The sequence below is a fragment of the Mercenaria mercenaria genome, chromosome 2 (assembly GCF_021730395.1).
Source record: "Mercenaria mercenaria strain notata chromosome 2, MADL_Memer_1, whole genome shotgun sequence".
Lineage (NCBI taxonomy): Eukaryota > Metazoa > Mollusca > Bivalvia > Venerida > Veneridae > Mercenaria > Mercenaria mercenaria.
The window spans coordinates 44727445-44871623 of NC_069362.1; the positions used below are offsets into that span (position 1 = coordinate 44727445).

The window sequence follows — 144179 nt, forward strand, 5'->3', positions numbered from 1 at the left end:
CCTACATTTTAATAAATCAATGTTTAAAATAAAACAAAAATTAAATTATTACACAGGAAAAAGTTAACCACAGGCAGATGTTTTAGTTATCAGAATGTTGTCACTCTATAAAGCTAAAATGGTCAAATATTTATAATTCCATATTTTCTCATGGAATAAAAAGTCAGATAGAGAAGGACTCCTATAACTAATCTTTTGTCATATCCTACGTAGGACATAGTATTTCCTCTAAAGGAGATATTAAGTACAACGTAGGAGTTAGTATCTCCTACGTAGGAGTTAGTTAGTAAGTTTGTTTGTGTCGGGCTTAACGCCGTTTTTCAACGTATTTCAGTCATGTAATGACGGGCAGTCAACCTCACCAGTGTTCCTGGATTACAGTGTTCCTGGATTACAGTGTTCCTGGTTACTTAAACCTCCTTCCCGAGATAAATCAAGAAGTTCAACAAAATGTACCAGACGAAGAAAAGCATTTCTTATTGCGTTAACAACAGTAACAAAAATACAGTTAAAATTCATACTGCATGGGTCAGACAGATCGCTATCCAAATGAGCAAATACAGCTTAGATAAAGCACCATTATGTAACATTATTATAACAAATGAAACATCATAAGCCATCTACGCCACTATGAAACGTCAATAAACGTGAAAAACGTGGAAAACAGCGACAATAATCACTTTAAGAGTATGGTGTATGTTACATATGCCCAGATGGGCTATAAACGCTGGCTGTGATAGGAAAGTCAATATGATATAATGTGTCTGAGTGTTAACAATAGTTCACTGGATAGTATGCATCAACCATGTGTTCCTTATCAAGTTGTCACAGCATGGTAAAATCATTATACTTTCTTTCTTTTTACGTAGAAATATTTGCAAATATTGTATTAGATTTTGTCAATAATATATAGGTTAATCTACTACGTAAGCCAAATCGTGCTATTAAGTTTGAGGATGGTGGGTCAAGTTGTTCTCAAGTTACCTTGTAGAAATAGTATTCAATGTTTAGGTCCACGTGACATTGACCTTTGACTTACTGACCCCAAAAACAATAGGAGTCATCTACCTCGTAAGTCCAATAATGCTATCAGGTTTATAGGCTCTCGGCCAACTGGTTCTCAATTTACCTTGTAGAAAGACTTTTCAATATTATGGTAGCTCTAACCTTGACTCCGTACTTACTGACCCTCAAAGCAATAAGACTTATCAACCTCATAAACCGTAATAGGAAGTCAATATGATGTAAAGGCGTCTGAGTGTTAATAATAATACACTTTAGACATCAAGTTTGAAAGTTTCTCAAACTATTAAGTGGAAACTGTTTTAACTGTTTAGGTCAATGTGACATTGACATTTGACTTACTGACCCCAAAACAATAGGGGTCATCTACTTTATAAGCCCAGTCATGCTAATGAATAATGAATGTTTGAATGTTATATATCAATTAATTTTTGAAGTAACCGTGTGGAAATAGTTTTCAGTTTAACAGGCCTCTTTGATCTTGAACTATTGACACCAAAATCAACAATGGTCATTGACGCCAAAAATCCAATCAGGTAACTAAGTTGAAAGGTTCTGGTTCAAGTGGTTCTCAAGTTACTGAGCTTAAACCGTTTTTAAAGGTTCAGGCCCATTTGACCTTGACCTTTCATTTTCTGTCTCCAAAAGTATTAAGGGTCATTTACTTTATAAGCTCAATTACGCTACGAAGTTTAAAGGTTCCGGATCAAATGGTTCTCAAGTATATGAGCTGAAACCGTTTTCAATTTTCAGGTCCTTGTTACCTCGACCTTTGACTTACTGTCCCCGAAAAAGACTGGAATCATAAACTTTATAAGTCCAAACATGTTATTAAATTTGAAGGTTCTATGTCAAATTACCGGGCAGAAACAGTTCTGAATGTTCGGGCCTCTTGACCTTTGAATTAATAGCCCAAAAACATTCGGGGTCATTGACTTATTAAGTCGAATCATGCTGTCAAGTTTGATGGTTCAGGGTTAAATTGTTTTCAAGTTTTTCAGTTGAAACGGTTTTCAAGGTTCAGGACCCTATGACTCTGACTTACTGAGCCAAAAATCAATAGAGATAATTTTCTTCATTTACACAGTTATGCTTTTAAGTTTTGAAGGTTTTTGTCAAGCGGTTTTTAAGATATTGAGTGAAAACTTTTTTAAAGTTTTACGTCTCTTTGACCTTTATATTACTGACCAAAAAAAAAAAAAAAAACAACAACAATTATGCTTCATAAACCAACCATACAGTTATGTTTGAAGGTTCTGGGTTAAGTGGTTCTGGCGTTATTGAGCAGAAACTATTTTCAAGTTTCAGGCCCCTGTGACATTGACCTTCCTTTGACATATTGACCCTCAAAACAATTGGAGTCGTCCACCCGATAAGCCGAATAATGCTACCAAGTCTGATGGTTCTATGGTTCTCAGGTTATTAAGCGGAAACTGTTCGCCCTACCAACAGATGAACGGACAAACCGACCGACGCGACTGGCAGGTTCACATCAATATACTCCCGCTTCTTTGAAGGGGTGTAATAACTGTGGTCTCAGACCTGAATGACGTCAATTATCAGTGAAAAACACAGACGTTAATTCTCTGGCTCCTAATCATTTACAAATTATACACGCATCTTAATATTCAGATGCCAATGGTCCAAATCTCGGGCTGTTACCTGAGTAAATGAAAAGACAAATAAGATCAAAGCACAGAGTGTAATGATAGTGTTCGGAAACCAAGAAATGCTTCTGGGTAATATCTGGCTGCAACCTGTACAAAATAGAATCGCATATTTATGTCGTGGTGACCAAACAAAAAAAAATCTGTTGACTTCAAACTTGTCATATTTGATACGATCCCGGTTTCTGGTATGCCAGATATCTCAATCACTGATTTTAGACGTCATTTTTGTGGGGACATAAAGCATCCAGGTTACGGGGATCGAAATCGCTCTTCATTGACATGACTGTGACTCAATGCAGGTTTGGAGCGCAGGTATAAATTACAGACTCCGGTATATACCGGATTAACTAAACTTGAATGAAAAATATCTAATATATATATATTTTGTAACCATGGTGATACTAACCCTAACCTTTAGTCAGTATATTATGCATATTATACACTAAATGCGTGCGGACATGCAAAAATATGCATACTTTTGCCGTGCGCTACAATTGATAATCACTTCCGGGCATGCGCAAAAGACCGCTCCAACTCTGCAATGAGTTACATCGCACTGACATTTTACATCAAGCTTCTAGGCATACAGACACTAAATAGCCTGAGCACCTATGAAAAAATGGTAATCGCATAATGGCGGATTCAAATAGTTCTCAGTTCTTTTTGCTGTAAGAAGGATTTTTCCTTGAAATCATTGCTATATATTGGTTGAAATCATATTGCATGCCTATACTTGACATACTAGTAGTATTTGCATGTTGAAAAAAGACCCCAAATTGATTTAACATGTGAAATTTATTCATACACCCCTACCCTAAATTGTGATTGTCATTTCAGTGTAAAAATTACGGTGTGTCCGTTTGACCAGAAATATTTTTCTTGCATCAAACATGACCCCTACTTTTCTTTGGATATTTTTACAGTATAAATGTTGCTCTACAAGAAAATGTAAGTTAAAGAAATTTAAAATGGGTCTAGGTGTGTATTGCAGCATTGTGAAAACTTGTCATTTTATAAAGAATATATAGTGGTGGCTATTTAGTGTGTTATAGCCTATAAGAATTGTCACCCGGTAGAAATACTAAAATTTTCTGTCGTCTGCAAATAAAAAAAAATTGTAAACATGGCACATCAACCCAGACAATTGATTTTTGAAAGAATTAAGCAAAAAATAAATGATAATTCTATACCGGTGGGGGAAAAAGGGTGTCGGAAATGGCTTGGTTGTACGACAGTAAATAAAAATCCTAGCTATGGAAAAATAACCACAAAACTGCCTGAAGAAACTGTCAGAAAACAATATTATGTGCACAGACTTATGTGTCAGGCCACTAGAAATATTTTAAAAATACCCGAAGGCCTACACGTGTCGCATATATGCCACTTTTCTCTGTGTGTGAACCCGGAACATTTGAGCATTGAATCCCAGTTCATAAATAATGAAAGGCAGAAATGTGGGGACCAATGCTCAGGCCATAAGTTTAGGGAGTTTTCTTTCAAGGACTGTATTCTATGGTATACAGTAGTTTACTATTTTTGTATAATATTTTTGATAAATATAGCACTATTATATACACAATTTATACAAGGCTTATTTACATTTGTGCGGTTAATATAACTTGTTATATGTGTGCAGTGCCGGCTCAGCTGGCCACAAGGCAGCACAATAATTTTACTTATAACCATCTTTATTTCATCCTAATATCACACTCTATGCATAAGCATGATCTTTTAGGTGTGGGGTACTAGAAAAGTCATGCTTGGGGTCAGTGAGACCCTTTGAATAGTGTAAATCTGTATGTAATTTGTACCTATACTGGCGTGATGCAAAACGACTGCGTCTTGCTCGCGAAATGTATCTAGTAGTTTTACGCAACTTGTCGTAGTACTCTGTTCTTAAAAGGTGTCTGATAACAGAAGAACCATGTGACAGTTTTACACCATTTACCCTAGCTTTAAGGATAACAGTGTCAGCAAGCCCATGATTTAGTCTTAGAATCTGGCCATGGATACGGCCATGGCAGTTGCGGAGAAATGTAACATTTTTGGGCAAGCATGCATTATAGGATCTGTTCACTGCTTCACATTTCTGTGTAGATGTTAAAAATTTAGTTTTTTCTATGCTTTCTGGACCAAGGACAATTTCAATACATTTCCTGAGTAAAGTCTCATCATTATCAGTCATTTTAAGCCTGACATTGTCTGGCATATAGTTTTTTGCTTTTCTGTAGTTGCCAGAACAAACCAAGCTGTATTTAGAACATGAGGTAACACAGTAACCTTTGAAACATAGTACTATTGCTGAAATTATATTAGGCATTTTGTGTTTTATTACTTTCAAATTGCTTTTGTACTTCTTATGTGCACTTGATAGCTCTGAAACACACCTAGATTTAATAGATAGAGCAAATCTGTTTTTTAGATTAGACTTCTGTTTACCACGGAACATTTTGTCACTAAATGGTGCCGGTTAATTTGCCATTTTAGAGAATTTGCTAGGTGCCTCACATCTTTCAAGTGCACAGTTTTAGTTCCTTGACCTTTGTCTACACCAGAATGACCTTTAGAATCTCCATCACCTGTGTGGTGTGAAATCTGAAGATCTTTAGTAATATCCTTAGATACCATTTCATTCCATTTGGCTTCATCACCAATGGATTGGGCCTTATCTAAATTTGCTGTACAGTGGCCTGGATGATTGGGGCACTTTACATTTTTATACCCTTGATTTCTTAACTTAGAAGCAGCTGTACATGCTTTAACACCAACAAATGCACCAATAATTGACTTTCTGTGTGTATTATTTTCACAAATAGTTGTTGCGACAATGGTGCCAGCTTGAAAGGGCGTACTTTCGGAGTTAAACAAGGAGTTATTGTAGCAGGAGTCCCCTTCAGTTAAGACTTCTGAGCTATTTGAATTACCACATTTTGCATTTTCCTGTTTAAGTGACTATCTTACTTCATGCATATTCTGTTTGTTAAGGGTTTCAACGAGCCGCTAGGCGAATTCAATATGGTTTTCTCAGCTGGGTACGAGTCCAAATATATCTTGTATTGTACAGAACAATGTTAAATAACCTTTTTATTCTATATATATTTTATCTTACTATAATAATAGTTTAAATTAAAAATGTTTCACTGAATATTGTATTCCTGCCTTTTCTAGTTTTTCCCAGCTTAGTATGAGTGCAAATATATATTATACGGAACAATGTTAGACCTTAAATAACCTTTTTATTCTATATTTATTTCACTTTATACGTAATATACGTAATTCATTGAATGTTGTTTTTTCTGCGTTTCATAATTAAAAAAAGTATATGGTGCAACCTCCCTACAACAGCCATTTGGTGATTTGGGTGGTAATAATATTTGGCTGAGATATTATGCCCACAAACATTGTCAGCAAGTTTGGTGAAGATCGGATGAAAACTGTTCGACTTAAAAGAGCGGGCAAGGCTAAATTCCCTGTTTTTCGAGTAATTCAAGGACTATAATCAAAGAGTGCCTGGTACAATTTGGCTGGTTATCGAAATTGACCGAGATGTAATGCCCGCAAACATTGTCAGCAAGTTTGGTGAAGATCCGACGAAAACTGAATTATAGAGCAGACCTGTTTTGGGTGCTGACCGCCCGTCCGCTGCCATTCATAATACTCTCCATTTTGTTTCTTATCCGTTAAATAAAAACTGCTGAGGTAGCTATTCAGACAGTCAGGGATGATACCAATGTCTAGGTTTCGTCCGGAACGGCTTCTTTTAGCGACTTTTCAAATATTCCAACATCTAATGATCCTTTTGTATTTTTTAAAGTTTTGATTATTAACGAACGTTTTAATATCTAAATCAGATAGCATTGTTATCCCTTGAATCGCTATCTGATTTAGATATTAAAACGTTCGTTAATAATCAAAAACATAAAAGATACAGTAAAAAGGATCATTAGATGTTGGAATTTGGTGATTTGGGTGCTCGTACCCAGCTGAGAAATATATATATATATAAATTAGGTTATTTAACATTGTTCTGTACAATACGGATATAAATTAGGTTATTTAACATTATTCTGTACAATACGGAGATATATTTGTGCTCGTACCCAGCTGAGAAAACCATATTGAACTCGCCTAGCGCCTATGGTTTTCTCAGCTGGGTACTCGTCCAAATATATCTCCGTATTGTACAGAACAATGTTAAATAACCTAATATTAATAATATACCACTGGGTGTATCTGAACAAAACTGTATTTACAATATGATAACCAGTGAATATCTGTACTATTTCAAAATTTGAATCAGAAAAGTTATACTTACATGCATGGAAACTATCGGGGTTTTATGTAACTGTTACAGGAGAGACAACAATTTTGATTGTGAATGACAACTTGCATTTATAGTTTGAGTGCATACCCGAATAGATGCTCGCATTTTTTTTGTATTTTGTTTAAATCCGCAACATTGACAACAGTACTGAAGAAATGAGCATGAATATCCCATTAAACTGGGACGTATAACACAAGGGACAGACAGGCATATAGATGAATGATTGAAACAAGTGTTCTTTTAAGGTTACTTGCAGTCTAGAAATGATCTTATATGCTAAATTAGCGTCAAAAGCTAACTCATTCATATAATCTTACAGGAGATGACACGGTAATGTCAAATGCTGAACTACAGAAAAATTTCTGCCTCCAAATGGATTCGGATTCAGGTCATAGGCGAGTGTAATTGATTGTAAACCCATAAAGTTAAATGATGAACCAGTTAAGACCAATGATAAAGTAGTGCATGAAGATCAAGAACCTAGAAAGACATCATGTACATAAGTGGTGGAGACACATGAACAAGATTTTCCCAGTGAGTCGGCAGATGACTGAGCAGTAACACACGGGTCAGTAGAAACCCATAGATATTGCAAGTCAAACAGTAGTTGCAGAAGTGCAAGAAGATACAGTACCTGTGGTTACGGACATAACAAGACCGATGCATAAACAAGCAGTGAGAATTACGATCAAAATTTGACAATCTTGACAGAAAAATCAGTTAGAGAACACAAAGTAGTTCCTGAAGTAGGTGACAGATAAACAGATTAAAATGCCTGTAGATCACTTACAAACACCGTTGACACTTAAACTTGAAATGCACGAAGAACCCGGACACAAGACTTATAAGATGTATAACAAGTAGAGAGATGACAGATATACATTGTACATGCATATAAAAAGACTAAAAATCAGATACCAGAGTTGACACAACACATGGATGGGCTAGCAGAGAGTGGTGTCAGATACATGAGAAATTCCATGAAGTATAAAACCAAAACCGTTAACAGAGGAACCAGAAATAATAAATGAAACAATTGCATCTGATGTTACAGAGCCCAAAGAGATGAAAGGTAGTTGTAACACATGGAATCTTAATGACTGAAGAACTATAGCCTGCAGAATAACATGGGGAAAAACAGAACAACCTTACACGGTTTGACGGAAAAAAGGCAAAACGTTCAAATAGCACAGGCATTAAGAGAAAAACAAGACGCTGAATTTGAACATATCCAATTTGAAGTAGATAAATCACCGTTATCCCAGACTTAAGGTCGTGTGATGGATAAAATATGTTATGGCAAAGTATGATAAACGACCTTCTCATGTGTATTTGAAGAAACTTGTGAAACATAATATGAACAAAGCTTTGAAAAGAAACAACATTTTCACTTAGCTTCAGAGTGTGATGGACTTTAATTTATCAAGAAAACATACATGGAATAAGTAGCACACATTTATTATAAAACAAATGAAACCATTTTGAATAATCTTTCATACAACATCATGAAAAGGTAAAAAGTAAATATATAAGCAGTTTATGGTGATTGTTAGGACAGCGTATTGAGCTGGTTATTAATTTTTTTTCTTGTGCGTTAAAAAGAAGATTGGTCGTACTTAAACATTTACTGCTATCTCACTGGACACATGATGTTGGTTCAGCGTTAATGCAAAGTTGATACTTGATTTCCTGTCATCAACGTTGAATCATTCATGTGTTTCGACCACCATAAGTACTTCCTCGGCAGTCTAAAGGTAACGCTTCGAATGTCACTTCAAAGGTCAATCGTTCGTATCATGGTCAGAGTACTTGAACTCTCTGAGATGTTCTTGAGTGTCTCCCACCTAACTAAGAGTCCAGTAAACTGGTTCTTCCCAGGAGAAACGGATTTGCATGTATCAGTGCTATTAATCGGATATGTTAAAGAACTTGACGGGCTAGGCTATGTTAGCCAGATTTCTCCCTGTCTCTCTCTTTATCTCGCTCTGTGTCTGTACTAGTAGAGGATACGAATTTGTCGTGCTTGGTGGCTATCTTTGTATGTATAGTGTATTTAAACGTGTTTATCTTGAAAGAGTCACTATGTAAGTCTGGTTTATCATAATGATAATAATATGTGAGAAGTTTTACATTTTATTTACCTGTACAATCATTATAATTAATTAAATTACAGTTTAACAAGATAAGTATCTTTTTTTACAGTTAATGTCGTTTCAATCTGATTATATTTTTTTGAATTTCTGTTACAATAGGATGGCGTTAAACATATTTCTCCATATTTTTCACTCCTGTTACATAACAATATATATAGAAGGGTTATATTAAATGTTTTAAATACATGGTCATAAATTTTGTTTGTTATGTTTTACAGAATGGTTATATCTTTCAAAACTAATCAAAATATTGTTTGACTTTCAAAAAAAAAAGAACGTTTTTGTCTAGCTTTTCTAGTCAAATTTCTCTCCTGTAACAGATAGTGTCCTTGACGTAACACATAATTATTGCAGTTATGAAAAAACACGAGATTGTGAACCTTTTTTCAAAAAAACATTTTCGCTATTTTCAGTCCGGTACATGTTTCGCATTTGTTGAGCAATTATTCTAATTTTATGGTCAATAAACTGAGTAACTGTTCTTAATTTTCTGTTTTAATGTCAATGCCATAACAAAAAGGTGTCCTTCTTGTTACACTAATGTCCCTGCTGTAACATTGTAGATATCTTCGATTATAATTTCCACTTTTATTTTCTTATCCTTGTAACTTTAGTTCTTTGGAACATCAGCGTTTTCTTTTCACACGAGCACTGGTTGAAATTTGATCCATTGACCGAATTAAAGTACAATTAATAATTAAACTATGAAATAAATTAGTTTTTAAAAAACATATCACCTGAAATATATCGCAATTTTGTTTTGTGATACATATAGGACGTAGATGTTTGTTTCTATAAAAATAAATCTCAAACTGTCATATTGTTTTGGTCTGGATGTGTTTACTGTATCTTATGATAAAGTATCAGTCACTGATATTATTGTTACAGGAGGGAAAACATGTTGGTTCTGTCTTCAGAATATGTTCTGTTTTGGTAAAACGAAGAGGTATTAAGCTTGCATTCGGTTAAATTTACATTGAGATAAGTTCTATTGATTAAATCCACCAGATGAAAGCAAAAAATGTTGATGGTTAATTTTCAAAAGTTACCAGCTCTAAAATGTTGCGAAAATATAGAATGACTCATATATGACGCCAAGCCTGCACGATGTTGCTCTTTCCAACGACATTTCCCCATTTTTCTGAACAGGTAGGATAAATAGAATTATATTAGGTTACTGTCTGAAAAAAAAAATATTAGGCTCGTCTACGAAAAAATATAAGGCTCGGCAGAGCCTAGTCTAATATATTTTCTTCCACTCGCCTAATAAATTTAAATTTATCAGACAGTAACCTAATATTCTCTATATATGATAATGATGATGATGATGATGTTTATAGAAGTCTAGATCTTCTGCGTGAACGCGTTAATTTCAACATGTACGCATATACAGGCATGCATATGCGTACACGCTATTAGCTTTCATCTCGATTAATTTACACGAACTCTGCAGCGTTGACGTTTTCGGTTCCACTGTAGCTTGACAGATTATGAAATTCAGGATGTAATAAATAGGTTAACAATTGCACCGAGCAAATATACAGGTTCACGTCTATATAAATTATGCATGTACCCACGTATTTACACACGTACGCATAGAATGTATACGTAAACGCATACTGTTATACGTTTGCGGGCGCGCACTCTGTGGTTTCGGCGAGAATGGTACACCATATATTATATTTTTCAATGCAATCTTAGCTGCCTGTGAATCAATATATAACCATACTAGCTAGTGGCACTACCGTAAAACCTGACAGATAGGCGCTCTAGGTTTAAGGTGGTCTTTGATTTCAGCTCTGGAAGATTAGTCAAAATAATATCGGATGGAATGAACTCGTTATTTAGTAATGTCCCGGCAATTGGTTGATTCTTGTTTTCTATGTTGCAATTCTCCGGCGAATTTTAGATTGTTAAGTAATGTCTCTGGTGTAATAAACTAAGAACAAGCGCATGTAGATGAGATTCTTATATGAAGGTAGTAGACCGGTAATGATGATCGGAAAATTCCGTGCGATTATGTATTTCCGTATGCCGTTTCAGGATTCTTCGATCATAGGTGTAACAACCGGGTAATGCCGAAATCGTATACGGAGAATGCCGAAATCGCACGGAATGTTCTGATTGTCCTTATGGGTCCACTGCCATAACAGAATGACGAGAGAACCATTCGAAAGATAACTAAGTGAACAAACATGTCTTTGTCAAATTACGAAACAAATGCCTTACCCACTGTCCCTCTTATAGAAAAACAAACAAAAATTATTTTGCCCTAACCACTGGCACCAGATCAGAAAGAAAATGCCTCCGTACGTGTTATACCCTACCCCTAGGTATTCTATAAGAACCATGGTCGTGAACGGGAAAATATACTAACCCGTTTCAATCGCAAATTTCATACCTAAAACACGCAGTTGGGTAAATGTGTACTATGGATATCAAACAAGTGGTAATTTATCTTCCATTGTGTACCAGTCACATTTTTCAATACATCTTATCTTAAAAAAACAACGCGTAGTTTATAGTAATTTCAACATTACACAAAAAACTTGCTTGAACTTCCCTGGTGAAGTTCCGTTCTAGATTACAAAACCATTCTGATTGGCTGTTGTAAAAATGTATGTCAATCGTCATTTTACTACACGTGTCCGCTAAATGTGAAAATGCAGCAAAATGTGCAAAATGAATAAAATATACAGAACAGATGCAGACCAATGTACGATTTCAAATTAAAGATCATATACAAGATGAATTTCATTCATCATTTCGAGTTTTAGTGTAAAACTGTGATTTTTTTAAAATCTGTTTTTGTTTGTTTACGTTTCGCCAAACATGTGCGCGCTGCCGTGACCTCTAGACCGGATGTTCATTAGGGAAGTTCAAGCAAGTTTTTTCTGTAACGTTGACGAAAGCATAAAATATGTTGATAATCTCAGCAATATGGAATATTGAGACAATGTGACTGGTGCACGATGGAAGATAAATTATCGCTTGTTCAATATACTAGGTACACATTCACCGAACTGCGCGTTTAAGTTGAGAAATGTACGATTGAAATGGGTTAGTGCACTTTCCCGTTCATGACCATGGTTCTAATAGAATACCTAGGGGTAGGGTATAACACGTACGGAGGCATTTTCTTTCTGATCTAGTGCCAGTGGCCCTAACATAAATTCGTATCAACTATGCGATTAGTGTTATCAGCTATACCGTACCCAAGTAAATATATAATAGATACATCCAATGACATTTGTGTAATACATGAACATAAATTCAAAGTTATTGAGACAGCAGCGTACATTTATCATTTAAATCAACCTGTATTTCAAAAATGGCTAATAAAGAGGGCCAACTTCAATTGAGTTACGTCAAATATAGCGAGGAAGAAAGTTTAAAGACAATTGTGGATTGTTTGGAATTTTATGCCTCAACAAAGGGTGAAAAAGAATCGGTTTTGTTTGTTTCAGAAGATTATTCGAGAGAAATTGTAACATGGAAAGAGCTTTACGAAAAGTCTAACGGCAAAGGCAATGAAAAGGCTAGGTGTCAAAAAGGACGAAGTTGTTGCAATAAACGTAAGAAGCTGTCCTCAATGGTTGTACCTGACTTTCGGGGCCATGATGAGAAGGGCATGGCCTGTTGGTGTAGTGTATACATATATGGACGGAAGCGACCTTATCGCCATGATGGAAAAGCTTCAGACATGTTCCTTGCTCGTCATGGATCCTGGAATAGACGGCGCTAACTGGAATATTTTGAAAGGTCTTGTTGAAGTTAGAAGTGACGGAACTGTTTCGCGTTCTAAAATGCCGTATTTGCGATATCTGGTTGGTTGTGAACCTGGCGAAAACATACATATGCCAGAGGTTATGAGTTTCAATGACATGATTAAAGAAGTATCCGAAGACATTTCATTGCCGGCGATCGTCGAAGATGACATAGCTTTCCTGTTCCAAACTTCGGGTAGAACAGGTGTACCAAAACTCGTAACCCATACTCATAAGAGTTTGATGTGTTTAAGACATTTTGCTAAAGAGGGTGAAAATACAACGCAGTTTTGCGACCGCCCTTTTCCTTGGCTCGGAGGATTTCCCCTTACTGTAATATATGGCGCGACACGTGTGACGTTATCTGACTTTTGTAAAATTCCGGAAGATCGAGTGAAGTTTATTGTAGAGGTGGTGAAACGAGAGGAGAAGTGTTTTGTTCTGTCACTTGTGCCTCCTATGTTGCATGAGTTTATTATTCGTCAGGTAGGTTAACTATCGTTCATCTTGATTAATCCTCAGATAAACCAATCCTGAGGTATAGACTGATAAACGAGTTCATGAATTAGTACCATTTAAATACCCATCACAAGCTAATGACCTACTTAAATTATTCTGATAATACAGGTATAGTACAGCTGTACTACAATATTACAGGTGGAAACCCCTTCCTAAATAAATGTTTTCTCAACTTCATCTGCAAACATAATCATTCAATCTCTATTCAGTATACTAGCAGTTTTGTAAATATAGATAAACAACTATCTTACCCTATAGAAACAAAATGTGGACTATACTCTGCTTAAGTTCAGCGCATCATCTTGGCCTAATATATGTCACTGTCAGTTTTGTTAACAAGACACATCTATATCTAATTTTTAGCTCGTCTGATTTTTGAAAAAATCTACGATGTATTGTCGTCACTTGGTCGTCGGAGTTGGTTAAATTTTTTGTTTAGGTCCACCTTTTCTCAAAACCTAAATGAGCTTTGAAACTTTGCACACTTGTTTATTATCATTAGGTGACTGTGAGTAAATTTATTAAAATGGCAGTTACTATAATTCTAAAGTAAAAAATTGATATTAAAGCATCTGACACGTTAAATAATTCAAAATAATGTCTCAAAATTTGCGTAAATATTCGCTTCACTTTAATAATGGTCAGATATCTCAAAAATTAGCACATGTACCTATACATTTGATTTCATTACATGATAGGCCATATGTTTTCTTACAACTGTGAAAAGTTTCATCAAAATCTACATCGTAGAAAAAATTTTTATTCGCGAAAATGTTATGAAAGTTATGATTTTCCCATAGACTTCCATTAAGAAAAAATGCATGAGGTACGAATTTTTCAAATCAGTCTTGCAAAAAATCAAGCACGCGACCCTATCCCTTTTTATTTGCTGAATTTTCTAGGTATATTATGAAGTTTTGAAAAATCGGAGTTTAATCAAATTCTACATTGTAGAAAAAAAATCGATCCAAACGTGCAGAACTGCTTTAAGTCCTCCTTTTCTAAAATCCTGTATGAGCTACAGCTTTGAAACTTTGATCACCTGTCTATCATCATAAGGTGACTGTGTAGGCCAAGAACTAATATGATTTTTTCCGAATTATGCCCCTTTTTGTATTTAGAAATTCTGAACTGTTACTCATTTCTTTCATATTGTCCAGCACTTGCAGACGAGCGATGGCACCCTGTTATAAATTACCATCATGGAAATGCAAAAGAATACAAATATTCTGTGGCGCGTATTTAAATCAAAACCTACCTTTCGCTTTTTTTTTCATTCTGTAGTCACGTTTAGTAGAAACATAAATGAATGTTAACTATTTCGTTTTATACCTCACCTACGGATTAAATAATCTATCCAAAGTTATATACACAAAAACAATCCGTTGATTTTTCTTTTTGTATTTTTAAGGATGAACTAAATTTCGACAGGTCAGTTGTATGCATTGCCACTGGAGGCCAACCAATGCATAAAAAGTTTGCCAGATGCATTGGGAAAATGGCTTCGATGCTAGTCAATAGTTACGGTGGAACTGAATGTTTGTTTGGGGCAACAGCAGTTATTGTAAATCCCGACCAGTTTCAGGACAATCTGTGCGGTACTGTGAGTAAAATTCCTGGAATGGAGCTTAAAATTGTAAACGAGAAAGACGAAATTGTCCCTGTCAAAACAAAAGGGGAAATTTGCATTCGCAGTCCAGCAATGTTTAAGGAATACTACAATGACCCAGTAAAAACAGCTGCAGTTAAAACACCGGATGGCTGGTATAGAACAGACGATGTCGGCTGGCTAAATGGCGATAGCTTGCTCTTTGTGGAAGGGCGAAAGTCTAGTATGATAATTTCAGGAGGAATGAATGTTGCGCCAGAAATTTTAGAACGTGTGCTCGAATCGCACCCAGGTGTTGGATCGGCTGTGATTGTTCCTGTCCCAGACGAAATATATTATCAAGTTCTGTGCGCATGCGTACATATCAATCCAGGATGTGATGTCACAGAGCGAGAGCTTCGCACTTATTTTGACGAATACACAAACGACAAACAGGGCATGTTTACTGTCCTACCGAAGTATTACATGTTTCTGACAGAATTCCCCGAACTTTACAGTGGAAAAATGAATAGGAAAGCGCTAGCAAATATGGCAATGAAAAAGTTTGCAGATAATACCGAGCGAAATACGTCAAATCATTAAGAAATGACATTACATGTATTTATAAACACGACGCAATGGTAATATGCCTGTGGAATAACTTCAAGAGGGATTGGCCAGGGTGAATTATTCTACGTGGCGTATTTATAAACGAACTGAAGTGTTTAGATATATCAAAACATGTTTCTGCCATTTTTTATTTCGATTTTAATAGATGCCTTATATATAAACAAGCGGATGAAATAGGAAAGCACTATTTTCCTGCGCACGCATGGCGCTTAACGGAATAGGTCTACGTGACTTCAACGTAGATTCTATCCGTGTTTAGACAAAATTAATACACGGGAGTTTACACGTCCCGTGGAATAGTTTAGGAGTTTGTAGACATCTAGCGCTTAATAGATGTGGTAGCTTTGCAATTGTTCCCAAAACAATGTGGAGCCGTTTTGACTTTTCACCATCATTTGACCATTTCATCATTTTTTTCTATATCTTTGTCCTGGGTGTATTTCAGTTTTGTAAAGCACGACATGTTACCGATATAAAGTGGCGTTCATACAATATGTAGCCAAAATCGGGCGCCTGTAGTATAGTCTGATAGTCCAACTCGTGACGTAATTATCACTTTCATTTCATTTCAGTCTGATAGTCCAACTCGTGACGTAATTATCACTTTCATTTCATTTCAGTCTGATATTACGTCCAACTCAGCCACGTCCGAACACAGGCGTATTAAAATCATTAGTGATTAAAATATGAACATAAATTATAATCTGCACAGTATGAAAAACGAAAGGAATATTTTAATTTGCTGTAGGAAATACATTTATCTCGTGAACAGAAACGTTATTTGACATGTTCTGCATAAAAAACTATAGAAAAACTGCTATCAAATATATGCATGAACGTACAGCATTTAGCACAGTGTAAAGTCGTACTCGATTTGTTCACCAACGTTTATTCCGGGTGTTCGTGAAGGAATAAGCACATGAGAATATATATGAATAGATCTCTCCCAATGTCCGTTTTGTTTTCAAATTTTGTAATTTATCTTTAGATCGTAGTAAATTTACAAATAATATTGCGCTAATACATATTTAGAATTAGCCCGAGACGTTGTGCTCATCCGGTACCTGTACCTGAGTATGAATGAAATGCGCAATAGTGACGTAATAAAGCTGTGACGTCACCAATGGCGAAAAACAAATCGATGATGTAGGTCAGTGGGTGACTTTCTTCAGGTATATATATCTACTACAAAGTGCTCATGACATGACATATATTTCACAAGACAAGCACAAGAATAAATTTGCTATTCCAAATATTTTTCTTTTCGCGATTAAATCATCATTAGATCTCTAGTTATGCACATGTCAATATTTTGCCCGCCCGGGGGAGCGGCGGGCATACACGGGACTTTAGACAGAAGACCATTCCCGACAGGCGGGAATTTGACAAACATTTGATGTACCAACCAGGCTCTAGGGTGGGATTTAGACAAAAAAGGTTGTCTCTGGGGTGGGGATTTAGACAACAAAATTTTTGAAATGTCAAATTCCCCTGGGTCAGCCCCCCACCCCCACCCCGGACGGGCAAAATATTGAGAGGTGCATTATTACATTGGTAAGTTAATGCATACAAATGTAGAATAAAGTCTGTAAAAAGATCCTTTGGAAGCATAGATTAGAATGCAGCCAAAAGGAAAAAAAGCAGACTCGGTTTGATTCTGTTTACGAGAGGTAATAAAATGTGCAACACCTCTCACGCCCCCTAGCACTGGCTTAAGCGGAACTCTATTACAAATCTATTGAATGGACTCCATGATCCCAAAGGACCAGAAAATATAACAACACTGACCTCTACCTAACTCACTACTTCTCAGTAAAGGCGTGAAGATTGTTAACATGCAATTACTGGATAAATCAGTTATAAGAAGTCAGTTTATACTTTAAGTTTAGAAGTTAATAAACATAATAACAGTGTATAGGCCTACTGTTTTATTGTTGATACCTAAAGCATAAATGTTGTTTCAGGTTAAAGGTAGGTAGGCCTATACCATTGTAAGTAAATGACATCTGACCTGTCTGTATCTTTATGTTGATCTTTTAGAATTGTCAGTGCAGTTCAAGATGAAGTAATCATCATGTTTATATTTAAATTGAGTGTGCCATTTTACACTTTTTGAGCAGTTAATTAACCGGTAAGGTTGTTTCAAGTTAAAGGTAGGTCTGTCATTGTAATTAAATGGCATTTGATTAGTCTTTTCTTGATGTTGATGTTGATGTTTAAGCAAATGTTATCATTGCAGTTCAGATGAAATAGAGTTTATAGATTTGTTTATATCTGTCACTGTCCCATGGTGCCCCGGTTTCGTGGTACAATGGGACATTTTAGTGCTAGTCTTCTACGATGCATATCTCAGATACAAAACATGACAATTAACTACCCCTCATGTACATGAAAGATTGTACTTTAAAATAGTATGACAATTACAGAAAGTTAATTCAACGGATGTTTTAGAAAAATGAAAAAATATAATTTTTGGCCCAAGGTGCCCCGGTCTCCCCTATGCTTGCAGTCATGTCTGAAAGACTGAAGTACCTCGATTACGCCGATTTCAAATGTTAAATTTTGGATTTTAAATACTGTAGGCTTACTTATTTTAGCGGTGTACTAATAACAGCACTTTTAGCGCTATCGCACATGCGCTAATTCATGTCCGCGCATTAATTTGTCCAAGCATTTTCATGTACATTTTCATTTGATGATGTTTTCTTCGAACTTTTGCAAATAAATACTCTTGAGAGTTTGCACTAGTTACACTGCTTGCTAATATTTTAAGGTTCGTATGATATTCCTGTTTATTGTTCATATTATTATTTTAAATATATGATCATGCAAAATGAAATATTTAAGCTTGTAGTTTGTGTTTTTTCTCATTTGATCAAGTTGTTATCGATTTCCGTATCACCTTCGGGCATGTCCGTTGTTGCAGTCGCTCGTTTACGGAAAGGTGTAAACGTTTTATATTAAGACACAATGCATGTAGGTCAAAGGGGATTCAATGATTAAAATGTGTGACAATCTCGTTTTATTTCAGCAATTATAACTAGTAAACAGAATATAAAACACGCAGATTATTATAATTAAATACAAGAAGACAATACAGTTACGTAGGCAATATTATACTGGGAGCGCGACAAAAGATCGACAGACAAAAGATCGACACGACAAAACGCCGACGCGACAAAAGCTCGACAAAAAACATCGACACAAACATCGACAAAACATCGACACATAATTTATTTACACTTTTTCTTCATTTTCAGGTGTTAAATTACCTTGAAATATTTACACATATCTGAAAAGTTTGGTCTAAATCTTCAGACAGTCAAGATTAAGACTCGAACATTTACGGTTAATGTTCAGTTAATGGGTGGTGGTATTAAAATGTGCAGTTGTGAAAATTGTTGTCAGGTACTGACCAAACTAACACAGCTGACACAAAATTTAATATCAGTTCGATCAAGTGCAACACTGATATCTTTTATGTGACAACAACTCAATTTTGATGACAATTAGCTTAGTTTGGACATACTAGGACATACTAGACAAGTTTCGTGTCAAATAATATCATTCTATGTCACAGATAACAGCTCATTTTGTTCATATTCGTAAGATAATATCTGTAATTTAGCCAATAATGAAAAGAAGTTAGCAATATGGTTTAAATTCATTCAAATTAATTGAAGTATGACAAAAAAAAAATGATATACGTTCCCATACCCTGCAAAATTAAAGACATTATTTAGGTAAGGTTTAAGATATTGGCGAAACAACAAAACGTCTATTTAGTGGATTATATAATATCAGTATCGACTCAACTTACGCGATTTCCTTTGATCATAGCAAACTTTATATAAATAGATTGGTTTTATTTGTACCGTTAAAACCGATGTATTTGTTATTCATAAGTTGTTGAACTGTATACATTTAGTTATTATGAACAAAAGCATAAAACAATAAAACAGAGATAATTTGACAAGCCTGTATACAATACTATCGCTTTTAATTATTTTATTATTTAGAAACAAACATTAGCCTAAGAGTTATTGTTATAAATCAACGCCATAACCGTTTTTTACGAGTTGTCAAAAAATAACCACCGAATACTTACTGTAGTTAAACTATAGAATTTCACTAACGCCGCGCCTCATTGTCTCAAACGTCGTTATTATTAATTAATTTTGATAATCATATCATGATGGATAGATAACCTTCAAGTAACTTATAAGAAATTTGGACCTTGTCATGGCGTAACAACACCTGTTTTGATCTCCTAGGGAGGTATTCATTTCATAATAATCGAAGTAGTCTTTTTTCAAGTGCAGTTATACATATATACCTTTTTAGTTTTGTTTTTTTTGCCTTCCCTTATTATTCTTTGATAGCTTGTTTAGCGCAAAGTTTGCAATGTTTTTATTTCAGTCCACGAACAAGAATCTCACAGGTAAAAACTTTCAGTAGATGTAATTCAGTTACTATACTTATCAAAACATTATGTATTCAGAAAAGATCGTCCATGTATTTTGATGTTTATGATCAATTTAATCCAAAAATATATAATATACATTTAAAAAACTAATATTCGCTCATATTCGGATATTTATGGTGGTACGTGCCTGAAACAGATCGCGTGTAAAAAATTATAATATTAACTTGTTTATTGCCAGTATGATTTACTTACAGAGTAAGTTTTTGCTTTCTTTTTCAGTTTGTTTATTAGATATTGGTATTTCTAAGGGCCTCTGTGATGGTGTAGCGTTTTGTTCCTCGGGCATCTTCGGTATTCGGTGGTTCCCCGATGGTTACAGCTCGACCTGAACATTCTTGTATGACACACCGCCAATACGTTTTTACTACTTTATCCTTACGACTTCTGTCCTTATTAAAAATATATCCATCAAACACAAGTTGTAACTTTCCTTTTTGTGAAGTAACGAATTCCATCACTATGGACGAAGATGAAAGTGTTTTCACTCTTTTTGTACATGTATTCAATTATATTCATTCTATTGTGACGATAAAGAAAGTCAATACTTGGAGCATTTCATCGTTCGATTATATGTGCTCTTAGACTAATTCTACAAGAACGCAAATACTTATGAAATATAATCGTATGATCAAAATTATGTATTATTAATTATGATCATAAAATTATTTTCGGTCAATTTATTGTAAAGATGTTCAATACTCGGATCATTTAGGGCATTTAGAGCACGTAAATGCTTATGAATGATAATCGTATGATCAAAATCATGATCATATGATAATCGTATGATCATAATTATTTTCGACCATAAATGCGACAAAATGCCGACACGACACTATGCGACATGTCGATCTTTTGTCGCATCGATCAGTTGTCGCGTCGGCGTTTTGTCGTATCGATGTTTTGTCTGTCGATGTTTTGTCACAGACCCATTATACTTTACATACTGTACGTAAACATAAAGCTACATCACAGTTGAAAGTATCATTGAAAAAATACAAGTATCATCACGGCACACTATCTTAAAGTCATACTTGGTACATGTTCAGGTTGTATTGGATCGACAGTCAGATTCATATTACAATAATTACAGCAGAAACACATTACATAAAAATTGTCGACGGTTAAGTTTATTTCGAAAATCTTCGTGAATCTCCGTAAATCTCCGAGTACCTCATATCGGACAGCGCTAAAATTAGAAATTAGCGGTCTCGCGAGAGCGCTAATTCACATCCACGCATTAATTAGATATTTCACTAAAAATTGCGTTTGCGCTAAATTTTTGCCGCGCTAATAAATGTACGCCTACAGTAGTCGTTGCTTGTGACTCTGTGGACGGACCGTCAGGGGAGGTAATTAGAGTCACGGATTGCAGCGGTTGACGCACGGACCAGAGAGAACATTATTACGTCAATTAAGACGTCAAATTGCCGTCTGACATCCGCTTCATTTCAATAGCAGAACCATATTTTAACATAAAATTGTAAAATACAATCCATAGTGTTTATAGAATATTTATAGCTATAGCTTCAGATCTTTGCATTATCATATGTATAAGTCGCAGATGATACGTGTTTACAAGCAGCGAAAACAAATATACTTCTTTCATGTAACATATGTATGTTAAAAGCTGATTTTTCTGTGTATATGTAAATTATTAAAAATTGATTTTTCTGTATAGGCCTACATGTAGCTAAATCATTTTTTTGTGATGATGGCTAACTTTATACTGCTTGACTGGAACAGAATGTGTGATTATATATTTGTGTAGGACCCCCAAACGTAAAAATGGTCACATATTATGTAAAAATGGTAACAAACGTAAAAATATTTTACCGTATATGTAAAAACTTTCTACAAATGTAAAACCGGGTTGTAACAAATGTAAAAACGTTGCTGGTGACATATGTAATAAAAAAGCGTCAAAAATTTAAAAACAAACTTTTGGTCACATATGTAAAAACAATTTTCTACAAATGTAAAACACAATTTTTGCAGTCACCTTGTGATTTCATCTATATGAAATAGTTCCGCCTTTTATTTTCTAAAACAAAAACTATATAGCCGGAGTGGTCTACACAGTGATATGTGTAGTGTGCGCGCGTGTTTGTAGTAATGGGCTTGTCCGTCCCTCAGTTTGTATGTTCCTTCTGCATAAAATATAGAAGACAATGCTCCTAGCGGCGAGTACAGGTAAATTGCTTGGGCGGGGGAAGGGGAGGGGAAAGGGGATTTAGTGGTAATAGATGCCTGGCTATATCTTCCACATGCCTGGAAAGATTTTGAAATTACTTAGCAAACATCTTGACCATGATGAGATGGTGTGTTCTGTACAAGACCCGTGTCCATAGTTCAAAGGTCAATGTCTTACTTAGCGGTTATAGGTCAAAATAGACTTTGTGCGGGCTATATCTTCCTCATACTTTGATGTATTTTGGAAGTATTCGGGACAAATATTCACCATAATGAAGCGGAGTGTGGCACACAAGACCCAGAATGACAGAACGAGTTCTGGCGCCAGAACGACAGAACGAGACAATGACAAATGTGAAAACGTCGTTCTTTCGTTATGGCGCGGGCGCCATTATTTACCCTCAGAATCCATACTTCTTTCATTCAGATTTGTTTACTAACACTGCGTATTCTCCGCGCCAGAACGCCAGAACGGTATTTTCATATCTGCCGTTGTTTTGTTCCGTCGTTCTGGCGGGGGCGCCAGAACGATAGAACGTCAAGACGACTTTTTTGGCCGCCGTTTATGAGTGTTGTTCTTTCGTTCTGTCGCGTTGCATTCTTCGTTATGTCGTTTTGGCGGGGGCACCAGAACGAGGGAACGAAATAACGCCAAAAGAGGAAAACGGCGTTCTGTTGGGGGCGCCAGAACGACAGAACAAGACAACGACAAATTGAAAACGTCGTTCTTTCGTTATGGCGGGGGCGCCGAACGACAGAACAACACTAGCAGAAATCGGCCACCATATATCAGTAAGTTCGTTGCGCACTATGCTATAAAGTGAATAAAATTATCTGAGATGAATAATCGAACATTATGGATGCAGATTAGACTGCGATGTATGTTACCAAAACGCATTACTTTGATTTTCTCACGGCCTGAACCATTTTTAACTTGAAACTGTTCACGAGCATTCGGAATACTTGATGAAATGTTCTTTATTCAGGCTTTTTGGCTATTTCGTGATCGTCTGTACACGTTATACATTATTTTGATGGAAGGCACTAAATCATTTGCATCCGTAAAATGTATCGTGTGGCCCAGTCTTACAAGTGCTCGCGTAATGTCAGTCACATGCCTAGTTTTTATTATTAACATCGAAGATGACCGTTTGGAAGCCCCCGGTGGCATAAAACCAAATTCCACATAGAACTTGAAATGACACAGGTATAGTAGTCGCAACTTGACCGCGATGGTTGACCTTAGGCTGATTATTCATATCGAGTATTTCATTATAGTAATCAAGGGTGCTTAGGGTAGCCATGTATATTTATATTGAATAAGTGTGTATACATTGCAGTATCAAAGTATATATACTTACATTTGGTCAGTTAAAACTTTCAAATACACTAATTTATATTTACATAAATTTATATTTCCTTCTTTTCGTGCAGTTCGTGTTTTACGAACACTCCTTTTCAATAATATGTTGTGCCTCATTATGTATTATAATGCAAAGGTCAACCATCGGGGTCAAGTTGCGTCCACTGTAAGCTGTGTAACCTAGCTGTAGCCCTAAACACGTCCATATTCGACAAGCCACATACTTCAATAAGTGCACATCGGCAAAGTCTGTACCTCTTGACAAGTTCCATCACATAAGTTTTCTCACATAATCTAAAGGATTCAACCTGTCACGAAATATTACCGGTCTTCTTTGTAGAACTCGACCTTGCAAACTAACATAGGGGGTAGCCATTTTTGTTTTTGACTTAAGTTTGACCTAAGACAGGTACCAGTCCTAAAATCGACTCAAATTTTGGACTTAGTTTTTTTTTGTCTAAGACTTTTGATGAATAAGCTTAAGTCGATATTTTGAGACTTAGTCAAGACTTAAGTCAAATTATTAGTCTTAGCCCTTTTGTGAATACGGCCCCTGTTTTCCTACGCTTGTACACAGAAGTAGAACACAAAAAGCGAGAATTTCGTGCTTCGCCATAGACCACTAGCTTACCGTATAGTCTTTGGTATGAGCTAAAACAGGTCTTTAAAGATTGATACCGTTAACATATAAAAACGAGAAATTTATGATTAGCTTACAGTACCGTTAGACTGAATGGTATGCGACCATTTTGCGACAATGTTCCATTGTTATGCGAAGTGTGAGCCAAACAGGTCTTTTAATAATGTCAGACAGATACTACTATAGTAACACCAGGTTACACACATGAAGTTTCTGTATTCACAAAACTATAAACAAAAACAAAAGACTGGGTGATTTGAAAATAGTTTGATAAATTTCATCTGAGCATCATGTGCAAACAGAAATATTCAATCATGGATGATGAGGGATGACCATGAAGTGGAGCTATTCAGTTATATCGAAAAGTAAGTGGGTGGGCGCTTGGCCATCTGGGACCATCACAGCGTTACTTGCAAGCTAAAATTCCAGGTCAGGTGGTTGGGTCAAATACGTTCTTTTCACGTAGATATGCACATTAAATGGTATAAGAAATGTCCGATTTATGCTAGTACGTTTGTAATGTTGCTCAGCAGTTCAATGTCAAATTTCAAAAAACTTAATGTCGTCGGAAAGTACATGGTACAAGTTACATTATTATACCTCACATTTGTTTACAATGGTAAAAGCCCATTACCCGAAAAGGAGATATTTTGACTATCAGAAACATTTTCAACCTTTTTGACACGTGACCAAGCGAAAGTGACTGTCAGGTCATGTGACCGCGCTGATATTTTGAATGTCATATAAGGGCAAATAACTGCTTCAGTTTTTTAGCCATATGATTGCCTCCCTTGTACACAATGTCATATTGTAATGACGTCGCTATTCAATGTGTACACAACTAATTACCGCGCTAAAGATGAAACTGTTGAATTAAATGAATCAAAAACATTTTAAAAACATTTTTTATGTGTTTAGTTTTGTTCGGTATAATAAAATAAATACCATATGGCAGCGTGTGTGACATTGATATTGTCAACCCTCGGAACAGAATGTCACCACTCGGCTTTCGCCTCGGGTGACATTCTGCCCTCGGGTTGACAATATCAATGTCACACACGCTGCCATATGGTATTTATATAATATGATATCTGCCATTGGTATTTCTACCAATCACAAGGTCCAGGAGAGCCGCGTGCGGGTATAGAATTTCACTGAAGAAAACTGACAATTGTATGAGGGAGGGCCATGGATTGAGGCGTTTAGTAATAAATGGCTTGGTCATCTAGGACCATTTTAGTATTAATTCCAAGCAAGCATTGCATGTGTCGAATTAGGGTCAAAATCGCAATTGTCTACGTATATACTTGTGTAAAGGAAATTTCCGTGTTTTGGCCCTATGTTTAGCGTAATGCTGGTCACAGTTCAGATGCTTATTGTCGTTGGAAAGTGCTTTTAAGAGGCTACAATGTCTTACTTTGATTTTTATTTATACTAACCATTAGACCAAGGAGAGACATGTGTTTTTAGAGAAATATACCAAGATTGATGAGCAAAAATTCTAGGTCACGAAATCGAGTTTTCTACCTACATACAGGGTGTCCTAGAATATCTGTTACCATTTCAAACGTGTATAATTTTTATTTGGAGTAAACACCCTATATAAAAGTTATATGACAACATTGTATACATAATAAAGTTTTATATGATGTGCATATTACTACAGAATATATAACACATACTGAAACTATCATGTAAGTCTATTTCGGCACATGTTCCACATGACGTCCCTTTTGTTTGATAACGTAGCAACGTGTTCCAAACTGATCACGGCGTGGCAAGTTTCAGTGTTTATACGTCTGATTTCCCTTCTAATGTTCGACTTTAGTTCTTGCACAAAACCCGGAGAAGGCTTGTACACTCTATCCTTCAAATATCCCCACAAGTAAATAGCCAACGGACTCAAGTCTGGTGAGGGTGAGTGTGAGTGTGGTGGCCATGCATAATTTGTCTTCAGAGAAGCGACCCTTTTGCAGCCAGTTAAGAACAACTGCAGAGGTATGCGGTGTCGCACCATCTTGTTGAAACCACATCTCAGAAATATTTATTCGTTTCTGGCGTAGTGCTGGCATAAACTTGCGTTTGAGAATATTTAGGTATCGCTCACTGTTTATGGTTTCCACCTTCAAGAAGAATGACCCAGTTATGCCTTGGGTACTTAATGCCTCCCAAACTGTTACTTTGTCGCTATGCAATGATTTTTTAATGTGATAATCTGGCCCCAATTTCACGAAAAAACTTAAGTAATTGCTTAGCTAAGTCTGTTATTTCAAATGCTTATTTTTGCCCTTTATGCGTCTTCAATGTTGTCTTTTTCATCTATATCAGACCCGTACATGACTATTTCATAGATCAAAGCACAACAATTCTGAATTTTACAGAAAATGAAGTATAAAAATCAGAAATATACTTAAGCAAGTTCTTAAGTTCGTTATATTGTGCTTAAATAGAAATATCATATTTGCGTGACTGAAATAAGCACTGCAGAAATATACTACTAACCATAGATTAATTTAGCTATAAATACATTGGTATAGAAAAAATCAACATTAAATAACAAAATTTTAAGCAATAGCATGATTTTAAAATAACAGACTTAACTAAGTAATTACTTAAGTTTTTTCGTGAAATTGGGGCCTGGTTTCCCACAACGCCAATGACGACTTGTTTTCGTGTTTAATGCAGAATGATATTTATTAGACTCATAGCAAGTCAACGATATCAGTATTGTCTTTCACCCAGTGAGCAAATTGTCTGTATATAGTTATGTGTAAGATATGTCTTTTTGTAATGCTGCGCACTAGTTGAAACGTCACATTGGAAAGGCTTAGTGTATTAGACAAACTACCTTATGATACATTTCATTTGTATTTTTACCAGTCAGAAGGCAAAACAGAGTAGTAATAAAAGTAGCAAGTTTTTTGCGATGACACAATGCACAACTAGGCTTCATACTATTTGATCTTATCAATATCCAACAATAGCTCTAGGACAATTTCACACCTATATATTCTATCTTATTAAAAATCTTATTAGTCTAACAAAAAAATTAAGCGAACAGCATGCGAAAACGATATGCACAACTAGGTTTGATACAAATCACTCGTGCGAGGTGTAATGGAGACAGACAGATGGACAGTAGGCATGCGGACGAACAGACAGTCAGACGTCGAAGGCGAAACAATTATAAAATTATATACCTGCTGCTCAAGATGATGATGATGATAATAATGATGATGATGATGATGCCATTGAAACACTATATCTTTCAATTGAAAATGTGAAGAATAGGAGCTTATTCTTTACACGTACGTGGAAATATGATCTGTGAAAATTAGGTCCTATAAACGTATCACTAAATACGTCATTCTATAATTTCAGGTACTTGATGGCGTAAGCGTATATAGGAATATTGAGAGATTCAAATAATTCTTTTCTTTTCTCTGTAGAGAAGTCTTCCTTCTTCGTTGCAATAGCTTGCTGAGATAACATGACAGGTCTTTGTTTGACCTTTCGGTAGTATTTGCCAAATGAAATAAATTCATTGCTCAATTTGTCATGGAAACGTAGACACTACCTCATGGTCTATTTAAATCTGAGCTCTTATTTTGCGGTTGTTAACAGTGCATGTTAGACTTGCACTTGCCCCACATTTGCTATGATGATATCTAAGGAATTTTGAAAACGGTCCTGATGTGTTTCTAAGTTTTGTACAGGAGAAAGAGCGCTTTTATATAGTATACTTATGCCTATAGATGAATACTCTCGCCAAAAAGGGCAATATCTCCCGTTGATCCGGACATACCCATAAGTTTGGAAACACTGTTAGTCCAAGCCTTGAACCTCTATCTTAGGATCAGCTTCAACAGAAAGCGCTGTTGGATATTTTACAGTCATTTTATTTGATTTTCGCAGTATAGGCGTATAATCTGGACTGCTGTTTTCTCAATTTGCGATAACCTCAGACGCGATAGTGCCATAGTGACTAAGCCTGTTTAGGTTGCAAACTCCTTCAGTCCGCTCGTGTTTCAATTTGAAAAATCGGGTTAAATATGCTAAGCGGGTAAAAACACCGAGGCTGTATACTCTGTATACCGCTCGAGCGATTTCAATATCTTTTGACCTAAATGGTACACCTTAGTATAACTGATAAACTGCTGAAAGACGATCCTTTAAAGTAACTTAGATAAAAAAAACAACGAAAACTAAACAAGATGAAACAATCGATAAAAACTGTTTCCCACTTCGCAAATATCTTAAGCTACTCGAGTATTCGACCAATATTAGTCACGACTGAGAAAATCAGGAAGTAAATTTAGTCATATCAAATTGTTCAGCTGTAACACAAACAGATTAAAGCTGGGTTGGTTTTAAACCGTTTACGACTTTAGTTTAACAAATAAGGATAATTTACAGGTATCTATTTTTTTATTTTTATATTACTAGAAACATTTGCGTTGTTATAACTTGTATCAACCTAATCCTGTCGTTAGCTAAAACATCTTTAGGTTAACAATTGTTTATTTAAGAAGCAAATACTTATATATTGTATTGTTTTACGTTGCACATCTAATTTGTGCATATCTAATTTTTACTTGGGTACATATACATTACAAAAATGCAATAATGTTAGTTTAGGAAGTTTTAATAGTCGAATGGTTTCAACTTTATTGATTCGATTTGCAATTTGAAAACGAAAGTGCAGAAACTGGTAAGCTACATTAATAGTGTGATATTTTCTTAAGACAAGAAATTAGCTGTAGATTTGAACAAATATGTTCAACAAACAAATAAAATTTTGAAGGCTTGCTCTTTCGAACTTCGTACATGTATCTGAAAACGAAAGGTATACTTTTGTTTCAACAAAAAGCCTAGACAAAACAACAGAAAACCTGCAAAAACAACATTTATACTTTAAGAAAAATGTTATATGTAGAAAAGAAAATGAAATACTGTGTTGTTTCAAACTCCAACAAAGCGTTACTTCCCCTTAATATATACAACACGGAGATTGTTGTTGTTTTAAGTCGACAGAAAATGAAATATAGCAGGAAACTTATGTCATCTAGAGTGGTGCCCTGTACAAACCTCAAAACACTAGTTATATATTGATTACCAGTAAATGGTACTTCAATGTACTTCATATTTCCTTGTCATACAGTATGGACAAAAGCGTTACAATATCGCAGGAAACTTATGTCATCTAGAGTGGTGCCCTGTACAAACCTCAAAACACTAGTTATATATTGATTACCAGTAAATGGTACTACAATGTACTTCATATTTCCTTGTCATACGGTATGGACAAAAGCGTTACATTCTTGGGTATTTATTAAGTCAATATAAATAGTAAGCTGATTAAATGCATATTTCAACGTCATGCGTGAAATGCTTTTACTTAATACTGGTCCGTGTAAACTCTCTTCCGGGTAATAACTAGCACTTCCCCTTTACCGCTGTAGGTGTAAACCTCGACTAGAGCCGAAGATTTTTTTAGCAGGCTCGTGGAAGGGCGTTGATGCTGTCTATAGGTAAACGCCAGTACCTGAAGTAATGTAATCGAGCCCTGTCAACAAACAAACAGTAAACTGACTCTGATCCAACTGGTCTTCTTTTTGAAAACCTGGCACACTAATGATATTAATAATATTGAATATGTACTGAATTACAGTATTTTTTTTTACTATAAAATACTTCAATTAAGCATTTCAACTGGCCATCTTTCTTTATATATTTTTTTTCTTTTCCCTACAGTCTGACAGAATCATGGCATATCAGGCTTTCCGTACAAACGGAGCGCCGACATATTACGACGAAAACCCGACGCCATGGCAGGCCGACATACTGGAATCCGGTCTGATATTTGCATTCGTTATTCTTGCGGTCTCATTCTATGTCATATTACCGGGAATAAGAGGGAAAGAGGTAAGAAATACAATATTCTTATTATATTGTCAACCTTCGTTCATCTGGATAACAGACACCATGACGATTTGATTAAAAGTTATGGTGTCTGAAATCATCCGTCCTCCACCTCTGATTCATGAGTTATCTGCAGGGAACAGGTTAGTATTGTTAAAGAATTAAGGAACATTGGTTAGGTTAAGAACCCAGCGTTTCATACACATGAAATACACTTAAACAAACAACAAACAAAAACAGTAAAAGATGATGTAAAAGTTTACATCTTCCGCTTATATCATAAACTTTAGTCTATATATGTTGTATTTAAAACGAGTTCTTTAATGAACATGTATTAAATTGATACGCTAGGTGTATTTTTGTCACGCCATGCCTTGATAGCCTTGATAATACCAACAGACATACAATCAACAATCCATTCAGCATAATATAAACTGGGTTTCAGTTATTGATTGAAGTATAATTGTACACTTTATATCAGTAGAAATATTTTGTTCTATCTATTTATTTATTTTTTGAAATTTCACAGGCATTTAGAAAAGAATATGTTTTAAGACATATGAAAAACTCAAGAAAAAGAAAGTGACATCTTTCATTTTTACTACCGCTAGCAATGTCTAAAAAGTCATAAATTCAAATGAATGTTTCGTTTTTATTCAGCGAGCAAATCTCATTTTTAAGGATGCAGAGGTGTAACTATTCAGTATTCCCTGATATATGGTCGAATATCAATTCAAATTTAAATGTTCCACCAAAATTGAGAAGGTACCCGCACGCTTAGCTCAGTATGGAGAACGTTGGTCTACGGATCGCGGAGTCGCGAGTTCGATCCCCGGGCGGGGCGTATGTTCTCCGTGATGATTTGATAAAAGACATTGTGTCTGAAATCATTCGTCCTCCACCTCTGATAATTCATGTGGGCAAGTTGGCAGTAACTTGCGGAGAACAGGTTTGTACTGGTACAGAATCCAGGAACACTGGTTAGGTTAACTGCCCGCCGTTACATGACTGAAATACTGTTGAAAAACGGCGTTAAACCCAAAAAACAAATTTTTTTTTTAAGAAAAATAACTTCTGTTTGTTTTAAACAGAAGTTATTTTTTTGAGTCGTGATTTGCCCGTTCGCTTTTTTATGTATAATATTATATAAGATATTTATGTGTATTTTTGAGACTTTTAAACTTGGATTTAGGTCCTAAAATACAAAAAAAGTGATATCATAGCATTATTCGAATGTGTTAATTTTTTATATCATTAACAAGATATTTGAGCCGTGCCATGCGAAAACCAACATAGTGGGTTTGCGACCAGCATGGATCCAGACGAGCCTGCGCATCCGCGCAGTCTGGTCAGGATCCATGCTGTTCGCTAACAGTTTCTCTAATTACTATAGGCTTTGAAAGCGAACAGCATGGATCCTGACCAGACTGCGCGGATGCGCAGGCTGGTCTGGATCCATGCTGGTCGCAAACCCACTATGTTGGTTTTCTCATGGCGCGGCTCATTTTGCTTTCTAAACATGACAGAAATTTCATACATGTCCTCCTGATATCATGAAGGATATGGACAAAGATTGCGGGGCTCTGGGTGGGGGTGGCTAGTTGTGTTCATCCGGGGAACCACGGTAGACCTCTGGTATGCGAGAATGGACCTGACCAGATTTAACGAGAAAGCATTTTTTTTTCAATTGCAATGAACAAAATCATTTTCAAGTACATTTTTACATTGAATTAAAACAAACGTTTTAACCTTTAATTTTGAACATGGTATCTTCTGTTCTTTCTTTAAAAAAAAAGATAAATGTTTCGATATATTACCATCCTCCACCTCCCACCCCCACCCCCCCCCCCCCCCCCCTTCCCACCCCGTTGCACTCAAAGCTGACTGGGTCCTGTACAAAACAGCTATCGAGAGTGAAAGAAGAACAACAAAAGAAAATAAACAAAACAAATAAAACATAAATGAAATAAAAGACTATTATCTTTAAAGATGATAGATATGGTGTTTGGTCATTTAGAGATATAATAATACAGATCGAGCTTTGTGACCTGATACTCCTATCAATATGTCAATTAAAACTTAAAAATGAACATTCTTCCTCATCATAGTACAGTTTGTAATTTTACATGATCTTGAACCTCTCGATGAAGGAAATTATACAAATAAAGTTTTGTTTTCTTTTTTCAATTGCCCCACGGGGTCCCTGATTTCTCTGATGATATGAATATTTGATTTAAGTGGTTTATTTGTTTTTCGAAAGATCACTTCATTTAGAAACCCCCTTTGCGATAAATTGACAAAAATATAGGTCATCTATTGACATCAGCGATCATGTCATCTCTATTGTTTGATACAATTGTTCTATCAGTTATTATATCAATTCGATCATGTTAATATACCTATTCATTCGAGCATTTAAGCTCGCAGTTTTTTAAGACACTATCAAGTACTATATAGGTAGGATACGGTGTCCCTTTAGGGTCATCAATGTTTCTTTCCTCTATCCGGTAGATTGGTAATGATGACAGTGCGATATAACGATGCGAAGATACCGCGATGTCGCGAAAATTCGGTGCGGAAACGCAAAAACAAGATGCGAAGACGCGATTATGATATCTTACTTTCGCATCGCGTTTTCGTGTTTTCACATCTTATTATCACAATATCGCACCTCTCCCCTCTGCCACAACCTAAAGGCGATATTACGATATTTTCATGCGAACTTGCGATATATCGCCAATAGATCGAAGGAGCGATAGCACGATAACACGGTGCGAAAATCTTAATTCATGATGAGAATTTGCGATATTAAAATCACACTATCTTCAATGAGAAAACGCAAAAAACACAATGCGAAAGTACGCTTTAAGCATCTTAGACTCTGGAGGGGCACTTGTCCAGATAAAATAGAGCAACCATACCTTTGTAATATAACAGTTTTCATCGATTTCTAGGAAGTATTTGTGAAGCCTGAGGTTGGCTCTAAATTACGCAGACCACCATTCGTACTGCGTTACGTACGCGGTAAAGTTTGAAGTAAAATGGAAGGAGTTTATTTTTATTTCATTTCTTACTGCATTAACACACTGTCTGCTACCGAGGGCTTGAACACCAAGGCTGACTCGAGCATTTCGTGCTGTTCATGGCCGCTTTCCTTATGTTCTATATGTTTCAGTTGCTCGAAAGTCTGGATAACTCGAACTATTTGCTCGTCGCATTTCGAGTGATCGGTGTTTTACAGCGATTAGATATTAGCGTAAATAACACTTATTTAGAATTTTTATTTTATAGACGTGTTTTAAACATGTTGATGTTTAAACACATGTTCTTGGATGTTTTTTCTATGGCCGGATTTCTAAAAAAGTTTACATATTACTTTCTATTTTTATCATTTTCGGCGATCATGAGGCCATGACACCATGTCCGTTCTTAAGAACAGGCTGGATAAGTTAATGACCAATTTGAAATGAGAATAAAGAACTGAAGTAAACTATGAATTGAATTTCAAGAGAAATAAAATCTACTGACAAATTTTCGTAAACTTCTTACTTCAATACATAAATACTATATAAGTTATAATGATGATAATATAAATTCCAAAATTCTCATGAAATACGTTTTATTTCTGTTTTTCTTTTGATATACTTAAAAAGTAACAAAAAATTCACATTTTTGTCATATTTTTTCTCTAGACAACCTTTTCTCTGTTTTACTAAACATGTATCTTACACCATATACAACAGAACATAAAAATCATGAAATCGATGCTTGTTCCCGAGATATTTAGATAAATTACTCGGATTTACACTGATCTTTACAAAATAAATCATTTAAATAAAATAAAAATATTTTAACGTTTTTTCTTTGTTTATTTCTGATGAATATGATTTCCTACACATGTCTTTACAATATCATTATAAACTGCCGTTAAAACATATATACATCTTGAATAAAAATGAACAGTTAACAGCCATATACTGTATTTTCATTAAATTCCGTGTTCTCACTACTAAATTTCATTGCATTTGCCTTTCCTTTTGACGTAAACAGGACTGATGTTTTTACCTACTAAAACATTTTCGTTCGATTAACAGGAATGGTTTGATACCGTCCGCACTAATCAACTTAATATTTAACCCCAAAGGAGACTCAGTAACATGTTTAGCTTTTAAAAAAGCTAGAAAGTGGCTCGCTTAGCTCTTGTTCTAACAGGGCAGTTATGAAGCACAGTGATATGCCAGTGAAAATTATAGGGTCTGTGATGCCTGGATAGGTCAGTGGTAGAACGTTTATTGTGGGTAGACAGGTTATGTGTCCAATGCCTGAACGTGAGCATTTTACCAGAAATTCCCTTGCTTTTTGCTTAGCATTAAAAAGAAAACCAACTTCCTCTCTCTTGTACATTCATGGCGATGGATATCATATAGCGTAATATAAGTTACAGCTATGGCGATGAGAAATTATGTCTTGCACATCTACAGGTTTTCAGTTTTAACCGACCATGCTTGTGTTGATTACTGAACCTCCAGTGTAGAGAGTTGCAAAAACCGAAAAATTTAACGAGAAGAGCCGAAAAGGAAGGAAGGGAAAAAACGAAAAATTAAAAAAGAAGAACCGAAAAGGAACGAGGGGTACTGTATTCTGTGTTGATAACGCCTTGAAATTTTGCCTTATTACTATTTCAGATCTTGTCTACATAGTTCTGAGGCGTATATTCATTCATTTTTTCCAGAAAAGGAGCAATCTGAATCTTTCTGCATAATTTCAACAACTACAATAAGGGACAGGCAATCGATGCATTTTCTACTTGCATAGATTGGTCCTTTGCGTGTCATTGAGCTTCTTTGTGTTCATTAATATAAGATGGTTGCGGCCTATGTGGATTACATGACATTTTTCGTAAACCAGCTTTCGATTGGTCACTTTTTGTAAGCCTTCTTTCGATTGGACACTTCTCGTAAAGGAAACGCTATTTTGTTTTCTTGGTTGCCGGCTTGCATTTGTAATAAAAGTAAAAAGCTGAGAGCCAGGTTTAGGAGATGTTCTGCCTTTTAGGTAGATTTAATAGTAAAATCCTATCGTAATACTGGCTCGTCGAGACTAGCCAGCATTAACAGAGCGGCATTCTGCGCAACAGAGGTTGCGCAGTTACAATTGCCGGAAATGCCCTTAACGGATTTTTTGTACTGGTATTTGTACGTGCAGTTAATCCTATTAATAATTACAAACGTATGCTAAGGCGTAAAAAAAAAATTGTTGGTTTCCGGTATCCCGACCTACCCTTAATTTTTGGCCCGACCCTAAATGTTTTTATGGCCTTGGAGAATATTTTTTTCAACTTTTAAACAAAATTGCAAAACTTCACTTTTTATGCTTTAAACATGTTCAGCGGTGTTAGAAATCAACTTACTAATGCTCTAAAGGCATAACCCCCTTATTTGTATTCATTTTTCGACATAAAAATAATTTCCGATCAGTCTCACTTAATAAAAAAAATTTCCAAAAAAAAATTTTTCCGACCTACCTACCCAAATTTTTTTTAGCATGTTATTGGAAACAAAGAATTTTTGTTAGGCCTAATAGTCAAATCTACAGATAAATAAATAAAATTATTGATTTCGGTTTTGGAACTATGGGAATATATCACATGTTCTGAATTTCGACACCTTAGACGCTTATTGAACTTACAAAGAAAATCCTACAAACAGATTTTTCCGCCCGAATATGAAATCGCAAGCTCCTTTTTGCGATCTTTATACAGAGAACACGTTTTTTTTTAACTGGGTGCAGCGCCTTTGAATCATGAATGAATTCTTTATTCGTTATGTTTATCATATACAAATATGCGAATTTAAAGGACAAAAGTCCACCTACAAGGGAGTAGCTTTTATTTTCTTAAATTCTCCTTTCACTAAATTCAGAGATAACATTGACTTGAACAAAATACCAACCCGAGATAAATACAGAAACCATGAAGCGGAAGCGAAATTGATTAGGGGAATTCCATTCCGTGTATTAAATTTTTTTTCCGCGAAAAGAAAAAAATATGTGTTTGGCGATATGTTACAAAAGTTTAGTGCGAGTTTAAAAGCAAATCACAACTTGAACATTTTCAAAACATCAGCCTTTAACTCGTGCGTCAATGTTATTTCAGTCAATATATGTTTAACCATTACCCTGCTAAATTTCTATATATGAACTTGTCCATCTTTCACTTTGGGCAGTACCATTAACTGTTAAAAGGGGTGCATACCAAAAAGTTATTGACTGAATGGCGAATAGTGCAGACCATGATCAGACTGCACGGATGTGCAGGCTGATCTTGATCTGCACTGGCCACAAAGGCAGAACCATTCCCGCCAGCAGGCTAAGTGTAATTTCCTAAAGCTTTTATAGCACCTTTTTTATTACGTGATTATTTTCTAAATACATTGTAAACTTCTCGAGTGCCTTTTTAAACTTACGTACTGCATGTAACTCCCTGAAACGTGTATTTTCTGCTTAAAAAAAGATAACTTACAATTGATAACAACAAAAGGACGTTCTCATTAAAAATGGCAAATATCGTTAAGCAAAGCTAGTTTAGTTTATACTAATTTATTTTAGCTCGATTGCATAAAAGTTCAAGCTCATTTGAACCACTCTCGACTCCGCTTCCTGGAAAAAAGAAACAGTACTGGTGCAAATGAGTAGGTGCAGCCGTGACCAAAGTTGACATAGATAGCCTTTAACGCCAACGAACTAATTCTAATTTTACACGTTTCTTTAATTATTTATAGCGAATTCCGTTTCTAAAGTAAAACAAATTTATACCTAAGTTATAAATATTTATAGAAGAAACACTATAATTTGATTTTATTCCGTTATGTTATATTCAAATAGCAGTGACTGCACGTTTATAATAACATCAGTTTCGCATTTTTGTAACTTTTGTTACAGTATATAAATGTGAATTTCAGATCATTTTTACTGACATGACTTTTACATTATTATGCTACTGGTAGATATTGTTTGTTAAAAATCTCAAATTACCGAGTTTTCATTATACAAACAAATTGTGTAACCGATATGTAAACACCACGCTGTGGAAATAATAAGGCAGGTTTATTTGAATACTGGGCACAGCCATTACATATTTGTATAGGACATTAATTGCTTTATATTCAATTTCAGAAAATATTTACATTCATCCGAGTCACACTTAGTCTATATATTGGAGCAGTAATAATACGTGAGTATACTATAAGTGTTTAAATGTATATATAGAAAGTGATCTATTAAATTCATGCATCATTAATGATTAGATATAATACCACACTACAGCTACCGATGATTTTGAAAGCCATCACAAATAACCTTTTTAGATAACGTATCAATGAAAAAAATACCGCACTACCCGGAAGAAATAATTCAGTAACTATAGCTTACAATAGAAGAATTACAACATCAAGATAACAAGGGAAAGACCTTTGATAATCACGAAAAGTACGCTGTTCAAACATGACGCAGTTTGCTCTCGTATTCAAGTATATCACTTATTTTGATAGATATCTCAGTATTGTAGTGGCAAACTTGTCCTCGTTCACTTCCTTATTTATACGCCCATTTTTGAGAACCGGTCGTAATATTATGTGATGGCGCGTGCGTCTGTCTATCCATCCGTCCCTTCGTCCGTTTGTCTGTCCGTCTGTTTTATTTTTTATTTCGTGTCCGGAGCATAACTCAGTAACCATTCAAGGTATGCATATAGTTAGACTGCGATAAGACAATGTGTAGAGCACATGAATCAGGGCAGTAGGTCAAAGGTCAAGGTCACAAATGGAGCTCAAAGGTAAAATTTGACCCTCATTTTTTTGTCTTTGTAGCATTACTTAATAACTATTTAAGGTAACGACTTTAAATTGGGCATACAGGTAGGAAGCGGTGAGTAGATGTACTGAGTGCATGAACTAGGTCAGTAGATCAAAGGTCAAGGTCACCAATGGAGTTTAAATCTGTCCTTTGTGTTTTGTGTATAGAGCGTAACTACAAAACTGTTCAAGGTATTGTCTTTAAACGTGGAATATAGGTTGGCGGTGATGAAGTGATTTCAGGAATGCAAAAATCCACATTACTACCCACTCCCACCCACCCCCAACCCGCACACAAACACACACACATTAATCCCTTTCCCCATCGCTGCCGTACAAAATCCCGAAATGTCCACCCACTGTCACATTACGTTGCTTCAATAATAAACTCGCTAGAGTTACTCCCTCGTACCAGCGTTAAACACAATTCAGTATATAAATAACTTGACAAAGTCAACATCCATTTAACAGTATATCATACTGCATTTTTACAGCAGGTGTTAAGCAGCTTGACAGTAAAACGCTCAGAGTTCACTCCCTTATTTTAGTTTATTGCATTAATTTAGGCTTAACAAAGTTACGTTATTTCTGTAACAGGTTAAATAGAGTTCAGTCCCCTCTGCCAGTATTTATAGTCCTAGAATCTATTACAGTATTTCTGTAACAGGCTTAACACATAGTTCACTCCCGCATTATTAATTGAATGCTCTCCGCTACTCCTGTATTTTCCGTGTAAAATTTCAGTAACTATCTACTCGCATATTATTTCAGTTGTTACTAAAGGTTTGTAGAATTATCTCCCCTATATCTGTATTTACCGTGTCATTTCAGTAACTAACTGGACGTACACGTGGGAGACAGGGGAGATACACACCAGGACAAAGTACAAGGCAGGCACGGGTGAAGAAATAGACGCCGATATAGGTGTTCATATTGGCCTCAGAGGAATTAATATTACATTGAAAGGTAGCTTCTACAAAAATAAAGAATAAGTAAGAAGAAAATTCAACCAAAGAAAAAGTAAAAGCAATAAGATATTATGCAAAATATCGCTTTCTGTCGCGAGCACTAAAAGTGAATTGTCGATCATAGAAAAGAAACATATACATGTTATGATAATTAGGGTGTTTTTTAGAAACACAGTTGATAAATCATTTTTGTGATATCTTCTAATGCATATAATGATATGAAAAAAAAAAACCAACTGTGATATCCTTAAATGATTTCAGGATATCACAAAACAGTAAATAGGTTTTAAAGCGGCACCTAATATATGGTTAAATGTATTTGACAGGTACACCAGAAAAGCAGCTAAACGAGACGATAAATTATAATGAACACTTCAGTTGGGAATGGGAACAAGGACGACTTGGATTTGGTCCATTCGGTAGGTACATCTATCCATCCAATGTCAGATTTGCTTTTTGAAAATAAACCTAAATAGCGATTGTGGCGTTCACTACCCCAGTCCAGTATGTACTGCATTATTATAGTAATCTGGTATTGAGGCTGTCCCTTTAAAAGGTATGCCAACTGGATATTAAAACCAGGAAATAGCAGAGGAACGTTATGGTAGAAAAACCTGCTCTATAGTCGTTTAAAAATAATAATGGTCGTTCGTCTAAATTTTACTTCTTTTCCTGGTTAACGGGTACATATAGCTGTAATAGAGCTGTAATGTGCAGTATGATCTGTGCCAGGTGTGCACATGAACTGCATGATCCTAATTATCATTTAATATCAAATTACGACACGTGCTTTGGTTGTTTTTATATGAATGTTGCAAACTGCGGTGATATATCTGTATGGCATGCCGAAAAGCGTTGCTAAGTTATACGTCTATGTTATTATTATTATTACAAATGCATTATTATTATCATTCATTATTAATTTATTATTCAATGTTTTGTTATTCATATTCAACGGTTCACTTTGATATTGTTATTTCATGTTAACGGTTATTCTTATATGTGTGTTGTTCTTTTTTAATATTTCGTTATTTTAATATAATTTAGTTATTCATATTATAAGAATCATTCACTGTTAGAAGGTATGGATGGAAATATCTGGCTCAAGGATAATTATTTAGGCGGTAACAAGGCTCTGTCGAGTTACTGCGAAACAGTTATCAGTGAGTCAGATATTTCCATCCTTCACCTTCAGTGATGGATTCTTTTTCTTGCATATCATTTTCTTCAATTAATAGAAGAAATAAAACAAAACAATATTTGTTTTAGGGACTATTTTATTATAGTAGCGTATGAATATACGCATTCAATCATAAATTTCAGCACGTGAGTCATCTTCCATCACTTTGTGTAGGATGAGCTTTTTCTGCACCGGCAAAAACACGAGGAAAATCCTGTCTGGCATGCAAGAGTGTATATTTTCAAACTGTTATTCATTACGCATTTCAGCGGGACGTTTTAACCGAGAATACCGTGCTGCCCAGTTCCGCGGTCTACCGTTACCTATTCTGTGGATAGCCGAATATTTCACGTTAGATGGAGAAGGGATCAGATGGGGACGTCATTATAGACAGGCTGGCTGGTATTCTCATATTATGCTCTGGTAAGTTTGTTTGATAAATTAAACAAACATGTCCGGAGACGAGCAGTTGTAAAACTCTAACAAGCGTATGCAGAAGGGCATGGACGAATACCCTGGTACTTGCAGTGAGCGTACGTTTCGTGGGATACAAGGGTACAAATTCAGAATCTGGTTTCTTGATAAATACTGTGGTGATATATATCAGAGTCGTGCGAAATTTATTTCTAAATATCTGAATATAGATAGATAAATTTCTACCGCTCACAAGACCACAGTTGGCATGTTACTTTTTTCATTCTCGGCTCTTGTTTCGTTTCAGCAGACGACAAGGCGATATTTTGTTACAAGGAAGTAACTCTGCACGCTTTTCAATATTTTCATTTATCATGCTTATTCTGTTGCGCATAATCTCTGATAGGGTACCCGGGTACCAGCGGGGACTTGATGGCCGGGTATCTGGGACAATCTACTATTCTTTGCTCTTTGATCTGGCATTAGAAATAGTTTCGCCTTTGTGTAGCCGCAATTCTTTTTATGCATGACAAAATAAGCAATGCAACTGTAGGAAATTTTTATTAAACGACAAAGCAGACAAACCTTAAATTTTAGTATTTTTATTTCCTTATATACATTTACTGGTTATTACAGTCTTTTGAACAAATTAATTAATTTCCGATAAAGTCTTCTTTATTTTTGTTTGAATAAGAGTTACACTTGATCATGTTGATAACTAAAATTACCTTATTTTGAAAAAAAAGGATGTGTCTACCGATAATATGCCTAATTTCAAACGCAACGGGTATGGTTACTCTACAGGTACAAAACAGCACACCATACTTTATAATAGCAGGTTTAGAATAGAATCATTTCTTTAGGATTAATCGCTAGGAAACTCTTTGGAAATGGGCAGTTTATGGCGCTCCGACCTCACACTTGCCCTAAGCTACTGTAATCTGTAAAATTAGTGAAAGCTAATACCTTCAAAGCTTTGATTTTGGTATCTTGGAGAATTGCTTTTGAATTATCCTTGAATAGAGTTTTACAACGTACTTGTTGTGTTGTCCACTATGATTAGTAATATGCAATTTATTCTGAAGAAAATTTTTGTCAGTTGCTTTACAATTCAATTTTGAAACACATAGCAGTTTTACCCTTAGAAAGAATAGGAAAGATGTTTCTAATTTCAGGTTATGTTTCCCCTTGTGGCTGCTAACAAACATTCTGTTCTTCGTGTTATTGAGATACGGTGCGTACTTTTTAATCATGACCGGTGGAAGCATGATCATTGCCAACATCATTTGGGCCTCCTTGCGCAATTTGAACGAACTGAAAATACCTTGGGAAGATGGCATCATGGAGTTTTCGTACGGAGGATCGTTTTATGTGTCTCTCATTACAGGTTTATATTATTGAATATATTTACCTGGCAAGCATTAAATATTGGGTCGATATCGGGCCGGTATGGTTTTCAGCGTCGGCCCGATATCAGTTTTCAAAGTTTACATAAGAAGGATGAGATATTGTGATGTTAATATCTGGTTGATTAATAGCATAAACGGATATCGGTTGCATATATTGGCCCAATAAACGGGCACGAATATCCGACCATGGGTGATAAAATCTGACCAGACAGATAAAAATCCCTGTATTAATCCTAAATCAATCCAAAATGAAACATACGTGATGAAATATGAGCCCCTCTCAAATGATATATACCATCTACACAAGGCTATAAACCAGAGATTCGAGCCTACGAACAGTGTGTTCACTTCCAACGCCGTTGTGAAATGAATTTTCCAGACAACTGGACAAACTATCTGTCACTATTTTACGTATGCATCTAGTAACAAAATGAGACCGACCACAAGTCTCTAGTTCTTCCCGTTCGTGAAATAGCTAACATGTCCAAGGTAGCTAAAACGCAGCACAACGAAACAGTACGAAAACATCGGCTGGAATATGGTTGTCAGACGAGCACGGATCACATTCACTAGCCTTTACTAGCAAGTATAATTGAATAAGTAAAAAGGGAGGGGCTAGAAACTTGTGATCGGTTTGATTTAGGACGAAAACAGGAGTTTTATCATCCCAGGTCCGATAATCGTGCCTGTGGTCCAATTTACCAATATTTGCTGAGATATGGACCATCAATTTGTGAATTTCGAAAAAGAGACAGCAGTTTGGCTTTGAATATTGGCAAAACTGACTGAAAACGGCCATACAGTTGACGAAAAATAAACAACAGTTGTCATCTTTTAGCTGATGGTAAATGTACAGGGTAATAAACAAATTTGTAAAATCAGAGATATAAGCTTTTTTCGCACATTTAAGTTGTATCTGTCTGTATGTGCAGGTATTTTCTGTGTTGTTGCTGGAATAGTTATAAGAGTCTTGGACCTGAGATTTCCAAATGCACTGACATCCTTCTTCGGCGTTGACGTTCTCCAAGATACGGACGAGGTCGCTGTTGCAGGTAAAATATACCTCAGTTACTTTGTGATCTGACAAACTAATTGCAAGAGGCAGGAAGATTTTGTTAGAGAAGGGATATAAATATACACTAACTGAACGGCGTGCCGGTCAAGTCAGAACTATTGCCCGAGTTTCGAAGTTATGACTATTACCGGAAAGCTACTCGAGAAATGTTTTATAAGATGACATCAGAAATAAATTTTCATAAATTGTTCTTCGAGTTTTGAATCTAGCCCAGCAAAATTTAGTGTTTAAATATAAACAGCTCAATAGCATAACATATGGTCCTGTGAATTATTTAAAGTCATATGGTGATGTTCTTTATTTACAATTGTATAGCGTATAAGTAACAAGAAGTGGCGAGAGTGGGGGTGTGGGGGAGGGGTGTGGGGGAAAGAGGTAACTCAGACTATTTGAAATTTGGCTGTACTTATACACATGTCATACAATTTCGGCAAATTATAGTTGAAATAAGATTTTCATAATTTTTTTATTTATGCAATCTAGTCATCAAAATTTGTGTTAAAATTTATAACTGTAATTGCATATAACTTATCTGTAAATTATTAATCTATGACTATAAATGAATAGTAAAGATACAAAATCGTGGTTGTTTGGGTGTTGTTAAAATATTATTTCAGACTTATTCAGACTATTTGAAATTGGCTGTCTATAATCGCAATTGATAAATTTCGGCCAAAGTTAAAGACTCATTCATTTTTTTATACGCAATGAAGTATTCAATGTTGTAAAATTTTATATCTTAAGTGCTTGAATAACTATGACATTTATTTATGACTATAATGAATATGATTCTATTGTGTGTTTTTAATATCTTCAGATTAATGTATTTCATGAAGAATGCATGTAGCGAATGAAATGTTCGCATACGATGATGTTTTTAAATATGTATTTACTAAGCAAAATAGTTTTTTTGATATGGTCAGTAATATGTTCAGATCAATCTGATTTGATTTGGTTAACACATCGACAAATTATCAACTTCAGTATTGCATATCTAGTATGACTTTTGTTCAGTTTATTCTCATATATAAATTTAATCGTATCTTTCATCCTGACTACGCATGACCAGTAGTCTGTTTCCTTCTTCCTTAAGAGATTAACATGACATGTAATTGTTCTCATTCCTTATTCTTATTTGAAAAGGGAATAAGGAATAACGAATAAGGAACCAGTCTACTTGTCATTGACTACGCAACTATATAGTAGCTCGGGAAATTAATGAACGAAGCATTTAATATAATGTGCCTTATATTTTTTGCTAAATAATGCAAAATTAGGTACTCAAACATTATTTGCATCTTATTTGGCAAACCAATGTTAACTTTTTAGCACCGACTGAAAGGCGTGTTGGTATGTATCGAGTGTGTGGTAATATTTCAAGTGGTTTTTTTTAATACCGTTCCCCAATAACTAGTGTTACTTTAGTTTACTGTAGTTTTCCATACACGTTTTGGACGTTAATTCGTCCAGCATATTAATATGCCTAGTTCTTATCAAGTCTTAAAAAAATATGCTTTTTCAGAGGATATTTACAGGTTTCAACGTGTGAAATGTAACCAGTGGTATTTTGCATTCAGAGCCATGTGGTCTCAGTTCACACGGCCTTACAACACATGTTTGACTGTATCAAGATACGATTTTCATTCTTTCAAAACTTGACTCTCTGGATATTACATAACTTTTATTACAGAGTACGACTGATTTTAATCACTGTTTACGTCACTGTTTTTCAAAACAGTTTGTTTTTCAGCTGATCGGTGGTTCTTACCTAAGTGTTCGACCATGCCCGAAACAATGGGTCTTCTTTCACCGCTAAAAGCTGGAAAAGTCACCATATTATCTAAATTATGTCAGTTTGACACTTACCTTCACCTCATACCCTATGAAAGTCAACAATAACATTTCTTTCGAGTTTCTTCCCTTTTATGCCTGCAACAGATATGAGTTACACAACCTATAAAAGGGGTCGTTTTAGTTCTACAGGTATAACTTACCGTCAAAATGTATTTTTCTTAGGAAAACGACAATTTCGTGCTAGTGTGTGGCGCCTAAAAATGATTCTGCTTTTTATCAAAGTTTTATAAATTTACAACATGCGCATGCTTCTTTTATGCTAGCTAAGATATCTTAAAAATGTGACGGATGTGATGCCTGATCTCGATCAATGCTGGTCGCATAGTGTTGGTTTTAGCAAAGCGCTCATATAAATTTTGCGTTGCAGGCTAACATTACAACTTCATCGTTCATGGCTTTGTTGCATTTATATATATTGAATATACCTATGAACGCCAATAAAAAGTAAAATTTAATTTCTTTGTTAACAAAAGATTATGATTACTGCAGTATTTGAGGTAGACGTTTAGTTTTGATGACGGATCATTACCCAGTCAAGATTGCTTCTTTATTTCTTTTACTAGCCATCTATTATCTAAGCGAGGGCAGATTATGAGAGTTGAATTAATATTTACATTTATAAGCATCTTCATATCGGTAGAAATATTATGCTATGGAATTGCGTTTTTACTGGCGTTAGATATAAATATTTATTATATACCTAATATATAAATTCTGTAAAAAAATCGGCTTGTATTTCACAATTAAGTATGAACAGGCAGAAATTTCCGTATTGTACCTTTTAAATTCCGTTTTGTACCTTTTGTATTGTATGCTCCCGGACTACTTTCATTAATATGCATGACCTGACACAGTTCTATAAATACCGCACATAAAAACTTCACTTAGTTCTAAACCTTGAAGATTTGTTTCTATAACAAAACAACAAACAAAAAGGTAGAGGTATATAATGAAAGGGTCATTATAACAGTAGCTCGATCAGGGATTTTGTATTCGGCTCTCGTGGATTTTGCAATGTCGGATCACACTCGGCGCTCGTGAGATCCGATCTGACAAAAATCCACTCGAGCCGAATACAGCATCCCAGATCGAGCTACTGTTATAACCCTATTATACTTACAGTAGAAATGAATTGCTAGTCATTTAGGACAATTACGTCGTGTCTGATATATTGCTAGATCTAATCTGATGTAAAGAGAATACATTTTTAGATAAATTTATCATGAGCAATGTTTTAACATTACAATGTATATTATAAAGCATCATCATATGGGTAGATATATCGAACAGTTGACATGTGTAGTCTCTTTAATACCTAACTGAAACTGAAAACTATTATCTTTACATTTGACTTAAAGCAGCATGCCTCCAGATAGTTCGACAACAAAAAAAAATAATTTTATTTAGATATCTTGAAATAAATGCTATATTTCTTAAGAAGGCTTTTAAACTTAATTACTGACAAACTTTACTTTATGGAAACACATGAGAATTTGCTGTTTTTACTACTTTTTACGATGAAAATCGAAAAGCGTTTGTAACGCTTTTACTCCAGGTAAACTGTCTCGATTATAAATATCTATATTTTGAAGTCATTATTCACTACTTCAGCTATAGCGCTACTGGTTACGACGAACGAAAAATGTCTTTATTTTATGTTTTTCGGTGGTTTATCGAAATATAACGGTGAATTATATCCTGATAAACTCACTGGCCACTCAGTGAAAATTATCAAATCTGATACCCGGATTACCGTCAAAAAGTTTACCGAGCGTACTGAAAGCCGGAAACAATATGACGATGACGTCGTTAAAATGACGTCATCTTTGCGATGCTTCCTGATAAAGTTTCCCGCAACTTGCGACATTTTATTGAAATAAACACAAAAAAAGTAGAGTTTTAGACATAAAATAAACAGAAAAATTGTTGGTATCGATGTAATATCACGGTAATTTCACTCGTGAACACCAAAAGTTGTTATTTTCACTCGTGGCTGCGCCACTCGTGAAAATATCACTTTTGGTGCCCACTCGGTGAAATTATAACGTGATATTACACCGAAACCAACAATTATTCTCTATTTATTGCCGCGGCGGTCCGGGGAACTTTTAAAATATTTTAGAAACACAAATTCATATTCTAATGTTCATAATATGACCAAACTTCAATTTGAAAGAAAGATTATTTTTAGCCAAATCTGGAGGCATGCTGCTTTAAAGAGAATATATTTTAAGTCAATTAATTAATCTAAATTCAAAGTTTCTGCCTGTTATTTGAATACATAAATTAAAATGTTCAATGGCCATATGAATACACTTATCTCTGAATATATTACAAAGCTTTCTTAAAATAAGTAATCATAAAACAATGAAGGTATGTTATGCAAAGGAGTCGATAAAAGAACGAAGTCTTTTTTTTTAATTTAATTCTTCGGAGAGGAATTTTATCCATGTGCACTATTAATGTACATCACGACAAATTTGTTCCTGCATCTAACGTTGCTATCACATTACTTTAGATTACGAGGACCAAGCTGCAAGGAAAAAAGGTATAGAAATGCAGGACAGGGACGGAGAACCGAGCACGTCTGCTGATAGGCCCAAACCAGGGGAACCGATGAAGCCGCCAGTGAGTGCCAAGGCCGCCATGTCGGCTTCCATTCATGTAGTGCCAGAAGAGGAAGAAGACGATGAAGAACTGTACATGGCACCGGTAGGTGGCGCTTATAGGCATGCGCACAGTAAAAGAAAATAAGAAGATCTAGTTTAAGTGCAGTTGGATATTAGCGCTCCGAAGAGTATGAAAACCAAAAATGTTTAAAATACAGCTGACAGATTTCGGAACAACAATTGGCTTTTAAGGGAAAGGAAAGCAGAATCTTTAATTCGAAACAATTTTTCCGCTTTCCTGTGGTACAAAAGTCTTTTGGGTGTCAGGTCTGACAGCGACCGGCAGCGCTAGAATTGCTCTTTATCGATACATAATCGATTATACTGAATGTGATATACAACGGTTTTCAGCGTTTTAGAGGCAACACGGATAGTCGTGCTGCCATCATGTAGTACTCCTCTTTATTTGTTAGCACGACATTTATATATAAGCGGACATCCCGGTTACAGTCTGTAACGTCACTAACTATGACAAAATAGTTCTTATTTCTATCGTGAACAACTATTAAAGTCAAGATATCAAGACTGTTTAGAGGCAGTTAACATAACAGTTAACATAAGGAAGCCATAATTTATTCGCCAAACCAGATCTATGGTCCGAAACACATGGTGTATTTATTTGACATTTTTTGTTATATCAACACATACTGTCAAGGTAACACATATTAGTTTTAACAATACCGGTAGAGATAAAGATGATACCAGGTGGGTACATGTAACAGAGCCTACACTAAAGTGCTAGCTGATTTTAGAATACACTATTGAAAGTGTCACATACCCCGTGAATCCGACTGTCTGCCACTCTAGCAAGTCAAGGTTTGGGTTCGAGTATTGTATGATAAACTCATTTACTTTCCCTTCTTTCCAGTTTAATTTTGTTTCTTATGGAAGAAATAGCATTATCCTAACAAATTCAATGGAAAAAATATAAAATAAAAATGATTAAAAATTTACTGTAGTGAACGCGAATTGAGGACAATATTCATATATGCACATGTTTATTTTATTATGTCGTATTCACAATCGCATAAATTGGACCATATTAGTAAAAACATAGAAACAAAAACATTGGACCGAATTGAAAATGTATTTGATCTACGCAACATGAGAATATACGAACTGTTCCAGGAAAATCCTGTGCATTTTAAAGGCGTACGCTAGTATTCCCTGTATATGAGATGGGCGAAATTTTTCGCAAAAATAGAATTTCTTCAAACTTTGGATACTGAAGGACAATCATCTAAGAAACAAAAATATGCAATAAAAATCATAGGTCATCGGTATTGAAAAAGAATTTGGGGAAAATGTCGTTTTCGTGCGTGGGCAGATAACTCTTTTTCAATACCGGTGACCTGTGTTTTTATTGCATACTTTTGTTTCTTAGATGATTGCCCTTCAATATCCAAAGTTTGAAGAAATTCTGTTATTGGGAAAACTATCGCCCCGAATTCTAGCGTACGCCGTTAATAATGGCCGGCAATTTTAGAACACTATCGGACGATTCTAGAATCGCGCAAGGGATATACTTAACGAATCTTCTAATGCAACTCTCGATATTTTGTCAATATCTGACAGTATGAATATCATTTTTTTGGAATTTTACAGATGTTAAACAGTCAATAAAATCCAAGAAGATGGTCATAATTTCATCCATGTTACTACCTAATCCCACTGAATTTCACGAACATACATACTAATGTTTTTTGATTATAGTTTGAAATATATAGAAAACAGAGTTGAAGAAACTATAGTACTGACTTTTCACAATAATATAGTCAGTCGTGACAGAATTCTAAGTTTATTCTTAAATGGTGGTAAAATTGTATGAATTGTCAAAAGAAGTAAAGCGCAAAAAGGGGAGGATAAAACGTTTAACTTGAGCTTATTTCGGAAGAATTGATACAATTTTCTCTACTTACAGGTCGAACCGCCGGCACATCGATATGAGAAAAGGAAATCTCGTGGACTGACCATAAAACTTCAGAAATCTCGCCGTCGCCGACCACCACCACCACCGCCGGCGGACGAACCGGACGAAATGTACGTCAATACAGGGTATGTATACTTGTTCCTAAATATTTTCATTTGAAATAATGGTTGGTGCTAAGTTAGAACCGCTTTTTATGCTCAAGTGGTCGATAGAGGTTGCATGCACTGCTTTTAAATACTCTTGTTCTTCTAAAAACTCAAAGAAATTATAAATCAGAAACTTTTAAAGGTATAGATAAATGACTGATTGTGTTGTCCCCAAATATATGAGCCGCGTCATGAGAAAACCAACATAGTGCATTTGCGACCAGCATGGATCCAGACCAGCCTACGCACCCGCGCAGTCTGGTCAGGATCCGTGCTGGTCGCTAACGGATTCTCTAATTGCAATAGGCTTTGAAAGCGAACAGAATGGATCCTGACCTGTCTGGATCAATGATGGTCACAAATGCACTATGTTGGTTTTCTCATGGCGCGGCTCATATGACCCTTATTGATGAACACGGATGCTGATCCACTATTCCTGCTAGAAAACTTGTAGCCACATACACTGACAGCGGAATTTCCAAAAAAAAATGTCATAGCGAATAAACTTCCTCACATGTTTTATCTGCTAACACACAGTGACTTATACTATAAATAACGTAATGTTTAAGCGATTCATTCGCAGTGAGTCATTCGGATGTAATTCATTTCACAAGAATAATGCACCATATATTATCAAATTTGGGATGCTGGCCATACCTGATATTCTACGATAGCGGATACGCTAGCAAAGTGACACGAATTATAGAATCTTCTATAAAAAGTTTTAAGATTAATTTCATTCTTGTCTACGTTTTATTTTCAAAAATATGTGAAACAACGCTTTCACTTTATATACTATCAGGCATGGCTTATCTGGCTCCGCAGTTAACCTTCACTTCAACTTCACCATGATTACGAGCCCCACCCGCTAAGCTCAATAGGGAGAGCGCAGATCTACGGATCTTTGGATCGTGAGTTCGAGCCCTGGGCGAGGCGTATGTTCTCCGTGATGATAAAAGACATTGTGTCTGAAATCATTTGTCCTCCACCTCTGATTCATGTGGAGAAGTTGGCAGTTACTTGCGGAGAACAGGTTTGTACTGGTACAGAATCCAGGAACACTGGTTAGGTTAACTGCCCGCCGTTACATAACTGAAATGCTGTTGAAAAACGGTGTTAAACCCAAAACAAAACAAAAAGTCACTATGATTACAGGCATTTTCCAACAAACGTCTTTAATTTTTACATATGCAGTATTTCTGTATGGTTTTTGCGCGTAGAAACTAACAGTTGTTTCAGCTCTGAATTTATTCTGAAGGTGAGGGAGTCACACACAATAAGACGGCTGATAACCACTTTTGGTTGATGTACCAGGTTTTCAAATTCTTTAATAAATTATACTTTAGCTGGATCACCACTAATATGAATTATATATTCTTAGTTGATGCTCTGTCGAAAGGCCACAGAACCGACATCTGTGTCTAATGTGTTTTGAACACTAATTACCATACTCATAGAATTTGATTTTTAAGGAATCAAAATAACTATTCACAAATAAGTAAATCTGTGTCACTTTAACTTGCAAATCCGTTACGGATCGCCAGAAATTACTTCTAAGAGTGACCGCCATACCTAGACATGATTTTTCCGTGATTGCCTTTTAGTGTGGTCAATATGAGGATTTGTCTTGTTGAAAGGGCTGTGTGGCATTGGTCTGTTGATGCGTCAAGTGTGGTGTGCTGTATGTTGTGTGCTTGTCACCTTCCGCATTCAGCCTCCGCTGCTAGCTCGCCTTCTGGTGAAAAAGAAGCCGAGTGCGTAAGTCTTCCCTGCCAGTACATAGCCTCTCTGCAGACAAGCCCGTTTGCATTGCCTCCTAGTTGGTGCCACACGGTAACTGAGCATCTTGCGGCTTCAGGCAGAACTGCAGGGGACTCGGAGGAGGTCTGCCCCAGACATGTGGCATGTCAGGCCAACCGGTGTGCGGACACGCCTTGATGCCTATAAACAGACCCCCAGCTATGGGACCAATAGAACCTGTGTTCACAGGGTACGGTATGAACTCGGAACTAAGGGTAAGGTAACCCCGACAGAAACCTAGAGAGTTGAAGACAGAGGTGTTGGGCCATTGGCACTCTCTTAACGAACCACAGCACAAGGCAATATCGCTATGACTACACAGCCATCCGGTATACAACAATGGGGTGCTGAAGAACTTACCAAGGAGGAGAACCAATCCGCATCAGACGTTCAGGTTGAAGGATCGGAATGCGGAGAGTGTCTTTAACATGAAGGCTGAACTTGTGCACATCCTCCACGAGAAAGACATCAATGTCTGTTGCATTCAGGAAACTCACCTACAACCAGAGAATCCTTCAAACTCAGAGAATACCAGTGTTTTCGCTGTGACAGAATAGGTAGACGAAACGGAGGCATCATGACATTGGTCAGGAACAACATCAGTGCTGTCCAGACCAGCATGCATATGGATGACTCCGAGTTCCAAGTTCTGAGCCTCAGAAAGAAAGAGTTCAACTTGAAACTTGTAAATATATACTCTCCAAGTGACAAAACTCTGTCCCTGGACAAACTTATAACTGATGAAACCAGGTTCATCATTGTATGAAACTTTAACAGTCACTCACAAAGCTGGGGATATGACCACCTGGATAAGCATGGAGAGGAAGTGGAGACCTGGCAAGATGATAACAAGCTTAACCTCATCAACAAGCCGGATGATCCCCCGACTTTTTACTCCAGAAGCTGGCAAACAACGTCAGCCCCTGACCTTGCTTTATGTACTGATGACATACATGGACACGTCAAGCGGGAAGTTGATGAGCAACTAGGAGGTAGCGACTGTCGCCCAGTTCATCGTACTATGAACCGTATAGCCTCTACTTCACCTAACATCCCCAGATGGAACTACAAGAAGGCCAGATGGATCTTTTACCAAAGTCTGAGTGGTAAGCTCTGTAAAGACATCAGAGTGGAAGGTAGAGACATCAACCGGGTTGTCAGAGACTTCAACAACAGTATACTAAAGGCTGCTTACAGCGCCATTCCAAGGGGAGCAAGAAAGGACTATAAGCTCTACTGGAGTGATGAGTTGGAGAATCTACAGGCGAAGCTACCAGAAGCCAGGGAGGAAGCAAAAAACGATCCCTTACAAGAAATTAACCTTTCTCTACAGCGAGCCAAGGCCAAATTCCTCAGGCAGAAACTGGAAGCACAGAGGAAGAGCTAGAGAAACAGAACAGCCTCGCTCAACCTAGAGTGAGATGGCCAAAAGCTATGGAGATTGACGAGACAGCTGAATGATGAAGACACAGGATGAGGCTCAGTAATTTTGGAAGAGAATGGTGAACTGTTGACGGGTAAACAAGCGGCAAACACTTTTGCTTTGACTACTAAGATGTTTCCAACATCCCCATCAACAAAAAAAAACGGCAAAGGGAATCCCGAAGAGAAAAAAGGGAAAGGCAGACAAGTCAAGTGACATCAGAATGCACGAAACAGAGTCTTAAACTACATAAGCTACAGACAGCTCTTCGGCAGTTGAAGACAAAGAAGTCTCCTTGACCAGATGGAGTCTCAAATGAAATGCTGACCGATTTAGGCACTGCAGCAATTTGCAAACTCCTGGAAATTTACACCTACAGCTGGACACAAGGACTACTTCCACAGATATGGAAAGAGGCAGTCATGGTTCCCATCCATAAGAAACGGAAGGATCCAAAGAAGGCTGCAAGCTATCGTCCAATCAGTCTAACAAGCTGTGTTGGAAAGACCATGGAGAGGATTGTGAATGCATACCTGAAGTGGTACATGGAGACTAACAACCTGCTCGCAACACAACAAGCTGGCTTCAGACAATTCCACTCCACAGAGGACCAGACCACTTACCTATCGCAAGAGATAGAGGACGCCTCCCAAGAGCAGAAAGTCGTGCTTACAGCATGGATTGATCTGCAGCGAGCGTTTGACAAAATCTGGACCGATGGACTCCTCGTCAAACTGATGATGAATGGAGTAGGAGGTCACATGCTGAGATGGATTAAGTCATACCTCTACAATAGGAGAGCAAGTGTCAGCTAAGAACATGTCAGCAATAGGAAGTTTCTGTTGCGTCATGGTGTCTCGCAAGGCGGAGTCTTATCCCCTACACTCTTCCTGCTTTTCATCAATGTACTGGTGTCTGAACTACCGAAAGGAGTTAAGGCTGCACTCTAAGCTGACGACCTGGTGTTTTGGTGTAAGGAAGAACATGCCACTACAGCCACACACAAGATGTAAGAAGCCATCAACAAGCTTTCAGCTTGGGCTGAAGATTGATGTGTCTCGATAAATACAGAGAAATCGTCCACCACACTATTCTCCCTGTCATCAAAGCAGAGGGCGGGTAAAATCAAGATGGGAAATACTTCGTTGACTGAAGCAGACGGGGCAAAATACCTTGGAGTGACCTTTGACAAACGGCTAACCTGGAGACCCCACATTAATCAAGCAGAAGGGAATGCCCGTAGGAAGCTTGTCATGATGCGTAAACTTGCTGGAACAACGTGGGGTGCAAAGGTTCTGCTTCAAGCAGAGAAGTTCAGATCTTTTCAAGACCATCCCATGGAAGTTAAGTTGGATGGCTACACCAAAAATCGGCTCAAACATAGCAGCTTCTCTTACGAGGCACAGAAACTCATTCGAGAATTCAAAACTGAGCTGACCATACCACGACTCCCCTAGGTAGAGAAGACATTATAAACCCTCTAGCAAATGATCTGTCCTCATAGACTGTAAGACTTGCTTTTCCTCATCTTGACCGCGGGAAGAAAGAGGTATTCGGAAGAGCCTCACACTGGCTATGATCAATGAAGACTATCCTCCAGAAACATGGACTCGTGTCTATACAGATGGATGAGCCACATGCACCATCAAAGATGGAGGAGCAGGAGTTTTCATTCAATACCCATCTGGCAAGAGAAAAAACACTACCTGCAGGAAAACACTGCAGCAATTACAAGGCGGAGACTGAATCACTCATTTAGGCCGTCTCAATGATTGAAGACTGGGCAGAAGAAAGCTCCTCAGTTGTCGTTCTCATAGATGCACTGTCTGTCATGGAAACTCTGATCAACAATGAAGCTCCGCAGCTAGCCAGGAGAATGCAGAGCTTGAGTATAACCTCCTGCAAAGTAGCACTTCAGTGGATTCCATCCCATTGTGGACTTGCAGGCAATGAAGAGGCAGACCAACTGGCTAAGCTAGGAGCTCAGTCAGAACAACCAACAACCAACACCTGTGAGCTGCAAGGAGAAAGGCACCATCACCAAGGCACTAACGAGACCAAGGATAGAGGAAGATGCCTTTCATCTCCTTGATCGGTCTGAACAAGTGATGCTGGTCAGGCTTCGCTCAGGGCACAACAAGCTCAATGCTCACATGTACAAGAAATACAGACTGGCACAATCACCAACTTGTCCATGTGGTGAGGAAGATCAGACTACGGAACATATACTCCAGAGATGTAAAAGGTATGACCAGGAGCGAGCTGTGATTTGGCCGGTATATACCTCAGTCCAACAGAAACTGTGTGGAGGCATTGAGGATCTGCGGCAAACCACAAGTTTCATCGAGGCTACTGGTCTATTGGTGTAGTTGCGTACGAAGTAGAAGAAGAAGTTGAAAGGGCTGCAAACATTTCCAGCAGTTGGTATTTTTCAGGTTTTATGGTCTTAGATGTCTTAATGTGTGTATGACTTCATATTTTAAAACTTAACAACGGTATGACATTATTGCTGAATGTACATGTGTGTTTGGCTCTGCCATCGGGTCAGTATGATTTGTTATCACTTATAACATGACTGTGTATAGTTCAAATTATTATAAAAGATAAAAGGTAAGGGTAGATTTCTCGGAAGCACAGAACACCCCAGACATAGCCATAGAGCCATGTATCGCAAAGTAGGCCCACAACAAAAAGAATATTGTAGAGGGGCTGCTTCAAAAATCCAACAAGTACATTTTACTTATATGCAAAATACAGAAAAAGGGGGCGGGAAGGGGTAATGGGTAGATAAAAGGGACGGATGTTGGGGGAAAGTGCAGTAAGGACGAATATTTAAAACATAAACTTAAAGATAAACTCATGTATGAAACACCTCTACATACATTAACTGATAATTCGGATAATCCATGTAAGGTGCTTTGTTCGCTATGTGACAACAAACTTCAAGTAAATGTAGTTCGAAGGTAAGAATGAAAACAAAAACTCTTTTATAGGGTAAGATACAGCAAGGGCGACAAAAATTGTGATTACTCGGAGGTGGTAAGGTAATACTATCAGTGGAAGCTTTGAATGTTTCTTGTACAATCGTTTTGATTACTCCTACAACCCATATTATATTCTATGGTTTATACCAATATTCGTCTACACCAATATTCTTCTACACCCTGGTTTGTGCTTTAGACCCTAAGTCGTCTACACCTTGGTCTATGATTTAAACCCGCATTCGCCTACTCCCTCGGGCCTCCGTTGCCGATTGGTGAAGGTGACTTGCGGAAGCACCGTTTGTCTACCCAGGTGCCCACTTGGGCCTGAAATAATGATCTACCATTAACAGCTAGGATGTCGCCAAATGACATATAATTGACAATGTGTCGTTGAAACCCAGAAAAAATAAATCGTCTACACCATGGTTAATGATTCAGACCAGTATTTGTCTTCACTCTGGGCTATTATTTAGATGTAAACCTATATTCGTCTACACCTTGTTATATGATTTGACAAATATTCGTCTACACCTTGTTCTATGATTTGGCCACTTGATCTATAATTTTGACTAATATTCGTCTACTCCCTTGTCTATGTTTTAGACTGCAGTGATCTATGATGTTAACCGACATTTGTTTCACGCAAGGCTAATACTAATATTTGTTTACCTCTTGGACTCGTATTCATTGTTGTTCTGGAACCTGGACGTAGATTTCAAAACGCAAAATTATTTTTTTTTTTGCTATTTTTCGTCTGAAAACTTGTCATTTATAATAAACAACCGTTTTCATTTTGAATGAATTTTCACATAAATGCTAACTATTAATTGTAGCTGCACATAGCATTCCGGTCGGACTATTTTTTATGGCGATATTGCCGATAAGGCAACGTTTTTATTAACTTTCTGGAGGTTGTAACGAAACCTTGCATGCGGTCTATTTCAGATTCTAAACATGAATATATCTGGGACATGGGTAAAAAAATCAGACGTAGCATTCAAATTGTAAATTTTCAATTTGCTAAATATTTCATCGGTAAACATAAAATGTAACGAAATTTTAGCGTCTATGGCTTTAGAAAAAAAAATGTGTGCTGCAACTAATAAACGAATGCGGAAAATAAATGTTGCGATTTTTAATATATTAAGCATTAATTTATCTTTTACAAGATTATCATTCATTATTAAAGCTACATCAATAATATTATAGTATATACACTTTATATTCGGAGACCTACGGAAACCCCAGGTCTCAGATCTACAATATAATATCGGTAGAACCATAGAATTGAGAAGTTTGTCATTAACATCAGAACAAACATTATCAAAATTTCTAATATGACTAAAATTGATGCCATTTAAACAAAGAGGGTTAAGCTCTGTATATTCTGCGTTAAACAAGGGTTGATTCGCTTCCCGGTAAGAGAGGATTATGATGTCAATTATATGGTCAAATTACCTCATTATTTTTGGTTCATTTCTACTCGGATAAATGAAGCCCAGCATAACTTTAAAGACACTGTTACAATGAACATGTAAGAATGAGAATTCTTACATGCAAATTCTTGCATGCCAGTCAGGATTTTCCCGTGTTTTCGCTAGTGTTGGAAAAACTCGTCTTCAGTCCAAGGTGTAAGATGTCTCACGTGCTGAAATTTATGAATGAATGCGTAAATTCATACGCTATTACAATAAAATATTACTTAAAAGGAAAGCATTTTTTTTTATTTTTTCTAATAATTCAAAAATACTGTATGCAAGAAAAATGTGCGTATGAAAATATCTGGCTCTAGTTTAACTGGTTCGCGGAAACACGGCAGAGCCTCGTTACAACATAAATAGTTACTCTCGAGCCAGATATTTCCACCCACACCTTTAACCAGTGAGATATTCTTATACAGTCAAGGTCTTCTTGTCGTTTGTCGTCTAATTTACAACTGTTCGTCGTTAAGATGCTTAGATATTTTAACTGCTCGGGCGAACTCTGAACCGTGATAAATCAGGCGACAAGCCACTCGAAAGCCGTGATTAGTTTTTTTTAAAGTGAGCAGATCGTACCTCTTAGGCTTATTTAATTAAGACGACAAAGAAACACAAATCTTTTCACGGTGTTATCCGGGTGTTGTTATTCTCGAAGAATGCACCTGACCCATAAAACACTATTCCATTATTTTAACTTTTAGATCAGGGAAATTACACATTATTACCACAGTGACTGCTTAATGGTTACAAGAAGTTACTATTTTGATCAAGGAAGTTGTATATGATTTTGGCTTTAAGCATTTTTATTAAGGAAATTGTACATTAATTTGACATTGCATAAGGTCTACTGAAAGTTAGCCATTTTATTCAAGGAAATAGGAAACAGTTAAGCATTGTTCTGTTTAGTTCTTTTTCTAGATTTTAGATTTCAGTTTTTTTTATCCGAATAACAAAATTGTGTGGAATAACTATTTGCTTCAGGCTTTATGTTTGCATGTGTTCACTTTAAATGCAGTTACGTTAGCCTATTGTTCTTTGCCCGTACAAATAATGAAATCATTGTAATATGATTTATATAAAATATACTGTTATAAATTACATTGAGATATATATAACACTGTTAGAAGACATGATAAAAGTTTTTTTCACAATACGTCCTGCTGTGCAGGTGAATACGTAAGAATAAATTAGAATGCACAGTAGATAATAATTAAACACATAATTATTGTTATGCTCCAGTATGCTGTTTTAAAATACTCATAATCATTTTTTTATACGAATTACGCCGCTCTGCAAGAATTTGCCGACATTCTCATCGAGGAATCAACGTTCTAACAAGCATACCCTTTACTCTAGATTAAGTATCGACCGAGTGCTTATTTTGTGCTCTCCTCTTTGCAGACATGCATGCTCGCGGAGTTTCAACAGGTCGCCTTTTGTCAGTTCCGTTACTCCGCATGTTTTTGAACATTTTCTAGGCACTGCTCATATCTTTGCAGGAAATGGATCTGCATACCACTCGCTCTCTTTCGCGGTAACCCAATTATCAGTTGAATGCATCTTCTCTTTGGAAATCATTTGTAGCGAATGGTAAAGATATCAGGATATCGCTTGATACTTTTGATTCTTTATCAAATGGCATTGACTTCCGAAATAATTATGGATGCTTTCAACTGTCATCTCTCCGAATGATTAAATTCAATGCGGTCTGTTTTTCGTTTTTCCTAGCTTTTCCTTTGACGAACCTGGTCACATTTTTCTCCTCTGTGATTAATTATTGGTATTCCCACACTCTCTGTGTCAGTATTATCGGAATTCTGCACATACCTCCTTTATTCCAATAAATTTATGTGAATATAAAGTGATATACATGTATATAACGAAAAGTGCGACAATGTATAGAATGTTTATACATTTTAATGAAGATAAAATCTCTGGTAGGAAAATGTATGGAACCGCATCGCTGTAATGATATGTATATCTCCATATGACGACAGCGATGTCTTTCAATAAAACAGTTCTAAGTTGGATTGGTTACGGTTAGTCTGCCCGTGTTTTGTCCATATTTAGACTTTAGAATCACAGTATTAGAATTAACATCTGTTTTGACTTACTTTTTTACTTTTTTTTTCAGGTTCAATGATAGCAGTGTAGAAGATGTTGCCATCAGCATGGATAACTAATGTGGGAAGAAAACATTTATTTAATCTGCGTATATGTATCAGTGAATGTCAGATGTGTTTCATAAATGTGTATATATAACAGATTGCTGCTTCAGTGTGGGTTCTTAGAGTGACCGCGCTACACAAATATGCATTTAGCGATTCTGATGTGTAGTATAACAAAATCAATTAGTTTTTTACTACCTATAACCTAGGTACATTGAATCCGTTAAATATAGTTTAAAGGAAGTATCCGAGTTCGCATAATACGAGCTTTTAATGTAAATTTTTATTTCGTACAATAATTTTCTAATAACGTGATTGTGGAAAACTTGAACGAGTGACAAGGACGAACCCGGTTTTCACATGTTAAGTGATCTTAAGTTATTTATCAAATTGTTACAGACGTAGTTAGCAAGACTTTTCTCATTGATATGAAGTAATGATTATTGTCACATTTACTTTAAGGCAGTCTATTATTAGCATGAAGGAATCATCATATTTGCTCCCAGTAGGCTTTTCAAGTATAAATAAGTATAAATAATCACAATAAGTTGGTCAGTCATTTGAGGAGTCTCGTATTTTGTTATCTCCAGCAAATTTCGTCAGAGACTAGGCTGCCATATATGTCATTAGAATCAATAGAATTCAGTTTTTCGGCAGATACCGGTTTAAGGAATCTATAAACTGTTAATGCATTAATGTTGCGTTCTAGTCCGTTCAAATACACTGATCATCCGATTTTCAGCAGGATAACGCATTTCCAAGTAAGGAATAAAACTATTTTTTCCAGAGAATATATTTCAACCAGCAAAACATTATTCTATGAAATAATAATGATCTAGCGTATGATTGTAAACTTTTTGTTTTGTAAAATTGATTTTTTAAAACTTCAACAAACAACTAAAATGGGGCTTGACTAGCAGTTCATAAAGTTTGATAATATTAACTACAATTTCAGATTTGTTTTCGGCGTGAGTAATTTTCGTGGTGTTATATAATAAATTATAAGTCGACCCATGCAGAATTTGCGTTTTGTTCAGTGTGTAATTTACATTTCTGTGCATTTGGAGGAAAATAACCAGTTCCCATTTAACATTGTTACCATACACTTACCAAGTTTACCGTACTATACAACTATAACATTGAAAGTGTCATTTTCTAGTGACAGTTTCCTGACATTTTTAGATAATATATTGTATAACTGGAACCAGTTTTTGAATAAGTGCATATATATACTAATGCAGACTTTATTAATATTTGAGTGGCTAGCAAATAAGGTGGTACTAATGAAACTATGTATTGCATATATATTGTTGTTTATACAAAATAAAAGTCTGCATGCATGTCCTTCTCAAGCTCTCTTGGTTTCATCGTTTGGCACGTGATGAAAGTCTCAATTTCATTGCGTCATCTCCAATAACACTTTTACAATTACCTTCATCACCATTCCTATGTTAATTTTGTTATATATGTCATTTAAACCTTAGTCTAGTCTTAATACACCTATAAAAAGTTTTACATTTTTGGTTTATTACAGCACCAGTGCTAAAGCCGGTATGCAGCACTTTATAGCGAATCTTGCTTTACCAATTGATTCAATTTGCAAAATAAGATTGTTTATATTTATTGTCAAAATATACAACGGCTATCGTTCAAATTCCCATTAATTCTTTTGACTCAAGGGGAGCGGTGGTCTAGTGGATAAGGTGTCGGCCGCTCAATCCAGGGGTCGTGGGTTCGAGCCCCATTGGGGTCACGACCATGACTTCTCACATGACACCAGTACTGGTTTTTCCAGGAAGCGGACTCGAGAGTGGTTCCAATAAGCTTGAAGCTTTCATCACAATCGAGCTAAAACAAATTAGTATAAACTAAACTAATTCTTTTGACTTCAAAGGCGGAGCATTTCCGAGAGCATAACACTTGATTGACTGTGTTTGTTTACGTACGTCACATCGTATTTTTATTTATTATGTTGGAAGCAGGTATCGTGCTGTTACTGTTTGCTAATTTATAACTTTGGTTAGGAAACTCTGAAAGGTTAATAATTTTCACCTTTTGTGGCAACAAAATCCCTTAAAGAGACGCTTATATAAAGCCATAACTGTATCTGAATTTCCACTATTTTTGCCTCTGCCAGTATTGCGTTCAAAGGTTTTATATTTCTTCTGGTATTTTCTCATTAGGTTCCTTTCGAATTTCAATCTCGTAGTTTTCCTCATCAAATGATTGGATATGATGAATTTTGTCCGTAAGGTCAACGCCATTGGTTTCCCTGATTGGGAGAATACAAATGATTGAAATCAAAGCAGCCGCCCCGCAAATCCAGTACATTATTCCAGCTACTTTAGTGTCCTGTAAAGATTAAAGATTCTAATTTCACATTAGCAATGCACAGATATTACGTTATTTTCAGATACCATGTAATCTACATTTACTGTTCAATGAAAATTGATATTGATATAGTATAACGTTTGTGAAAAATGTTACCTTGATAAATGTCGTTTGATGTATCAGAATTGTGATATGAACAGAAACGTTGTTGCATAGCCTAAATGGAAGTTTTCCTTTGAAGTTTAGTTTCAACTTGAATTTGAGAGTAATACATTAATCAATATTTCTGTTTGCATCCTTAATTATGAAGTAATCCATTGGTCGAAGATTCTATTTAATTCCATTATAATCTTTAATGTTTATCGATATTAAAATGAACCTATTAAGTGAAGTTTTTATGTGCGCTATTTATAGAACTGTGTCAGGTCGTGCATTTTCAATGAAAGTAGTCCAGCAGCATACAATGTACAATTTCTGCCTGTTCATATTTAATTTTGAAATACAAGCAATATTTTTAAAGAATTCATATAGGTATAAAAAATAATTCTATTTGCATCATTTATAAAGTAATATATTGATCAATGGTCCTTTATGCAGTGATATCTTATTTCATCATTTATAAAGTAATATACTGTCAGTGAACAGAAATCCTTTTTGCATTCTTTATAAAGTACCTTGCTGATCCAAAATTCTATTTGTATCATTTATAAAGTAATATATTGATCAATGATTTTATTTGCACCCGAAATAAAATAATATAACAGTTAGAGTACTATACCAGGAAAACTAGCTGAGGTCCAATGATAGCACCTATCCTTGCAATTGTGTTTTGCAATCCAAACCCGAGATTTCTGCAAAAATATCAATATATTATGATACTAGAAAATAAGAATGATCTTATGTACATGCACAATTTGCAAAACCAAGTGAAAATTGAAGAACTTGCACTTTATGCACAATTTGCAGAGGAACAAACAACGGAATATTTTTCTCAGTATTGCTGTGTAAACGTGCTCCCTTACTTTCACATGTGTGGTACAAACGACGAAACCAACAAGCTATAATTCAAAGTATGTATTAGAAATTCACAAAATGCATCAAATGTACGGATGTAAGAAAATGTGCAACAACAGCGTCTTAGTTACCAACACAGTTCGTGTTTGGGGTCCTTCCATTGTCATATTTGAGAAGTTAAATGGGTGCTTACCTATCTATTTGTGTTTTTTTGTCGGTTTATCGATATTATCAAATGTAATTTGAACTTGTAATAAAATATACATCAATGAATTAAAAGATATTTCATGCTACAATGGTTTTGAAGAACACTTTCTTACTTTAAGTTTATATTATAACTATTTTACTCCCATGATTGTGCCGATAAAATCAGTAAATATGGTTATAACTACTAAAATTATTGCATCTTGTGTGCACACGATGATGAAAGATATTTCAATATAACGTTGAACCAAACAAGTATCATAAACATAAAATGCTTTATAGATAAAACATTACCTAACTACAGTTGGATAGTTTTCAATTGTGAGTGTTTGCACAGGGGACCATGAGCAATTTATGGCAGTTAATGACAATAAAGCAGCCACGTTGATAAGGTTGTTTCGGAAGGATGTCTCTGTAAAGAAACGTAGATCACTTCAATTATATTTCTGTCAGTAAAATAAGTTGCATAATAAAAGAAGTCTAATTATAGAAGGTAAAATAAGTTACTCAGGAAACGTTCCATTGGTAAAATTAAATGCTTTGGGGTCCTTTGCAGTCTACTCTGACGCAATATAAAAAAAGGAAAATTTCTCGCTGTCGGCTGGATGTTCAAACGGGAGGGAAGTAGGACAATGGCTATTAATTGTGGCTTTGAGAAGGCTTGATAAAATATAATATGCTTACCTTGGAAGCGGTTTGCTATAGCTACAGTTAATGTTGTAACTGCGCAAATGAGGTAAAATAAGATTGATGTTGACTTCCGACCGAATCTATAAAATAAAAAAAAAAAAAAAAAGAATCTAAGAAGAAAGACTTAAGCGAGTTTTATATAAAAAAAGCATCACGTATTCAGAAACGTACGGCAGAGCATTAGTGCAGGTATATATGTGGATTCAAACACAAAATGATAACTAGGTCGAAATGTTAAGTCAAGTATCTCTGAATTTCGGTTTACTAAGTCGAGTTTTCGAGACAAGTAACTCGAAAACATCTACTTAGTCGAAATTTCAAGTTACTGCGTCAAAATTTTGAGATACGTACCTCGGAATTGCTAAGTCGAAATTTCGAGTTGCTAACTACCATTTTATACAATAATCTCACCATGTTAATAAAAAAAATATTGTAAAAAATATATAATATATGTTTGGAATACTACAATACATGTTGGAGATAGTTAGAGCTATAATAATATACTTGGTGAGCGTTATCAACGTTCTGACTAGTAACATTTTTTTTATCAATTACTTACTGCTAATTGCTCCGACACCAACGGTTTAAACAGCTATATTTTTGTCTGTTCCATTAAAAAAACGAAGTACTAAAATGCTTGAGAGTTTAGATTTTGCGCTGACATGCCAGTTGTTTTTCTCTATATGAATATATTCGCCAAACCATTTTGGTGTCTAACGCCTTCCCATTAAATTGAGAGATAAAAGCAATCGAAAATAAAATGGCGTCAGCAGACCCTTCTATCCTTGTCCCAGGAATAAAAGGTGTGAAGAAAATTCGGTTCTACAGTAATAAAATTACCCGTGTAGCAAACAATTAGATGTAATTTTTCAGTCATATAAAATGATGATGTGCCAAGATATTGCTAAAACCTTTAAATCATTAGAGAAAATAAAACTAAATCCCGTACCTGTTTTGTAGATATATCATAATAAACTGAATGGGACTTCCAATTAAGCTAGGAATAAACAGGTTGACGTACAGATTGCCGGACAGTGCTGGTACACCGAACTGAATGCCGTATGTGTTGAACCCTATTGTGATCCTGCAATGTTGAAACTACAATTAGATAAACCTCAGACCTTCAGTGTTTTTGAAACACTACATAAAATGAGCAAAGAACAATTTTATTAGTCAATGAGATGGTTGAGGAAAAAGGAAACGAATAAGTGCATTGTCTTTCTGTGAAGAACAATCGAATCGTTTTGCACTTGCCAACACTATGTAGAACATATATTAAACTCATTTTCAAATATGAAATATTACTTCATTAAATCTATGTAAATTTAAGTTTAACATGTTTGCTTTTACAAACAATACCGTGTGTTAGGTTTTAAGCAGTGCACATCAAATGCATGTATAGCTAAGCACAGTGTTTTTTTTTTACAAATGTGTTCTATATATTTTTTACAAATGACTGATCTATATATAGTTATTGTGAATGTAGTTGTACAAACACAGTTAGTTTACATACTCAGTCAAGTTAAATTCATTTGATGAGGATGTTCTGTATTTAATATCTCAAATAAACAATTTTAGTGAAAGGGTGCTCTGCAATATTTAAACAAATATTGCAGTACATATACTTTTTGGTTTAAAAAACCATTTCATACTCAAGAATGACACACTACATGACGTTTAAAACTTCGGTATGTCGTTACAAAAATGCCTTTTATATTTTTCATAACGTTATGGATTTGAAAGATGCCAACCTACAACTAGATAAGAAAAGAATTTATGGGTTGTATAGGCATACGCAATATTAACTTTTTTAATTGATATTATTATATATGAGCCGTGCCATGAGAAAATCAACATAGTGGCTTTGCGACCAGCATGGATCCAGACCAGCCTGCGCATCCGCGCAGTCTGGTCAGGATCCATGCTGTTCGCTTTTAAAGCCTATTGGAATGGAGAAACTGTTAGCGAACAGCATGGATCCTGACCAGACTGCGCGAATGCGCAGGCTGGTCTGGATCCATGCTGGTCGCAAAGCCACTATGTTGATTTTCCCATGGCACGGCTCATATTATAATACACTGATTACATTACGATATCGCTCCGCCTTATCAAAACAAAATCATCAGTCACAGTAGGTATTCAAGCTTTGACACAGTTTTACTTTGGGCAACCGGTACAGAAATCGGTTTATTTTGCTTAAATTCAAATTAATTTTTCAGATATATATCTTCATGATATTAAAGATTACCATCAAAATTGCGGCTAAACAATGGAAAACGGTCAATTATATTTATGTAGCGTTTTACCCAGACAATTACAGAAGACTGGGTATCCAACAAAATATTCCTGCCTTACAAATTCATAATCCGAATATATCATATACCCTCCTGAAACATGCTCATTTTATTGCGACTTGAAATGGAAAATAACACGGCTGGTAAATATAGTACAGCAATTGTATAAATATAAATATAAACAGACGCCGTTTAGTAAGATAGAAAAATATTTTTTGTAATTATTTTAATTTACTCACCATACTACTGCTAAAAGCAATGTGCATTTTAGCAATTGCTTGTTTTTAAAAAAGTCGATAAAAGAATACTTCTTGTCTAATAATTTCGCTTTCTCAATGGATGCCTTCAGCAGGTTAAGTTCGGACATGTCCGGAACTGGTTTCTTATTGATCCTTGCTATCTTTTTAATAATATTTTCGGCATCTTCGATGCGATCGTGTCCAACGTAAAACCTGAAGCTCTCTGGGACGAACCTGAAATGTAAACAGTTGTTTAGATTCTGGAATGTCAGTTGTTGCTTCCATGTTTGGCTATCAAATGTGAAGGTTATGAACCATTTACCTTTTTTGAGAAAGAGAATTAAGACATGTATCTGGTACTAAACACGTACACATGGAACCTGGAGTATAGACATGTAATGTAGAAGTACTGATAAATACTTTGCAAATTAAATTGTGCAACTATAAATCGTAAGCAGATTTAATGAAGGAGGAAGTTGTTTCCTTAAACTGCAGTTTAATCAAACTTACTCTTCTTTCTTTTCTTACCGTAATGCTACAATAACTCAGTGTAACTGGTTACAGGAGTTCTTTCAACTGGATATTCAAATTAGATCAGGGAACAGCATTCCTTTATGACACAAACATAACATTAAAGCACTAGCGGGTACTACCTATCAAATTCGAAGCAAACGTAACCACACATCTTGAAATACATACACTACCTACCAATATGTAGCCAGCCAAGGTAATCCAATAGCCGTGGCAGCAATATGGATGTACTTCCAATCTTTAAGCAACCAGGCAACCAATGAGAAAATCATGGTCTCGGTTGCCCAAGACGGCACGGCCACAACCCACGTTCGCCATCTTGCCGTTGTAAATTCCGACATGACGTTATATTGAACGGTTAGTTCAAATCCAGCAGCAAGTCCAACGAAGAAACGAAGAACGGCAAACATTAGCCAGGATGTGGAAAATGCTGTAATGGCATTAAGTATTACAAGACTGGCAACCGATAAAAACAGTGGCGTTTTACGTCCTATCAAATCTGCAATCTGACCACATGCGAGATTCCCTATAAAAGTTCCAGCCATCTGTACTGACGTGATTGTAGATGTAACCCATTCTTTATCACACACAAGCTCCCACTGTGAAAAGACGGTTAACAAGATTTTAAAGGTTTGTCAAGCTACAATTGTTACAGAATAATAAAGCATTCTATAGATTATTTTAACATGTCCAAAATCAGGTTTAGTTAGTATTGTAAACAGTTTTGAGTTATGGTCTTATTTTGATAATATTTGCTTAATGGTGATCGTTGACATTAACAAATACACAGAAATTAATGCACTGTCATTTACATTGTTTTGCACATTTATACTTGCATGAAAATAATCTGCCAAGTGCAAATTCGTAAATTTTGATACAGGTTCTTAAAAAATTACAAAGTATATTGAGACAGTCAGGCGGCATTTGTTTTATACATTTCTACTATTTCTTTTTAAAAGTTTTGTATGGTTTTATGATATCTATTTTCTGTATACATCTTTTACGTTTTACAGGTACGTGAAAATATCTTTCTGTATATTTCCTATCTATTTCTTTACGTTTTATAATACAATATTACTCTTAACCATCTAGTCTTGCTGGATTGAATCTGTTTAGTTTAAAGATTTTCAAGTTACTAGTAGCAATTAACGACATGCTTGTTAGACTTCTTATAAGTCATGAGTAATTAATTGTAGGCCATTATTACACAGTTGATACGATAACATTTATTACGGTTTTAATTCTGGAGATACTTTGAGAATCACGTAAGAAATAACGATAAAATTATTTTAAATTTACCTGTGTTACAATAGTTTTCATTGATTTGTCAAAGAAAAACTTTGTGCACTTTGACGTTCCGTTGGATGCAGTACAAGACTTATACTGCGGCATGTCTGTAGTTAAAGTGACATTTGAATCATCAGTGTCATTGACACACCACCAGTCTGGCTTGGCGGCACCAAAAACCATAAATAGCATACTGAAGCAGACGATACATTTCATCGAGTGCACCGTAAGGCAGAGGAGTATTTGGTATCTACCACAACCACCTGTTTTCTCAATGAGTTCTTCCAGCCGGGGTTCTCCCATTGTTACCTTGACAGAAAGTTTTTCAGATAATATTTGATGTTAAGAGATTATGACATTAAACTATTACATTTGAACAGCTCTGCATAGTATACATACAGAAAGTAAAGTAGTCTAACCAACATTTTCACTTTTCGATCCATTTACTATAACAAACACTATACGATGGTCCTAGGATTGTCAAAATTTGATAGACATATCAAACCATTGTTTGGTGTTTTTTTTTTTCATTCAAAATTAAAAGCTTGCTAGGCTGTAAAATACAGAGTCTTAAATTTTAACGTTTCTGTGTGAATTCTAAGTGGGTACAGAAAAAAACCCTGAAAAAAGTGGAAACTCAACAGGACGCCCAAAACAACGAAAATGAAAATGTTGCAGGCTCGGTCTGACTGAGCCTGTTCACAGCCGGTAATGAAAATTTATGCTACTGTAAATGCACCCTAGTCCCGGATTGAGCAGAACTTAACATTTACAAATATTACAAGTACAAAAGGAAACATTTAAAAACATCCGTAGATGTCAGGTCTTCATATGCTGGTGTACATGGAACATGTTTCCAAGAGTCCATAAAAAGCGACGTATGGTCCGCAGTTAAAATGATGTGCTTGCCATAAACGAAAAAACAATGGACAGAACTAAACAAACTGGAATTTAGAAAGAGGATCTTAGGTTACAGAAACTGCCGAAAGACAAAATTAAACAGCAGGTACCATATCCAAGAGGAGACTCACCAATACCAAAGCCAAAGAAGCATTGGAACCACCAAGGCCAAACTGTTCAACCCGGAAAGTTAAAGAGTAAAACTGTCAAACTGAAAATACAAATATTACAAGTATTCAAAATTTAAAAATATCGATAAAAACATCATCATCATCGTCAACAACAATAACAACAACAAAAGCAAGAGCAATATTTACCTTTTGTAAAAATCTAGTAAAATAGGAACAGTTTGATAATCCAGTCTTAATATGAACGTCGTTGAATTTTATCTTATCTCTAAAAATACTATTCTAGCTAAACTTGTTCACAAAAATATCAATTTTAATCTGTGGCAAATTTGATTCAAAGATCAATGCTACTTTTCGATGTCTGAGTACTTACACCAACGGGTCCGTGTAATTTTGAGTCACTCAATGTTTGATTTTATTTTAATAAATGTAAGCATAAATCTGCAGGACCTTTTTCAAGGACGAAGTATATTAAAAATCAGTCACTCGAAAAGATTACTATTTACAACTGTTTGTTAATCCTTTTTTACTGCAACTTTCCGTCAAAACAAACATTAATTTTAAAACATTTGAATGCATTTCATTTCATCCTTACTTCTCTCAGTCTATCCGAATATTTCATTACATGGGTACTACGTTTTAATATCTTTCGTTTTGTACCCGAGATATACCGATACGATCACAATTATTGTGCTAAATCACCACCGTATAGATTTTGCTCTCATTTGGGTGATGGGTGGGTCTAATAGATTTTTTTTTTCATTTATACAGCAAAATAGAAATATTTAGTTAAATAATAATGATGATAATAATAATAATAATAATAATAATAACATTATTTAAAGAGGATAACATACTTGGCTGTAGTCAGTCTAACATAATTATGGTCCTCTAATATAATGATGTAAAATTTCATCCTAAGTATGTAACATAGACAGTGAAGTGAAACATATAAATTAAAATAACGTATTGTACAAATTAGTCCTTAAAGTAAATAAACAAGAACTATCGTAAAAACGATTTTACACGCAATTAAGGGAGGAATCAGTTTTATATTCAAATCAAGCCAAAATGAAAAGTACAAAGTGAAATATGAGTCCCTTTCCATATATACCGGAGACGAGGCAACGGCAATACAAACTGGAGTTTCGAGCCTCAGAGCTCAGGGTTCACTTCTTAATATGCTGTTGCGAGAGAAACATTAGCACAATATAACGAAATATCTACCGTTATTTCAAGTATACATAAAGTTACAAAATGAGAGCAAGTTACGTTTCCAGTCAAACCCATTCGTTACAGCTTCAGGTGCTGTGCTGAACAGGATTGCATCAATGTCCGAACGTGATGAATGCGTCAATTGGAAAGCAAAAATATTTGACAACAAGCAGCTTCTAAAATGCACATCGCTTCTTTCAGTAGAATGGTAAGTAAATTAAAATGAGCGTGGAAACCTTTTTCTTAAAACTCTTATTGGTTAACACATTTTCTTCTAACTTTAGATAAAGCTACGTCTAAATGGTTGACTTTAACATCAGCAGTGTAACAGACACTGAAGTACTCCCAATAGATAATTTGGTTTGGTATTTGACTATCACTATTGATGTTACTATCATTAATATTTGATGAGGCAGAATGTGTTATTTATGAAAATTTATTCAGTGATATTGTCGAGAGACTATAAATCAGGGTTTCTGATGCATGTCTGGCCTTTATCTTCTTTTTTTTGTGTTACGCCTCATAAAAACACTACAGTTGTGAAAATGTTTTAACGTTTCAAAACATCGCATTTGTGGTGGTGTTATAACTATTTCATAAAACAAAATATTGGAGATTCTGATCAACATGATCAAAGTCATATGTCAAGACATATACACTAGACAATAAACGTATCTTATAAAACATCACTTAACCTTACAAATGAGACAAAGTTTGTTTAAAAATATTGTCTCTAGCAGAACGACTAGCAAAGCGACAATAAGATTCATTATGCGCGGTATTCAGTTTTGGAATACATATATTTAATCTCCTCAGTAGTGTTCCGCGACTAAACTTTCCGATCCTCAGTGTTATAGGTGGCGCTGAAAGGGCAGTGACGTCACTGATCGTTCTGTGAACGTAAGGAAGGCTGTGGATTTTTCCTCGCGGATTTTTCAGGTAAAATCATTATAATATATTATTTTTTACTTTTTCTTGGAAGCCTTGGTGGTTTTTAGTACCTAGGTGGCACATTGCTGTTTTGTGCAGCTATTTTGTGACTGAGGGTCACTTACATCCAGGTGGGTGTGTTATTTGCTCGTCTTGGTGACGATTAACATGGCAGACATTTTCTCTGGCCGTGGGAGGGGGGGGGGGGGGGGGGGGTGCAGTAGCTATATCTACCTGTTTCGTGGAAAGTATTGGTAATTTAACCTGGTAATATTATCCCCCTAAAACACTGAATGGGTTTTCATAATTATGTTGGTGCATATACTTAGTGGTTTTCATTGAAGGTACCAGTTGTTAATTGCTTTGGCTATCTTTTTATTATATGAGGATGCGGGTTCCTTTGTTTGGACAAGCCTAATGTTTATCAGTAGGTCAGTTATTTTTAGATTTTGCAGTATCTGCTCTCTTGACCGGCTGCATAACATGCGTCTGGGGTTTCGCTGGAAGCTTATCAGCAGATTTGTTACAGTATGCTGGTATACTGACTCTCACTTGTCACGGCTGATAAACGCGCTCCACACATGAATGCATATCAGAAACAGTGGATGATATATATATATATAGATATTGTGTTTATAGGGGATTTGTGTTGTTTTAGCAGGGTTTCTCCCCTTTGATATTAAATACGGGGCTATGTTGTATGCTGTTTTATAGTTATAATATTATCGTGGAATATTCATATATGTTTGTATGCGTTCAGGTTTAGTTTACACTTAACATGGTAGTGAATCTATTTGTTTGGGATAAAGAGATGACGATACTGTAGTGCAAAAGTCCTGTCATGGGAATCAAATTGAGGATATAAAGGTCTGGAGTGTGGACGAAGGTTTCATGTCGTGTATTAGCCTAGTACTTAATACTCAGGAAACACTCAAGAACTGACCTTTCTAGACACGGAACACTTAGGATATCCCCAGATCCTCAGTGTTATAGGTGGCGCTGAAAGGGCAGTGACGTCACTGATTGTTCTGTGAACGTTAGGATGCTAAGGAGTCGATAGGTTATACTTGTAGCGACTAATTACTTAGTTTAACTATTCAATGCTATACACTGATTTCCAACCCCTTCCCACCCAGTAAAGCGTTGGCTCTTGGTTTTCCTGTCGCGTATTAGCCCAGTACTTAATACTCAGGAAACACTCAAGAACTGACCTTTCTAGACACGAAACACTTAGGATATCCCCAAATCCGAAACCCGATTATTTTCCTTAATTTGTTTGCTTTGTACTTATTGTCATCTATTTTTTTTTACTTTATGTATTTATTTTTGTGTAGATGCAAACCATAAAATTACATATCTATACATACACTGTTGTAGGGTTTTGCTTTGTAAACAACTGAAAATGTTTGTTTCACTCGAGGTCGATCTTCGGATTCTTTATATAATTTTGGTGTCACACTAGTATTATAAAGCTTTGACGTTAACGTCATTTGAAGAATAGGCGACATTAGTCTATAATAGGCAAAGAAAGAAAAAATTGTGATGTCTTACATGTGATAAAATGTATTTTTCCACATTAAATTATCGACGACAGGGCCTCATATTTTTTGTTTGTTTTTGTTTTGGGTTTAACGCCGTTTTTCAACAGTACTTTAGTTTATGTAACGACGGGCAGTTAACCTAACCAGTGTTCCTGGATTCTGTACAAGTAAAAGCCTGTTCTCCGCAAGTAACTGCCAATTTCCCCACAAGAATCAGAGGTGGAGGACTAATGATTTCAGACACAATGTCTTTTATCAAATCGTCACGGATAACACAAACCCCGCTTGGGTCGAACTCACGACCCCGCGATCCGTAGATCTGCGCTCTCCCTATTGAGTTAAGCTGTTGGGTCATATTTTATCATTTTATCGTTTACCTCGTTCAATAAAACAATTTGAAAAAGCACATATATGATATCCTCTATTTATTTCAAGCGTTATTTTTTCTTCTTCTTATCTATAAGCAACCGAGAAATTGCCCCTACTTGTTTGGTTGGACGTAAAAATTCATAACGCTGTGCCACCCCCTATAAACGACTGTAGTCTCTTCTTCCTGTTGCGACCGACCAAAACAAACGAATGGCAGACTGAAGGTAACAAATCGACTTCAGATTAGTTATTTTACTTTACACGGTGTGTGCATTTAGGTTTTACGTTAAATTGAACATAAGTATGTGTATGTGGCGATATAGCAGATGAAACAGACACGTAATGTTTACAAAATCCTGATAAAATGTTGACTGATCACACACATTGCATGGAAATTCACTCGACCAAGTCACGAAACTGGTGAATAACATGGCAAATTGATTTGCAATTCAATATCCATGTTGTTTTCTGAAATAAACATGCATACTCCATAAACATATATAAATAAGATGTTGCATAGCTGTTGCGTTTTGGAAAGAAAATATTTTTTTAGCTAAACGGTAAAAAACATTCACTGTATGCCGACTTGCCAATTTTGATATTTGATCTGAACTCTTATTTGCGATTCACACTGTATTCCATTTTGCGACTTAAGTGTGCGATTTATGTACTTTTAGGGCGTAAATGAGATAAAAATACATACCGTCTTCATGTATAATTATAATGTCATTTAATGTCGAACCTCGCGTGCTATGCATGTACTAATCCATTAGGGGTGGGTCTCTGTGACTCGCGGTCCAAAAAGGGCCAGTGGTTTCAATCTGGCGCCGTTTCACTACAAATCTTCTAACACCCACTTTTCTTTTCATATTTTGACAGCTTATTAATTGTAGTTTGCAATGCTGTATAGGTTTCAATGGGTTGATATTCTAGAAAGTATAGAAAATGGATCTAAACCGTGGCGAATTAACACTAAAACCCTATGGAAAATGTTTTACTGGTATATAACCTCCACAGCAACATGTTCAGCTTCCAATAAAATATAAATATAACACCAACAAAGCACATTAATCACTTTGAAATAGTTTTATCAATCCTTTAGCGGTCAGCTTATTGTTTTGATCGGTCGCAGCAGGAAGAGGGAGAATACAGTCGTTTATAGAGAGTCTGACACAATATTTGCAGTCGCTATCGCAACTGCTTCTATCTCTGCCTTATTGTACTTCATTGAACAAAACCTGCATGGAATATTCAAACGGAAATATCGCAAGAAAGGAAAGTCCTATGTCCACCTCCTATAAACGACTGTACTCCCCCTCTTCCTGTTGCTACCGATCAAAACTATAATCTGACTAATAAAAGATGGGAAAAACTATTTTAAAGTGACAAATATGCTTTGTTGGTGTGTATATTTATATTTCTTTGGAAGCTGAACATGATTTGTTTCTTTATATAATATGTTAGTCTGATTACAGGTAAAATTATAGCAAAAAACTCGATTGATCACTGATTTTGTCCAGAAATTGCACATTGTTGGCGTGAAAAGTACATATTTTCTTGCTTGAAGAATGATCTACATATAAATTTCACTGTTTCGTGGATAAAGAAACAATGCAAGTTTGGTAAAATTAAATAAAATCATTGCTAAAAGCTCCAATTTGTTTGCAACCGTCAGTGAAGGATGATCCGGTGTTATGTCCTGACTGTATGCATATTTGCTTGTAGTACTGTACAAATGTTTGCGACTTTCGTAGAAAAGACTGTATGTCTGTTAGCAACTTATTTATTTATTAAATACCGGCGTTTCCCTTGCTCCTGTAAAATTCTTCATAATTATAACCCGCAGAGGGGGATTCACCATGTAGTCTGTCTGTCCGGTCTGTTTGTATGTTTGTCCCTGCAATTACTTGAATACGATTAAACCTACCTCTCTCAAACTTCTCACACACATAGGCAATATGTAGTTAATGTCCGTCCTCTTCTCTTTTTTTATCTTTAAAGTTGATGTCACACTTATGAGGTCAAAGGGAAAAATGGGTCCAATTTGCATGTCCATGACATAAATTCTTTATGCATAAAGGGATTCTAAAATAACTTGGCACAAATGTTTACCATCATGAGACGATGTGTCACGCACAAGACATAGTTCCCTAGCTTTAAGGTCAAGGTCACAGAGGTCAAAATTTCAAAAATAGGGTCGGTTCATTTTTCGTGTCCGGGCCATAGCGTCTTTATGCACGAAGGGATTCTGATATAACTTTGCACAAATATTTACCATCATGAGTCGATGTGTATCGCATAGGACACAAGGCCCGTCTTATCAAACATAGTACGAATAAAATCGATAGAAGGTATGTGATATCCGTTTTCTTGGAATATGGCCACATTATACAGAAAACATGCTACCTGTACACATAAAATCTTGAACACATGAAATTGGTAACGTGTTTTGTTACTGGTATCAACAAAAGTGTTCAGACAAAATTTTGGTCGTACGATACGATAAGATGTTTTATAAGACTGACCCCAGCTGGTCCCTTGCTCCAAGGACAAGAACACAAAATGAAACATAAAGGGTTGATTTTTTCGTGTCCGTACCGTAACTTATTCTTGTTCACGCATCCTAATATAGCAGTCATTGTCTGCACTGGTACTTTTTATTGTCATTATGAATTGGTCAAGGACACTTCTGTAAACATAATGACATGTCCTTTTGACAAGATAATATGGTCAGTAGACAAGACAGCAAACAGACAAAATAACACAGCTTTAAACAGGTTAATACTGTATGTAAGCAAAATGACATGTCCTGTTGACAAGATAACATGGTTAGTAGACAAGACAGTATAGCAAACAGACAAAATAACACAGCTTTTAACAAGTTAACACATGTAAACATAATGACACGTCCTTTTGACAAGATAACATGGTCAGTAGACAAGACAGTATGACAAACGGCTAAAATAACACAACTTTTTACAAGTTAATACTTATATAAAGATAATGACATGTCCTATAAATATAAATATCTGGCTACATTCAAAATTCAGATATGGTGTCTGTCGGTTGTCAAAAATTGAATACAGGATGCGTGTACAAATTTTATGGACATGTAGAAAGAGACAAAAGATAAAATTTTGAAATTAGAAACAGATCAATGGATAAAAAATAAAAGAAACGAAAATTTGATCACTTATGTCGATTGTAATACATCTGAAAGCTGCTATTTACGCCTAATATTAAAAGCTTTTCAGTATTATATTTTAGAGAATACAAATGTTGTTTTTAAAGGTCTCGGTTTTAAGTCCCTAAACGTTTTATTTTCACCTTTTTTATATACTATTACTAACATACCCATGTAAATGCTTTAACAATTTCAATAAAAAAGATATGAATTTAGTGGCAATCTGATCAATGTTGCTCCTATTTCTCAGTAAGAACGTCTTCTTCCTCGCTGTAGACGACATATATGAGCCGTGCCATGGGAAAACCAACATAGTGGCTGTGCGACCAGCATGGATCCAGACCAGCCTGCGCGTCCGCGCAGTCTGGTCAGGATCCATGCTTTTGCTTACGGTTTCTCTAATTGCAGTAGGCTTTAAAAGCGAACAGCATGGATCCTGACCAGACTGCGCGGATGCGCAGGCTGGTCTGGATCCATGCTGGTCGCAAACCCACTATGTTGGTTTTCTCATGGCACGGCTCATATTAATGCTTTTCTTTGCTTGTTGTTTGATTGTCCGGCGTTATTACCTTATCAGAGAGATCTCTACCGAACAATTCGAATATAGACACTATCAGAGGTATACTTTAGTCCAACAAATTTGACGTGATCCTAAGAAATATTTAGATAATTTTTTCAAGGGCTCCGTACGACTTCCTCGGTGATTCAAGGTGGTATAATAACAGGAATATATGCGAGCGCTGTACGAACCCACAAGCACCGTACGAGATACGACCGGGCTCCTTGCGAGCTCCACACGACTTGTCTGCGATGTTCGTACGGATATCCTACGACTGCATCCTCTAAAGATCGTACGGGCCCGTAGGTATTGTGACCAGACGCTACGATTGTACAGAGACCCTAAGGATTTTGAAACTGGTTGACTCGTACGATTTTTCAAAACCGTACGGACATCGTACGGTTTTGTGACACAGGCATTAGGTATACTTTAGACAAACACACTGCACATATCCAGTACATCATTAAGGCAACTGTCGTATCCATGAATACTGTAAAAAAAGTTTTATCTATTGTTTCTAAGGAACTATAACATAACGAAAATTGAGTGTCATTTTACTGAATTTCTTTAGCATCCTTTCAGCAAAATGGCGTCTTATTCATTCCATTTCAACAAGCTTTCAGATTTTGTAACTCTTTCTCTTTGAATGACTTAAACTAAGTCTGAACAGCACGTTTAAAACATATAATTTTCAAAACTGATCGCAAAACTCTCAATAACATTGATTTAATGATCTGAAAAATAATAAACTACGTCAAAACATATAACATATTCAAAATGTAACAAAATCATTTCAATCTAATACCAAAAACAAAAACAAGCTGAGGTCTACATACTGCTCCAGTACTGGCCGTTGTGTTCTGAATTCTGAAGATACAAAAATATTGTTAGTCAATGAGATCTTGAAGAAAGTATATTTAAATTTACATAATCACATTTTATTGCAATATTAATATCGTAACTTTATGGAGTATAAACTTTTAAGTGCACTATAACATATAAATGTTCTTTTTATTTATGCAATAGATAAACTAGAGACTATATTTAATGTACGATGAAGATTTTTGGATAGCGTCATATATCCTTTTTTTATATTCACCCACAATAAAACACAAGCCTTTTAGACATACTTTATAATTACAAAGCATCTTCTTGCATATTTGAGCCGCGCCATGAGAAAACCAACATAGTAGCTTTGCGACCAGCATGGATCCAGACCAGCCTGTGCATCCGCGCAGTCTGGTCAGGATCCATGCTGTTCGCTAACGGTTTCGCTAATTGCTATAGGCTTTGAAAGCGAACAGCCTGGATCCAGACATCCGCGCAGGCTGGTCTGGATCCATGCTGGTCGCAAAGCCACTATGTTGGTTTTCTCATGGCGCGGCTCATTTTATTAACTGTCACAACGGCAGTCTTTAAGTGCATGCCGTTTCAAGGCTGTAAGATATCTCAACGTACTTGGATTCAATGCTGTTATATTTTCTGGTCCTTTGGGATCCTTGTGTGCATTCAATTTTACTATTTTAATAATAGATTTCCGTTTAAGCTGGTTCTAGGAGACGTGAGGGGTTTTGTACATTCAATTATTCAACATCAATCAAACTGAGTCTGCTATTACTTTGCTTGGTTGCGTTTTATGCTTCAAAAGGATCTCCTTACGGATTTTATCAGTTAACTGTAAAGTTTACATAACATTGCTTCACACTGTGTGTTAACATTTTAGGTGAGATAAGGACACGCGATTACTGCATGTGTTTTTAGTGATTCTTCCATGTTACAACATCCTTTAAAGTTCACAAATCCAAGATATTCCATGATCTTTTTTGTTATGTGTTACGAAATTATAAAATCACATCTAAGACTCTCGGTAATTGAATAACGTTTGATAGTAATCGAAGGTTTTACTTAATTGGTAAAAACTAATCTTAATCTTATATCATATTCCTTGAGGTGAGATCGCGTGAAAAGCAGTCATTTCTTTTCTGAATTTAGGACTCGTATTTTTAATTTGCTACTTATGCTGTGATGATTCCATGTCACAAACCACTAACATACACTCGCCCGCTTAGCTCAGAAGATAGAGCGTTGGTCTACGGATCGGGGTGTCGTGAGTTCGATCCTCGGGCGGGCGTATGTTCTCCGTGACTATTTGATAAACGACATTGTGTCTGAAATCATTAGTCCTCCACCTCTGATTCATGTGGGGAAGTTGGCAGTTACTTTCTGAGAACAGGTTTGTACTGGTACAGAATCCAGGAAAACTGGTAAGGTTAACTGCCCGCCGTTACATGACTGAAATACTGTTGAAAAACGGCGTTAAACCCAAAACAAACAAACAAACTAACTAACATACAATGAGAGGTAGTCTGTTAAACGGCTTTGCAAGGTATCTCTTCACCAAACAGTACACGGCTCCGATATAACCAATAAAACAATCCAGAACGCCTTACTTAACAAGAGGGTCATGATGACCCTGGATCGCTCACCTGAGTAATATGAGCCACATGTTTCAAATGGCAAACTGATGCTAAAATATTAAGAAGGTAGATCAGTAGGTCACATTAATGGTTACTGAAAGTCAGTTTTAAGATCGGTAAGCAAAACTGTACATGCCATCCAAATTTCAAGGCTGTATCTTAAAAAACAAGAAAGGTAAGTAGGTCAAGGTCACAGTCACTCGATCCCTAATTGCTTGGGGTCATCAGGTAATTATAACTAAACAGTCTAGGAAATATGATCTGACATTTTTTTTTCCTTTATAACTTATAATTATAATAAGTGACCCCCAGGGCGGGGCCTCTTTTCACCCAAGGGGCATTATTTGAACAAACTTGTTAGAGATCCACCAGGCAATGATACATACCAAATTTCTAAGGCCTAGGCCTTGTACTTCCAAACAAGAAGATGTTTATCTTTTTCTTCCTATATAAGTCTCTGTTAAACTTGGGACCCCGGGGCGGGGCCATGTTTGACCCTAGGGGGATAATTTGAACAATCTAGACCACTAGATAATGCTACATACCAAATATCAAAGCCCTAGGCCATGTGGTTTTGTACAAGAAGATTTTCAAAATTTTCCCTATATAAGTCTATATAAACCGGGGCGGGGCCATATTTGACCATAGGGGGATAATTTGAACAATCTTGGTAGAGGACTACGAGATGATGCTACAAACTAAATATCAAAGCCCTAGGCCATGTGGTTTTGTAAATTTTCCCTATATAAGTCTATATAAACCGGGGCGGGGCCATATTTGACCATAGGGGGATAATTTGAACAATCTTGGTAGAGGACTACTAGATGATGCTACAAACTAAATATCAAAGCCCTAGGCCATGTGGTTTTGTACAAGAAGATTTTCAAAGTTTTCCCTATATAAGTCTATATAAACCATGTGACCCCGGGGCGGGGCCATATTTAACCCTAGGGGGATAATTTGAATAATTTTGGTAGAGGACCACTAGATGATGATACACACCAGATATCATAGCCCTAGGCCTGTGGTTTTGGACAAGAAGATTTTTAAAGCTTTTCCTTTCGGTTGCCATGGCAACCAGAGTTCTGCATGGAATTCAATTCTTTGAATAATTTTGAAAGGGGGCTACCCAAGGATCATTCCTGTGAAGTTTGGTGTAATTCTGCCCAGTGGTTTTCAAGAAGAAGATTTTTTTAGAAATTGTTGACGGACGACGGATAACGCACGACGGACGATGGGCATCAAGCGGTCACAATAGCTCATCTTGTCACTTCGTGACAGATGAGCTAAAAATTGTTACATTATATTTTCCTTCACACTTTTAAATCAGAACAAAACCAGTCAGCTACGCGATAGGGTGAACTTGTTAAAATGCATTAAAATATTAATTAAGTTTGAGTTTGTTATAACGTGATTTAAATGTTTATTCATGAAATGTTTCAAAGAATATCACTGTGTTTTTAAAAAATGAATACATTCCTGACAAACATTCACACCTATTTTCCAGACAAAACCCCATTACGCACACATATCATTTGAACATGCTTGTCTCAGAAACATTGTTTCTGGACAAAGAAAATACACAAAATTACTCATCTATACACAAAAGTACTCATCTCGCCATATTCAGATCTATTCATTATTTGTCTAAGTAACACTTTGAAACTCCATTGTATCAAATTAAAAACTGTTTTCATAAGTAATTGTTTGCAGTAAAGTAAATAAAACATAGGCAAAACGTGTTTAGTAGTGAAAACTAACGGCTCATTTCTGGCACAGGCGCTAGTATTGACTTTGGACGAAAATTATATGACTAGACAGATGACAATACACCTTCATCAAAGAAAAACTATTTATTCAAAATACATTTTAAGTCCCGCTTCACGGAGATATTTTCTGTGCATCAGTTATGGCTACTTGGCGACTTTATAGTAATGACCATCGTGTTTAACGTAGCACCGATACAATCATAGGTCATATGGCGACTTTTCAGATTTGATGGTGAAGGAAAAGCCCAGGTGGTCCTACGAGCATTATTTCATCATGGGCAGGCACCTGGGTAGAACCATTTATCTTCCGTAAGCCAGCTGGATGGCTTCCTCACATGAAAAGTTCAACGACCCGAGTGGGTCTCGAACATGAATCGATGAGGGGCAAGTGATTCAAAGTAAGTGACCTTAACCGCTCGGCCAAGGAGGCCCCTAATGGCACACAGGTACGTCATGAAATAGTTCGGCTAGAGACTTTCGGTATTTTTTTTTGTAAAGAAAGGTATACCTGAAGTAACTGTAGACGGTTAAATTGTGTCTCAGAACAGCATGTGCAGTGAGTCCAGTGCTCGAAGGCTTAAACCTCCAGTTAATGACACTGTCTCTGGTACAGTGGAACCTCTCTGAACCGGACCAGAATAAATGTTCATATTAGAGGGATTTTCGGATAAAGAAAAGGTTTCTATTTTGGACTGAAAAATTATGATTTTTGTGATGCATGATGTGTATACCCATCTACTTGAGAACAGATTAATAAAATGTATATTTGAAAGGGGTCCATGTTTTACTATATAAGTAAAATAAGTATTCTTTCAATGATTAGGGACGAAACATGTGTTTTTATCTATCTGGTTATATATTTTTCATCACATGCCAGGTACTCGTTCGTGTATAATTTCGTAACGGCTTCTAAACAAACTTTGGGGTATTAGTATTCCCTTAGTCCGATTAAAGTTGTTTAAAACCAAGAATTTTGTACAAGATACAATGACTAAACAGTTTAGCACTTTGCACCTGGAAATGTATTTCTAATATGTTAATATCTCATTTTCTTCACTTTTATTCATAATATTGCATCCAAATATTAATGCATATACGTATAAAGAAATAAATAGTTGGTAAAATAAAAGTCTTTCTTTTCTACAGAAAGAACACATTCAACAAATCATTATTACATTTCATTTTATTCAATTTTTATTAAAATGCATGCATTATCCCTATCTGAAACCATTGAAATTTCGTTGCTGTTGTTACTTTTAGCAACAAATAAATGTCTTTCAGGCTATTTTTAATGTTAACAATAGCTGTTACTCGTAGCAATGTAATGAATAAATATAAATGTGTAAATACAATACTTGGTTAGACAAGGTGAATCGTTGTCTCGCTTTCTTTTTTCCATGTTTATTAATGATCTAGAAAGCATGTATATAGAAAATGGTGTTGAAGGAATTGATACATATATGTTTAAAATGTGTATTATATTGTATGCAGATGATATTATCATTTTTGCAAATAGTAGTGAAGAGTTACAAGTAAATTTAGATTTGTTACTAGTATATCAATATTGTAATAGATGGAAATTGTCTGTAAACTCCTCAGTAAAAACGAAAATTATGATTTTAGTAAAGGTGGAAGATTACCAAACAACATTAATTTTACATATGGTAATCAAATACTTGAAATTGTCAACAGATTTGTTTATCTTGGGATAGTGTTTTCCACTGAGGGTTCATTTTTTGAAGCCCGGAAGACTCTCGCTGGTTAATCATTAAAGGCAGTTAATTAATATTTAAAATGAATAAGTACCTACATAAGTTTACAAATATTTCTGTTAAACACAAATTAGATCTTTTTGATAAATTAGTTGCACCTATATTAAATTACGGATGTGAAGTGTTGGGCTTCCATAATGGAAACGCAGTAGAAAGAGCACATCTTCAGTACTGTAAGCGTCTGTTAGGTGTCAAAAACAACCCATTTGAACGACTTTGTGTATGGTGAATTAGGCAGGGTACCATTGCAAAATTATAATTTGTGGTTAAATATTTTACAATCAGATTCAAAAACATATATCAAAATCATATATAATATGTTGTATCAAGATATTATAGATAAGCCAATGACGAAAAACTGGTGTTCATTGTTGAGAGATTTATTATTCTCACTTGGATTCCCTGATGTTTGCTGTTATCAAACAGTTGGTGATATGAATATGTTTCTTGTTTTGATTAACTCCCTGGGGCCGAAATGCGACTATAGCGACAGCACTCCCCAGAACGGCGATTGACGAGTATAGTCGCGGCACCGAGATCATGATGATTGCGATAAGTACTTGTTAATTTTTGATAATTTTGACAAAAGCAAAATTACTTTGCATACTGGCTATTATTTCTTTGATGTAATAATTACTAGTTGTGCTAATAATTAGTACTCTTGTTAAGATAAATGTCTGTAACTATGCGGTAATGTAAGTGAAATAAAAAGACGATCTCCGCTGTGTTTCGTTCATGCTGTATTTCAAAAGAGTAAAATAATGTCGTCGGCCAGAGATCTTTCTTAAAATGAAGAAAATATTTATTTATTATCATGCTGATTCTGAAATATCAGTTCCGACTATGCGATTCCATTATCAGACAAATGAATGGTCGGAAAATGTTAAGTTTTAGCAGGCTGAAATATTGGTACACTTACATCACATACGATACAAATGGATAAAAAATAACACCACAATGCATGTTTCATAAAAAACAAAAAAAAAAAACAACAACTATATATATGTTAAAACACATGTTTGTAAATTTAATATTTGTTCAATAAACCATTGATACTCACACAAAAACGGGTGTAAATTTCGAGTAATGCTAATGTAACTATTCATTGTTAATGATGCATTTCTATTTATGGGAATTTAATGTTCAAATATCTATTAAACGCAGTAGGTGTGTTAAAATTGTGAATATTTTGAAGTGAAATTTTTGTTCTATTTGGATATAAGCTAGGACGAAATTGGATTTAAAAAATATTTGTTCAAACTTCGAATATTTTGTAAGTATATTTTAATTTACACCCAAGTTAATAATGTTTCACTGCATGATTTCAACTGACTGTATGCGAGTGTGATTATGATAAGGTTAGATAATGTTCCGCCGCAGCAGGCATGTTACGATATCGGTTTCGGGGAGTTAAACAACGAATAAATGATCAATTTATACAAAATTGGAGAAGTAGACTAGATGACTCTAGTAGAACACAGTTTTATAACATCATTGCTGATTTTAAATTTCAACCATATCTTGATGTAATCAATATATCAGAATTAAGAATAAGTGTAGCTAGGTTATGATTATCATTTCATAGACTTTGCATTGAAACCGGCAGATGGAATAAACCAGTCAGTGCACCTTTAAATGAACGTAAATGTATAATATGCGTTATTTGGTACTCTCAAAAGACTTATGTAACAAGTATATAAGATGAACAGCGTTTTACTTCTTCAAATGCAAAAAATAGTAAACACAAATACAAATGTACACAATTTTATTACTGAACTTTAAGAATGGCAATTTCTGGGCGCGGCTCCATAGTTTTTAAAAAAATGTCAATATTTATCAATTTTTCCGCACTGTCAACGTCCCAAGTTTCACTCAACGAGCACAATATTTCACTTTTCACAATTTTAAATTTTCAATAACAATTCGGATACTCAGTCATTACAAACGACCATTTAGGTATCTGCAAATATGCGTATCATTAAAGTCACAATAAAGCCCCCATTGGCATTGTTTAACAACAACAGCAACAATAATTCCAATCGGTCGGACTCATAAAGGAATTGAATCATTTTATTATATGTAATTTGGCCTTGAAAACAGAGGCATTATATCACATGCAAGGTAAAGTTATTGCGTCCGAAGTTCGCTGGCCGCATACATACAAACGGTCATACCGGATTTCCGCTTAATTACAATGGAGTTTTTGGATTTCACCGTCCTGCTGGAGCCGTACCTCGATACTGTAGTCCTTTCCTGTTAATGATGCACTCTGAAATCATAGGAAAAGCAATAGAATCTATATAATTCGCATTATTGAAATGATAAGGGAAATTTTCTACGAAAACCAAAAGAAATAAATATTCCTTTATTGTAAATTGACACAACAATTAAATTTTATGATGTAATATGTATGCCAGTAATGTCAAGGAGGGTGTGACCGGGTGGGTTTAAATTGTCTGAATTACTACACACATTCTCAATGCAGCCAAGATGAAAAGAAATGTGACGTAGTACGAACGTGTATAATGCGCCACGGACAAACACCACTAAATTGGCTTTGAACATTACGACATATACCACTAATTTAATAACCAACAAATAAGATTACGCCCAAATAACATGGACTATCTCAATGAGATAGTCCCCGTTATTTGGTACTCTCAAAAGACTTAAGTAACAAGTATATAAGATGAACAGCGTTTTACTTTTTCAAATGCAAAAAATAGTAAACACAAATACAAATGTACACAATTTTATTACTGAACTTTAAGAATGGCAATTTCTGGGCGCGGCTCCATAGTTTTTAAAAAAAATGTCAATATTTATCAATTTTTCCGCACTGTCAACGTCCCAAGTTTCCCTCAACAACGACCATTTAGGGTATCCCGGCAACTATGAGTTCATTAAAGTCACAATAACGCCCCACATTGGCATTGTTTAAACAACAACAGCAACAATTAGTTCCAATCGTTCGGACCATAGAGGATTTGAATCATGTTAGTTATTGTAAATTTGGCCCTTGGAAACAGAGGCTTATATCACATGCAAGAGGTAAAGTTATGCGTCCGAAGTTCGCTGGCCGCCACATGGCCATCGGACCTGGAGACCTAGCGGGCTCCAGGAACGAAGGCCACCGCCAAATAAACAAAAACTTATTTGACACCAGTGAACAAGACAAACCAATGATGCCACGCCCAGACCATTCGCCCTTAGTTTACTACCAATAGCACATCAGACATTAACAATTGCATCCAACTGACTAGCCAAACTATGCAGAAATAATTAACATATTCCCCTCTTCAGATAAATGAACTCCATCGCCCTGAAACAGTGTGGGACTCTGAACATTTATACGTGGGTGCTGGAGAGAAACACCACCCGAATCAACCACCCTCATAGCCCCGTAACTGTTAAGTCTTTTTCGGGACCTGTCCATTGCCATACGATTGTCTGAATACCGCCAATTGATTCTTGGGAGAATGTTTGACCAGATCAGTACTGTAGAAGAAAAATGCGTGTTTTTGAAATCCACAATCTTATCAATTTCTGTTCTGATTTCCTTCAGTTTTGTTTTCCCCAAGTCGTTTCCCCCGCAATGAACTAATAAGAAATCAGGTTCGTCTCTTACGCGGCACAAGGTTCGTAACTTTGAAAGCAGCTGGGTAAAACACAGACCGCCATAACCTTGCCACCAGATTTCAACTCCATCCAGACCGAGGTTTAGACCGGCCCTGGTGCTTCTTGCTGTTATGAATGCTTTTTTAATTAATGACGAGCCCAAACACCAGATAACTTCCCGGGACCTGAAGGTTGAATATAAATTACATATTACTGAATGAAACGATTCGCAGTCTAAGTTACTGAAAATTATCGTGACAGCGGATTTAGACATGTACAATGCAATGTAACTACAGGATTAGTTTAGGAATCATCCTGGTTGGACTACGTACATAGCCTTTGTATGCATCAGACGACCATCTTCCCGCTAATTTTATTTCTTTGTCGGTCATCCCTAGACTTGCCGCGGTAGTAGCGGCTAAGCCGCTCCTATTCTAAAGGAATGGGACTTAAAACACATATGAGATAGACCTTGAACTGCTAGTGCTTTTGAAAGAACCGCCGAAAATTGGTACCTTGTAAGCGGGCTACCATCAAAATGTACAAAAAATGGACCCTGCATTTTCGGCCTCATAGACAAGAATTCTTTAACATTTTTAACTGGGCATATGTGACCGCCTTGAGCAGAAATTTGCAATCTTTCGCCCTTCCCTTCCTGATCAGTTTTCGAAAATCTGAGAGAAACTATCAAAGTTTTACTTTCCTGTATCAAATTGATATCATTAACGCATAACGTGCTACTTAAATTTTGACGCTTCGATGCTGTTAATTCACCAACTCTCAAAAAACCAAAAAATGCCAGCGAATATGCCGCTGAAAAAAGAATTGTTTCATATACGTTCGTACATACGGCTGGAAGTTTTAACAAAATGTTGGATAGCAGACTGGGCGTAATTGGCAGTCTACAATCTGATCTCGTTTTTGACCTTTTGATTCCCTCTAACATTTTAGATATTACGAATTGCTTAGTAACGTCCTCATATCCTAATATTTTACATTGAATTCCTATCGATGCAACATAAATTCTAGCTGTAGAAGCCGATAAACCATGTAAGGATAAACTTGCTATAAACTGCATAATGTGCTCGAGCTGGGGTGGCCAGTCACTGTTTAACCCGTACTCTAAACGGAACTGCCTAAAGCGGTTCAAACCCAGACGGTACGTTGACGAAGTATTCCCCGATATGGAAGCATTTAGAAGTCTTGAAGCTTCACCGTGGATATCAGCGAAAAAAAATCTTGGGGAATAACTCCCGGGTCGTTGTTTGATTTTGGCGCCAACTCTCTGAATCTTGACCACTGTTTCCGAGAAAGAGAATCACAAATGCCATTAGCTTTCGATGCAATGTGTTTAGCTTTGAACACAGTATTAAATGACATTGATTTTAACACAAAATAACGCACCAGATGCATGACCGCTTTTGATCTGCAAGACTGCTTATTTAAAACTTTCATTAATGCTTCATTGTCAATCCACATTAATACTTTTTTATTCGCGATTCTAGAACCCCACAATGCTATTGCTAAAACTACAGGTACCATTTCTAGAAAAGTCATATCTTTAAGTATTTGTGACTTTGACCACGACAAAGGCCATGGAAAAAACGCCCAACACCCATCAAGATAGCAAGCACCACCACAATCTGCAGCACCTGCACTGTCAGTGTGCAGATTTAAAACATTGCTATCATGCCAAACATTAGCAGGAATGTGGACGACCCCATTGAAGTTATTCAAAATTGAAACCGAAACACGTAAGTCATCTTTCATGTCCGTCGTGACCCGACGATGATGATGGGGTTTATCTAGCCCAGACATGGCCTCATAGAAGCGACGCAAGAATGCCCTATTTCCGCGTATAGCTTTGCTAAAGAAGCACAATTTCCCTGTCAAAGATTGCAACTGCTTAAGTGTTACTTTTGATCTGCACAGGAAATTCCGGATTAAGTCAAGAAGCTCTTGTATCTTACTAAACGGAATCCGAATTGTCATTTGGTCCGAATCAAGCTCAAATCCAAGGAAAGTCAAAACCGTAACGGGCCCTACAGACTTTTCCTCTGCTATAGGGATACCTAATTGTAAACATATGTCCTCAAATGCTTTGACCAATGTAAGACAATTGTCAGAACCAGACTTTCCCACAAAAATAAAATCATCCAAGTAATGATCTAATGTTTCCAAACCCGTAACCTCAGTTACTAACCAATGCAGGAAAGTTGACACTTTTTCCCATAATGCGTAGGATAGACTCAGACCCATGGGTAAACATTTATCGAAATAAGACATGTTGTCAACTTTCATTCCAAGAAGGTGAAAGTCAGTGGGATTCACTGGCAATAAACGAAATGCAGATTTTATATCACGCTTAGCTAAAAGTGCAGACCTGCCCTATTTAAAAATCATATCAGACAGTGTCAAACGATGTATAGTTTACTGAGCAGAGGTCATAATTGATTCCGTCATTAATACTGCGACCTGACGGATAAGACAGGTGAGTTATTAACCTCCAGCTGCCATCAGCCTTAGGAACTACACCTATCGGGGAAATTCTCAGATTACAAAAAGGGGGATTAGGATGTGGGCCAGAAATGCGACCTAACTTAACTTCCTTATCTATTTTTTCTTGCAAAGCTAATTTATTTGAATATGCAGACTTCAGATTCTTCGCGTCAGAAAAATCTCTAGGACCTGAATACTGAAGCTTGAACCCAAATTTAAACCCATCTACTAAAAGTTTTGCATCAGCTTTGTTAAGATATCTCTTTATAAATTCTTCAAGAGCCTCAACTTTAACTGGAGTTTTTCCAAGGGCCATTAAATCTATTTGTGGATTGGAATGATCAGCGGCCGCTGAACTGTGACACGTGACCTCGCTGGCCTTGGGGAACAAAGGCCCGTACTGGTTTTCTTGTAACATCATGGAACTGCTTTCTATTGGGACAGTACCTAGAAGGATGAACAGCGTGACAAGTTATGCAAGTGTGTTTATAAGGACAAATAGGTCGACTGCATTGCCGATAATTAAAGTCATAACACCTGCCAAAATATTGCTTGTTAACCGCTATGTTACTTGAAGACTGCCCATTAGCCATGTATACCAGCCATAACTCATAGTCTATTTAGGCCCAAGACATCGCAGGATTAACCGACATGCGATATCTAAATTGCTGGTCATAGTCTTTCCATCCAAAACCCTTATGCCTTCTAGCACCATCCCGGACTGTACTCATATACTTAAGTAACTCCTGCGTTTTTTCGGGATGGGCACATAAGTATATACTAGTGTAAATCAAAAAGGCGTCTGACCAAGATTCAATGTCGTTTATTTTGGTTGACGGCCCACTAGGTTTTAAAACAAGTTCACCTGTTGTACTGATTGACACCTTGTTATGTTCCGGCTTTATAATTGAATCTAACAAATGTGCTAGCTCAACATATTTTCCGGAAATTATTTTAGACTTTAGGGAATCTGAAACAGCTATCCCCAGTTCAGAATGAATACTAGGTAAAACCTGACCTGGGCTACAGTCGTCAGTTCCTTTTTGCACAGTCACCACCCACATCATTTTGCACGAGTTGCTGCACTTCGTTATCTTGTTGGGGAATCACCAATGGAGGATCTTGTTGGGGAATCACCAATGGAGGAGCCTCGTCCTGCCTCTGATTCTCCACCTCATTATCTTGATGGGGAATCACCAGTGGAGGCTCGTCCCGCCTCTTTCTTTTGTCCGTTAAACCCAACTCTCCGGCCGCTTCTCCAGTCTTTCACGACGTTTTATTTTATCTAACGCCAAAATGACGTAAAAAGATTAAAAAAAATTATTAAGTTTCTACAAATATCATGATTTTATGAATATAAATTGAAGTAGATTTATTGCAATAAACGAGCAATTGTTACAAGTAAGTCCATCAACATAAACAAATCATCATTATCATCATCGTTCAACATCATCTCTTAAAATTCCATAAGCCAGTCGTCAATATTCCGATCATATTACAGTTTAATTTGCAGTACAGTATTGCAAAAGTTAACTAATTTAAACAATTAAGCCTCTCATCATCATCCTCAAAAACAACATTATCATCAACATCATCTTTAAAACAAAACAAAACAACATATGCCAGTCATCAGCCGTACGATCATATTGGGTGCCTCTTACTTCCATTGGCGTTTGTATACCGTATTAGTAGAATCTGAAACCCATTACCACCTTGACTTCCGATGAACTGGCTACTTTTCACTAAATAGGTTTAAGATTTCTGTGACTAGAATTAACCCTTATCATCATCAACATCAACTCTTAAACAAATTTGTTCTAACAGATCTATGTAATATCGATCAACATTATCATCATCATCATCATCATCATCATCATCAAGTTCAGCAGCAGCAATATAACATATCAATACGATTATAACAACATCTTCCTTCAAATCATCATCACAATTAATAACAATTCGTATTACTTTTATTGGAATTAACCATTATCATCATCATCAACTCTGAAATATGTGATAACGACCATCGTCATCCTCATCATCATCAACCTAGTTGACATATTCCTATTGCAGAACAACGTCAAATAATATGATTACAAAAAACGTCCTCCTTCACATTAACCCTTATCATCATCAAAATCAACTCTTTAACAAATTTGTTCTAATAGATCTATGTAATATCGATCAACATTATCATCATCATCATCATCATCAAGTTCAGCAGCAGCAATAACATATCAATAGATTATAACAACATCTTCCTTCAAATCATCATCACAATTAATAACAATTCATATTACTTTATTGGAATTAACCATTATCATCATCATCAACTCTGAAATATGTGATAACGACCATCATCATCATCATCATCATAAGCCTCGTTGACATAATCCACATGCAGAACAACGTCAAATAATATGATTACGATATGTTAGAAGATGAATATCATTTTGTGCTAGAATGTGTTATATAATCTGAACTTAGAAAACAATTGTAAGTTACCTTTGTATTACTGGAAACGTCCAAATATGTTTAAATTCATAGAATTGTTGAATTCGGAAAATGGACATTAAAATGTCTTGGAAGTTTTGTAAACAAAACATTTACTATGAGATCAGACTCATTGTATAACAACACGTAATTTAGAAACATATATGAAATTAGTTATATTTAACTCAAATGTTATGTAATCTAGTGGTTACTAACTGCACATTTATTTTTGCAACAAACAAGCGTTATTTTCCACCGTTTGTCTTGTCTTTTTCGTTTCGGACAACGTAGACATCAAAGTGGAATATGCTTTTTAATAACTTTATATTAAAATGATCGTTTGATTAATATGTATATTGATAATGGCGTTACATAGTTTATAATATATTAATCAAATACTATTAAACATGTTCATCAAAAACCACTTGTGAATCTTACTTACAAGGTTTACTATGTAGTGGTATAGTATTGATCACAATACAGTGTTTTTTTTTAAAGTGCCTCGATCGTTTTATTGTAAGTTGCAATATATGTATAATATATGACAAATTGTGTTGTAACGTTACAAGTATGTGTACATTAGGTTTAATGCAAATTTTGATATGTTTCATACAATTATATATATTAGAATTGTATAATACAGTGCAAATATGAAATTATATTATATGTACATGTCCGTCATATTATTCGTATTATTTGCATATACTTAAATTGCCACATGGGTCTATGCCTAATGGATATATGAAATAAACTTGTTATTTATGTGTTTTGTCAATTACTGCTTCATTGCACTCTTTCAATGTTTAGTTCATCAGAATTTTCCCCATGCGTAACATCAACAGTCGGCTTGAATATTTTATTATATCGATTCGCTTAGCAAAAATATAAAATTAATGGGAAGAATAAACAAACAAAAACAATACACGATAACTGTTATATGAACAAAGGAAAATACACCCATGTTGAAAAGATGAAATAATTTGTATAAGTTAATTTTCAATCAAATTTTGCTTATATTTTATAGCACAAATAGATGTGTATCCCATCCTATTTCTACATTTCTTTTTTGACAAATTGTGCTGTTTCATTTATATTTTATGCTTTTGTCTTGACGATACCGAATTAGAAAATTAAGATAAAGCTTTAGGTTGATGTCTTGGCTATTAATATTCAAATTAAATCACACGGCCGTTCAAGTTTAGGACAGCTTACCACTGGTCCTGACTCAACTGTTAAGAAAATGTTCCAGTCATGATGAATGACGTTTTTTTATGTATTATATTGTGTATGTATTATATTTTCTTTCTATGTGTTCTAAGCTCTAAGATGAGACAAATACTTTCTTTTAATCTTCTTTCACATTCAGTTCCATCAGTATTAAATCATGTACATAAAGCACATACAAACAATCCAGTCAACAATCAAAATAGAACATAGTATCTGAAAACGAGCTCTCACTTATACTAATACTAATTCAAGTCGTTGACATTAGAAAACTTAAAAAAATAAAATTTGAAAATAAGTTTAGAAATGCTCACTTATACTTAGAATACGCTGCTTAATACATTTTTGTGCCAACAGTGACCTGCGCAGACCGGCGTCCCGGTCACGCGGAGAAGCGCTTCGGGGCAACGATTTATACCTACATTTTCTCAAAGACAAATATATTCTGAGTTTATGTAAGATTTTATTACCGAATAAGAAGTTGTAATGGTAGACGGACAAAGCACGTCATTAAGGAGCAATTGCCGCTCTGGTGCATAAATTTGACATGATAAAAGGCTGTTATTTGCTGTTTCTATATTACCGCATGTACAGTTGATCATCTTTTATTAGCGCGTCCATTTTATAATGACTTGAGACAAACATGTTTACCTAGTTATCATTATGCTTGGCTTAAAATTAATTGAAATCAATAATTAAATCTGCGCATGGAAATATAATGGTCAGTTTAGGACAGAAGTTCGAATTAACGGCGACACAACAAGTTAAAGTATTTGTTAAAAGGTTCATTTCAAAATTTAACTACATAGCGACTTGTCTCATAATTTTTTTCATTCTCTTATGACGCTTCGTTGATAATTATATCAAAAGGCGGAGATATCTTTCATTAACATAATCAGCAATGTGTGCGTATATTTCTAAATTTCTTTCATCAACTTAACCATTTAGATATGCTCAGAGTGGCTATAACTTATTTTACTTCTAGTATATTTGTAATTACAAAACTATATTAATTATATTAAGTTCTTGGTTTATTGAAAACAAGTATCATTTATTTATTAGAGCACATTAAGCATTTAAGTGAAGCATTCGTAGTCGGTGCCTCTATAAGCAAGGTTTAGCGCAATATAAAATGGCAATGGCAACATGTTGATCATGAACTGAAGTTGCAAGTCAGCGTGGAATAAGTAAGGTTACAGACCTATTTAAAATTTGGAATTATTTCAAACTGTCTATGCTTTATTTTTATTTTTAATGATATTTCAAATCCTGCAGTGTTATAAAAATGATTATGTTACAGATTTCATGATTATGAGCCTGAAAACCATCAGAGGTGAATATAACTTAAAATTGTAATATTGAACTGCATTTAACCGCATTTCTAAGGCTTAGATTGGTTATTTGATTGGTTTTGCTTTGGTTACCTGACCATAGGACGACCTTTCTACTTTACATATTTAACGCTGATAATATCACATTAACGACGAATTCAGCAATGCTTGAAAGAAATGATAATACCAGGCGGTATAAATATTGTTAACAATTAATGTCTTTTTAAATTGAAAGTAAAATTGTATGAACAGCCCATGAACTACATATAAAACAGTATTGTATCTACAGTTCACCTCTAGTGCGTTCATCAGTCATATAAAGGTATACGACAATTGGCTTGTGACGAATCTTTATGTCAAACTGATATAAATTAAACCATTTGCATATTAAAAATACTTTTATCATAATTTTTCTGAATTTTAATTTTGTATATATATATTTGTGAACCCCTAAAAGTTATTTGGCGGTGAACAAATATATTTTGTCAATTAAATATTTGAACTGAATGACTTGTTCATAAAACTCTATGTATTTAGTAAAAGTTAAATACATTTGGTGAGGATTTTCTACATTAGAAGTAAATATTTACAGATCAATGAGCCGCAGCATGAGAAAACCAACATAGTGCATTTGCGACCCGTATGGATCCAGACCGGCCTGCGCATCTGCGCAGTCTGGTCAGCATCCGTGCATTCACGTTCAAATTCTATTGCAATTAGAGAAACCGTTAGCGATCAGTATGATTCCTAACCAGACTGAGCGGATGCGCAGGCTAGTCTGGACCCATGCCGGTCGCAATATGTTGGTTTTCTTATGGTTCGGCTCAAATATTTAGCGAAATATGTGCATTGGATATCTTTAATAAAGGTGAATAAGGACATATTTGCTACGATAGGAGTTTACTGATAATGCTAGAGTGTTAAAGGAGATTACTGCATTTAAAAACATATTAAAACATTAATATAGCCTTGGTTACATCAGTTACACTAAGGTTGTTTAAAGTGATATAGTGGCTGATCATTTACGCTTTTGCACTTTAAAAGTAATTTTGTAAACGTATTAATATCCCATTTCCAGCATTTTTGAGCACCCCCTTCCTCCCCCATGAGTGTTGGGGGCATATAGATTTGCTCTTGTCTGTGCGTCCGTTCGTCCGTCCGTGCGTCTGTGCGTCCGTGCGAAGTTCGTGATGCGCCTAGTTCAGAAAGTATTTAATATGAATTGATGAAGCCTTGTATGAGTCTTTATCTTGATATGAACTTGCACACCTCCTATTTTTCGTCTGGCACCGCCCCCTATGATTTTATGGCCCATGAAATAGTCAAAAATGCACATTTTCATCTTGTGACACGCCTAGCTCAAAACGTATTTGATATAGATTCACAAAACCTTGCATGAGTCTTAATCATGATATGAACTTGTGTACCTCCTATTTTTCATTTGGGTCGGCCCCCTATTTCCAGAGTTATGGCCCCTGAAATAGAAAAAAAAATGCACATTTTCACCTGGTGACGCGCCTAGCTCAAAAAGTATTAAATGTAAATTTATTGAACCTTGCATGAGTCTTTACCATGATATGAACTTTTGCATCTCCTTTTTTTCATCTGGGTCCGCCCCCTATATATAGAGTTATGGCTCCTGAAATAGTCAAAAATGCACATTTTCACCTTGTGACGCGCCTAACGCAAAAAGTATTACATATAAATTGATTAAACCTTGCATGAGTCTTTATCATGATATGAACTTTCGCACCTCCTATTTTTTATCTGCCCCCGCTCCCTATTTTCAGAGTTATGGCCCCTGAAATAGTCAAAAATGCACATTTTCACCTTGTGACGCATCTAGCTCAAAAAGTGTATGATATAAATAGATGAAAACTTACACGAGTCTTTATCATGATATGAACTTGCACATCTCTTATTTATTTGCTGGCTCCTCCCCCTATTTTTAAAGTTATGTCCCCTAAAAAATGTCAAAAAATGCACATTTTCACCTAATTATGTGCCTAACTCAAAAAGTATTTAATGTAAATTCATGAAACCTTGCTTGAGTCTTTATCATAATGTGTCTTGCACACTTGGCATTCTTCTTGAAAATCTTAGCATTTATTACAGAGTTATGGCCCTTGAAATAGCCAAAATAGTGGATTTTTTGTTTGTGATGCTCATAGCTCAAAAAGTATATGATATAAATAGATGAAAACTTACATGAGTCTTTATCATGATATGAACCTGCACACCTGTTATTTATTTGCTGGCTCCTCCCCCCTATTAGGTGCTCATAGCTCAAAAAGTATATGGTAAAGAATAATGTATCCATTTCATAAATATTTTTTGAGGCTATACCCCATTCAGACTGCAAACATTTGAATTATTTCCCCTTATTTGTGACAGATGTATCAGTGGGGGGTACACCCTGTGTCCTACAGACACATTCTAGTTGTTCATACGTTGGTATCTAAGTAATAATGCATTTTCATTTAAAGAAATAAAGATATCAAACTTACAATCTAAAAGATCTGTATCAATCTTTTGATACATCTTTTGATACAAAGTAACGTTGATTGATACAAAGTAACGTTGGAGGGTATGTATATTCTGTATAATTTATTTGTATGAAATATCCTGATCTGAAACCACACGGCAAGTTTGTATCTGTTGTTAATTTATATCGCAAAAAAATGTTTTGTGAACTGTTTTCTCTAAAATTTATAAAATGTGCGTTGCGTGTCATTACAAGAGTCTTGAATCCAACTGCGCTCACTTGTACACTACCTTTATTGTCATACATTTTCACCAAAAAAAAAAACAACTCCCCATTAACACAGTTATTTCCCTTGAAAACATAAGTACCATTAACATAACGTACACTTGCTTGCCGTTGTTGTTAGTTATAAATAAAACATTGCTTTGCCAATTATAGTTTCAGTTCATTCCTTGTATGTTCAATTCATCAGCTGTATTACAATGCTACATTACCAGGAGCCTATCCCCCATTTGTAACGCGAGTCAGATGTGCTAAACAGGCACTATGACAATTCCGATACATCGAATCACTTAGCAAAATCATAAAATTTATGGAAAGAGCGAATGTTTGGATACAAAACTTTAAACTTAATTCATATAGTATAATCATAAAATTTATGGAATGAATGAAGGGATACAAAAATATACTTGATAATTGTTGAATAAACGAAGGAAAGTATACCTATTCGGAAGATTTTTGTAAGTTTATTTGTTCGGTTTTTTTTTTACTTTCCGAAAGCTGGTAGGAGGCCATCTATTTTTAACTCAGCAGAAATCACCAAGATACAAAGTTTTGAAAAAAAATAAAGCACCTGTAAATGAGCCGCACCATGAGAAAACCAACATAGTGCATTTGCGACCGGCATGGATCCAGACTAGCCTGCGCATCCGCGCAGTATGGTCAGGATCCATGCTGTTCGCTAACGGTTTCTCTAATTGCAATAGGTTTTGAAAGCGAACAGCATTGACCCTGACCAGACTGCGGGGATGCGAAAGCTGGTCTAGATACATGCTGGTCGCAAATGCACTATGTTGGTTTTCTCATGGTGCGGCTCAAATGTATTTGTATGCTTTCATAAATTCCATACACAATATCTGCAACTAATAAGACTCTGTAGTCCATACATAAATAAAAGCGAAATCTAGCTCCGTGAAAATATGGGCCAATATTCCAAAGTTTTAACATAAATACAAACCCATCCCGTATGTAGTCTACATAACAGATCTACCTGTCGGCCGATTACATTACTTCTTTTTCAGTACTTTTTGCTGAATTAAACCTCTGTTGTTTTGACATTGGCACATTGTGTGCTGTAAGTTAACATTTTCAGCTTCGCAATTGAACGACTTCAGTACAGTAATTCTGTCAAGGCTAGCTGAATGCTTGTCGGAAGTTTAAATTCAAAATCTCCATTCCAGACCACTAAAGCATACAATCCGTACTGACTATTATTTTGAAGGAAACCAGGGCCCTCAGTTTTGAGATATACGTAGCTTTGCATCTCTATCCTCTACTAAGTAGTATTGAATGAAATTAACCTCATTTAGTGAAGTAGTCAAAACAAAAGTTTTGAATCAATATACCAGTTTAACGGTAATCAATCTATCATGAAAATTTGATTAATTGTAAGTTCTTGGAACCATATTCTCGTCTGAGGTGTCACCTGTCAAGATTTGTACAATATCTATTCCCAAATTCAAAGAAAATACACTTCTGTTTATTTATTCAGTGTCAATAAAATTGCCAGACAGGACCAGACTCAACCCAAATGCATCTTTAGATCCAGGCCCGAAACGAATATATATACATTATTTCAAAGTACAGTTACGTTAACCCTATTGCACCATTGCAACAGCATTTATCTATCGATCAAATAGGTGTAACATAGAGAAACATCTGTTAATTAATCCCTTGTAAAACATTAACCCAAATAATACGATCAAGAACAAAGAACACTGAGTACTACTGGCTGATATAAAATGGAACAATTTTATTAGAAACCGTTATTTTTAATGACTTCAGCATCTCAGTATTGCTTTACTGACATAGTTTCATTATATTTTATATGCAAAACAGACGCCACGGCTGCCTGTTTGAATCCATCAGTAAATTGTGCTACATACAAAACTGCATGTATATACCAACTGCATACTTTTAGAATGTCGAGAAATATACTAGTATAAGGAACAAGATCAACTATCAAGGCATTTGATTTTTATCAAATCTTAAATGAAAAATATATTATCATGACTCAATGAATGTATGCCTGAATCGTTAGTAGTCATTAACAACACTAGAGTTGCCATATTGGTTTTAAAATCACCGGAAACTCAAGTCCGTTGTGCAAGAAATTACGAATGCGAATCCTGTTCGCTAATCGTGCGATACCCGTGATTGTTCTTCCTGGCGATTTGATAGAAGACAATGCATATGACGTCAAAAGGGGAAGTTGTTGGTCACTTGTTGAGAACAAATTAGAATTTTTGCAAGGTCCAGGAACAAAAGTTAGATTAACTGACTGCTGTCACATCACTCTAATTTTGCTGAAAGCATAATCAAACAAACAATAACAAATAAATGTATGACATATTTGTTTAGAGATATTTATACATCATTCACTTAAAAGTGTAATATTGGCAAAGCAGCATTACGTCATAGATCAGTCACAATGTGCCATAACATCAGAAGTAAAACACTGTGACAAATGTTATTATAGTATAGTCTGTATTCCTGTAAGGACATGGTTTACATATGAAAACAATTAGTACTTTATTAGGAGAATACCTGTTCTTTTTTATAGAGAACAGCCTGAGGTCAGCACGAAGGTAATTTTTGAATTAGCAACCGCATGATTAACAACATTAAAAAATATGTTTAAAAGGTCATAATCCAAATGTTTAAATTTTGATGTAATATTTGTGTTATGGACATAAAATATATTGTGTTCGTATTTAATTCTATTTTCTATAATTTTCTCGTATATTTGTAATAGGTTTAAATATTTCATTCATTGTCAGCTTTCATAGCCAAATCACTGGCTTATCGATGAAATTGTCTCCCTTGAAAATAAGTTATCGGCGTTATCGATTTCTCGATCCGATTGATTTTGCTTATATAGAGATATATAGGAAATAATTTTTTAAATTGTAATAATTTTTTCATTTTTTAAGCCACTTAATTTATCCACATATGAGCACAAACTTTAATCTTTCGTTATTATAATTATGTAAAAGGTTTTGTGATTTGATCGCATCTTAATGCTTCCCTACTCGTTATAAAATTGATAATATCACTCCTAATTCCCACAATAGAAAACACGAGGTAAAGAGCCATTTTTCATAAATAACCATTTTTCAAATAGAAAGTTCGTATCTTTATAATTTAAGTACAAAATTTATCCACATACGTGCAGAAACTATAAAGTATGAAGATTTAAATGGTGTTTTTAAAAATGAACTTTATCATGATCTTAATGCTTCCCTGATCAATTTAAATCAAACATGTTTTAGCCAAACACATTTTCTGGCCATTAGCGTATTACATAGACCTATTACATGTATTTAATATACTGATGGTCGAGGTTTTATTTCTGTTTTTTATTTTTTTTATTTTCATCTGTGGTCTACCTTTTCATCAAGGTGAAAATCTCAACACCAAAGTGAATAATTTGTTGAAAGAAGGTCTTAAGTGCAGTGTTCAAGTATGTAATACTGAAAGGAAACCTAGTGTTAATTATTCAAAACCAGGGGTAGTTATTGCTACTATGTACTCATACGAAGATAGGCAAAAAATGTTGAAATCAAAACCTAATCTCCGTGATAGTAGCAAGTACTCAGATGTATTCATTCACTGTGACCAGACACGTGAGGAACGTCTGATGATGAATAACTTCAGAACTGTAGTAGGTGCATTGAAATCTAGTGGAATCAGTGTACGCGGTAATTAAGTGATACATAAATCAAACATTCGTGGTGACCATTATAATGATACTAATGTTAATGGCTTTAATAACAAAAGTAATTCAAACAATGGTTCCCATAGTCAGGGTAATCCACCTGGGCGTGGTGGAGCTAGTAACAGGCGTGGGCGTGGCGGTAACGGACGTGGTAGTGGAGGTAATAATCAGGGATGGCAACAGCAAGGAAGTCAGAGGAGGGGCGGTGCTCGGGGATGGAAGGGACATGAGATAAGAACAAGCTTTTGGAATGTGCACGGATGGAGCAGTAATAGCTCAAGTGATAATTTCATCCTTAGAGAGGAAACATTGTTATCTTTGAATCTTGACATTATTGGCATTGCAGAATCACATTTATTAAATTCTGATTGTATTGATATACCTAATTTTACATGGTTTGGTAACAACCGTAAGAAAATTCATGTAAATGCTAGAAAGGGATCTGGAGGAGTTGGCTTTTTAATATGAAATTCTATTTTAAATGATTTTATTGTGTCTGTATTGAATGACTCATGTGAAGATATATTATGGTTAAAGCTCACACATAAATCTGACGATATTTGTCTTTTGCCTTGTATATGTTATCTTCCCCCCGAAAACTCTTCAAGGCAGGTGGACCCATACGTATTTTATGACACTTTGTTGTTACACTTATACGAGTACTACCATTTATTTGCGGTGACTTTAACAGCCGTTGTGGGGATCTGGAAGATTACATAGCAGGTGTAGACAATATTATTGAGAGAGAGGTTGTTGATTTTAAAACAAATAAGTATGGTGAATTACTAATAGAGTTTTTAATAAATAGTAATTTTTGCATTTTGAATGGTCTGAATACTATTTGTAATGATTTTACATCTGTATCAACAAAGGGGTGCGCAGTTGTAGATTATTGTATTATACCCCATGAAAATTTGTCATTGTTCAACCAATTCTATGTACATAGAATATTAGATGTTATGAATAGTTCTGTTGTATCTAATAATATCAGTCCTTCAAACATTTCTGATCATTCGATTTTGAGTTGGGAAATACATATGGGTGCCAGATCCTCAGATAATGAGAAAAATCTAAGCTGTCCAACAGTAGACAAGTTTGACTGTTCAAATGTGCCCGATAGTTTTTTTGCTGGGTGAAGAGGTAGTTGGGCAAATTAACAATTGTATCTCTGAATTAGAGCAAGGATATCGAACCCAAACTGATATTAATACAGCTTTTGAAGATTGGTGTAATATTGTTCACCAGGAAATGTATGAAAAGATTCCTTTTAGACCAGTAATTTTTTTTCTAGTATGAGGAAGAAACGGACTGGTAAGCCTTGGTGGAGTAATACCTTGAACAACTTATGGTCAGATATGTGTATGAAAGAAAGGCAATGGTTAAAATGTAATGGTAAGGCTGATAAAGTCCGTTTTAAATCTGCTTATGTTAACTCTAGAAAAATATTTGATAGAGAGGTTCAAAGAGCCAAGATATTCCATTGGTTTTCTACTCAGACAAAACTTACAAATTTGGCTAAAGAAAATGATGTAGAATTTTGGAAAACAATTGGTACTGTTGGGGTTAGCCAAGAACGTAAGAAGAGTATACCTGTGGAGGTGGTGCTGGACGATGGAAGGGTTTCTTCCAAATTACAAGATGTTTTAGAAAGGTGGAAAGGTGACTTCTCAAATCTCTTGAATCAGACGAGTAATGGTTCCTACTCTAATCAGTCATTATTGGGAGAAGATAGTCATGTGTCAGACCCTGAGTTGGATAATCACATTTCAATTTTTGAAGTGAAAGCGGCTATTGATAAAGCAAAATTAAATAAGGCCTCTGGCATTGACCGCATTCCTAACGAGGTTCTGAAAAATGATATGTCCGTCACTTTTTTGCACTCATTATTTTGTGTATGTTTTGAGACCGGAATGGTACCGTCTCTTTGGGGAAAGACCATTATTAACCCAATCCCAAAGTCCAGCACCATTGATACAAGAGACCCTCTCCAATATCGGGGCATTAGCCTGGCTTCTAGTATGTATAAACTTTATGCAAGTGTTCTTAATAATAGATTATCCCGCTGGTCAGAGTTAAATGCTAAAATTGTGGATGAACAGAATGGCTTTCGGAAGCGACGTAGTACAAGAGATCACATTTCTACACTTACAAATATCATTGAAGTTCGTAAAAAGTTACGTAAATCAACATTCTGTTCTTTCATTGATTTTAGGCGAGCATATGATGGTATTGATAGAGCGTTATTGTGGAAGAGGTTGAACAGCATTGGTGTATCTTCTAAAATGTTGTCGGCAGTAAAGTCTTTATACAATTCAGTATCTGCATGTGTACGGATAAATGGCTTTTGTACAGACTGGTTCTCGGTTAGTTCTGGCTTACGTCAGGGATGCTCGATGTCGCCATTGCTTTTCAACCTGTTCTTAAATGACTTAGCATTGCAGATCAAGGCTGTAGGTAAAGGTATTACTATTGATAATGAGCAGGTTTGCATTTTGTGTTATGCTGATGATTTAGTATTGATTGCTGAGAATGAGGAGGACTTACAGTCCATGTTACATGTTCTTAACAGTTGGTGTACATTGAATAGTATGGTTATCAATTGTAATAAGAGTAACATTGTTCATTTCAGACCACAATCCTTGTCAAGGTCAGATTTTGTGTTTAAATGTGGAGATAATATATTAGAATATACTACTAAATATACATATTTAGGAATGCTACTCACTGAGCATTTAGACTATAATCTTACTGTCAAATCTGTGGCTCAAAGTGCCAGTAGAGCTCTTGGTCTACTTATAGCCAGATATAAGAGTCTAGGTGGTATGTCCTTTTCAGTTTTTAGTAAATTGTATAATTCAACTGTGTGGCCTGTCATATCGTATGCATCTGCCATTTGGGGTACTCGGTCTTACTCGTGTATTAATGCAGTAGAGAACAGAGCATTACGATTCTTTCTTGGCGTTGGAAAATACACACCGACTGCCGCTGTGGCTGGTGATATGGGATGGCTACCACCTTTAGTTAAACAATATAAAACAGTGTGTAATTTGTGGTATAGACTAATTACAATGGATAACAGTCGTATCTATAGAAGAATTTTTCTCTGGACTAGAGATAATGCAAAGCCTAGTTGTAAGAATTGGGTTTTTAGTGTAAAACAAACTTTTATAGAGTTAGATTTAGATATGTTTTGTAACGGTCATTTGACTGTATCAAAAAGAAAACTTTGTGATAAGGTTTCTAGTACTATGTTTGAAAAATACAAAAATGACTGGAAAAATACTGTAACCAGAACAAATGCTGTAAGAGGCAATGGTAGAAACAAACTAAGAACTTATTGTCTTTTCAAAAAAGAGTATTGTACTGAAGAATACTGTAATGTGGTTTTACCTCGTACTCATAGGTCAGCATTTGCCAGGTTTAGATGTGGTGTAGCCCTACTTATGTTAGAAACTGGAAGATACATGAATTTGTCTCCTGAGAACCGTGTTTGCCCTTTTTGTATCGGGTGTGTGGAAGATGAGAGTCATGTTAACTTACAATGCCCTATGTATTCAAATATTAGAAACATTCTGTGTGCTAAGTGCCAAAAGGTAACAAATTTTAACTTACAGTCTGATGCTGAAAAAATGGTTACTTTGTTTTCCAACAATATGTTAATTAGATGCTGTGCCAAAGCCTGCTATGATATTTTGCAATTAAGAAACTCACATTTGTATAGATAATGTTATCCTACCACTAATAAGCTGTTTTATACTGTAGAAATAAGTTTTTTTTTAATATTGTAGAAAACTGGAATGTTTTATCCTTGTAGTTGATGTACATGTATACATATATTATAATAGGTCCCTGATAATGATAGGTACTGGTATGTTAATTAGGGAACCTAGGATTTAGATGTAACATCTTGTTTTTTTTTTTTTGTTTTTTTTTTTTTTTTAGTTTTATTCATGGGTCTTAAATTTTATGTTTTAAGTTTTCTCTTAATCTATCAAAGCTACTTTTTTTGAATGTGTTGAAAACATGCAACACTTGTTAAAATTTCTTGGTCAAGTTTTGCCTCTAGGTCCATTTTGCCAAAGCTATTGTTTTAAACTTGGAACAGTTATTCACTATTAAAAACTGACTCTGCACAGCAAATACTGTAACTCTACATTGCTCTGATTGAATTATTGCCCCTTTTGGACTTTTAATATTCAGGTATAGGATAATATTTATATCTAACAGAGACGTCTGCACCTGCAAGACGCATGCTCCTGTTTTAAAATGTGAATGACCAGTATATAGGGATAGTCGAGTAGTTAGATATCCTTTCTAAATTAATGACATTTTGGCAAATGAATGGATAAACTCGGTGCTTTTGTTTTCTGCCTGTAGTAAATGTATAGTTTTAAATCCTGTTATATAATATAGCTTTGGCCACACTATCAGTAACTCAGTAACATGTAGCACATTTTGTGTAATAGTTATTACACACCAAATCCCTCTTTTTATTGTAATTCCGAGGTAATGTATAAATACATAAGTCTGTATGCATGCATGTAATTATGTATAAATATATGCATATATACCGTATGTTAAGTGAATTTTAATTTGAATCACTGTTATTTTAAATGTGTAGTAATTATTGAAAACTGTGATAGTATTATGTTTTTAATAGTCTCTTATAACTCTACTAAAGAGTGGCAAAGTACATGTATTTATAGAATTTTATCATGTCTTTAATATTGATTTGTGTACTTTGATGAGACTTTAATAAACAATAAAATCTATCTAAAACGTTTATATTCTTTTTTTTTTTTAATTAATTATTTAATTTCTTTATGTTTTGCAATATTTAATCATTAACGGGACAAGTACAGGTACAACCAATTACCGATTTATTATCTGAGCAAAAGAAATTTATCATGCATTTGGAAAACTGTGAAAATAACGCGGCAGATTGAAAGAATGGGCTAATACGATATGATTGGAACACAATGGATGAAATAGAGTCGTTAAAATGTCAGCAAATAATGATGACTTATCGGTTAATATTTTCTCTTTCTTATTTTCCGAAATGGTCTATAATTTTAGTTACTCAATAAAAACGAACAATGAACTTTCGCTTGTGCATTTTATTTATACATTTTACTAGGTGCTTAAGGGGAATATGTTTTGACAACACCGCACTTAAGAGTAGTTACAATTTGCGGGACACCACAGAACCTCCTTTGGTCTGGATTCGAACTGACAAATTTTGGATCACGGTTTGATCGTTTTAGTGATTTGGACACAAATTTTGTTTGAAACTTGGGTGCAAGGAATAAAATTCGAAAGAAACTGTTACAGTGATTTTATCAGTTTAGTCATCATTGCAATTCTTTCTAACATGTTTTACTTTTCCTGAATTCTACAAAATTCAATAAAATTGATTAAAATGTAGGACAGTACCAATATACAATTTATCATAATTTCGCACCTAATCACGTGTCAGCGCTAATGACATTAGGGTAAATTGTTAATTAAAAATACGCTATATGTCTTTTGTCAAGTGTATAGTTATATCCGGTGGGGTCTTTGTGATGCGACCTTCGGTTCAGCATATTCAATAACCTTATAACCGTATTTTAATTTAACTTAAAATGACGATAATCTGTTTAAGTGTTATTCTTATCAAGTTATCTATTTTCGAAGGATATTTTTTATTTATTAATATAAATAGTAATGAGCGTATAGTTATATATTACAATTTAAAGATCCACTACTATATAAGTGTCTCTCCCCCAAAATCTAATAAACAACTCCCATCTTATCTGCTGCTTATCAGCGATTATGTAACATTGACTAATTAGAGAGCAATTGCCACAGTAGGGGACCCACCTAGACCATGAAGATGTGTGCAGTGGAGTTGAATGAAATGGTGAATGTGGAATTATAATAATAATAATGATTTTAATAATTATTATAATTATTTTATTACTATCTAGATTGTAATTATTATCTGATTAATAAATATTGTTATTATTATTATATTATATTAAGAAAAAATAATAAAAGATAAAGCAGTAATATAAAAAAAATAATGATAATAAAACTCAGGTATAGTGAATACTCATTGACAAACAATATCTTATAATATCAAAATTATACGAAAAACATCATACCGATGAAGGTGATCCTTCCATTATATTTATATAATATAGAAAACTTACAAAAATAATGGGAAAATGATGCAATCACCATTATTTGAATATAATATTACTGGATAAAATCAAATTATTGCGTTCTATCTATACTGAATTTTCGATTTCAAACAGTTGCCTAAAGTGTACTTTTTCATGTATATTCGGTTTTTAATCTTAGAGTAAGACCAGTGTTTTTATACAATATTCTGCAAGCATTGAAACAAAACGTCTAGATGAGTGAATAACACAATTTTCTAACATATCAAATTTGAATTTGTGCACTTCTCTAGACAGAGCTTGAAGAAAACTTTTTTTCCCGTCAAAACATAGATCTAACGAAATTTGTAACTTATTCCTAAATATTTTTTTTTATTATTATTTTATTATGTTTGATCAAATAGCTATAAAATAAAAAAAATGTATTTTATCATTCTTTGGTTTGATCAACAAATATCTTTCTTTTCATAAAAATGCCAAAATAGGTATATCTTTTAAAATTGTCACATATTAATTTTATTAACTAAAATACACTGTTTCCCCTTCTCACTAATTGATACTCTTGACTTTCCAATAAACAATGGAATATCGATTTTCACAAGGTAGCAGATAACCGAAATACGTTAATCCTGTGGTCTTGCCTAAGGGAAACAATCCAAATATGTTTGAATTGCCAGGTAATCAAGGGAGGCTACAAGGTAAAATTGGCTATGAAAGCTGGAAATGAAAATAACAGAAATATTGTTTAATCCATTGTTTTGATTACCTTCTTTTACGGTTCTACTGACTTTGTAAGTTTGTGTGTAATATTAAAAAATATTTTTTTCTAGACTTTTAATTATGCAATCTGACTAAAGTACTTGATCTTCTAAACGAAGATCTGAGAACGACCCATTCACATTCGTCTTCTGTATATTTTGGATTTCCAGTATTGCTATTTTTATTTTATCCAATGAGACGACTTGTTCGAATGTCAAAGAGTAAGAAAAATGTGCAGTTATTTCAGGGCTCGAACCCGGGACCCCTCGCTTACAAAGCAAGTGGCCTACCGACTGAGCTAACCGGCTATCTGATACATTATGACATAAGAATTGTAAATATCAAAAGTCAAAGCTACAGGTAGATTTGCAAGATGTTGTAAGTTAGGCTCTGATTGGCTAGCGAAAGGGTCGTCAGAACGAGGCAATGAATAGGTCGTTCTCAGATCCTGTGCGTAGCGTAATAGGATATGTACTTTAGTCAGATTGTTTAATTATGTATATTCTCTTATCATTATTAATATAAAACTAAATGCTTTTCGAACCCTTTAAGATATCAAAGGAAACTCAATGAACTTTGTAACATACCATCCTGGAAGGTTGATTTTATACTATTTGATTTCAATAAAATTACAGACTTATTTCAACATTTCTAGCATTTGTATGCAATATGCGGATTTATTATGTACCTATATAAATTCTATGTTCAAGTCAAGTTGTTAATAAAAATTCTGTTCTGTTCTGTTCTGTTCTATAAATTCTGAAGAAAAAAAATCAGATTGTATTTCACAATTAAATATGACGAGGCAGAAAAAATCCGTATTGGTCCCTTTTAAATTCCGTATTGTACCTTCCGCATTCTATGCTGCCGGACTGCTTTCATTAATATGCATAAGCTGACACAGTTCTATAAATAGCGCACATAAATCCACTCGAGCTGAATACAGCATCCCGGATCGAGCTACAGCTATAATAACCCTATTATATCCTATCGGCAAAAGAAGGCACTCCCCAAATGAAATTGTCCAGAGTTAAGTTCCAAATTTATACTAAGACTAGTAACGACAAAGCATATGCATCAAGAGTATTTTTCAGTCGTGTCAAATCTGCTTATGCATTACTAACCAGCTGAACATAAACAATAGCTTTTGATCATTTATGCTAAAAACTAAATAATCATTTAGAAACTAATTAATAATAATATAATTTTGATAGAAAACATTCATCTTTACAGGCAGCATACAACGTACATCAAATGAATAAATTAGTAAGTAACTTAAAACATGTTCGCGTAATGTTATATGTTATGTTATATTTTCCAATAAGATAACTGATTGTAAATTTATTCTAGCAGACACTGCAGTATTGCGCTACAGGCATGATTTTAAGGGCTATTTCGTTTTTTAAATCGAGGAGCAATATCTCTTTCTGTATGCTTAATGCTGTATCACCCACGGTCTCTGCATACATGTATATAAGTGCATATGTTAGGGCATCAAATTAACTGACATAGCGTATGAGTTGAAGCAAAACGTGTTAGGTATATTGGTCACACCTAGCTGTAAAACCTTTGGATAAAAGCGATAATATCTTACTATTTCCTTTAGTGACCCATATCTTTTTTATGGTCATAAGCTGTATGATCAGTGATTTATTAATAATTTGGAAATTTTTTATATACTTTCTTTAAAAAAATATAATTAAAATACGAACCTTTGTACGGTGCCCGCAAAGTGACATGTGAATTTTTTTTTAAAATAAGATTTCATAAAAACGAAATCTTATTTCGTATAAACGAAGTGTATTTCGTAAAAGCGAAATCTTATTTCGTAAAAACGAAATGTATTTCGTAAAAATGAAATGTATTTCGTAAAAACGAAATCTCATTTCGTAAAAACGAACTCTTATTTTGTAAAAAAGAAATCTTACGAAATGTTATTTCGTAAAATCGAAATCTTATTTCGTACAAGCGAGATGTTATTTGAAATTCGTAAAAACGAAATGTTATTTCGTAAAAACGAAATGTATTTTGTAAAACAGAATTATTATTTCGTAAAAACGAAATGTTATTTCGTAAAAACGAAATCTTTACACGAAATCTTATTTCGTAAAATCGAAATAAGATTTCGTATCATTTCTTTTTTTCCGAAATACATTTCATTTTTACGGAACAAAAAAAAAAGTTCCACATGTCACTTTACGGGCACCGTACTTTTGAAGACTTCAGCAAATAAAATTTCATGAAGAGTTATAGACAACCCAATAAAATGAAGATTGTTATCAAAGATTTATCATAACCACATTTTTATTTCTTTTCTACTTAGACCGATATATTACGAGAATGAACTCTCTGCTAAAGGTTGTATAAGAAACATAAGTGAGAGTGGTAAACGAGCACACATTCATATACCAAGTGTCATCCACAGAAAGCGGAGTTACTGCAATAAATTTCTGTCTTGCTACGCCTTTATGAAAATTGAGGTAAGATTTTATTATTTAAACATTATTAATGATCATTTGAATAGATATTAATATATTATTTTGGGCATTTACAGTCAAATCTGTGTTAAAGACCACCTCTGAACAGAGACCACCTGGCCCTAAAGGCCACATGTTTTATTTCCCATTTTGATATATACAGTGTATTTTAACCTGTGAATAAAGACCACCTCCCAATAAAGACCACATTTTGTCTCTCCCAAGGGTGGTCTTTGTACACAGGTTTGACTGTATTCCTCAATTTCAGCTTTGTTTCTGTTTAGTTTTTAACTTTCTATTTGATGAATGAAAAATAAAATCATATATCGTTTGATTTAGTATGTCCCCCACCAGCGCGTTATATTTTTATTATCACTGTCATATATACGATGACTTTCCGGACTCACTTGCATTTATTTAAACAAACCACAGAATATAAACATAGGAAAAACAATAAACTATCTTACAATAAAACATAAGTAGATATTATTAAAAGCTTGTTCACCATCGAGTGATAATACATTTATCTAAGTATTGAACTTAACCCCTAAGTTTGTAACACGGTATCAGGATTAAAATAGTGGACCCGTAAGGACACATGGTCATTTCTATATAATTAAGTATCAGTGTTATTCAATTCGGCATTCTTCGGAAGTAAATCAACAGAACGGGCACATGACATTCCGTAAAATCCCGGAAAATGCCGAACTCTCACACAAAGTATACGTAATTTGCCGATTATCATAACGGTCTACTAATAATCTCTTAGACTATTTCAAATAAAAACACTTTCAATGGAAAATTACCAAATTTCAGACAATTGGGAAATTCACTGTTTAAATTATATCGGTTAGAATTTTCCACTTCTTGCAAAGGTCTCAAAAGTACTAATGATTTTCCATATTTCAACTTTTAAAAAAAAATTCCTTTGTTGTACGCTGAAATTATCTGTTGTTCCCGTTACAGTATTCATTTCATTTCTCACTGTGTGTGTAGAGTGTTTCTGTTGTGTTGATTTCCTTTTCTATCAGAAATGCTAAAATAGCGTAACGTGTATTTAATGACGTCTTCGCCTATGAAGTCCGATCTTAAATAGGTCGCTAAAAGTAGGCAATACATACGTTACCATTGGACAACAAGGACAGCCTTGTATCTGTGAAGTAATTTAGCAGCACTGTCTTCTTTTGAAATAATTCGGAAATCAATTTGTTTCATCAAAGCATTTTAGAGATATGCTGCAATCAACCAAACAACTGTTTCTTGCAGTAAACCTACTTTTTATCAAAAGCAATAGTGCTTTTTTATTTTTTTTTTTGTGCTTTGCAAGTGGATAATTTCTTTCGTAATTACCACGGGGTTAACAGCTGTTTTCCCGTGTAATACGTATTTGATTGACAGAGAGGTGTATTTATACTTATTTTAATGTATGGTTCCCATAAAAACTGCTTTGAACTTGAATGTTCTGTAGGTTTCCAACATGGAACGTTGATGAACTTAGTAAAATAGTTGCTATTAGTGTAACGTTTAGAAAAATCTATGTGACTTTATTGGTAACAATGCAAAATTGAAGACGGTTTTTTTGTATTAAGCACAATAATAAAGATTAATTGTATGTAGTATTTGAGTGCTTTTATGACCATTTATTCGCTTCTCTTTGGCGGAGTAATTGAAACAGTTAAAATCAGTAGCATGGCATTGCCTCTCGATATAACAAATTTGTTCAATTCATCGAACATTTTATGGTCTTCCTGGCTGACCACAATAAATAAAAGGCAAGGGTCGCCTTTCTGGAAGCATTGGGTATAGCACAAGACTACCAGTCAAGGGATTAGAGTTCAAGACAGATTTGTCTCCCTGGTGATTTGACAGAGCGCAATGCTTTTGAAACCTCTAATGCAGGGGCGAAATTGGTTACTTGTGGAGAACAATTCACATCTGGTACCTGATTACATAACTGAATTCCTCGCCGCCATCAAATAAACGTGTTGTGGCATTTTGAATAATTGCCTAAATTATGATCGGCTGATCACCTGTACCTTCAGTCAGTCTGGCACAGACTGGCATTTGTCTACAAGTATAGCACGTCGTTGCACATATAACTGTCAATTTACGCACGGTCTAGAGAGCTATAAGCATGATAATTAAGCGGGCGAGGAAGCATTACAACATAAGATCAGTGCTAATTGCTCATAATCCTAGAACCACGGCGGATGTTATTATGGTCTATATTCCATACAGAATGTGTTATTAAACATGTTTGCAACGACTTTGTTGAAACTCTTAGGTTATAAGGTACAGCTACATTTTTAGCATGATATCGGTTAAATCCTTCAAATTTATATGATCAATTTGATAAAAGATATGATGCGTTCAAAGGAAATTGCCGAGTACTATTGAGCAATCTTAATCTTTGTTAATCACTTGTAGGAAACAAACATCGGATGATTTTATAACGAATACATCATGTGTTACTCAAAAATTGGAACAGTGTAAGGTTTCATAAACTTTTAAGAGGAACGCTTTATATAAATATTTTTACGTGATACTGACAGGATTATTTAATGTAAATGACCTTTAAATGAAGCAGCACGGCGATACCTTTTAAAATAATGTATGGAATCTATTACGAGCACATTGATTTAAACCTTTTAATAGGTAATAGTACAATTTTGCAAAAGTGTCACAATTTTTCAGCTGTAGAACTCAGCTATTCTCTAATACGCTGTCATGGTTTGGAGATGTCGTCTACATGGGTAACTGTCAACGAATATATATATAATTAAGGAATACAAAACAGGGACGGCCGTGCGAATGTAACATTTAAATATTGTTTGACATTTTGCAGATTATTCTGTTAGAGATATTTTAGGAAAAATCATAACTAAAATGTGGAACTGAAAGTAACTAAATTAGTAGAAAAATAAAATGAATATTCAGGCTGAATACAGGAAATAGTGTGAGTTGGTCAGTAAAATCATTCGTCATTTTTTCACTTTTTATTTTACAATGTTGATAATCTTTATAAAGAATTTTAAAATTTTAAAGGAATAAGGCTATACAACGTCGTCGGTCACGTGCTTTTTGGGTTACGATAGGCAGTGAGAGCGGTCAACAAAACAGCGATAAATCTAGATAATTCATATGTACCAGTTTTATAGGACTTGGTCCAGGCAAAGGCGCTTAAATTACATGATTATTTTCGGTATTTTGTTGATTAATTCTGGATACCCGTGTGACATTTGCCAAAACCTTTTAAAGTAACAGTTTCTTTCAGTAACATTTGTTTCAGACAGCCAAAAAAATGGGTCAAATACAACTTGAAGATCTTCTGGAACAAGCAGGTGGTTGCGGAAAATACCAAATAATCCTGTGTATAATTGTTCACACGATGAAGACGGTAGTTTGCTTCAGTATGCTGTTCATGGTGTTTGGCGCAGCGAAACCGGACTGGTGGTGTGCGGATGATTTTGAAGGATTAAATGTCACTTACAGAACAGATATGCCGCAATATAAGTCTTGTACTGCAGAAAATGGAACATCTACGTGTACAAAATTTGTATTTGAAGACTCGATGAAAACTGTCGCTACAGAGGTAGTTTATGTATTGTTTTTAATTACAATACTAGAAATTACTACAAGAAATAGCTGTAAACGAATACTAAACGTAGTCGAATCGTTTTTAAGTCCAAGACGACTTCTTTCATCATTGTACATGTTCTTCATGAGAACTAAATAAAATGGAAAAAGAAAAGAACGAAAAAAATTCTATATACTATCACTTTTCCGAGCTAATTTCTTAGACGTCGTCTCATAACATGACGTTTTGCTATATGGTTTACTTAAGAAATGTGACCATTTCTGCCTGTGTCGTTCGCGTTGAGTTTCAAAGAATTATTTTACGAGAACGTATCAATTATTTGATGACGAAGTCATTTTAGATAATTATACAAAAAGAAATTACTAATTTGATTTTTTTAAAAAGAGGATTCTACACCAATAATCCTCTTTTAAAGAGGCGAATTTAGCTTTTTTAGTCTCTTTTTTCTCCCTTTTTCACACAGAATGTGGAAATTTCTACGACAATATGTAAAATACCACAACGCTTTTATTCATTTCTTTTCATCCTTTTTTTGCGAATGTGGAAATTTCCACACCACAAATACGCTTAGGAATACCCATTTTAATGTTAATAAAATAACAAATATAGTTGGCATATAAATACTTATTTATTGAGGGAATAAAAGAAGTAATATCAAACATTGTGGAAATTTCCACACCTCGTCGAATGCATAATATAACGGGGTAAAATTTCAAAATATCAACACATGGTAATTTCAACATTACTTGGCACAATCTTGGTGTGGAAATTTCCACGTCAACCGATTATTCTGTAAAATATAAAACATAACAATGTTGAATATCAATCTATAGATCTACTAAGAAATCTGATCACTCGAGTCAGTGTGGAAATTTCCACAATAAATATGTAAAATATAAAACATAACAATGTTGAATATCAATCTATAGATCTACTAAGAAATCTGATCACTCGAGTCAGTGTGGAAATTTCCACAATAAATATATTGTCTAAATGTTTTCAAACAGTAATCTTTGGCGAAATATTACAAGCAGTAAAGAACATTGTGGAAATTTCCACACCCCGTAAATGCACAATAAAATAGGGTAAAATTTTCTACGTTTCTTTATTTCATTATATGAGTAAAACGTATTTTTTTCAGTGGGAACTTGTGTGCGACAGGGCCTGGATTACATCTACCATAACTTCCGTACAGATGGCGGGTGTTTTTATAGGAAACCTTGCTTGTGGCCAAGTTGCGGATCTTGTTGGAAGAAAACCTCCATTATTTCTTTCATTGTTATCCTTGATAGTGTTTAACCTCTTGTCAGCTTTTTCAACGTCATGGATAATGTTCGCAGTCGTACGTTTTTTCATTGGCCTGTCGATGGGATTCGAACTGACTGTACAGTATAACATTATGGTGGAATTTGCACAAGTAAAATGGCGAACTTGGGTTGTTGCAGTGCCATCATGGGCAGTTCAGACTGTGCTTTTTGCTCTGGTGACTTGGCTGTTGAAGAATTGGCAGCATATCCATTTTTTCACTGCGGCATTTGGCATTCCGCTTCTAGCAAGTTATAGGTACAAAATGTTTTATTTACTTTATCTTCAAAATTTTAATTTCGTAGTATTTTTTATTTTGATACATGTATGACAGATTTGTTTTTTTTTATTTTGGGGGTTTGCATCTGGAATCTTTGTCACGGATGATAATATGTATCATTACTATTATTACGGAGACAGAGAGTTTTAGGTCAAAAACGGTCATCAAAGCTGTCCTGATTTCAGGTTTATTCCGGAAAGTTTCCGATGGTATGTGGGTCATGATCGTTATAAAGATGCTGAAAGTATAATAAAGAAAGTTGCAAGAATAAATGGAAAACCTGCTCCGGATCTGTCTGAAATTTACACGATGGGCAAAGCTTTGAAAAAAGAAAAGGAAACAGACAAAAAATATTCATTCTGGGACATCGCAAAAAGCAAAGAATTACGGAAATATACAGTGCTGTTAATTTTTGTTTGGTAAGTTTCCTGTGCAGATTTCTGAATATCTAAAATATGTTTACCTATCTTTGCACTTGAGAATTAAATTTTCTAAGTTTATTGTCTTGTTTTTTAAGATGACGATAACGTATAGAAGAATTCCGCTTAAACCTGTGCTAGCAGACACAAAGTTTCATTCAAACCCAGTCTTGCTTACCTGCTTTCAATGCTTCCAAAAAATCTTCTTACGGATCTTTATCAAGAAGGATCTGACTCTAGTAATGCATGTAGCTACCTTAGTCTGGCTACCGACTAGATAATCTTTTTATTTTTTTTTCAATCATTTCTCTTACATATTCTGACGATCTTTCTTGGCTCTGTTTATCCAGTGTTTTGAGAAGAAAAGGGACATAATTATACAAAATTTGAATAGCCTCAGGAGTTATCTCCTGTGAACAAAATACAGGACTGGGTCTGAACACAGACTAGTAGCTACCTATAAAGGCATGAACTCGGAAATGGGGTGTTTATATATTTATGGCAGATTAGGAAAGGTTATTACCATATATGCTAAGACTTAATCATGTATATAATTATGTTCTTTTTGTAATCGTGGTCATTAATTTTGAAATGATTTGTTTACAAATGAAATGTAAAAAAGAACTCGCATTTGTCTCATAAACTACTATGACTAATATATGTTCTATTGCCTTACTAAGAAACTGAAAGGTTTATTTATTTATTTTCAGTCTGGGCACTTTTAACAGTGACTTTAGAATATGAAACTAAAACATACCAGTTTCCGAATAACTGGCAATCCGTGTATTAATTGATAATACGATAAAAGTAATAAGTTATTAAAATAAAATGTTGACAGGCGAAATACTTAACCTTTAGCCTGCTGGTGGCAAGTGAATTTGCCTTTGCGACCAGTCCAGACCAAGAGCTGATCATGGTCGGCACTGTTCGCTATTCAGTCAGTCAATTTTTAGTGAACACCCCTATAATCAATAAATGGTTTTGCCCAAATTGAATAATGGACCAGTCGATTTCAGAAATGTAGCAGGCTAAAAGTTAAAGTCAGCTCGAAATTTTCGGATAACTCTTATCATGGACAAATATCTGAAAATAAACACATGGACAAGTATACATGGAAAATGTGCTTCATGTATTTTGCAACTGTGTACTGTTTATGTTGAACATAATCTATACCCAAAAATTTCGTCAAAATTTTGATTTTCATTCTCACTCTCATTTAAAGACTTTATTTGGAGTAGAAAGTTTTCAAAAAACAGGAAAACAACTACTCCAGCATGTTTCGCTATCAGCATGTACAATATACACTATTTTTGAAGATATTTCAAGTATATTATATTTTTCAATCAGGGTTTGATCACATTGTACGTTGTAGAAAAATATTTCGAATAATGCAGTACCACCCCAATACTAAACTTGTGATAAAAACGTGTTGAACAGTAGCTAATGTAGATTTTAACAGACAATTTCTATGATCACAAGAGGAGTTGGATGATACGGAATACAGTGGCTAATATAATTTTCAACGCACAATTTCTAGGATCACACTAGGACTTGGAGGATACGGGATACAGTTTGGTGTTACAGATCTCTCAGGCAACTTGTATGTAAATATATTCGTGTTTGGTTTGATAGCAAGTCCAATGCAGTTTATTTGTATATACCTTCAAAACAGGTGAGAGAGTTTCTTGAGTAATCCTTGTTTGGTCATTAGTACATCATATTTGTAACAGGGTTTTTCCTAACTTTATGCTTTATTTTTGTAATTTACAGTCGAACATAGTTCGCTCGAACTTGGATAATTCGAAAACCACCCTTTGCTCGCTCTAATCGCCTGGTCCCGGCAAACGTCCTCTATAATATCGTTCGACCTTGGAAAATTCGAACACCGATAATTCGAACTCTCGAACAACTGAAGCCAGAACTTAAAAATCGAACATTTTTGTCCAAAATGGCTTAAATTACAACAAGAACATTTATCTGTACTTTGTATACAAAATTTCCTCTTAGTGTAATAATCCAGCTTTATTTCATTCTGGTTTATAACGATCATTTTTTTTTTGTTCATTTTATTTGAACTTATCTAGATTTGGACGTAAGAAGACTGCTAGTATTCTATATGTCATTTGTGCCGTTGCTGCATTAGTAGTTGCAGTTGCTTATCGTTTTAAAGGTAAGTAACTATCACACAACAAAATTCTAAAAGTAACACGGCAATTCATTATTAAGTAATACATTTCAACAACACCGTCGTTTGTCTTTGATTGACAGAAATGCATCGCAAATTATTTCAAACCATTGGGTCATTAAATAATTCCTTATTGAATCATTTATGGAACAGATATACTAGACACAAATTTCACATTTGAAGATATAAACAAACTACATATCGATTATGTAAACATAGAATTAGCAAGTTTTCGTCTATGTAAATATGGGGGCCTCCGTGGCCGAGTGGTTAAGGTCACTGACTTCAAATCACTTGCCCATCACCGATGTGGTTTCGAGCCTTACTCGGGGGGTTGAATTTTTCATGTGAGGAAGCCACCAGGCTGGCTTACGCAAGGTCGGCAGTTCTACCCAGGTGCCCGCCCGTTATGAAATAATGCACGGAGGGGCACCTGGGGTCTTCCTCCACCATCTAAGCTGGAAACTCGCCATAAGACCTATAATTGCATCGGTGCGACGTTAAACCGAACACAAAATATTGAAATATAAGATATTTTAGTGAAGGATGTTTTTCTTTACTTGAGAGTAGAATCATCAAGGAAATACTTGTTTAACTTGCAGCAATGCTTGTATTCGCACACTAAACAAGTCCTTTTGAAACCTGCTGTCTGTCATTATTTCCATTATTTCTACTCCTTTGATGAAGAGCAGATCTGAAAAATACATTGAACATTCATATGAGACATCATTCAAGTGTTTTTGAATATTATTACAATACCACAGTTTTGTTTATAAGAGAGAACCGGAACAGTTTTTTCGGATTTATTGTTTTTAAAACAGCATCACAAAGCATTCTATTTTCTCAATTGTAGAATCATCCATTCGGGACCACCTTACAAATGCCGCTGCAATAACAGCTCTAGCAGTAGTGACATCTGCCTGGTCACCAATCCAAACCCTGACCATTGAAACGTATCCAACAGTAGTCAGGTAAGTATGGCATTTCATATATTGCCCATTGCTACATTGCTCTGCTTTTCATGCAAATCATCGTTTCTGCTTGGATGCGTTCTATGCTTCCAAAAGGATCTTCTTATAGATTTAATTGCGTTCTGTTTTTCCAAAGAACATTCTTATATAATTTATTTTCAGTGCAATATTTAACATAAAACGATAATTTACGAATGTGCGATTATCTTTAGCTGCAAACAACTGACTAATAGTATTTTACCTGTGCAATATCGACCATTGAAACCCAACTTACGGTTATGCTGTACGATTTTCAGTGCGATATTGACCATTCAAACATAGGCTACGGCTGTGTAATCCGTTTTTCACTGCAGCAGTTTTGACCATTGAAAAATAGGCCACGGATGTGCGATCCGTTTTTCAGCACAAAAGCGACAACTGAAAGTAGCATACGATCTTACGTTCAGTTTTACTGTACAAGTTTAAACAACTTTTAAAACATTCCCTGAATATATACCGACGGAATTATAATGTTCCGTTTCTGGAGAGAAGAAAAGTTAACGTGGGAGTCGTTGCATTTTCACACCAAATCACCTCATGAAGGTGTCTCCCTTTTTGCGTGTTCATATCATATGCTTTCCCATAGCATTTATGTTCATTCACTTATAGATTATGTGAAAATGATTTATATGTATGGTTAACCAAAACAAAGTTTGTATGAAAACCTTGAGTGTTATTGTGCATTAACATAAAATAATTGTTATATATATATCATTATTGTGCAATAAAGTTTGTGGCTTTCTTTCATTGATTTAAATAAAACCTGTAAAATCATTTATCTGAATGTTTACTCTCTATAAATGTATGGTCTTACTGCTTTGTAAATTGTTTACATGTTAATATAATTTTACGTTCTGTGTGTTGTTATTTGCACATATTTTTGTAATTTCAGAAACATCGGCTTTGGATTACAAAACACAATGGCCAGAGTTGGTGCAATTATTGGTCCCCAACTTGTATTTTTGGTATAAAACTGAAATAAAATTTGGCATGTAATATGTAATTTAAACTTACAGTTCGCCCAAGTTGATCTGCCAACGGAAATGCTCCATTTCAATCGAATATGGCCATTCTATTACACATACAGTTGTCACATCAATTGTATGTATTAAATTTAGTTGTTAAATGTTTCGATTTAATAGACTCCGCCCAATAACACTGTAAAACAACTATGGCTATCTGTAAGACGGTTATAAGTTAAACACAGCAGTTTTAAGTTATTAATTTCTCGCTTCGCTAACGCTCGCTTGAAATTGATATCTTAAAACAGCTGTATTCAACTTATAACCTATACAAATAGTGACATTCAAAATATCAGTGTGTTTAATAAATGCACCTTATGTTTGTGTTTTCAAACTGATCTAAAGTTCAATGAAATCAAGACTTTAATTATGGCTGCATTGTAGAACTTTACAAAAACTAGTTGAATATGTCAAAATATTTTATACATGCTTTTCAGACCTACTTTTTCGCATTAATAAATAAACAGTTCTAGAAGAAAGAAAAAAGGCCTTATGAGATAAAAATTTAAATACTTTACAACTTTTCACTTGGTTGCAAAACGGTTCCCGCCGTATAGTATTGTACTTTCATAAATATGCTTTTATTTTTTATATTAATTTTGAGAAAGCAATAATAGCTTGTTTTCTATTTTAAGGATACGAAAGTTGCGGGCATGATGTATTGGATATGTGCAGTGGCTGTAATTGTGTCAATTTTTCTGATTGTGCCTATACCTGAAACGTTTGGTAGAGATCTCTCTGATAAGATAATAGCGCAGCAAAATAAAACAACAAGCAATGAAGAGCATTCTGTCGGCTTCAGTGACGAAGAAGATATGCTTACCGAAAAACCATAGGAACAGTATTACATCGAAACAACAAAAAGCCAACAACAACGGCAGCAGCAGCATGGTAGAGAACTTCATTTAAAGAAATCAGATATTTGACTTTCGATCAGTCTACTATATTGCCTAAAAACATAAGCATACACTACAAAATACAATAAATTAGCGTGTTACACAAAAAATGAAAATAATTTTAAACAAATCATTTGGTTTTTTAGGCAGACTGACTGTGAAACAATATCTTCAACTTATATCACTCCTTAAATCTAATTCCTGATGTTGTCGATCGCCACGAAGGCATGGAAGAACTGAAGATGGTTTCTCTTTTAGTGAAGAGCTCAAAGAAAGGAGAGCTACAAGTACCATTATTTTATATGATTCAGCCAGGAAATGAACTCAGGACCTCCCACATTCTAAATAATGCTACGACGACGATGCAAATAGGAAGTACCTGAAATAAAAGTTATTTGTTTTCCCGAATGTTAACCTTAAAATCTTATATATAGTGTACAATAAAGTCTGTAAAAAGATCCTTTGGAAGCAAAGAATGCAACCAAGAAGAATAATAGCAGACTCAGTTTGAAATGCGCAACATCTCTCACGCCCCCTAGCGCCGGCTTAAAAACGGGTAAGTGTCGGATTTTAGGAATAACGCTATTGTACCTGCCAATAGAAAACAAAAGAAAGTAAAATTTAATATAGAAGAGGTACGGTTATATTACTAAATACACTAATAAACCTTGAGAGAAAAATAAACGTTTAAATAACAGTGATCATAATATTTCAACAAACTATCAGCGTCTTAGATAATTTAGAAATACTGCTTCAATGAACAGTGTAGATTGAAAGGGACGCAGTAAATAAGGAACAATGGAGAATAAAGTTGAATTATTTATCAATTTTGTTTCGTAAATAAGTTATTATTCTTATAAACTTAAAAACTTGTAACATATACAACATATATCAATTTCACTTGAATGTATTCATGGTGTCTTCATCTCGTTAGAGGTCATTAATTCTGTGCACTCCGCACGTAGAATGTCTCCTCGCGATTATGACAGTTAAACAAATCTTTGTCGAAGGTCATAATCTGGCCTTTAGTTATATAAGTGAGGATGACATTATGTACCCTTTCAATATACCTCATAATACGTCTAGACAATGTTATACATTTTTTTACAATGTGTTACACCTGTACAGATGTTGGCATATACTTTTGCTTCTCAAAGACCTGCATTATTATACATGTGACAGTACTTTAAAACAATCCCGTTGTACCAGGTCGTATTCAAATATCATGTTTGTAATTCTCAAATGAACCAACAATTTAAGATTCTTTCAATATCAGTATGTCATACAGCAAATGTAAATGCAGGTAATAAAATATATACACTTTTGCAATTTGTCATTATTGTTTTATGGGATCACGGAGGCTATTAAAAATATCCGTATTCAGAGAAGTGTGTTAAATGGACAGCTGATCGTGGTGGCTTTACTATAATTTGCTTTCTAGGTGTTTCTCCTAGTTCCTTTTTTTCCCTTGTGCTGTATGTTTGTCTAAACGAATTCACAGCCTTACGATGAAAATGTACATTTTTAGTGAGCTTCAGTTTTAGAGATCTTTAAAATTGATCTAAACAGTTTCAAATCAAAACTACCTGAACAATTTTCTTTCGGTAGTTATAAATTCGAGATTACGAATTATTTGTATTGCGCTACATTTCGACCACTAGTGCAAGTCCTTTATCGACAGTCAGTGCTGCACTCGTGAAGTCTATTCACTTGCTTTTAACCTGCCCAGTTTTTCTAAACAAAGATAGATGCTTCCTTTCCTAACACCTTACTCTAATGCAAGTCACGCGGATGCCCACATCTTCTGAAGTATTATCACTGAACCTAAAAAAACCCATAATTTTACATCTTTACCTGGTTCTAATCAGTGACTATAGTTATCTCCCCTGACGGTCCAGCCACAGATTTATCAGACTGAAATTAGATGAAAGTGATAAGTACCTTACGCGTTGGACTAATCTTTAGGCACCAGCGGGTACCAGAATTCTTACAAGTTGTGGTACTGGATAACAAAATTCGATGAGTTGTGGTAGTAAAACGTTTTACATGATGTGTGTACATATTTCACTTATTCTAGCATAAAACTGCTTTTCTTGTCACTTTTCGGGCGTGTTTTAACAGGAGAGAAAACGTGTGTCAACAGAGAGATTCTCGCGCTCGCGTGCTGTTATAATACCTTTTTATATATGCGCGTTCTCTGGCAAAGCGTAAACGTCATTCGGCCCCAAAACGGAGAATTGAAAACAAAATTACGTCAACGTAAAAACAAGTCAGACATTTCTTTGAAAATAATTAATGACGTTGAGTGACATTGTATTCATTTATCAGTTTTTATGCTAGAATAGCGTTAGCGCATGTTCATTTCGTGTTATAATATCAGCAGAATCCCAAGGGGTACATTGGTACCCTCGCCCTAACGGGCTCGGGCACCAACCAATCCCTCGGAATTCTGCAGATGTTATAGCACAAAAAACATGCGTTATCCCTACAGTTACATCCTCGGAAACAGTATATAAACAATAATACAACGATAAATAATGTTTATTTTTCCTGTTTATATTGTATTACCTCGGAAAAAATAATTGTTACAAAGCAAAGTTGTATTTACACATTTTGGTAGTGAGTACTAGAAATCGAAGCTGTAGTACTGGATTCTAAAATACTTAGTTTTGAATAATCACAACAATATTATATTGACGTCACGTCGACGTGATATTTAGCGCCATATTATATGCATCGAGTAATATACACTCCGGCGGTTATACGTAGTTCGAAATATTTTCAATTTGGCTGTACTGTTACTACATATGATTTTATTATTGAAATTTTACTCATTAACTTATGCGCAGTGCGCACCTTAGTAATATCATGCTACTACGACTTATGTGTTTGTCCCTCTCTAGCACTGAAAACATGTAGGCCTATGTGTATTAAGCTTATGATCTATAATTTGAGGGGCTTCACTGCCGAATCGGTGAAGTGTTTAGTGGATGATGACGGTATCAATTTGCAGTAACAAATTAATATTTACAAGGAAAATGTTACTCTACGTTGCATATGACAGATATATAGCACTGGCTATTTTTTCAGCTTTCACAAAACTCTTCCGTACACGACTCAACGCAAGTAGTAACCGTACACGATATTACAAGCCTTTGTAATATTGTGCTTCTGTGAGTTATGTGTCATTTATTAATAATATATATGATTATTATAACGATTGCGATCTACAATTTTAGGGGTTTCACTGCCGTTTCAGTTCACTGGTTAGGCCAGGATGACGGTATCAATTTGGAGTAAAATTTAATATTGACAGCGCAAATCAAATTCGACTTGTTGCGAAAAATAATTTTACCCTTATATTTGGTTGGCGATTGCCTTTAATTGAAATAAAATGTATAATAGGGTAGGGGTCGGTAATTTCAAAATCTGTTTAAGTAGATCAGGCTTGGTTGATGATAAGCTACACAACTGAAATAAAAGTTTTCAACATAACACTTTATATTATATACGAAGTATATATTTAAAAATAGAACTGAAATTATTAGACTTCACCAGTTTTTAAAAGCTATTTTGTTTCTAAATGCGTCTCTTAGATGCATAGTGACCCCAATTTTTTTTCTTTCCATTTTGAAGCAATGTTGTTTGTTTATACAGCAAAATATTTTTAAAATCTTAACTCTGTGTCTAGCTGATTCTATGTGCATTCTATAGAGACCTTTCACAAGTAAATACAACTTTGCAATCATAAGCCATATCCTTCTGAATATAGCGAAATTTTTCCCGGTAACGTTTTCTGAATTACAGAGACGAAGGTCATATACAGACATATATATTCAGATCGATATTAATTATGTTAATTTTATTAATCTAAAAATTTCTAATAATGAGTATCTTTTGTGTGAAATAAATAAATGTTTTATCGATTTCTCTACCGACATTCGGACACGTCTTAAATATTTTCTTAATTTTTCTAAAACCAGTAAAGATGGAATCGAACCACCATTTTTCTAGATAATACCCTGGTTACAAAAACGCTACGAGCTCCATACGAGTAGGTTTTCAGTCGAATTTTGGCAAACTCGCACGGCGTCCGTACGGACATCGTTAACTCGTACGAGCGTCGTTCGGATTTTTTGAACTCGTAGAGGACTCGGAAACTCGGTGAAAATGTTTCACCGAGCTCCCGAGTTCTCTACGAGCTCGAAGAGACTTTCAAAGTAGGGAGAAGCTCACAAGAGCACCGTACGCATTCATAATAGATCAGTTACATGCACAAATAACGAGACAGGTCTTACTAGGCGCTCCTTTTAACTTATATTTGCCTTAAAATTCAGTGTTCTGAAATCAATATTTTTCTTAATACCATTTACATGTAATATACAGAAACTAAAAATGCTACTCGATATTGTGATAAATATGTCTTATCATTTTCTAAGTTTTAAATTTGTTTCATTTGATGACTTTTCCTTCAATAGTACCAATGCATTTTAGCGGATTTTTCCCATTCACAGCGCCAAGTTCCTGTATTTTACAATCCTAAATCTCATATATGTTTAGAACCGATATCTCCTCCTGACATTCTAGCATTGACCTGTGTATGGCTGTCTATGTGAATAAGGCCACATCAAAGTTTGGTTTCACTGAGGCAACAGTCCATTATTTACAATAATATTACAATTGTCAGTGTTCAGCCATGATATCTCCGACTGAAAATCGAGCATTCTGTTAATGTTTCTGACCTGCCTATAGCCTGTCTCTGTGTATAAGGCCTTTATATGAAAGTTTGATTTCAATAAGACATTCCAATATTTACAATAATATTACAATTGTCAAATTACAGGTATGATTATTAGACACTTGTACTCATGAGGCTGACCCGAGCTTTCCTTTGTGCTTAGTGCCAAATCAAAAGTATGTACGTCTAGCTGATTTTATTTGCTTTTCATAGAGTCCTTTCAAAGTTAAATACAACTTTGCAATCATAAGCCATACTCTTTTGAATATAGTAAAATATGGCCCGATTATGTTTGCTGAATTATATATAATTATATATTACAACATTTGTATCAAGTTTCATTACAAAATATTCGGCCTTTTCAATTAATATATATTTTTTTAAGATTCGATAAAACATATATAAAAGCTTAAGTAAACAATGCGTGTTCGCGATAATCTCTTTGTTAACGTACGTTTCGCTCACCTGTTTACACATCCCTTAAAATGGCAAAATAGCAGAGGTATGCTAGAAGTTTCGAACATGATCAGTTTCAACAGCCAACGCAACAGTAACTTGAATCACTACATTTCTTTGTCCCAGTTTATGAGCCGGCTTTTAGTTTACACAATTCTTTAATATAGTGAAAAACTTTTACCTGATAAGTAAGTTAGGTATGGCAGATATTTTGAAAGATATCCTATATGTTTCCCCTGTCTAGACAAGAAAGCTTTAAACATATTTATTTAAGTGTATAAAACGTGCTCAGTGGTCATAGTTTAAATACTGATTAGAAGTATTATAATATGGAGTCTTCAGAAACAAGAAAATTAAGAAAAGAAATACATGTTAATCGTTTAAAAGCTCTCGATATGCACTTTAGATGGAAAATGGACTTGATTAACTAATAAAATCTAAATGAAGACCCTTTGGAAGCATAAAAACATCCAAATAAAATAATTAAAAAGATAGGAGTAGAAAGACATTGAGAGTCGTTGTGAAACAATAGATGAGAGATATTTTTCATTATCAATACAAACAAAACCATGATGAATTTTGAAAAATGCAACTGGACTATCAAACTATAGTAATTTCTTTTAATCATACTTGCAAAACCGGAAATGAAACTATCGCCTATATTTACCCTCTCTTCTGCTTAAAATTCATCGCTCGAACATCGTTATAATCAAATGCTCTGACAAAAGCCATGGCAGGTGTGAAAGTAATATTTTTCTTAAAGCATAAAGCCTGTGGTCAACGAGATATTACCGAATATGAAAACATCTGCAGTATACTGTACACGCAGCATCTATTTTGATAAAAACAACAGAAATACACAGCTTAATTATTTCATTTGTTCAAGATTTTACCATCTCAGCTAAATCATCCACGGAACGTAAGACATATACCTTCTGAGTACAAATATATTGGTATTGCGATACATTGCGATAGATATTACTATGTTTAAACATGAATGGTACATGTAGGTAGAAATAAAAGTAAAAAAATAATCATCATTTTTTCATATTACCCTCAGCCAGTTGAAAATATAACAACTGCTAAAAACATTTAAATTGGCTCGGAACTTTATTTTTTAGAATTAACAATGCTTCCGTCAAATTTTCAGTGTTTCAGTGTTCAAATGCACGTGCATAGGACCCTGAGTGAGATAGAGTAGCTAAACATTCATGGAATTGAATAAGACAATTCACAATCACATGAAGCCATTGTTTTCTTTTCTTACATACTCATCAAAAAGGATGATGAAAAAATTAATTCAAAACATTTACCGAGTCTTACTCTGAAACTAAAGAATTCCTTTCATCTTCGCAATGTAATTTCAAAACTGGAAGGAAATATTCATTCATGTCAGGATTTTTACAGAAAAAAACATTTGTATCAAATGTACATAATACCTCCCTTGTGGCTCCTAAAGCTAATTAAATTATCTTCTTAAAGAAAAACACTTTTGTATTAGAGGTACAAGATATCTCCTTTGTGGTTCATAAAGCTAATTTAATCATGTGCGAATGAGATCTATTCCGTACTAAGACAGGAAAATGGTAACATAAGTTAAAGCTTTTAATTTCAAACGATGACAATCAAAACATAGAAAATAGTTAAATGTCGTAATAGATTTTACATTCGATATTTGATAACCCAATGCAGAGGGTATGGAATTGAGAAGCGTTAGACTTTTAGGCAAAGATAATTGCAAATGGTAGCTTTGTTACTGGTCATGCCTGTTGCAGACTGATCTAACCCCGAAAATGTAACCTCACATGTACAATATGACATCAGTATATTCTTTTTTAGATTTATTTTTAACATATTTATTGCATAATAAGGTATATACACACCTTCAAAGCTTCCAATTTATTCAGCATGTTTACACTATCAGCATGTCGAAGAGCACGGTAGTGACATACGCTTTAATTTGTATACTTTCTTTAGGCTGCACTCGGATGAAATGTTTATGGCTCTCAGTAGAAGGTTGTCATAAGTCAGAATGTTTAGGTTACATTATTTACGTAGTAATTCAGAATAATATCTAACAAAATCATCTTGAAGCATTGAACGAAACCAAGAAAAGTTATAAGTTATTCGTTTGGCTGAATTTGTTAATGAGAGGTTTCGAAGTGTGAAACCCCAATAACGCCCCATCGCAACGGCTAAAATAGAACATTATTTTATTTTGTTTTGGCTGCGACTAAATACAGAGTTGGTGCTCCTGTGATATAGTACAGACTCCGGTATATACCGGATTAACTAAATTTGAAAGAAAATATCTTAAATGTATATGTTTTGTAACCATGGTGATACTAACCCTAACCTCTAGTCAGTTCATTATGCATTTGATACACTAAACGCGTGCGGACATGCAAAAAAATGAGTAATTTTGCCGTGCGCTCCAATGGATAATAAATCCGCGCATGCGCAGAACGGCTGCACCAACTCTGCAATGAGAAACATTCATTTTTTTAAAGTAAACTTGAATGGACTCAATTGTCTAAAAGTAAAACAAATATAACAAAACTGAATACAAGTACCTATAGCAGTCATACGAGACATAAAGACGGCTGTTCTGGTAGATAATAAAATCTACAGAAGTTTGTATATCCTTGGGAAGCATAGAACGCGACTAAGAAAAATAGTACTTGATTCGATTTGTTTGAGTCTGCTCATGAGAGGTACTGAACACCCTTCACGTCCCGCAGAATTTCTGGACGTGTTGACGGTTACCGTGTTTACGATGTGGATGGGCTTGCGTTGACACATCATTTCAAAAGTATTACATCATTTCAGAGGCATCTTTGAGAATTCCATGAGGCCAAAAACATGAAACGTTCTCCTTATAAGACTATAACATGTTCAAATTTGAACAAAAATGAGGCAATATCCAGCCAAATATCTTTATACAGCAAGCTGTTTGATTATGTCTAGAGACCGTAAATACTCTTTTATTTTTTTACTGTTTGTTACATTTCGAAGCTACAATTTATTTAGTTTAAATATTTCATTTGTTCCAGCTTTAACCATTTCACCAGAACATAAAAACTACATCTACTGAATACAAGAATAATGCGGTACCTGGAACATGGATCGTAGGGGAAAATAAATGGCATTACAGAAATCTTCAGTATTTCCAATAATGCGCATTATCGAAAAGGGAGATAACTTCATTAAAGATTTACGAATTCACTTATTCATGAGTTATCTTTCTCGATCTGTAAGCCTTAGATAATTTAAGAAGGTATATAATTATATAGCTTCTTATTCTCTATACAAAAAACTCAATAATTATATAAAAGGCAAAATATATTTATAAAATCATAGTACATCGGTAAGGAAGACTTGAATGAAGACGATATTGCAATCTTTCGTTGTAATTTAATTGCAAAATATAAGAGGATTTTAGAAAATTTTAGATTTTCATTCATTCATAATTGCATAACGCAAAACAAAAATTGCGGATGTTATCTACCGAAGCGTTATGATAATTAATGTTGGCATGTTGATATGAATTTCGGCTTTAATTATCTATATATAATGCCGACTTATACTGATTCAATTCATTTGAATTATAGAAACTACTGTAGATACATATTTAGCGATTGTGTGACCTAACCTACTGACTGGAGTGCCAACACATTTTTTTGTGCCATCAGTTGTTGTTAATTTTTTCTTAGTGTGTATTGTTTAAAAGCTTCCAGATTTACAGATCTACTATTGTCGTAACAGACCTATATTACTAATAGACAGATTATATGTTTGTGTATTAAACGTCCTAACTTCCGGGAATATAAATATTATTTACACTGCTTGTTGGTGACAGGATACGGGATATATACTGTTGAGGAAATCAATATCAGCTCTCGCCTGATATGGATTTTCGAGACAGCGTATATCCATTATCCTGTTACCAACAAGCAGTGTAACGATTTTATCTTGCCGACTACCCTTTACTTACATGCAATAATCAACACATTTTGTAAATTAACAAAGCTACTTACAGTGCAGACTGGAAACCTACAAATCATTTGTTTGGTCATCACTAGTTGATTTACACCAGCCACAAAATGCACAATGACCTGTGTTTTGGTTAAATCACAAAACACAAAAGCTCATTTACACAGGTTATGAACTGGTTAAGATTAGAAACACTAAAAACTTCTTTTTCCATACCTTCGAAAGTTACCGGATATCACGATGTCATAAAAATTATGTCTTGATACTTCGGCTTTTATCCCGTTTCCTGTTAAATCATTTATCTTGCACGTAGATTAAATGATCCTACAACAAACTGCTGAGTAACAAATAGGTCAATTCCTTTATTTCACGATGATTTAAATATTTAACTTCCAAAACAAGATTTCAACGTACGTGTATTCCATACAGAGTTATTCCGCTTTTACGGCTAACTTTTGTCAAACTTCATGAGCCTCAACTGAAGTAGAATGAAATCGGCAAGAAAACACTAAATTTACTCTCGGCAACGATATTATCACTGGAGCTAATAAATAATCTGGCTTGATTCAATTAAGCCAGCAGTGTTGCAGCCATTTTGTTTTAATCAAAATTCATATCTAAAATATACTAGCAGGATATGGAATATATCCTGTCTCCACGTGACGTCTGTTGACCAATAGAAATGCAAGAAACTTGTAGGAGGCAAGATAAACATGTATATAATATTTATGAAAAATACCAAATGGGCATTTGTCTGGTTATTGGACCGAACTGGTACTATTCAAATATTTCTGTCCGTAATTAAATGTATATAAAACTTACGAACTTCCGGTGATAAAAAATATGATATTTCAAATGTGTGTATGCAGACCATTAAAATGCCATTATGTCATGTTGGCGTGCAGTCAAAAACATTTGTTTTTGTAAATTGAGCTTTGTTTATCTATAGTACTTTCGAATTTCCGGGGAAACTATATGTAATTTATGAAATTCTCTGGAATGATTTTTAATATCATCCTGTTTTTATTTAGTATGGGCGTGTAGTTAAAATATTTTATTTTCCAGAAGGTTTCTCTTAATCAATTATAACCGTATTATCTGGTTGCTTATTAGATTCAACATATCTGTTTAACTTACTGACTTTATAATCAAAAATTGCCAGTCAAAAATGAATAGAGGATATTTGTTTGTTTTTCATGAATATGGATTAGATTATATCTCACTGAGAAGTGAGAAAATTTCAAATAGTTCATGAGCGCGTAGCGCGAGTGAAAATGTGAAAATCGTCTCACCTCACTTTGAGTTGAGATATTCTATATTCACGAAAAACAAACAACTTTTCTTTTTATTTTATTCTTAATAACGTTGAGATATGCATTTTGCAACAATGTTTAATCTCAGCGCGGGGAACAGACGCGCGTAAACGAACATGACGTCAGACGGGTTGTGACGTAAGAAAGACGCTTACAGCATAAAGTTCCATTTTATTTTATTTCTTGCTGCATATGCACCTTATGAAATTCTCATTAAGTAAAATAATTTGAATCGAGAAATAAACTATAATTTCATCCTGTTTTAGCAGATAATTTAAAATGTATACACAATGTACAAGTAGATCGGCAAAGCTGTATCATTTACAGTGAGTAATATGCAGTGAATGATATGGATTATATCTCACTGATAAAACACAGTATTTCATCAGTTAGCATAAAATAAAAAAGCAAATAGAGCTCAATTGTTCTTTTTATTCTTTGTTGAATCAATCGTCGTGCGCTGTGGACGAGGACAAGTTTTGAGGGAACAAATCCAATATATGCAACGTCGGCTAGCTCTGAGGTTTAACCTCCACAACAAAATGTGCCAAAGATGCAACCACTCCCTCAGATTTAACCTCAATTACTAGCTCATTGTGGTGATGAAATCTTTAAGGAATTTTCATGTCATATTACCCACAGCCATTTGAAAATATATCAAATACTAAATATATTTGTACTATACAATTAAATTCTATTTATTTGATTAAAATTTGAATTTTATCTTATAAAATTAACATTGCTTCTCGTTGTATATCGTCAAATTTTCAATGCTTTAATGTTCAGATTCCTATAAATAGAACCCCAATTGCGTCAGCCTGATAGTTAAACACCCAAGGAACTGGACAGAACAATGACAACTTACAAGAAGACATTCTTTATTTTCTTTCTAACATACTTATTGAAAAAGACGCTGCATTTTTTTAATTTAAAGCCGTGTTTATTTTACCAGGTCTTACTCTGAAATCTAAATCCAATCGTAAGTTTATTTCAAAACTGAAAGGAAATATACATTCATGCCAGTCTTTTAAAGGAGAAAACACTTTTACTATTATTAAATGTACAAGATACATCTTTTGTGGTTCATAATCCTAATCAAATTATGTGTGAAGGAGATCTATTTCATACTAAGACAGGAAAATGGAAACATAAGTAGGAGCTTTATTAATAATTTCCAAAGATGATATGCAAAAAATAAAAGATAATTAAATGTCTTTGTAGATTTTACATGTGAAATTCAATAACACAAAGCAACATCCTGCAGAGTGTCGGGAAATGGGAAGCACTAGACTTTAAGGCAATAGTAAGGATGAATGGTAACTTTGTTTCTAAATAATCATGTCTGTTGTAGACTAATCTAACCTATATATGTTCGCAAGTACAACATGATGGTACATTCCTATTCAGATTTATTTCTTACATATAAAAAGCATAATACTATATACACACTTCTTTTATATTGTTCACACTTTCAGCACGTTGAAGATCACGGCAGTGACATATGCTTTAATATGAATACTTTCCTTAGACGGCATTCGGCAAAACTTTTATGGCTCCAGGTCGACACTTGTCATGAGGCAGATTGTTTAGTTTACATTATTTATTTATAGTAATATAGAACAATATCTAGCAAGATTATCTTGAAGCACTAAACACAGTCAAGGTAAGTCATAGCAGACTCGGTTGACTAAATTTGCTAATGAGAGGTTCCGAAGTGTGAAGCAAAAATGACGTGCGTTCGCACTGGCTAAAGTAGAACATTATTATACATGTAGTAAACTTGAATGGATTTCATTTTCCAAATTATCAAAAATTATATCAAAACTGGATATAAGTACGGAAAGCAGCCATACGAGACTTAAAAACGGCTGTTTGGTAGATAGTAAAATCTATAGAAGTCTATATGTCCTCTGGAACCAAAGAACGCAACCAAAACAAATAATAGTTGATTCGGTTTTGCTGCGTCTGCTCATGAGAGGTATTGAAATATGAAACACCCTTCACATCCCGCAGAATTTCTGAAAAAAAGATGAGCACCATGTGTTTTGACGCTTTGAATGGGCTTGCTTTTTCACATCATGTTAAATGTATCGCATCATTTCAGAAGCATCTTGGAGAATTTGTAAAAGCCAAAACGTGGAACTTTTTTTTTTAAACAGCCGTAACGTGATAAATGTCAATAAATAGTTTTAAATGACGTAGAAAGACAACAAATTTTATTTTAGAAATACTATATCTCATCCAGTGATTTGTCGTTGAATAAAATCATTGTTTGGAGTTCAGATGCGAAGGAATCATGTCACGAGGGCGCAACCCGAGTTATATAATAATACGCATCTGAACGACAAACAATGATTTTATTCAACAACAATTTACTGGATGAGATATTTTATTTCTTAAAACGTAAACCACAGCACTGTGTACACAAAAAAATATGTTACTTGTATGTTCATATAGATATTATGAAGCAAAAGTTCATTTTTCAATAATTATGAATTATAGTCGGATGTATCTGAAATACATTTCTTTACAAACTACAAATACTGTAACGTGTAATTTAATTAAAAGTTTTCAATGTAAGGATCATTTTGACATGCTATTGATCCAAAGTCTGGTGGGAGCAGACAGTGTGTGTTTGGAAAGTCAAAATTGGACGTGAACCAAAGACAATTTATTCCTAAGTGGATGAATACGAATTAACATGCTTGTAATAATGCATTCTTGTTATAAACCGCAAATGTCCCGCCTTGTTTTCTCTTATAGATTTTTTAATAAGCAAATACCATATTTGTATAAAATACCAGGTTAAGTTTTTAGCCAATAGATTCATCTTATAGTAGTGAAGCCATGTGAAATTGATATATTGGTACTTTCTTCTTGTTTTTCTACAGCTCTTATTGGTTTAAGCAAAGCTTCATGCAAACGATTGCGCGTATTTATGGGTTTTTTTCAGATTTCAGTGTAGAAGATTGACTACCTTGGTCAAAGAGTCATTTGCCTCTTATACAGAAGAACAAATATATTTTCATTTCATAATAAGGTAGTTTTAAAGAATCCATAAGAAATGGAGGATAACTTAAGTGTTACCACCGCTTTTTCTCTGTACAATCTGTATAATAACTATGACGACGAGAGGATGTTACAAGAATACGAGCTTCCGGAATTCATGCTCCCATTCTTTTATATCAACGATTCTTACAGAGATATTGCCGATGCACTGGTACGTTTGAGAATGTTTTTTAAGTTTATTTTGCACTTTTTACCAATCATAATATGTGTTTCATTTCTTGGAAACTTGAAAGGATTTACCTCATTCAACAGAACTCTATATCGTTTGGCTGCACAAATACATTGAATGAATATCTCATTGCCTTTACATTCGTAGAACGGACATATTCGACGCTTGATTGCAAACGTCGCCGTGTTATACCTAATGGGAGCCATTATGTTTATGTGTGGCAGTTAGTCATCATCTCTACGGAGAGAGCTATTAGCGTATTAATACCACACAGAGTAAGATATGTTTGTTCAGTAGGTACAGCAAGAACAACCGTTACTGCGGTTTGTGCGGTCAGTCTCTTATTTGGAATCTTCATAAATAGCTTACATTACGTAGATAATAATTCTGAATTTATATATACGTGCATACTACATCAGAAGATAAAAGCATTTTACAGTATTTTCTTAAAAATGTACAATTACATACCCTTCTTTATTCCATACACATGGAGTTTTGTTGCACCATTGTGATTAACATTACGCTTGCGAAAAATAAAATGAAATCTTCAAATAACAGAGCTTGGAATTTGGTAACTCTTACTTTTATGGTCTTAAACATTATTTTCCTGCTAACGAATGTCCACATCATATATTCAACATAATGTACTATGCCAGATACTCGACGATTACTGGTCATTCGTCGGCACTATAGATGCCAAACTTGTCACGTCGGCAATAACGTTACTGATGGATGCCAACAGCGCCGTAAACGTGAGAGCGGTACTAGATTCGGAAGGCCAAATGAAACACATTTTCAATCAAAGAATAGTGCACATTTGAAATTTTCTGTTACCATTGGTTCAGCAGACCCGTTAAACCTGAGTAAAAATTTGTTGGATGCATATGAAAGACGACAAATTTACATTTTGACCGAATACCAATATTGCTACCTATGTTTTATTTACTAAACAGAGGCGTTATATAAGCTGAATGGCTTGTGATCACAAACATAAGATAACCGAATATATGAATTAATATCTTAATAGATATGTTCACACGCAGTTGATATTGACTTGTGTCCCCATGACATCTATCTATCTTCTGCTTATACTCAAGACTGATGTGCTGGTGGTGTCAATTTAACAAGCACAGATCATACAAGTAGATCTATTCAAATAACTAATAAAACTAGTACGTAAAAGGATAAGTCGAGGAAGACCATTGGGGTCCTATTGATACAATATGAGAGAGATATTTGTCATTATCAGTAGAGACAAAACCGTGACATCAACCTTACTCTGGAAATACAAATGGGAGTAACTGCTTTAAATCATACCTAAAAACTGGAAAAATTGATATAACTTTCGTCTACGTTTGCATCCACTCATCTGCGAAAACTCCGTTGCTCAAGGAATGCTTGAACAACCTGCACCTTCTGTATTGTATGCTGCCGGACTACTTTCATTAATATACATGGCCTGACACAGTTCTATAGAAAATTCCCTTAGTTCAAACTTAATATCAATCAACATTGAAGATTTCGTTCAATAACAAAACAACAAACAAAAAGGTAGAGGTATATATTAAAAGGGTCATTAAAACAGTAGCTATAGATCTGGGATTTTGTATTCGGCTGTCGTGGATTTTGCAAGGTCGGATTCCCATCTGGGAAAAATTCACTCGAGCCGAATACAGCATCCCAGAACGAGCTACTGTTATAATAACCCTTTATAGTGATATGTGTATGGCATCTATATATACATATAAAATATTACAAATTAAACACCCGACCCAACGGGCCATAATGTCACCTTTCATAAATATTTAACAATATTTCACATACATGAAACTTGAAATATATGACTAAAACAAAAAGAATCATATTTTTTATTATCAAATTGGAACTATATTAAATTCAAAAGAAACATGAAAAATATAACACATGTCTTGAAACTTTATTTATAAAATTATCAATGCTTCGCGTTGTTTATCGTGCAATTTAAAACGATTGCAAAGCATCTGAACGGTGAGCAATTACAACAAGGCACTGGTTATTTTCAGTCTAATAATTCTGATTATTAGAAATGACGATGCAAATTATACGAAAAATTAATCCATGTACACTTTACAGGGCCTTGTTAATACAGCACAAAATTAGTCCCCGAAACCAGAGAACTCATCCTCGCAACGTAATTTCAAAACGGAAAGGAAATAGTCCCTTTTAATCGTCTTTTTAAGGAAAAACGTCTTCCTTTGAGGTTCGCAAAGCTAATTAAATTATTTGCGAAGAAGATATATTTCAATGTCATGGTAATAGAAATGCGTGGTCATACATGTCACGGAATAATGGTAACATAAGTAGAAACTTTAAATAAATTAGAATGATTAATGTCATTATAGATTTTACATCTGATACTCAATAACACAATGTAACTTTCGTTTTATTAACAACCTTCCAGAGGGTTGGGAAAGGAGAAGTACCAGACGTAAAGGCAACAGTAAGGGTTTACCGTAATTTTTTTACTGTTCATGTCTGTTGCAGTTTATATCAGGATACTATGCAAATATAAATGCGCAAACGCAACTTGATTTTAGGGCAGTCCTTTTCCGATTTATCAGTTTTTATATCTTAATTATATTATAAGTTACATAAACATCTACAAAACTTTTGTCAGTATGTCCGCACTGTCCACACTTTGAAAATCATGACAGTGTCATACGCTTTAATACTAGTATGGCATAGCGTACTTTTCTTATGACGGTAGTTGGAAGAACTTTTATTCCTCTTGTAGACATTTTTCATAAGTTAGAATGTTTAGTTTACATTACTTATATAGTTATGTAAGATAAAATCTAGAAAGATTCATTTGAAAGAATAAGAACGCAACCAAATTAAATGATAGCAGACTCATTTTACGACATGTCCAGAAGTGTGCAACGCCCTTCGTGAACACGACCGATTCTGCCTTTGCGACCAGTGTAGATCATGATCAGCCTGTGCATTCATTCTCCTCTTTGATCGGCGAATACAAAGACCTTATAACAATGTTACATCTATTATGCCCCGCCTTATTCTGTCTTTGATAACAGTGTCAGTATATATCATAATTCTATGAAGTACCATATCTAGCCAATAGAGTCGTGAAACATCGTGAGATTTATATATTTGCTGCATCTTATTGCATTTCTTCAGATTTTATTGGCTAAACCAGGTTATAGCATATCTTCACGTGCACGATTGCGTATATTAATTTAGATTCCAGCTGAATAACTGTTAGCGTAGTCAAAACAACAGTCGCATAAACAGCAATATTAATAATATTCGTTGTAAAATTTGTTTAAAAGAATCCATAAGACATGGAGGATATATTAAATGTTACAAGCACCGCATCTCCTCTGTACTATGTTTACAACGACCATGTCGGCGGCGAGACGACGCTTCTACGAAACATGTCACTGGAATACAATTTGTATTTCGGTTACAACGACGACATTCGCAAAGAAATAAGTAAAGCCATGGCGCGATTGATAATGTTTGCAAACTTCCTTTTTCATTTTTTCCCAATTATGATATGTGTTTCATTTTTTGGAAACTTGCTTGTTATAGTTGTAGTCCTTCACAAAAAGAAAGGATTTACTTCTACAGAACTCTATATCGTTTCGCTTGCAGTGGCAGATCTTCTTGTCAACTGCACAAATACACTGGACGGATATCTCTCTAGCTTTGGATTCGTAAAAAGGACATATTCGACTCTTGATTGCAAACTTCGCCGGATTATACCAGTGGCAAGTCATTTTGTATCCGTGTGGCAGTTAGGTGTCATCTCAACGGAGAGAGCTATCAGCGTATTAATACCACATAAAGCGAGATATATTTGTTCAGTTGGTACAGCGAGATCGGCCGTTATAATGGTTTGGGCAGTCAGCCTCCTGTTAGGAATCTTCATGAATGCCGTATCATACGCACACAGTTATTCTGATAATTTTGTATCAAATGAACTTTACTGCAAAATTTATCCAGAGGCAATAGCAGTTTTCGATGTCTTTTTAGAAATATACAATTACATACTCTTCTTTATTCCATACACATGGATTTCCTGTTGCACCATTGCGATTATCATCACGCTCGCAAAACGTAAAATGAAATCTTCAAACAAAAGTGTTGCAAGTTCTGTAACCCTCACTTTGATCACATTAAACATTATCTTCTTGTTAACCCAGGGTCCTCATCATATATACTACATAATGCAATCCACAGGATACTTTGACCACCACTCGTCAATTGTCTATATGATAGATATCAACCTTGTCATTTCAGTCACAACGTTTTTAATGGATGCCAACAGCGCGCTTAACGTGTTCGTATATTTCCTGAGCGGTAGTAGATTCAGAAATGATGTCAAACACCTATTTAAACTTTCGAGACTGTCTCCACCACGTTCATTTGCAGACTGAACCATCAGCGGGAGCCAGCGTTCAAAAAATAATTCCGGTAGAGACAGACACTAACAATGAAACTGATTGGGTTTTAAGCAGATTCAACGTCGTGATAAAGAAACACGAGTTTAATGCAGAATTGTGACATGTAATATTGATTGTGTGACGTTTTCCCACATAATGATGTAAGTAATTAAAAGGCTCATTACAACTTTACAGCGTGTACAAAACTTTACGATACATGTATCTTATATAAATTTTGTAAATATGAATAGGCAGGAAAAAATCCGTATTGTACCTTTTGTATTGTATTTTGCCGAAGGACGTTCATACAATATGCATTACCTGAAACAGTTCTAGAAAAAGCACACATGAAAACTTCATTTAGTTTAATTTTAACATCGGTAAATATTGAAAGGTTTCGTTCGATAACAAAACAACAACAAACAAGAATGTAAATGTATATAATAAAAGGATCATTATAACAGTGGCAAGATCTTGGATTTTGTAGTCGGCTTTCGTAGATTTTGCAAGGTCGGATCGTACTCGGCGCTTGCGCGTCTCGTGAGATCCGATCTGGCAAAATCCACTCAAGCCGAATACAGCATCCCAGATCGAGATACTGAATCAGATATAATAACCCTACAATACATATAGAGTATATGGGTTTGTTTCTGATCAGTGTGGGATCGAAATATCGTTCACTAGTGAACAGCCAATTCAATATTTTCACATATTGGCATACTTAGCCACTAGTGAACAATTTAAGACATGGTGTTCAACAGGGATGGAACCCACGATCTAAAATCTCGAAATAAATAATTTATTCATGCACAAAAATAGCCTGATACATGCCGTACAATTGTTACCATACAAAGTGGTTTTATATAAAGGGGTACTCATATATTTCAAGAAATGAATTCATGACTTGTTTATTCGATTCCAATTTATTAATTAAATGAAACAATCAGAGACTATTTTGTCGAATTGCATTTTCCTGCAGTTGTTGCTGACTATATGTGTAATCGCGAAAACATATCATAAATCGTCCAGTTAAGAATTTGATCATGAAGCTTTAATTATCTTTCCATGTGCGTGGTAAAAATCAGTAACATCAAAAATAACAACAGGAACGTGACATTTTAAAGTAATCGAAGATATAATTCTAAGCTGGCATACCTATGTATAGAAAGATGCCAATTGCGCACTCACATCATCAAAGTAGGAAACAGTATTTCTGTTATAACTAAGCATGTCAGTGACATGTGAGATATGTTTTTTCTACAATGATTTTAGAAAAAATAATATATGATCCACCATTATACATACGTATCCCCCTAAACAACCGATGTGCTTTGTAGTTGACAAAAGCTAGTTTATTACATTTTTCTGTATGTTTGCGTAGAGATTTCCGGCTCGTCAGTATAAGTGCCCTGTGATATGATTGCTTTAGAACAAATTTTGCTTGCTTTTATTCCCCAATATATGTAGTTAAAGTGTGATTTATACTGTGATTTCTTCGAACTTAAAATTTATGTATTGTACATTTTGTTAAAAATCACGGTTAAGTTCTTTTGATGGCACATCTAACTACACTCAATAGTGGAGTTGATAATAATTCCACATTTGATAAGCTCTCGTGTGATACTTCCTTCTTCTTAACCGTCTTTTCATTTGTTTTGGCCATTCAGCATTCCGTTTGTGCAACTGGTGTAGATAAGGATATTAAGTAATCTGTTGTATTTTAATCATTTTAACTTCTGGTATTAAATGATTTAGTATGTATGAATTATGAAGAATATAATGTGGTAATTTGTTAAACTATGTGCTAATCAAATTATTTTTCTTACAGCTCTTATATATTTGTTGCTAATTGTTTGTACTTGTTTTCGGCAGTCGATTTAAAAGCTCGGTCAGGGCTTGTGTTGTGTTGTTATATGTCTTGCCTACTTGAAATAAAACGTATTTTATCTTATCTTATCTTATCTTATCTTATTACTTTATCAACGCCTTCGAAATTTTAATCAATGTTATGATGAATGAGACGGTTACTATAACAATTACTACAAACACCTGAGATATCATACATTTCTTGCATTCCAGACAGGAATTTTCAATGTTTTCTGTCTGTAATAGAAAAACATCTCATACGCTACTACATATATTATAATAAAATAGTGTACAAAAGGCATTAGCTATTTCCATCTGCAACTACAACCAGTGAAAATTTCTTATCAAACCGAGTCTACTATTTCTAACCAAACCGTGTATGCATTTATTTTTCTTTGTTGCATTCTTTGCTTCCAAAGGATCTTTTTACAGATTTTATTAACCATCACAACAGCAATCTTTAAGTGCCGTGTGGCGGCAGTAAAAAGTCTCCCCGTACTTGGATTCAGAGTTGTTATATTTTCTGGTCCTTTGGGATCATGTAGTTTATTCAAAATATGTGATACAGCTTAAGCCGGTGCTAGTGGGCGTGAGAGGTGTTGCACATTTCATTACCTCTCATGAACAGACTCAATCAAACCGAGTCTGCTATTATTCTTCTTGGTTGCATTCTATGCTTCAAAAGGATCTTTTTACAGATTTTATTATAGTAAATGCATTTTTCATTTGTAAAGATTCTTTGAAGTGTATAAGCTCTTCAACAACCATCAATCATATATGTATACTCTGATTAGCGCTTTTAGTAACATAATATGCATTTTATGATAATTACTTAATACAGTCTTCGGTCTAATTAGTAACTTTTCTTCTCGTTTTTTTTTTATTTTTCGCGGCGGGGGGGGGGGGGGGGGGGGGGGGGGCAGAGAGCGGGGTGAAGCTATACCGGTTGAATTATATGTCAAATGGAGAATTAACAGATTTTGATTATGGTGGAAGACCCCTTGAGCCCCTCCGTGATAAATACTTCTGAGTCGGGCGCCTACGTTTAACTACTGACCTTCCGCAAGCGAGGGATATAGCTATGAACACATCTGCGGATGTCTCTAAAATTGTTCTTGTACTTTTAGCAGGTGTAAATGTTGAGTTCTGCTCAATCCGGGGCTAGAGGGCGTGGATTGTAGCATGCACTTGCACTACCGTCCATGGACAGGCTCAATCAAACCGAGCCTGCAACATTTTCGTTTTTGTCGTGTTGAGCGACCTGTAGAGTTTACACTTTTTCTATTTTCCTCACATGGGAATTCTACGCCCAAAAGAGGTTCGAACCCACATCAATGAGGGACAAGTGATTAGAAATCAAGAAACGTAACAATACGGACACTGAAGCCCCTATTAATGATATGAAGTGTGACCTTCAGTTTTAAGCTAGGGCTCTGGCTTTTGCACATGGCAAGTCACCTCATATTTTGGGGAGCATTTGTGCCAAGAAACTAATGGATTGCAGAGCTACAAACCCAACAGGAAATTAACTTAACTGAAAATTGACATGAATGTGTGATCTTGACCTTTGAGTCAAGGGTTTAAGTTTTGCGCATGTCGTCTTTTTATGGTGAACATTACTGTGAAGTTATACTACCACCCCTTCCTGGATAACAAAGTTATTTACCAGAAGGAAAATGAAAAAGAATAAAGAATAAAACCCTTTCTTGGATAACAAAGTTATTTAATATCAGAAAAAAAATAAAATAAAACCCTTTTGACCTCCTAGAGATCGATGAAGGCATTTCGCTTATTGAGGTTTACATACATGTGCTATAATTGACAACTGAATAGGATAGTGCATGGCGATTTATGGGGATATGAGCCGCCGTGAGAAAAATATTGAGATATATAGAGACGTATTTCTCCTCGGCCTAGTGACCGGTTGAATTAAAAATGAAAGGTATGATGTTATATATAAAATTAATACTTACACTACAATAACTCCTGGATAGACAAATTAGATTTAAAAATTACTCCCAGGGAACCTGTAGCATTCTCACAGTGAATTTAAATAGATGAACATATGATCAGATATTTTAGTCTTCCATTCCATTTACAGGCAAAACATTTTCTGTCTTTTTCAGTCCTTAGCATTATATTTGAGAAAAGAGTTATAAGGTCAATTTGTGTCACATTTGCAGCGTACGTCATTTCGCCGCTAGCAGCCTGTTTGGCATATGTTTGCCTTCCCGTCACGGCGTTCGTCGATGTACGCTTGTCTTGCATGTTAGATTAAAACGTATAAACATTCGGTGTGATTAATACCTGTATACATATAAAACTTACCATAACACTGTACATGTCAAGCTACATTTCGCTAAATTATTTTAAACAGATTTTAATAGGAAACCAAACCTTAATCCAAATGTTAGTATAAACGTAAATCGAAAACGGAATACTGAATTCGTAAATGTTATTTGCAAATAATGGTCTAAGGGAGATACTATTGCATTACTATTGGATGATATTGTCTCCCCTAGACCACAAATTAGCCTAAAATTTTACGAATTCAGTATTCCGTTTCGTTAGAAAGGTCTAAAAAGGTGGATAATTGGCGTATTCTAGTGTACACGACAACCAAACGTATCAAATAAAATAATGCTTTAACATCCACAGTCTTCAATTAGAGGACATAAAACACTAAGTCCTGCTGAGATACAGAGATTCAAACGAATTCATTAGAAATGAAATGTTGGTATGTTTTTAATTATTTGTAAATGGTGCATCAAGGATAAGTAATAATAACAAGAGCTGTCTCCATAGGATAACTCATGCCCCCGATGGCACTTTGAATAAATATATAGTTATGGCCGATGTTAGAGTTTAGGACCTTTGACCTACGGAACTGGGTCTTGCGTGCGACACGTCGTCTTACTGTGTCACACATTCATGCGTAGTTATTTTAAAATCCATGCATGAATGACAAAGATATTGAACGGACACGCCCATCAATGCACTATCATGAAAAATGACCTTTAACGTCTAAGTGTGACCTTGACCTTTGAGCTACGGACCTGGGTCTTGCGTGCGGCACGTCATCTTACTGTGGTACACATTCATGCCAAGTTATTTGAAAATCCATCCATGGATGACAAAGATATGGACCGGACACGCCCATCAATGCACTATCTTTTAACGTGTAAGTGTGACCTTGACCTTTGAGCTACGGACCTAGGTCTTGCGCGCGACACGTCGTCTTACTGTGGTACACATTCATGCCAAGTTATTTGAAAATCCATCCATCGATAACAAAGATATGGACCGGACAC

At 35.1% G+C, this 144179-nt stretch overlaps 3 protein-coding genes and 1 pseudogene across 6 annotated transcripts; 3 read left to right on the forward strand and 1 right to left on the reverse strand.

Annotated features, from left to right (window-relative positions):
- Positions 1-12427: 12427 nt before the first annotated feature.
- Positions 12428-17202, forward strand: LOC123563831 (uncharacterized; annotated as a pseudogene).
- An 11409-nt stretch (positions 17203-28611) lies between these two features.
- Positions 28612-60966, forward strand: LOC123563829 (dual oxidase maturation factor 1-like). 4 transcript variants are annotated; one of them, XM_053536470.1, is made up of 13 exons: positions 28612-28769; positions 30108-30278; positions 37449-37506; positions 38957-39091; positions 39420-39512; positions 40543-40696; positions 41863-42074; positions 43029-43148; positions 44501-44521; positions 47544-47737; positions 49616-49749; positions 55987-56037; positions 59593-60966. In XM_053536470.1, exons 2-13 carry the CDS (start codon positions 30120-30122, stop codon positions 59639-59641), a joined length of 1380 nt encoding a protein of 459 aa, XP_053392445.1. In that variant the 5' UTR covers positions 28612-28769; positions 30108-30119; the 3' UTR covers positions 59642-60966. The 4 variants fall into 4 exon arrangements, with proteins under 4 accessions (XP_053392445.1, XP_053392447.1, XP_053392446.1 ...); XM_053536472.1 differs by lacking the exon at positions 55987-56037; XM_053536471.1 differs by lacking the exon at positions 44501-44521.
- LOC128555079 (organic cation transporter protein-like) lies at positions 60855-68525 on the reverse strand. Its single transcript, XM_053536469.1, has 8 exons — positions 68229-68525; positions 67107-67528; positions 66399-66632; positions 64815-64949; positions 63860-63945; positions 63470-63587; positions 62736-62808; positions 60855-61978 (listed from the first exon to the last, which is right to left on the reverse strand). Exons 1-8 carry the CDS (start codon positions 68517-68519, stop codon positions 61781-61783), a joined length of 1557 nt encoding a protein of 518 aa, XP_053392444.1. The 5' UTR covers positions 68520-68525; the 3' UTR covers positions 60855-61780.
- Positions 68526-113565: 45040 nt separating this feature from the next.
- Positions 113566-122134, forward strand: LOC128555080 (organic cation transporter protein-like). Its single transcript, XM_053536474.1, has 8 exons — positions 113566-113699; positions 114847-115268; positions 115476-115709; positions 117247-117381; positions 117794-117879; positions 118748-118865; positions 119797-119869; positions 120562-122134. The coding sequence occupies exons 1-8, from the start codon at positions 113607-113609 to the stop codon at positions 120760-120762; spliced, it is 1362 nt and encodes a 453-aa protein (XP_053392449.1). The 5' UTR covers positions 113566-113606; the 3' UTR covers positions 120763-122134.
- Positions 122135-144179: the final 22045 nt, after the last annotated feature.

What these genes read in the sequence shown, in the direction of transcription:
- LOC128555080 (XM_053536474.1), top strand. Translation starts at nt 113,607, where the DNA reads ATGCCGCAATATAAGTCTTGTACTGCAGAAAATGGAACATCTACGTGT. An exon ending in TGAAAACTGTCGCTACAGAG is followed by an intron (nt 113,700 to 114,846) that starts GTAGTTTATGTA and finishes TATTTTTTTCAG; the next exon opens with TGGGAACTTGTGTGCGACAG. An exon ending in CCGCTTCTAGCAAGTTATAG is followed by an intron (nt 115,269 to 115,475) that starts GTACAAAATGTT and finishes TCCTGATTTCAG; the next exon opens with GTTTATTCCGGAAAGTTTCC.
- LOC128555079 (XM_053536469.1), bottom strand. Translation starts at nt 68,519, where the DNA reads ATGGGAGAACCCCGGCTGGAAGAACTCATTGAGAAAACAGGTGGTTGT. An exon ending in TATAGCAAACCGCTTCCAAG is followed by an intron (nt 63,588 to 63,859) that starts GTAAGCATATTA and finishes GTTTCTTTACAG; the next exon opens with AGACATCCTTCCGAAACAAC. An exon ending in GACCTCAGCTAGTTTTCCTG is followed by an intron (nt 61,979 to 62,735) that starts GTATAGTACTCT and finishes TAATCTTTACAG; the next exon opens with GACACTAAAGTAGCTGGAAT.
- LOC123563829 (XM_053536470.1), top strand. Translation starts at nt 30,120, where the DNA reads ATGGCATATCAGGCTTTCCGTACAAACGGAGCGCCGACATATTACGAC. An exon ending in GAAATGTACGTCAATACAGG is followed by an intron (nt 49,750 to 55,986) that starts GTATGTATACTT and finishes ACTCTTTTATAG; the next exon opens with GGTAAGATACAGCAAGGGCG. An exon ending in GATTACTCGGAGGTGGTAAG is followed by an intron (nt 56,038 to 59,592) that starts GTAATACTATCA and finishes TTTTTTTTTCAG; the next exon opens with GTTCAATGATAGCAGTGTAG.